At 39.6% G+C, this 143,644-nt stretch overlaps 6 protein-coding genes across 12 annotated transcripts; 2 read left to right on the forward strand and 4 right to left on the reverse strand.

Moving 5' to 3' along the window:
* Positions 1-818: 818 nt before the first annotated feature.
* On the reverse strand, positions 819-5,578 carry s100a1 (S100 calcium binding protein A1). Of its 2 annotated transcripts, none has more exons than XM_071470497.1 (3): positions 5,393-5,578; positions 3,029-3,179; positions 819-1,179 (listed from the first exon to the last, which is right to left on the reverse strand). In XM_071470497.1, exons 1-3 carry the CDS (start codon positions 5,473-5,475, stop codon positions 1,003-1,005), a joined length of 411 nt encoding a protein of 136 aa, XP_071326598.1. In that variant the 5' UTR covers positions 5,476-5,578; the 3' UTR covers positions 819-1,002. The 2 variants fall into 2 exon arrangements, with proteins under 2 accessions (XP_071326598.1, XP_071326600.1); XM_071470499.1 differs by having other exon boundaries at positions 5,336-5,468.
* A 1,806-nt stretch (positions 5,579-7,384) lies between these two features.
* Positions 7,385-23,085, reverse strand: tlr18 (toll-like receptor 18). Of its 4 annotated transcripts, none has more exons than XM_071469107.1 (4): positions 18,093-20,922; positions 13,005-14,000; positions 11,357-12,539; positions 7,385-10,449 (listed from the first exon to the last, which is right to left on the reverse strand). In XM_071469107.1, exons 1-4 carry the CDS (start codon positions 18,182-18,184, stop codon positions 9,988-9,990), a joined length of 2,733 nt encoding a protein of 910 aa, XP_071325208.1. In that variant the 5' UTR covers positions 18,185-20,922; the 3' UTR covers positions 7,385-9,987. The 4 variants fall into 4 exon arrangements, with proteins under 4 accessions (XP_071325208.1, XP_071325209.1, XP_071325210.1 ...); XM_071469108.1 differs by lacking the exon at positions 18,093-20,922 and adding an exon at positions 22,943-23,085 and having other exon boundaries at positions 7,386-10,449; XM_071469109.1 differs by having other exon boundaries at positions 7,386-10,449; positions 19,982-20,922.
* Positions 23,086-28,364: 5,279 nt separating this feature from the next.
* On the reverse strand, positions 28,365-68,503 carry LOC139612942 (semaphorin-7A). Of its 2 annotated transcripts, none has more exons than XM_071469111.1 (14): positions 66,676-68,503; positions 59,646-59,785; positions 57,505-57,711; positions 53,896-53,991; positions 53,358-53,463; positions 50,581-50,688; positions 50,036-50,175; positions 48,086-48,264; positions 46,502-46,610; positions 46,025-46,232; positions 38,451-38,566; positions 37,391-37,563; positions 36,840-36,895; positions 28,365-33,275 (listed from the first exon to the last, which is right to left on the reverse strand). In XM_071469111.1, exons 1-14 carry the CDS (start codon positions 66,752-66,754, stop codon positions 32,929-32,931), a joined length of 2,064 nt encoding a protein of 687 aa, XP_071325212.1. In that variant the 5' UTR covers positions 66,755-68,503; the 3' UTR covers positions 28,365-32,928. The 2 variants fall into 2 exon arrangements, with proteins under 2 accessions (XP_071325212.1, XP_071325213.1); XM_071469112.1 differs by having other exon boundaries at positions 57,649-57,711; positions 66,676-68,502.
* A 4,221-nt stretch (positions 68,504-72,724) lies between these two features.
* lingo4b (leucine rich repeat and Ig domain containing 4b) lies at positions 72,725-91,697 on the reverse strand. 2 transcript variants are annotated; one of them, XM_071469115.1, is made up of 4 exons: positions 91,462-91,697; positions 90,869-90,933; positions 76,033-76,148; positions 72,725-75,884 (listed from the first exon to the last, which is right to left on the reverse strand). In XM_071469115.1, exon 4 carries the CDS (start codon positions 75,870-75,872, stop codon positions 74,061-74,063), a length of 1,812 nt encoding a protein of 603 aa, XP_071325216.1. In that variant the 5' UTR covers positions 75,873-75,884; positions 76,033-76,148; positions 90,869-90,933; positions 91,462-91,697; the 3' UTR covers positions 72,725-74,060. The 2 variants fall into 2 exon arrangements, with proteins under 2 accessions (XP_071325216.1, XP_071325214.1); XM_071469113.1 differs by lacking the exons at positions 90,869-90,933; positions 91,462-91,697 and adding an exon at positions 89,552-90,077.
* Positions 91,698-109,469: 17,772 nt separating this feature from the next.
* On the forward strand, positions 109,470-125,592 carry ctsk (cathepsin K). The gene is made up of 8 exons (XM_071469883.1): positions 109,470-109,603; positions 110,978-111,101; positions 115,544-115,666; positions 117,854-118,006; positions 121,558-121,776; positions 122,965-123,130; positions 124,404-124,512; positions 124,745-125,592. The coding sequence occupies exons 1-8, from the start codon at positions 109,599-109,601 to the stop codon at positions 124,842-124,844; spliced, it is 999 nt and encodes a 332-aa protein (XP_071325984.1). The 5' UTR covers positions 109,470-109,598; the 3' UTR covers positions 124,845-125,592.
* A 5,443-nt stretch (positions 125,593-131,035) lies between these two features.
* Positions 131,036-141,211, forward strand: ctss2.1 (cathepsin S, ortholog2, tandem duplicate 1). Its single transcript, XM_071469457.1, has 7 exons — positions 131,036-131,191; positions 131,350-131,472; positions 133,977-134,129; positions 135,718-135,942; positions 137,647-137,812; positions 138,504-138,606; positions 140,799-141,211. Exons 1-7 carry the CDS (start codon positions 131,051-131,053, stop codon positions 140,896-140,898), a joined length of 1,011 nt encoding a protein of 336 aa, XP_071325558.1. The 5' UTR covers positions 131,036-131,050; the 3' UTR covers positions 140,899-141,211.
* The last annotated feature ends 2,433 nt before the right edge of the window (positions 141,212-143,644 follow it).

A 143,644-nucleotide genomic window follows, 5' to 3' on the forward strand; every position in this document is an offset into this window, starting at 1 on the left:
TGCAGGCTCTGTGGACTGAGCACTTCTATTAAAGCAGGTCTTGGTTCTATATTAATACGGCGAAAGTATCAAACAGAAATTTCACTATGGGACCTTTCATGCTGTTAATTCAATTCTGCTCTGATTTATGAGGTAGCTGCTGTAGAGGAAATGGAATAAAGATTATATTTCTGCTATAAAGTCTTGTGCTTTGATAAATATGTATGCATTCATCATTTCAACCAAGTCAGGAAACACTGGACCAGCTCAGTAATTTTTTTTTCTGACTGTTAAGTGTCTCATTATTGAATCACTCAGGAGGGGAAAAAGGTCAAATGTGGAGTCATTGTGCAGCTGATGCACTGGCAATGTAAATAATTTCTACACAAAGAACAACTGTATAAAAGCCTCTGATGCCTGCAGTATGTTGTGTCAATAAATGTGGTTCATCTGCTATTCAAACTGACTTTACAATATCCTTCCTTTGAAATGCACATCATAACATGTCTGATGAATGACAGTGTTTCAGAGCCTCCAGGACTGACAGAATTGACTGTGCCTGGCCCTGACTGATGTGAACTTCCCCCATTAGACACTGTGTGGTGCTCAAGGTTGCCAGTAATGTGAAGTTCATCCACATACTGAAAGCTCCTTTAATACTCAGGTTTCTGATGCCCCCCTCCCCTCTGCAAATCCTAAGGAATTAATCAAATATGTACCTGGATGTAAACTTGTTGAGTCTTTTTAGTTCAAATGCAGAAAACTGGTCTGAGGGGACAGATTCTGTGGTAAAAGACATTAAGTCATTTAGCTTATTTCCTAAAATAACAGACGTGAAAGCAGGATGACGTCTTTATTATTAGGATGGACGACTTTTGAAGAACAAAATGCATACTTTGCAACATTACAAGGTGCTGTGTTAAAGGAATGATTCAACCTTTACATCCTTAACAAGGACCCACATTGCTGGTATATAAATTGTGCGACAAAGGGATTACTGATTTAATTTGAAACTACAGAATTTCAGTCTGTGTTTGAAACAGGATTGCTGGAGTTCTTGTCACAGTCTATGAAGAACTCATTGCAAGCGACAGTCAGTGCAGCAACCAGAACGACAAACTCCTGGAAGTCAACTTCACCATCCTGGTTTTCATCCAGGTCGCTCATGATCTTCTCTACCACCATGGGGTCGTTGCTGGCCTAAAACAGAATCATTGAACCAAAGAGAAATTTGCTTCACAAGATCAAATCCTAATGGGCAACCCCTGAATGTGAAGTTCAGGGGGATTAAGATACAGTATCCAGTCATTATAACCATTCCTAAAAATGCTTAACTTAACTCAACAATGGGCTTCAATCAAGAACAACTAGTACACATAGATCTGTTCTCAAGTAGCATTCAGTTCTCTCATTTTTGAAGAGTATGAATGAGGTTCACGATTTAAATAACTAAAGTAAAACAAAGCAAAATTAAGATGAATTAACATGATGAGATTTTCTGCAAAAAAACGAGATTCAGCAAAGTGAGATGTAAACAATCTGATAACAGTACCAGAAAATAAAAAGCTGTGGAATCAATTAAAATTATTTCCTAATATTAAAAATTAGGTATGTTTTGCTTTTCATCTGATGGATGTGATGGTCATAAATTAAAACTGCCCCCCCCCCCCCCCCCCCCTTTCCTTTTCTTGTCATGAATGTTTTCATTGGTTCATTCATTTATTTCTATACTTTATGACCTGTTGTGGGGGAATAATGACATGTTGTCTACACATATCTAATGTTTTATATAATGGAATATAATTTAAAAGAAATAAAAGAGGGAATGAAGTTCATGCCTGATGAAGTAGAAATGTTGTATTTATAATCACAGAAACTAAATAACAGTGTCGGGAGTATTTTTCTAATACAAGACAACAGAGTTGAGTGGTTTTCCCAATCATCCTCACAAAGGTCATGTTGTTCTGCACCTGCAGTGATGGAATGAAACTGCAAAACAACTTCACTGTCAGGAAGTAAAGCTTTGTGAAATTAATTGGAAAGTGAAACAGCAAATCAATTCCACTGATCAATAAAATTAACGATAGCTTTTTATTACTTGTCTTCTGTCTAGATGTTGGGAGCCAGTAGGAATAATTAGTCATTTTTTCTGATTGGTCAGTGGTCGGGCTGGTTAAAAGTGAGCCAGCTTTGTGATACTAGAAAACCTGAGTTAAGCTCAAAGATAGCTGGCTAACCCACTAATCTCGCTTCACCATAATGGGCCCTGGGTGAGGTGACAGAGGTAGCTGCATTTCTCACTGGAAACTTCTGGGTGGGAACGTCTGACTTCCAAAAAAAATGTGCTTTCAAATCAGCAACTCAGAAAGCAATATGGATGCCTGCATTATCATCTTCGCACTTTGTTGTTGTCTTTATGAAGAACACATTGCAGCCGTTTTCCATTGTTGAACTGGATAGACAGTGTCTTCTATTGGTAGTCTGTGTCACTAATATATCTAGAGAGTAAATATATCACATAGAATAGTAAATGATTTGTATGTAAAATTACTGTCCCTGCTAGTCGTGACGGAGGACGCTGTGATTGTAGTTGCTATGATGTCAAGTTTACGATTCCAGACACGTCATGAAGGCAACATCAGAGCCAGGTGCTGCAGCTTTCCTTAACTTTCCGACTGTAACACCTCCATCCGTAATATTGGATACCTGGCTACCCCCTGATCTCAGAGCTCACTGACAAAGATGTGTGACCAACACATGTTCTATAGAAACTAATGTCTTACTTAGTCTAACTTGCAATAATTAGCAGTTTTGTACTGTAAATGTTTAACAAAATGTTCTGTGATTGATAACAACTTTTATCACCCTTGAAAAGCTGAACAAATTCTTCCCAAAGATAACAGTACATAGACAGCACATAGTATTGTGATAGTACATAGTATTGTAAGTATTATGAAGTCACAGCAAACTTTTGATTGGATGCGAGACGTGGTGGCTCTCAATGTAAAAAATGTCCATTTTCATTGGAAAACATTTGACAGATACTCACTGACAGGAATTCTGAGAGCTCTTCCTTTAACAGGGTCTTCAGCTCTTTTTTGTTCAGCTTGTACTTGTCACCTTCTTTTCCGGAATAGGAATGGAACACCGCAAGGAGGCCGGTCATGGCATCCTGCAGCTGGGAAGTCATTTTTTCAGGCCTGCAATTGGAAGGGAAAAATCAAGAGTAACAATTAAAACACACCATTTTAGTACACACTGGCATTTCAGTAAGTTAGTGGAGGCTGAATGGGCAGGGACAAAACAAAAAGGAGGAAATCATTCAGAAAGGTTGGATCAGAGCAATGCTGATCTGTAAAAAAAAAAAAAAAAAAAAAAGTTATCAGGTTGCCAAAGATGTGACTTTGTAGTGGTGTTGAAGGGCAAAAGGTGAGATGGTTCAATGAAACTTCTATGAACTGGAACACAGCAGATGCAGACTTTCTGCAAAAGTGAACAAAAATTGGAAACAAAATAAGGAAAAGGAAAATACAAGACAAGACATTGTGCAGGATGACACTTGCCCTGAGCTCCATCAGCTCAAAACATTTTTGTTGCTGCACCAGGCTTTCATCTTAATTACGTTTCAGCTTGTAGGGTCATCATCTGTCAAACTACTGACTTCTGTGAGTAGAACTTCTCTTTCTGTAGTTTGCTTCAAGACATCTCAAGCTTAGCTCACCCAGATAGCAAAATAAATCACATGCTTGTTTTCTTCTGGCCCTGTATACACCTGGTTCCACGCCCAGAATCTGGCATGATTGTAAGACACTACTTCCACTTCTGAACCACTTGTAGGAAATACACACAGAAAATCTTCCAGCTGTCAGTGAATGCTGGGCCAGAAGTTTCATGCTCCTTGAGGGTCCCACCTCTGAAAGCCTTTTTTCAAAACCTTGCTCAGCTAATCAAGTTGGACTATTTGATTTCTCTTGCTGCATTTTATTCATTTTGTCTAAATAACTGTACAACTGATCGCACATCTTTGAGTTACAGAAAGGTTCGGTTTGAACTCTCGCTGAGAGTTAGATGAAAAGATTGATACCAGGGTGGGTGCCGCTCTCATGGTATGGTAACTGCCTGAAGGTACAGCTAGTATCCTCTTAGCTTAGCAGACAGACTGAAAATGGGGGGGTGGACAGCAGCTCACTCTGAGCTTCAAAACCGCTCTTCAGAAACCTGTGGGTGATGTCACGGAAGCTAAGCCCATCTTTATCTACAGTCTATGATGTAACATTAATCCCCACAGTTTAGAACGCAAAATGCAATCTAAACTGTGGGCTTGTGGGCCACAGGCTAATGTGCAGGTATTAACTGTTGACCTGAGCTAATGAAGGAAACAGAACTAAAAATATTGATCAGAAAATTCTCTTAACCTCCATTTTAGCTCATATAGGGAGGAGGAGGGTCTCCAGCTTGTCACTGTGGCCTGTTCTCTTGCAGCAATAAACACATCTTCATTGTGTACTGCCATCATAATTATTTCCACATATCGTGAACCATGATGACAATAACCTCAATTAGTAACGAATTAATTTACAAGTTAAATTATTTCACATTCCCTTTCATCATGTGGGAGGACATCAATCATCTGCTGATTGTGATGTGTAAGCGCACCAACATAAACTGAATAAAAGTCTCGTAGAAAGAGCTGAAACGCACACATTTGGATCTTTTTCAATAAGTAAACACTTGTGTGTGTGCATGTGTCAAATATTAATTAACACATTTCTTTAACCAAACTGTGGTGAAACCTGCTGATGTCTGCGCCAAACTCAGCTTGGGACCAAATAAAACACAGGTAGAGGAGGGTCAGGGGAGACAGACTGAGTTAAAACCGTTTAAACATCGAACCTTACACCTGCCTTTCACTACACCAGACACCTGAGAAGCTGCTACAGGGGCCGGGGGGGGGGGGGGGGGGGGGGGGGGGGGGGGGGGTCCATTTCCCCTTCAACCTCCATGAACCAGTGGGGGACAAAGGACAGACCCCCTGCAGGCCAGCTTGCACATCAAGTAGACCTGTAGATTGTGGCTTGCATTATGTAACGTAAACGGCCTGATGCCCTCATGCATTCCTCCTTTACACTGTCTGATGGCTCCTATCTCGCATATTTCATCAGTGTGTGTGTGTGTGTGTGTGTGTGTGTGTGCCCTTTCATTAGCCTCGGTAAATGTTAATGAAGCTAATTAAAAGCCCTCTGAATGTCAAATGCGAAGCTGCTGTGAATTAACCGCGGGCAGGCTGCAGACGCCCTAACGTGAAGACAATAAAATACTTAAACAACAAACACCCACTGAATCAAACTCCCTGTACCTGCGTCCAGCTCACACCTCTGGCTTCAGTCTTCACCAAGCGCACACAGAGACTCACCTGGACGGTGGCGCGGACAGGTGCTGGTGGAGGCGGCTGCAGCTCTCAGCTGTTATCCGGGCTCCTCGCACCTGTGCGCACATATCGGAATGAGACGGGCCCCTCCCCCGGGGCGGCAGCACCACCACCCGCTGACAGCTGAGCCACCATGTAAGGCGAAAGAACGGACGCTGTGCGCCTCCACCTCTGACCAGCATCACCGTATAAAGTCATGGCTCACATGTTAGCAGACAGGGGCCTGTTCAAACCAACAAATCCAAGGTGAACGCCCTATTCTAAGGACTATACATTATAATTGCATATGTATTTTTATATGCTTTGAGGATAGATAGATTGATACTTTTCTCATTCCTTGGGGGAAGCTTCTCATAATGTCACAAATTAGCTCATAGATATATGTGGCATTGTGTTTTTCTCTTTACATGATGGTTCTTATTGTTCATGCCTTTTCAACATCAAAATAACCTCTCTATAAGGCCCATTTAGTGGCTTTTCTGGGGCTTTTGTTGCATCACATGAGCCCCCTTAGCAGATGGACATCAGTTGCTGTGAAAGTGTAGTTATTTAAAATGCCATTTTTTTTTCTGAGCACTTAAAGGACTCTCTATGTCTATGTTGGCTTAAAGGTCCCTATCAGCCACGCCCCAACCCAGCCCACCTGGACCCACTTGCAGGATTTTATTTCTCTGAGTGTTTACCTGAAATCTGATATATTTTTATTAGACAAAAATTGATTTGATTTAATTTGTAACAATGTCTTTCTTCAGGGAAAAACTCCATGGTAGCTTTCAACATACCTCTGATCCCTATGTTCTCCTGCTGTATGCACAAACAGTAGCTCTGAAAAAACCTTGTGTGCAAAACTCCAAATGAAGTTCTTTCAGATGTCTACATATTACAGTGACATTTGCCTGCAGAGCTGTTAACTACTGACAAATCAAACGACAAATAAGCTAAAGCAATTCTTCCCTGTTTCCGCCATAGTTTGTTCTCTGTGTGCTGCCTCTCTCTCCCTTATGCTTGTTAGGTGCTTTCCCGTCACATCATCCGCAATTAAGGGAGTTATTATGCTTCACAGACAGTACAACTTGAGATGCAATACGAATGAAGCGCACGGCAGTCAAATGAAATCCTCTTTTCGCTGAATGCAAACGATCAAGGTTGATTTGCAACAGTATCTCCAGCTGGCACAGTATTCAGGTTGTACGGATATTTGCATGCATCTAGTTAACAATTAAACTTGGGGCACAAAACCAAACCACATTTGATATCACTGCTGCAAAAAAGGTAGTCATGAGATCATTTGCTAAGGCTCAAATTGCTCTCCAGCTTTGCATTAAGGGCACACAAGCGAATATGTACAGTATGTACATGGCAAAATATTGTATGTACACATTCTGACATTCTTGGTGATATGGTGAACTAAATCCTCTGGTGTCAGTACAGAGTTTTAGAAATGTCTGAGTAAATGTTTCTGAATTCAACATTTGAAGACATTATTAACGAAAACCTGAAATGCCCTCAGATCAGAGACTGACTGACTGACTATTCTCTGTTTGACAAAAAGTGAGACCTCAAGATGAAACACTTTCTTTGACTGAACAACCTCTACACAACTGCATGTGAAATCCAGAAAAAGAGCTCTTCGTTTCCCATGGATGGGTGAGATTCATCCAACATAATCATGCATTAAGATACAGGACTAAAACAGTTTTGAATATTGTAACTAGAACAGGAAATACAGAAATTACACACACAATACAGTCTACATCAAAATAAGACATATGTGTCTTTTAACAATAAACTGCAGAATCAGGTATTGTTTAGTGCATTTCACATATGCAGTGGTGAGGGTTTGTGCAGCTTGTTTACTCATCATTCACTCACCCCCAACCTTCTCTCTCGCCCCCTCTCTCTCTCCCTCTCTCTCCCTCCCTTTCTCTCTCTCTCTGTGGAGTAGTAATGACAACATCCATCACAGAATATGAAGTTCATGGGTGTCATCTACAGGACACTTGCAAACTCTGCAAATGGCCACACATGCAAACTTTGCAGACAGACAAGTAAAGATTATTTTTATTTCAATGTTGCTAGCCATCACTGATGCAGTACTGAAAAAAAAAAAAAAAAGAAGCTGATAAAAATGCTGAAGTGTCACCCAGAGAGTTGATCCCTTTTGAGGGGGACCTTCACTGTCAAGAAGACTCTTTTCATGGGTTGTCAGGGTGTCTGTCCATGCCAGGAGTGTCAGGCCTTGATGATGCAGTGGGCCCAATCCCAAAGGTTAACAATCCCTTCTAAGCGTAAGTAGCGCTTGAGCTAAATCTAATGTGGGGTAACCCTCCCTGCCTTGCCTGAACCTCAAGTAGGCACTTAACTGACCAGCCGAGACTTCCCTCTTGTGCCTCTCACTGTCAAGGGTAATGTAATATTCAGTCACCTGAATTCAAATTAACTCATAACAAGTTCCTTCATATCCCGGCCTGTTTTTAAAGGAACCTCAAAGAATGTTTTGCGCTCCTACCATCTATTTGAGACCTCACTGGAGATAACCTCTAGCCATCAGGTGGAGGGAGCTTACCTTAAGGAGGTGTGGAAGATCAAGCTTGGCCAGTGTGTGATGTATTTGAGGTCATCAAAAAGCCACCTATGAATGGTATGGAGTACTAAAATCAAATCCAAAAAGCACACTGTCATCAGGAAAATGGGAAAGAATAAGATTCGTCTTAGATCTTGTCTGCCTTATATACAGGAAACAGAGGAACTAGCTGTCCATTTTATTCACAAACATATTCTTTTATGGTTAAACTTATTGTGGAAAAAAAAGTATGGCTAAAATAAGGAAGAAATGCAGTTTGCACAACCAGATTCTTATTAAGCAAAAGGATACCAACATCTACACTGTTCTCCATTGTTACAGGTGACAACGGACCTGTTACTGTTAGAGAATAGCTTTTTGCATTCATTTTTGCACAACTTCCTCTCACAGCAGAGTCCCTGAGCAAAATACACTTCCTTTTATATGTATAAGAGTATATGAGTACATATAAGAGCAAAAGATCAATTGTAACACGTAGAAGAGTATATGAGTATATATGAAAATAAAATAAAACTTGACTTAATCTTAAGTGACTGATTTTCATTTATAAAAACACACATAACACATTTTTTCATGACAAAATCAGAGTGAAAACAGTGTGCTTCCTTTAAATCATAAACCTCCTCCTTATCTTGCATTACAGTGGAAATTTGAGGCATTAAATTTAGAGATTTAAGGAAGCCTGACTTAATATTACAAGTGTATGTAGCGATTGTTAAAAGAGAGGAATTTCGAAGATCTTTTGAAAGATTGTTTGTCTGCTGGTGATTGAACACATGTTTAGGTCTAATTCTGCTTCATCACGATGGTTAAATGTCTGCAGACATGCCAGGTGAAAGTGTGAAAAAGCAACTGTTTTGGTTCATCTACAGAACTTGATATGTTTCTCAGCAGATGGGACTTGGACTTAAAGTTCATCAGGTAAACACAAGTATATGTCTGCTGGATGAAGAAGCAGACAATTGTTTGAAAACACATTAGCATAATAGCTTCATTTTGTGATATGTCAGGACCCCTTATTGGCCAAACGCTTAAGTTTCAAATAACATTTCTAAGATCCCTATGCCATGGGATTTGTTCACTTGTTTCTACCTGTCATAAAAAATATCAATTGAAAGCAGTGACTAAGACAAACAGCACAATCAGTCCAAGTTAAGACAGACATTAGGCAGCAATCAAATCAGGTATTATCTCACCATGCTTGTAATAGTTTAATACAGGAACAGTCCACTTGAAACATTAGAGGGCCTTCAGAGAACCACTTCAAGATTATGAGTTAATTAGCAAACACTCAAAAAGCTCATACAAAGTCCTGGGGTATTACAAATCCCTATTTTCTTTCTTTGCTATCACTTATGTGCTTAACTTTTCTATCACTAAGCATTGCCTGTATTCAGGAGCCTGCATAGATTGGTGAATTCAATGATCTACCAAGATTCACTAGAGATTTTGACTATTATGTTCCCAGGCAGGTTTGCAGTTGGGCCAATCTCTCTAGAAAAAAATGTATTCCAATTGAGTATTGGTATTATGTTGCCTACGTGGCCTTTGACTCGGCTCTGAGACATCAGAGTTGGAACATCCATGATCTCATACCTCTGTGGGCCAAGAATGTAACAGAGCACTGTCCCCTCACAATGTGGCACCTGTCACCACATCGTCCTGGCATCTAGCTTGTTATCCAGAGTGCAACATGGGAGATCTCATTTGAGCCATGAGTATGTGGCCTTTCAGCACCTGTCAGCGGGGCACCCACCTGGAGAAGCTCAGAGGGAAAGTGGAGCGGTAGGCATCAGCTTGGCCCTCAGGGATAACATGACAGAATGCCAAGGGCAGGTAGGGATCATGTTATTGTCTGTTATCTTAATATGATGTTGCCTTTTGCTCCCAGCGTGGCATAACCCAAACACAAAAGGTTGTTTGAGTTCAGGCCTTCACTTAGACAATACTGGAGAAAAGTACATTATCATATAATCTTTATTTTTTAACCTTTTGGTCAAAATGCCATCACAGGTATTTGTCTCTGATTTGACAGCTCATCATTATTCCTATTAATAAGCTTTATTTCTGCTTCTTGGTTCACATTATCTTTTGCTACTTCTGGTCCCCTATTCTCATTGGGGAGCCCAATCACAGAAACGCCACCCTCAGATGAAGTCCTGCTCTTGACACTGTGAGTCCTATTTCGGGTCACTGTCGGTTTGCCTAGGACACTCCTCAGCTGTTCCCAGAAAAACGCCTGCTGGTTGACCTGCTGGGGCCACTCCAGGTATGTCTTAGTACTCAGCATCTTCTTAAGCTTGCAGTACTTGCTGGGCAGGGAGCGGGGATCAATGGGCTCCTTCACCACTAGGATGACATCACTGAAGGTCTTTCCCATTGATCTCTGCTGAGCAAAGTACAGCTCATAGTTGCACCACTCACTGTTAACAAAGTGCCGGGAGAGGACAAATATTACCTGAGGATGGAAAAAAAACAGATTAAAAAAGAAAGGAAATGAAAACTGCACTGTGATATTAATAATTGTGCTAGTTATGGTGATGCTCTCTCCAAAAGCAAGCCATAGATGTTAAGGAAGTGGTGTGGTAGAGGTGCTGAAGGAAGCTATTATGTTCTGCATTGCAACCCTTATTGTAAACACTAAAAACTCTCAAAAACATTCTGAACCTACTGTACTTGACTGCACTAATTAGATGGTTAGCCTGTGATCAAGCTCTTTCTCTCCAACTATCTTGGATACCCATGCTGGGTTGGAGTAATGACCACCACAAAAGCTGACTACAGCCAATGGTGATGGACAAACCTCAGAAATATGGTTGAAGGTCAGCATCAACTGCACAGCCAGTTTTTGGTGCCCCTTGAGTGTATATCATTGTTCACTTGCCTCTTCAGTCCTTCGAGAATCAATATCACAAAAATTGTCAACTTTCCAGGAAGGTTTTCAGAGTACTGAATCAGTGGAAACTTCCCTCAGGGGAAGTGCTGAGGGGAAGTTAATAAGGGTTTACCAAAACACAACTAAACCACAAGCTAAACCCAGACATGGCCCAATCCTTAAACATTTGTAACATTGAGCACAGGATGTTGCCATTGCTAACCCCAGCTCAGCTGAGACATCAATTTATCGAAAACATAGTTCCTCAAAACCTGTCTGTCAAAACTAACTGATAGGTTTCACAATGAGTATTGCCACTGAAATATCATTTTGAAATAATTTGCAATAATACTACATATATATATATATATATATATATATATATATATATATATATATATATATATATATATGGTCATAATACTCTATGAGTAATGCTTTTTTCTGACATGTATAAGACACAAAAGTACATTTTGGTACATTTTGGTACCTTTCGACTGCTTTCAATATTCTCAATGATGTTATCAATGATCCACTTTCCCGGCATGAAGTCCCTCTCATGAATGCACAGACGATAGGGGTTTCTATTCTTCTCCAAACAGGGCAAGAGTTGGTCCCTCACCCAGTCTGCATCAGAGTGGCTGTAGGATATGAAAGCGTGATAGGTAAAAGTCCCTAATTCCCCTGCTGCTTTTTCCTTGTGGGCTCTGTATTTGGCCCGAATGATCTGATATGTGGCTTTAGTGTACCATGGGAGGTCAAAAATATAGCAGATCAGCATCAAAATCAAGATCACTGCCGCAGTGGTTGCGACACAGATGATGATAACTAGTCTGACATCACAGGCCACTTGAGCTGGGAAGTATCTGGATATGGCTGTGTTGAGGAAGGCCTCTGGGTGGAAGCACCTGTAGTTCCAAGGCCAGTCTGTGAGGTTAACCTTTTCTTGGTAAATTGTGTCCTGGACGAAAGCATGAAGCTCACAAGTGCAATGGTAAGGATTATTCCCTGCCCTCAGGCGAGATAGCTGAGGCATGTGCTGGAAGGATGCCTTGCTAATCAGGCCAAACGAATTCCCATCCAAAGCTAGTGACTGCAGGGATGGACTCTCCCACTTAGATGGGATGAACTTGATTTTATTACCACTTAAGAGAAGGTCTTTCAGGTTGGTTGCTTTCTCAAAGTATATCATGTCCAGCTTGTCCAGGTCACAGTGGGACAAATCCAAATAGTGCACTGTGGTGGGCAGACAACGGAGGGCCTCACTCACAAACTGATTGTGGTGAGCGATAAGCTTAGTAATATTTTGCTGCCAAACACAGTCACGACTGTTTTCAGCAGATCCAAGTTTGTTGTTGCTAACATCCAACACCTGCAGCCTCTGGAACTCCCTTGTTAGTGATGACAAGACTTTTAAGCTAGTCAGTTCATTGTCGCTCAAGTTGAATTTATAAAGATTTGGCATGGTTCCCTTGTAATTGCACCGCTGGTTGAAGATGAACTCATTCTGTAGTCGATTATTGGAGACATCCATAAGCTCCACACCTTCCATTTCAACCCAAGCATCGCAAGGCGCAGAGTTGAAATACATATACTGAATAGACAGTTTCTTGATTTTCTTTAACCAGGTGAAACGCCAGTCAAATCGCAGCACATCAGGATTGCTGATGTACCTAGAAGGAACAGAGATTGTTAGAGCTCTGTCTGCACATTTTTTTTTTCTTTTTACATTCACTCATTTGGCAGACGTTTTTATCCAAAGTGACTTACAAGTGAAGGACAAAGTGTAAATGAAAAGCAAATACTCAATCCCCCAAGGATCTTTTTGAGCTTTTTGTGATTATTGAAAATCACAAAATTAATTGTATCACATAGCCTCGCCATCCATTTCTAGTTTTCTGTGAGTAAACTGTATTTTAGGTTGGTTGTGATGATTTGGGCTGCTTTTTGGACCAGTTGGGCCAGTTTCACACATGTACAATATATTCCAATAATATAGTTAAACAGTATAAATTTAAACTTGTAATGCAGAAGCTTATATTCTATAAACAACACTAGAATTAATAGCAAAACTTTGTGTAAGCTGCATTCTGAGATATCATGTGGCACATGATGCTCCCAAATAGAAAGACACTCACCAAAGATCCAACTTCTCTAGTGCCAGGTCTGTGATACTGGAACCTGCTCCACTGTCAACAAATGTGGGTGAACGGGCAAAGTCTATGTACTGAAGCGTCAACCTTTTGATAGGGGCGACTTGTAAGTTCATTAAAGCCATCCTCATGAGATTCTCATTGAATTTCCCTCTGTGAAAGATAAGCTGATGGGCTGTAATGTCTTTTAAACCCTGGAAAATGTCTTCCTCTCCATTGTAGTACATGAACTCAAAGAGATTGCGGAACTGGATGGCGGTGAATGTCTTGTTGGCGAGGTCACGTATCATGTGAGGGAGAGCATTAGGCTGTTGATCTATGGCCATATCAAAGCCCATCTGCTTTGTCTGGATGACTTCTAAACTTCCAGGCTCATAGTAGCTTAGCTTGGAGGAGCATTTGATTGCAAAACCTTCCAACGTAATGTTCTTCAGGGGTTGAAAATCTACTTTTTTTAGACCCATCACCAGAGGGCCACCCATAGACAGAACCTGGAGTTTGGCAAATTTGGAGAAGCTATCAGCCAAAGTGGCATGTTTGTAAAGGTTATTGGACATGAAGAGCCGTTTTAGATTCGGGAGAGGTGTCATTGCTCTGGCAGGAATTTCCTGCAGGGAGTTATTGAAGATGTCAAGATGCTCCAGTAGTGGGTTGTTTTTAAAGGCACCATTGTCAATGTGTGAAATGTTATTGTATGCCAGCTTAAGGATGCGAAGCTGAGGGAGGCGGACAAAGTCATCAGCATGGACAGCTTGAAGTTTATTGTAGGAGAGATCTACATTCTGAAGTGTGGATGGAAACTGTCTCCAGGGGACACTGTTGAGCTGTCTTCCCAGACAGTCTGCAGAGTGGTCAGAGTTGTAGATGCGGCAGGGTGCTTCCTCCGTGTTAGTCGTGGGGGGTGAAGATGGAGTTGGGGATGTGAGTGCTCCAAGAAGGAAAGCACTAAAACTGACCAATTTCCAAATCATTGTGACAGACCTGTAGAAGAACAAGAAGACTTTAAGCCTTTTCTTTATATTCTAGTGAAAAAATTCCATTGTATTTTGGCATATAATTTTGATTTCAAGAAACTCTACTTTCCCCTCAGTATATTTCATAAAAAAAACACCGTATTAGTATAAGTTAAATATGTATCTGAATAAAAATACTCCACTTTTACTCCAATAGATAAATATAGACTAAGCCTTTATTCAACACAAAATAAAGTGTCAACAAGTTTTTTTGTTTTGTTTTTACTGTGTTCCCTTTACCTCAGCTGATCTGCAAGCATCAAAATTCCCAAAAATAGAGAAACACATGTGTCATGTGGCCACAAAGAGCAATACTTTTACTTTGGCTGCTTTACGTTTACTCATGAGCAATAATTTAATGATGTTATAGTGGCAATATATATATATATAAATAATAAATGATACACACACACACACATACTCAGATACACAAGCATACACACAGTCACCCTCTCTCTTTTCATCTCTGTGAACCACAATCAGCATATTGCTATCAAGAGATGGTGCAATATCTTGATCTACGCTGTCATTGCATCAAATGAAAGTTACGGTCTGCAGAACGAGGAGGAGGATGGGCAGCTCTTTAAATTGCAACATGTGGAGAAAAATTACATTCTGACGCACAGCAGAATATTGGGAATTAAGTCGCATCTAATTCCTGTAAGATGCAGACAAAAGACCCCAAAAATAAAGACAACAGATGAATCAAGATGTGCGACTCATGATGTGATAGAGGAAAGAAGGAAATCTTAAACTCAGCTTCTACAAGGTTTTTGATCAATTTTCCATAATTTCCCTTTAACTCATAAATATGCCCTTGTAGAATAAACTGACCTTGCAAGAGACTACACACTCTGTAGTCATCAAGTATTCTCATGCAGCGAATATGCAGTGAAAAAGACATCAGGCTCATCCATATAAAACAGACATTTTCATTAGTCTCCCACCGTACAACAGCATCATACACTGCACACTTCACTACACTTACCCTCTTAAGACTAGTTTCCTGCTTAAGGCTGCTAAAGCAGACTCTTTCAAATCCCCTCTCCTCAGCCTTTATTAATATTGCTGGTCCAAGGCCACACACTCACAACACACTCGCACAGAGGAACAGTCAAGCTTTATAACCCCCATTAAACAAACAGTGTTAGTTTTATCTAGTCCAGAAGTGACGTGACTTGAATAAACATTTTTGTCTGTGCGGATGTGGGTACTAGAAATGCATTGTTTCCCTGTTTATTTTAGGTTATTATAGGTCATTATCCAGGATTAGCGTGCAGCCTGTTAATCTGTGACCACTTAGACAGCCACCAGGAAGTGTGTCATCCTGTAAAGTGGACGACAATACATTTAAGTTTGTTTCCGAATGACAACAAATGAAACTGACTTTGCAGCACTTGCAAAAACACTGAGGTTGATGGGAAGGTGGTCAATGTTGTTTTTAGCTCTTCCAGTCACGTTGCGATGGATTGTGAAGTTAAATGCCACGTCTCCTCCTCTTCCTCCTCCTCCTGGTCCTCCTCCTCCTCCTCCAGGAACAGGTGTTCATTTGATAAAATCATTCCTCCTGCCTCTCAGGTCAACAGTCATCTGAGTGAGTCATTGTCCACTGGGTTTTTTTCTTTCCAGATAAATACAAGGCAGTAAATGAAAGACAATATTCTTTAGATGAATTAATGGCATCCTGCGTTTACTGTGTGACCCCCACATCTTCCTTCCTTGTCATATAACATGTAACATTGTTTGTGCCATGGTGCTGCTTCACTGAGCAAACCAGAAACACTCCTTGGCTATCTAATCTGGTCAACAGAGGACAGCTGTGCCTGGAAATTGACACTAGATTAGATGAACATCAATAATATTGACTTAGTGAAACTCCTCAGATGATAGGGGCTGCTGTAAAATGATGTTGTGTTATCACCTGGCAATAACAAAGCTTTGGGAATCCATAAAATTTTCTTTGAAAATGCAGTCACCTGTGCGAGATCATTGTCACAGACACTTTTTAAGTCTTGAAAAAACAAGTCTGAAGTCTTCAAGAGCAAATCAAAGTCTTTTAGACTTTCTCTGAACATAATGACACTGTACCTAAACATTTTTGTTACAAACAGTTGTCACCGGGGTTGTGGGTTATTGATCTAATAAAAATGTCACAAAGCAGCTTCAAAATTTGACTCAAGATTTAAGTCCTTAGAGCTCTGACTGACTGATGTTCTGGCTTTAGTTAGGGTCAAACCATTGAGTTTTTGTCACAAGCACAACAAAGCAGCTCGGCATGACTCAAGTTGAAAAAACCTGCAAATGTCTAGAGTTTTGAGTTCACGACTTCTGTCTGGTTTGACATTAACTCGCCTGGCAGTGGTTTCTGTGTCAGGATCTGTTGTAGAGAATTTGGAGGTCGAGTCATTTATGTGCTGTTTACACACATGAAAACCTTCCTGCTCTGTGGGGAGCAGCCTTATCTGTGAAAGGAATGTAACACAAATATGTTGGGAATGCTGCAGGCTGTTCTCTGTTTCATCTGTGAGTGTTATTCTCCCTGACTTCAGAGGTGCAGTTGCAATCTTTTTACTGTCAACACAAATTTAAGTTTTTAATAGGTTTTAACAGGTTGAACAATCTAAAACACACACACATACAGGTCATTGTGCATACATACAAAACATATGGCCTATTTCCCAGTCAATATTTTTCAAGTGCAGGTTAGCTCACAGCCAGGTTCATATGGTATGAGCTAGAAAGGCAACTGGGACCCCCCACCCCACCCAGGAGTATGTGACAAGGACTAATATTTATTTTCTCCACAACTAAGAGATAGCTTCAAATACTGTCATGTTTGAAATTTATAGACAGACAACTCCCCAACATTAATGACATTGTTTATCTTGGGATGCAAGGTAAGAATGCAAACTGACACTTAATCCAGTCAGTCCTGTGGTGAGAGCGAGTAACCCAGATAACTAGAAATGTTTCAGTGAGGCAGCAGGTCTATTATTTTACCGGTGAAACACAAACCACAAAAAGTGGCAGGTTTCTGCTCTGGTGGCAGGAAGCTCTGAAGTCTCCTCCAAAGATATTTGTTTTTTCTCCAACTAATCAAACGGTGTTGTGAAAGAACATTCTTAAATCTCTCAACCAAAATCATTAGCAAGCCGATCCCTGGAGCAATTTGGTCTTTGTAAACAGTTGTGTTGGGAATTAAGCAAATGTAATGCATGAATGCTGTTAGAAATGGGATTTCTACCTCTTGCATGATTGGTACATAGAAAAAAAATCATGTTTAGCTGCAGCGTACACAGCAGCACTGTCAAACAAGACAAGCTAGGACAATGCATTAAACAGTAAAAACAAACACAACGCAAACTTCCTTAATGTTGCCCCCTTGCTTGAGGGATTACATATCCCATCTTGCCTGGGAAAACCGCAGGATCCCCCAGGAGGAGCTGGAAAGTGTTGCTGGGAAGAAGGACGTATGGAATACCCTTGGGGGTAATGTGAATGCACAAACTGCATAAAAGTCATGAGCCCAGTCTTCACTGGATCAGGACTAGTAGCAACTTTGGCAACACTTTATAACTACATTACCCAAGAACCTGAAGATGCACAGAAGCATCTCTGCAGACCTATGCAGAGGAACGTTATGTCATGGGCAACCACTGGTCGCAGAGGAGACACATTGTCCAAACCTGCACATCAAGTAAGCTGACTGGCTGATTCAACACCCAGGTTCCAAATGAGAGATAAAAACAAACGCACTACATATATGTAAAAAAGAACTCAGCAATGCCTGTGCATGCTTGTCTGTGTGCATCCGGGAGAATATAATGCATCAAATACATTAAGCTAACAAACTAAAGCTGATGGTGAGGGAGGGACACAGTTGAGGATGACTGTTCAGCGAGGTGTGACTAAAAGAGTACTCCACATGTCCATTAGAGCCCCCAACACCTGGAAACACACTTTATTATGTACAATTGGCGCAGTTCCCCTTTAAAGGAGGTTTTTGTAATTTTAACTATTGCTACAGAGCCAATGTTAGCATTGACAGCTGTTTACTTACCAGTCTAGAAGAAATGCAAGTTCAGCATCAACTTCTGTCTCCAGCGGTGGAAACGCTCCTGTTATGGTCCTATTTCTATCCCTTCTTTTCATCTACTGAAGTTAGCGTGCCAACCAGCAGGCCCCCGTGTGGCTGGACTGTCTCATCACTTTTTGATGCTGAGCCCTGCCCTGAAGAAGCAACGCTGCTCAGAGGACGTATTCTAACCTTTTGTCTTGTGAAGGTAACTGTGGCTGAAGCTCTTAGCAAGGCTGGTATGTAAACACCTGTTAACGCTCATGATGGTGATGTAGCAATAGCAAACCTTACAAACAGCTCCTTGGAGTACAACCTCTTTTAAGTTAAAGTTGGCAAGAAACTCAGCTCACCCTGAGTTTCCTAAAATGTTTTTTTTTTTTCAATTTTGTCTCTAATTAATTTTTTCCAACGAGAAATTACACAAATGCAAATATTTAGTACTGATTTTGAAATACTGGATTTTGGAACTTCTCAATAGCACATAAACTTAAATCCTCTAATAGGTCTGGATATAAAAGCACGTAATCTCAGCCATATCTGCCCAGAACTAATTGCGACATCTGGCTAAAATACAGAGGCGATGTCATGCTCTACAGCTGGTACTGTGTGCTCCAATGCAATGTACATATTGTACTCTAGGCTCCATAGTGTGATGTGGTAGCTGTGCAATAAATTAGCACCCAGGCTGTCACAGAAACAATAACTGGCTCTATCACTGATTAAACTATGATATCTCTCTGTTATGCCAGGAATGGCGTCACCCTGTGAGCTCAAAGCTCTATTACTGTGTCTGATATTTACCCAGCAGTCAATAGATGGTGGCAAACAGCTCTTTCATTGACATGCGTTGGCAGCACAATGCCCACTGCCCTTGTACAACACATTAATCTGGTATCAGAGGTTTTTTTCACTGATGTGCATTTGTTACTTTGATGACGCTTTGTGTTTATGTGCCACGCACAAACACAGCTGCCCGAGCGTGAGCTGTGAACATTCTGCTCTGAGGTCAACACGTTCACCCAACATGCTGCTGTTATTTATGTTGTATATCAAATGTTCTTATTTACAGTACGAATGCCTTATAGAGGCGTCAGGTTTGGACAAATAAAGCCAAAACTACCTGTATGGGTGATAATACTATAAAAACAAGATTAAAACTGCATTGTGCTGTCTTGTAATTGCAAATGTGTCAATGTAAATCACTAATTGTGGTTGCAAAAGTGAGGAGGAGAGAATAACTTTGACTGTTGACATGGCAGGAGATCATTTTTCAAAAAGGAAGTTACAAAATCGACATGAAGTGCGACATGAAAACATTTTTTTCCCATCTGCATCCTCCCACTAACCCAAATAGAAGCAATGTAAGTAAGAGCAACAGTATTTCAACTAAATTAACCTTTTTGCTTATTTTATTTTATCGTAGCAGGAAAAGCAAAGGTCTGATATAAAACTAAACACAACTCCAATCAGAATTTGTTATTAGTTATCCGTATTTGGTTAGACAGTATGTTTTTATAGCCCACTGCTTCATGGAGTTGACAAGGTGAAAATTTGTCTAAGGTGTTATTATGGCAATAAACAAAAGATCTTTCTCATTAGGGATATTTGACCTGTTGGCAACATAACGTCCTTAAAATTCAGTTTTGGTTGCAGTCCCAGGGCTCTCGTTTTGCACATGCTTGTTCACTGATGCGGTTCATTATGGACCAGAGCCATCGTTAATGTTATTAGTTCCACCTGGGCTTTTCCTGCTGTGACAGGTCTGATGTGAGAAAGGTTTATTACATGGGACACATGAGGAATCTTTCATTTATCTTCAGCTGACTGTTTTTGTTTAAATTGTTCATAGGAATTTGTTAAAATATACTTACGAAAGCAGTTTCAGGTTTGGGAAAAAAAACAAGAGGGGGGTCTTAAGGAGCCACAATAACCGTATTGCTGAGCCTTCAAAATAAAAGGAAGGTTGAGGTGTTCTGTCTCATCTCAAATTAAAGTCTATTTCACATAAATTTAAATATTTCCCACTGTGGCCATCAAAAGGGAACAAACACCCAGCACAGAACAATATGTGCTGTGTTAGTGTGATTTGACTCCACCTATAGTGGTAACCCACTGTGACATCACCCAATGGTTTGTGAACTGCAATTTTGAAGCCTCATGTTTGTAATTCTGGTCAATCAATAAATAATCAATGAATGAGTAAATACCAGGACAATGGGGCCAAGGGTCTACATTTTTACCTGTAGAAAATTGGCCTGTAGCTCATCTGTGCAGCAGCTTATTATGATGCATAGGCAATAAAATGTGAAACATAGAACTCAAGTGGCCATAGTGATTATTACAGTAGCAGAGGAGGAAGTTAAGTGACGCAGAAATGCACAAATAGCCTGGAGAAACGTGTTCAAACTGTTTCAGTTATTATACAATAAACATTAACTAGACTAACAGATTATTAACAAGACTAGTTCTGGAGAGGTGGTGGGAAGGCTATACTGCTAGGGGACAGAGGTTACCCAACCACCACCTGTGCCAGTGACACTGCAAATAAAAATAAATCCAGTACATGTACAATAAGTGAGAGTGTTTTTCAGTCCTGCCCACACTTCCAGAAGCTGTGATATAAAAAGGTTGAAAAGCTGCGTTTAGACAGTTCAACAGGCAGTTTGAAATAACCAAAATGCCAACATAAATAGAAGCAGTAAAGAACTGAGATAAAAAACACAGTGCAAAATTACACAGTAAGGCCTAAGAGGGCGAAAACAGCAGCAGGGATCCAGTGACTTCAGAATACCAATGAATCCACAGCAGCCTCGGTTACACGTGCAGTGTTGCAGAGGATAACTCTACAGACATCATCAGCCAGGCAGCACTGACACCAGCAGCTGCGCAAAGACGAACTGATTAACCACTGGAGCTCCACAGGTGCCAGCAATGAAGTCAGCCGATTGCCTGAGGAGATGGCTGTCTGAGAGGATGAGCCTGGTGTTAGTTTCTGTTTTTATTATCATCAACAAATCCTGTTAAAAGACCATGACCTACACTGACTTGGGCCTACTTATAAGTAAAAAGCCTGAAATGTGCCTCAGGGCCCAGAGCTCTGATGTCATCCAAAACCATGAGCCATGCTAACTGTAAAGAACAAATGTAGGCTACCACCCACTGATGTTATTAATTTAAAGATGTAAACAGCCTAGCTATTGCACAACAGTGATATTCTATGACAGATTTATTGTTCTCTTGCAGAGCTACATCAGGCTTTAGATATTTTGTTCATTTTTGGTTTTGGACTCGATCAGCAGTGAGAGTTTGAGTTGTCCCTGTGGAGGAACAGTGGAGGACTAGCAGTTTTGGAGAGATGTTTGTTGGAAGTTTTGGCTTTTTTGTTTTTTCACTCCTCCTCTGCAGAAGTGTAACAAAACTACTAATCCTGATTATTTGAGGCGGCGTGAGACAAACAATATGAACCATTACCATATATTCTGGTCCTGCCTTGTTTTGATCACTTACTGTCCGTACATACCAGACCACTTCAGAACAAGATTTAATGCTGTCTGTACCTGTGCAATATCTCACAAGTGATAAACCAAAGATGAAACTCTTATGGCCATTCTGCTAGTGGCATGCAAAAAAAATAATAAAATACATAACTCATGATCATAGGCTACATATAAAACTGACAGGAGTGCATTAAGACAAATTTACAAATATCTGGTCAAGGGCTGAGTTCACTGACACGAAGACAAAAACATACTAATTACTGTTCCTTACATCTGTTTTTGTGTAAGCCTGTTGAGTAAAAGCAATGGATGCTGAAGAAATAATGGAAGGAACTTGATTTCTTCTCTTGTTCGTTTGTTCTTCTTTTATCTTGTCTCTGAACTCCTTGCCTGATGATGATTTCATGATTTCATTTTCACTATTCATCATTATTATTATTTTTCTTAATATCTATGTTATTGTTAAAAGCAGGTCTGAGATGTGTAACACACTATTGTCAGAGAAAATTATTAAAACTTCTATGTGAAAACTAAGATTTGTGTATGTTTCTTTTCTTTGTTTTCTATTTTAAAAAGGTATTTATGTATGTATCTTCATTGGGAATATCATTGTAAAATCAGGGTTAAAATCAGGGTGTAGAATATATGCCATTCTTAATCAAAAACCAAACCATCTGCTCTGGGCTAACATGCTCACAATGACAAAGATTACTGGCCGATATTTAGCAGGTTTAATAAGATTACCTGATGGTGGTGGGAATGTCATTAGTTTTATAGGTATTTGGTCACAAACAAAGATATTAGACTAATTGAAGTTTTTTGACTTTTCGCGGATGGTCTCCATCAAAGTGATTACAATTCATCCTCCAGGGAACATGAATGTCTGTTTCCTGGAGTTTCATCAAATATTTGTTGAGATATTTCAGTCTAGACCAAAGTGGTGGACTGACAACTGAACGGTTGACTGGAAACACATTTATCTCTGACTACTTAGTGCTGTTGTCTTATTTTTACTATGACAGATTTTCAGGCTCGGTGACTAATGATGACTGGTGAATCAGCCTTTAATCAGAGTCAGTTGGGTCCAAAAGTCTGAGACCACTGTATCTGTTCATACAGTGCCAGTGCTGTATCACAACCATATCCAAAATCTTCATCACTTATCTTCATGTACAGAAGTATAATTAATGTGTGATAATCCACTACAGCTTGTCCTAAAGGTTATACTCATTCAACAGATTTAAACTGCAAAAACAAATTGAGATTCATTTGTACATTAAGAGTCAAAAAAACAAGTTTGAAACAGATATAGGAGAAAAAAATCTTTCAACTCACCCAGAGATGTTTGTTCAGACTCGGCTTCTCTTCCTCAGTCTGACTTTTCACAACAACGTTTTAACCTGTGCTGCGTGTGAGATGCTCAGTCGCAAGTGACTCAACACTGGATGAGATAGCCTGTGGCAACCCTGTCAGCTTGCTTATTTCTCTCTCTCTCTCTCTCTCTCTCTCTCTCTCTCTCTCTCTCTCTCTCTCTCTCTCTCTCTCTCTCTCTCTGCCTCTTTCACCCTCTCACTCTATTGCTCAGGAATGTAGAAAATGTCAGTGGAAGATTTTACTTTCAGAAGCACCACATGCAGTTTAAATTAAGACTTTGTTGACTTACCTCGAAAACAGCTTCTGGGTAAGCATAAGAGGAAAACTGTTACAACATTCATTGATGTTTTTTTCTTCGACAGTATTGGGGCCATTTTTCCAGCCGTGCAAATAGATCTCATTTTATTTGTCCAGGTTTTGAGACAGTGATTTTAGCCTCTGACCTCAAAAAATGGAAAGAATGAATGGAATTTAATTTGTGTGGCACAAAATATAAACAAACAGCATTTAAAAAATGCAACAACATGATATCTCACAGGTACAAATAAATAGATTTATAGATGGAGGAAAATAGCTGTGGATGAAAAAAAAACAGAGAGAGGAAAATAACAGAAATAATGGTCATAATATCTCGCTGCTGCCAACTTTATTGATTGTTACAACTGAGAACAACAGGTGTCCACCTCACATCTCTAAACAGGGTTTGGGGATGTGCTGAACACTGAAGAGTTGGCTGCTGTTCTCCACATGATCTTACTGTAGAAACTCGGAGTCTCTTGGAACAGCTCAACAGTATGTAGAAGGTCAGTTACTGTTTAAACCCTGTGTTGTACCTAAAAAAATGAATGACATGCTGAGGCAAAGAAGCACCTCTGACAAAAAGTTAGTCTGAACAGAGAAGAGAGACAAGTAAGAATGTGCCCTGAGCATTTGTCTTTACAGCAGCCAGCTACGAGTCTGTTTGATAAAACTGGTCACTGGTCTCATACTAATGGGCTGGATTGGGTCTAGCAATGTGTTGAAATTTGTTTTAAAGGTCCCATATTGTATAAGTGAGATATCGATGTGTTTCTGACTATAAAGCAGGTCTAGGTTTTATATTAATACTGTGAAAGTATCAAAGCCTCAGTCCACAGAGAAATGCACACAGCCTATATTCAGAAACTGAGCCTTAAAACCAGCTGTCAGGACTTCTGGAACTTTGTGATGTCACAACAAAACAGTCATCACCCTCTTCATGGCCCAAGCCCAAGCCCACCAAGACCCACCATCCAACCTTGCAGGATTTGGTTTCTCTGAGTGTTTACCTGAAATCTGCTATTTTTTTTATTCGCTCACTCAGAAAACAGTCAGAAGAGAGGCTCAGATCCTCTCTTCTGATTGGCTCACTGACCTGTTGTTTCTACAGCTCCAGAGAGGAGCCAGAGAGAAGAAACATAAAACTACATTGAAATAGTTTTTGGTACTTAAAACCACAAACATATCTTCTTATGGATATCAACACTTCAAATAAAACACAGGAGAAGTGTAAAACATGGGATCTTTAACCTGAGTGTCCATGTGTCTGTAACTTTAAGCAGTAACGTTCTGCTTTGCATAAACTCAACCCAACCTTTCTCTAACCCCCAATCACAGTTTGAAGGGTAGGGTATACTATTTGAGTGGGAAATGGACTTTGAGAGGAGAGGTAAATTGATTTTGACATAATGACTATAATTGTGAATAATGGGTTGGTTATACTTTGCCGAACTGAAGGACACCTGTAGCCTCGGCTTGATTTGCACAAGGCAGTCACAGAAGCAGCTGGATTTCATTCATTTCAAGCAGAGTTGTTTTTTTCTTTTCATACACAGAGTCCTTTTAAAAAAGAAAATTTAGCACTGTTTTCATGTTTACTCAGAGGCCAGAAGATTTTGTGTGAGGTAAGAGGCAACAGCCTTAAGTGGGCCTATGCATCTGTGAGTACTGGTCCTGAACACACTATCAGCTGTCTTCTTTCTTAGAAAGAAATTCAAATCAAAACTGCCCAGGAGAAGGGTGCTATCCTCTGTTCACTACATTTGTGTAAAGTGTGACACTGAACGGGTGTGATGGTGTGTCTCCAGGTGGGTTCTGGTGGGCCAGTCCAAGTCAAAAGTCCAGGGCTGACTTTTATTCCCACTCCATCCTTGTCTCACTTATTATCACATATGAGTTTATACAGAAATGAGTGATGGTGATGCAGCACATGTTTTTTTTAATTCCTTAGATATAAGGATATGGGTAAGAAAACCAAAACTGTCTCCATGGGTAGATGTTACTAGAGTTTAGTAAGAAAATATGTAAATTGGGTGAAGTAACCTTTTATGTCATGTTCCAGTTAACATTTAATTATCTTTGTTCCCTATCGTGACATCTGGAAACAATTGCAGTGGAAAAAGATCTAATTTATTTTCTGGGCATTGGTTAAAATCTGTGTCTGTGTGTCTGCCAGCACAACTACTGAGAAGATTGACATGTGAACTTCTCTGGCTGTGTGTTTGTGTGTGTATATAATAAAACAAAGTTCTTGTTTTCCTGTGTGAATGTTCCTGATAACGGCAGAAGAATGGATGTGCCATATTATTTACAATGGAAGAACTGACTCCCTGTGCTACTGTGAGTCTAATTTCAGCCAGGAAGTAAGAGTTGTTAGACAGGAAAGTATTGGGAAACAATGAGCTTGCAGAATAAAACAGAGATTCACACTCTTGGCCCTTGATAAAAGCACTTCTTTGTTCTGCAATCTGAAGTTCGGGAATTGTCTGACCTGTCCAACAGGTTGGTTTTAGCTCTGAAGGAAGTTTAAACAAAGAGACTTCTCATGATTTTGTAAAGTTTGTCCTCACTGTGGTGCAAGAGGAAAAGCCAGGGTTGATACTCACGACTTCTGATTTCACTTGTGTCCATTTACTGTTGATATGTACAAATGGGAAGTTTTGACACAGGAAATAGTGTTATCTGAAATATTAGAATACATCCTCTTCAAATCCAAAATGAATATCCACAGCAAGTTGATGGAAATAAATCCAGCCAAGGATCTTTATCAAGGGCATGTGTTCTGCTTGAGACTAAAGTTATCTTGCTATGCTAACGCTAATATCCTGATATTTAGCAGGTGTAATCTTTACATGTTCACAGTCTTGATTTAGCTTTAGTTGCTATGCTATCACTTGCACATTAGCACTGAACACAAAGTATCACTGAGGCTGATGGGAATGTTAATTTTGCAGGTGTTTATCAGTCATAAACCAAAATATTGGGGGAATAAAAAATGTTTGACCTGATGTTGGCGTTAGAGGAAAAGCTAAGGAATCAGCACAGATCACCCCAAGGGCCACATGATCAGTGTCATTAATATCAATACCAAATTTCACAACAGTCCATCCACGAGCTGTCGAGACAGAACCGCAAATGTGAACATCATGGTAGTGCTAAATGTCTGTTCAAATTTTAGTGCCACACGTCCAGTAGCTGTTGAGCCATAAGTGAAAACCGTGACCTGCTGGTGGCGCCGCAGGACAAGTCAGTAGGATTCATTCCACCCGTTGAGCTTTATTGAGCTTTCTCTAATGATGCTGTTTGTCATGGTCATTGACTCATTTGCCTTTTTTCAATGTCATATCCTCTGTTATACATGACTCATTTGACTGCAGATTTTATTTCCCAGAATACACTGCATTTATTTTGACATTGCCAAGGTTTTGGGAGTTACCTCTGAGTCAGCTGTGATTTCACCTTCTGGGTAAATACTGCCAGCTGTACTTTTGTCTGCCTGTTATGTTCACTGAGTCTGTTTAGTGAGAGGTTTTCCTCAGCATCATTCATGCTGTCTGATTGGGGCTGGTACATTTTGCTTCAGTCTTTGTGGAAATCTTGGTAGTTTCGTCCAGTGGCCTGATTTTTGTGACCTAGATAACTGAATACTGGCCTTTGGATGGGCTGTGCTGTCTGAGCTCCAGAACCCTCTCATGTCCTTGCCCTGGTATTTCAGGGCAGTAGAAGTTATGGTTGCTCTTTGCTTTAATGATTACATGCATGCAGCGTCCAGGGCATTTCTTTGTAAGTCAGGCACAGACATGCAGACCTTGCAGGTCACTGCTGAGAAATGGTGAATACTTTGTCTATTCATGTCCGCCTACACTGTGAAGCCAAAGATGATATCCACACAAATAGTGAAAAGAGCTAAACCTTTGTGTCTCATAATTTGTAGCCATTAGGGAAGCCATTGAAAGGTGGCACTGACAAGTCTCACACAAGTCATTCATGTTACTTGATGGACCTAATTAGCATGTATGCATGCCCTCCTTGAACAGACTTCTTCATTTGGTGCATATAGTTTATTTAACTCTAGAATTAGGAGGAAAAGCAGTAGTCTCGCTGAATACTTTACCCACAGATATAAATGGATATTTCAGCTATTAAACATTCATCAAGCTAGAAGTGCTGGTTTTCCCTTTCAAGTCCTATTATATAGCCTGCTGCTGGCTTGTGTTACATCATCTCTAATTATTGGAGCAGACAGCTTTGACGCCAGTGTTACAGTACGGCTGATTGGAGTTGATTATTGACTCTTAACTCATTCACTGCCATTGAGTGGTAATGGAAGAGGCTAAAGCAGACTGGCTGCAACAAATGGCATAATCTTAAAATTCAATCTGGCATTGCAGGATGAATTAAGAAAAGACCAGTGGAGATTTATGACTCGTATCAGTGGATTTAACACACTGAATAGCTTTTATATTGTTTGCTATTTTGTTATCAATGAACCAAACATTGGCCAGCAGATGGTGATGAAACTTGTTTGTCTTGACCAGCACCCACATTGAGTGCCAACCATTTTATAATCTGGTGTCTGCAGACTTCCGCAATATCTGCTTATCTACATGCACCTTTTTAAAAAAAAATAATCTAAACAACTTTAAAGGTGCACTGTTGTTTCAATCTTTCTGTTTTATATAAAGATAGAAGTGACTAACAAAAAGAAGCTTAATTAACATACAGGATCTAAGATCATTTTTATCAACAGATTTCACACAGTCATCAGTCTCTTCACTAATACACCCTTAATTAATTCTTAATTCAGCCCTGACACAATATATATGGAGGACCATAAGTGTAACTTTTTAATGTACAGTTAGTTATGAATTAATGGGATGCTTTAGGAGTATTTCCGTGACACTTGTGGTCCTCCATAAATGATAAACACATTTGTGTTCGCAAGAGATAGATTACAATCCATTAATTTATCCATTAATTATCCACTTGACACTTGAATACATCATTATTAATGGGTTAATTGGTAAGGAGAAAATGTAAATTAAAGGAATTCAGTTTCATAGTGCCTTCAAATAAAGACATAACATTCTTTCTTTATACTTATATTTTATTAATTTTCACCGCACATGTTCAGGGAAACACATGTCAATATGGATTTGTTACATGAATATCTATTATTGATATCTGTTATTTAAAAATACATGTTATGAGATGGCATTTGACTGGCATGGCACCAATATAAATCTCTTTTTTTTAATAATAGAGTTTGGCATGTTAATTTTAAAATTATATATATCAAGACACAGAGTAGTGGGCACACATCATGTACAGTACTTGACACTCAAAACCCCAGAGCAAACAAAACAGCAACCCGCTTCAGTCGACGTTGATTCATTTAGAGCAGATAGCGTGACCCACCGAAACAGTTTCCTGAAGGCAAACCAAGAGCTTGCTTTGAAGGAAATTAGCCTTTATCAGACTGGCTGACGATGACGGATGTAAATGAGCAATGACTCATTTTCGATACAGCAGCCGTGTGAAAATCTATATCAAAGCAAGGACTTGAACAGAGGAGAAATGTTATTTGAGGACGGCAAAGTTGGTAAATGCTTTAAATTTTAATTCCATGCATTGGCTGTAAGAGTGTGGATATTAAAGAAAAGACCTCAGTGATCAGGTTTAATCCTCAGGTCGTCTCTTCTGGTGAGAAAACAACCCCCGTGTCCCAAATCCCCACTATAGCCTGTACCTGTTCTGTGTATTAGTATTTTCTGGAAAAATGTACACTAAAGCAACCAGGAATAAAAAAATCAAATGGTAAAAGGATTGTGGATGGTTGTGATGGCTCCAATGACAGCAGTAAATCTGCTGAAATATTTCTGCCCTGCTTGCACATTGCTTTGGATGTCTGCCAAATTAAGAAAGCACATGCAAATGTAAACAATATAAATGTATTTGAAAAAAAAAAAAAGTTAGTAAATTTGACTTTAGAGGTAGTTCTGACATTCACTGACACATTGTATAATTTGTACACATGGTCAAGAACATTACCTTCTTGCTCAACTGTTAGAAAGAAGTATTGTGGGTACATTTAATGACATTTTCACCACATTATATTTATCTGATGCCTGTAGTTACTAGTAAGTAAACAGATTATAATTTGGACAAAACATTTTTACTCAGAAAACACACACAAATTTGTTTAAATATTGCTTATTGCATCAAATGCATTAATATCTTCTTGTAATTTATAATATGGTGATATTTAGAATATAATTTAATTTGTAATACGTAATTTACAATGTACAATCTGGACATTATGATCATACTTCCTTATGTTTTGATAATTAAATAAAGATTTGAATGCAGGATGGTTTTGAGTATTTCCTCAATCACAATACTGTTCAATACTTCATGGCACTTCTTTTAAAATGACTTATTCAAATATTTTTATTTTTTCTATTCAAATTAGTTTTTTATTGTTTTTGAATGCTACATCAATATCATCTTAATGTTTTAAATTATTTAATTTATTTATTTATTTTAAATGTATTTCCATGCCAGTGAAAAGCATTGCCTTGTGTCTGGATGGTGCTATATAAATAAACTTGCCTTGCCTTGCCTATTAGTAAAAATCCTAATTCTTACGCAGTACATTGGTAAATTGGTTACGGTTGGGGAGAGATCACAGTAATGGTTAAAATAAACCAGAATCAAAGGCAGGATATGAGCCATGATCCATTGTCCACCAAGCCACATGCTTTGCACTGTCCACCAACCATCCACCGCATCCAATAGTCATTATGGGCATGACACATGACATTACCTGTTAGGAAAACTTAAATACTGTAGGTATGTTTATCTGTAAGGGCGTCTCTGTAAGTTTATAGTACGGACTTGGGACAGTAAAGAAGCTTATAATACCAGGTTTGTTTGCCCAATTGTAAAGCATAGGCTTCTTTTCTAACAATGGCTTGTGATCACAGCTTTCAGAGTCAAATCACGACATATACACAGCAGTTATACAGTTACAGTATAAAGGAGGTTATACAAGAAAATACCTCGGAGCACATCTGTGTATGTCGAATTAGTTCCCTGCCAAAAGTCTCTGTCAGGATGGAGTTCATGAACAGCCTCTGCTAAAAGTTTACCAGCACTTGGCTGGTGGCTGGTGTTAATTTCTCGCCCTGGTGGCGACACAGACACAAAGATGATTAATATGCATATGCAGCTGCAGTAGGTTTGTGTTTGTGAGTTTGTGTTTTACACACGCTCAGGGTTGATCTGGCACAAAATCTTATACAAGGTAAGGACCGAGGGATTTTGCAAATAAACATAAGAGCAAGCAATAAGTGCCCAGCGAATGAGGTGGCTCAACATAGCTTTTTTCAGTTTTTTTTTTGTTGTGTTTTGTTTTTTTTTGTTGTTTTTTTGGCACAGTCAGTAGCCCCTGAATCAGTGCAATGCAGAAAGCAAGCAGATCCCAGAGCAGCAACACACAACCGAGCTGAGCCAGAAACGCAATTTAAGCTGAGAACATGCTTAATGCTCGTATCCCTGACGGCGTAAAATAAATTCTTTAATGTGGTGCATGACGAACCAGCTCCATTGTCTAATTAGTTATTAATGACATATCTGCCACTGTGGAAGGCCGGGCACGGATAGATTTATGTAACATTACTGAATGGTAATTCTCAACGCTCTGGAGAACATGCTAATCCGCTGCATAATTCATCACCGCACAAACCTTATTCTTCAGTCAGCTGATCAGTATTCATAAGGTTTGGAATAATTTTTTGCTATTTCAATATTGTTTTACTGCAGCTACATTCAAGCAACTTCTTCTTACATTCAGCTTTAATCTGTCTACTTTAAACATTTTGTTTGATCAGAGGAGAGGTTAAAATAAGAAGCTGCAGGTGTGATTGTTGCAGGAAGCCCCTGCTCTCGCCGCTGGTTGTGGTTGCAGCTGTACATCAGTAAAGCATCTTGGTGGAATCTGTCAAGCCATTTGTTTCACAGCATTAAGACACAAGTATGAAGAAAACCAAACATTTTCTTGTCTATTTTCACTGATGTCCCTGGGGAAAAGAGGCAAAGCAGTCAGTGGTTACATATCACATTCTAACTATGGCATAAAAACCCAAACCATCAAGACAAACTGTCACGTACGTAGGCAGCAATGGTAGAAATCAGCATCAGCAGAGCAATAAAATACAGAACATACTTCACAGATCTAATTACAAGCCTTTTTTTTTCTCCTGACAAACTATGAAATGCAACTCTACTATGTGATTCCCTTTAGCTTCATCTGCCCCTTATGACGATGTAAGTATGTGTTAATTGAAACTGCTGTAGCGTAACACCTTGTTCACATCTTTATACATTGTCGGGTTAACAGGAATTAGATGTAATTTGCAGCAAATTGGCTCCTCTTTGTTGCTGTCTGCTCTGTTTCCCAAAACATGATCATGTAGCCAGAATTTGCAAAATCATCACTGCTGTTAGACAGAACTTGTTACCACCGTCCCTCCACAATAAAGGACCAGAACTATCAATAGGTTGATAGAGATTAATTTAAGTATTCGGTGGTTTTATGTTTAAGATTCTGGGGGTGGTTTGCTCCTTACTGCTAACATTAAGTAACTTTTTGTCCAAAGTTGTGGGCGATGTTGTGATTTTCACACCTGGTAAAAGTGAGTGTTTTGCTCTGATGATCTGGGGAGGAGGAAGGACGATGGCATGTCAAAAAAAAAAAAAAAAAAAACAACGCACAAAGCTGTGAACAAGGCATAATAACAATGTCTGATACTATCTGATAAAAAGATGCAAGAAACTGCCTTGTCTGAGGAGGAGGTGCTGAGACACAGTGATGTTCGAGAATGAGCTCTTGCCCATCCGCCTACTTCCTGTCAAAAAGCTGACACTTCCTCCCTGTGATGTTCTTAGACTCAGCTGCACTAATTATAGCGCCAAGTCCACCAGAGTCTGCAGTATTCTGCCTCGACTGCAAAATTGTGCTTAGGAGTTTATGTCCCAGAAGTGTTAAGGCTTTTTAAATCTCAATACCAGACATTTTTCTAAGTACTAATGAACTATACCAACAAAGTTGAACAAGATGAATGATAAGATGGAAGAGTGGTATTAAAGTTTTACATATTCACATATAAGCACAATCAAGTCAATTTCAAAAGAAGTAGAGAAATGGTAAAAAGAATTGGCCTGGTATTGGTGTTTTTTTGCCCAACTCATTGGATATGTTTATCTTTTTGAGTCAGAGAGGAAAGGTTTGCAAAGCACCTAATTATGGTTGAATCAAGTTCGAACTTGCAAGACATGTTAATTCATGGACAGTAACTCCTAGTCACTTTAGTTTGAATTAAATAAAGTATGTATTTTTCAGTTCTGCACTTGTTAAGACCGCTGCAGCTGCAGATACTGTATGTTGCTTTTTGCTAAAAATACAGAATTGAATCATTCACTGACAGTTGCTGAACTCTCTCTAAAAATTGAAAAAGATGAATTGGCACCATACAACCCAACCATGTACTTCAATGCTCTGCGAACCTAACCTCCTAACAGCGGCTCCTCGTCTTTCCTGCCATTGGGAGCCAGTAAGGATGAGGGATTAGCATTAGCGTTAGCTGCAGTTAATGGAGCCACAGGGTAGCCATGGCGAGCAGGAGCGACGGCCCCAAGGTGGAGGCCAGGGAGGCGGCCAGGAGCCTGCCGTCATTCACCAGCCTGAAGGAGATAACCTCCACCTTGAATCCGTCCTCAGTGGCCATGCAGCGGAAGACACCCTCTTTCAGGGGCGTGTCGACAATCGGCCCCAGGACACAGAAGTCCCCAGCGAAGAGGCAGGGGTAGTTCTTGATGCAGTTATCCTTCTCCCAGCGGTAGGTGGCATGGAAAGATCGCACAGGGCAGGGGAGAAAGATGGAGGTGTTGGACTGCACCATCACTTCTCTGGGTGAAGTTCTCCGCTGCTTCAGAGCTGCAAGGAAAAAGAAATGAAGAGTTTCATACCAAATCATGTAAAATATGTGGTGTTGACAAAGTAACTGCAGTTCCAGAGACTCTTTGAAGTATTAATAAAATATGTTATATACAGTAAATGCTGAATGTACCACTCTGTGGACTCTGGTAATGATATAAAAGTGATTTAGCTCATGTCCTGCCCAGGATACCAGTTGTTTGCAGATATTTTCTGAAGCTGGATTACCAACTAGGAAAAGCAGGCACCTACCTCAGGGCTCCAGTCTCCCTGAGCTCCCAATATTCATTATGTTTCAGTTGGTTTACAGTTATTTGACTAATTGTAAATTTGTTTTGGACCATGCAGCACTAAATCACATTATAAACTGATATGATAAGGGCCATAAGGCAGGTCCTGCATTATTACCTCTCTCCTGTGCCAAACGATGGCCCAGGGATCATTTTTGGCTTCAGGGCCCCTAAGAGCTTATTCCAACCATGTGAGATGATCACTCAGGTGATGCTGAGGTAATACTTTTAATGATTCTATCTTAGCTGGAATAAGGATAATGTCCACACTATATTTAATAAGTGCCATTAGTTTTGGCATCTTATTATGACAAATAATTGTTTACTGATGTAGCAAGCAGTGAAGACCATGATGATTACACAACTGTTGTGTCAACTCTGAATGTGATCAACATTAAAACCATAGAATTAATAAAACAAAATAAAAAACATAAAACAAAACATAGAGATTACTTGTCCTCCCCTAGCCTCTGCACTTACCAAAAATGACAGAAAAATAAAACCCTTTCACAAGACAGAGCTTGTGCAGGCCTGTGGAGCTTTGAATTTTTCAATATGTGTGCATGGGCACAATAATAATGGGTGTAATGATTTATTACCATCTCTCCCATTTTCTATTAGTAGAGTTCATGTGGGAACAAACGAAACAGTTTTTCAACAGACCAAACTAACTAAATCAGACTTTTGCCAGCTCTTCAACTTCCTAAAACACTGTGGGAAAACAGCTTTTGTATCCGGTCCCATTCCCACAATATGTGGCCACACTCGCTGTTTCAGCAGACTTCATATGGTTTCAGTCTTCATACAGAGCTGCAGTCCACCTGTAGGTCTCTGTCCAATAAGATTTATTGTAAATTCAATATCCATGTATGCTGTACAAGCCATCCACAATGCCATCCTAGTTTTACTAGATATTAGTGCTGCCTTCGGTACTGTCGACCATTACATCCTTTTGATTCATCTTGAACAGTGGGTTAGTATTAAGGGTACCACACTAAACTGGTTTAGAGCTTAAACACGGGACATTTTCAGTGGCTAAAGGTCAGTGTCTCTCCACTGACCTTTAGGGTTTCATCCTTGGGCCAGTCCTTTTCAGCCTATACATGCTCCCTCTTGGAAATATCATTAGAAAACATAACATCTCATTTCTATGTAATTTTTATGCTGACGACTCAAAGCTGTATTTCCCACTAAAACTAGGGATTCCCTTCAACCTCTCCTGGACTGTTTCAAGGACATTAAGGACTGGATGACAAACAATTTCCTTTCGTTAAATAGCAACAAAACTGAAGTACTCATATTTGGCCCCTTTAAATCTATACGCGTCCTTGCAAGTAAGCTAGACCACTTCACCCCATATGTGAAGTCTAGTGCCAAAAACCTGGGTGTAATCCTGGATTCTGACCTCTGCCTTGATAAACTCATCACTTCTGTTGTAAAAATGAGTTATCAGTTAAGAACCATTTCCAAAATGAAACCAATTCTATCCTTCCTCGATATGGAGAAAGTAATCCATGCCTTTATCACAACTTGACTGGACTATTATAATTCTTTTTATCAAGAACTTCCCTAATCTACATTATCTCGCTTGCAGTTCATCCAAAATGCAGCTGCAAGGATGTTGACTGGGAATAAAAAGTGTGAGCACATCACCCCAGTCTTAGCTTCTCTTCACTGGCTCCCAGTTCAGTTTAGAATTCAATTTAAGACCTTAATGATTACTTTTAAGGCTCTTAATGGCTAGGCCCCACCTTATATCACATACCTAATCCATTGACACTCAGCCCCTAGAGTTCTAAGATCTGAAAACTCATACCTCCTCATATGTCCCACGATCACGACTAAAACTAAAAGGTGACAGAGCCTTTGCAGGTGGAACGAGTTACTGTTAGAGATTAGATGTGCTTCCTCCATCGCTATTTTTAAATCTTGGTGAAAGACTCATTTTTATTCACAGGCCTTTTTAGCTCAATAACCTTTTAGTCCGTTGGCATGTTCATAATTGTTTATTTGCTCCTTATTGTTTTCTTGTTTTTTGTTAGTATGTTTATATGTTTCTGTGTACAGGATATTTAGTATGCTGTCTTTGTGTTTTAATTATTTTATACATTTCTTCTACTTACTTTTATTTATTTCTATCATCATTCGTACACCACTTGACTCAGGTGGATTTACAGGTTGTCCAGGATTGACACATACACCACATGGGAGCTGGTGTAACAAGTAACTTATTTCTATAATAAACATTGAGCCCCAAATCTAATTCAAGTCACTAATGTTTGCCTCAATCGTACAGGCTTATGCTCCTTCTCAGCCACGGCCTTCCTTCAATGAATGTTGGCACAAGGCAATCTCAGTCCAGACATTTCTTATCTGTGGTGGAACGAGTTGCTGAGAGCTATCAGAGCAGGGGTGTCCCTCTCTATCTTCAAAGGTTTTTTGAAGATCCACCTCTTCCTATTACACCTCCTCACCTCCAGTACCCCAACAGACCTAACTACCACTAACTATACAGTTTTGGTTTACCTGATCTCCTTGTACTTCTCCTTATTGAGTAGATGTTGTGATTAGTATATACAAAAGGTCCTCCTACTGCACTGAAGCTTTACTTTTGTCCCTCACTTATAAGTTGCTTTGGATAAAAGCATCTGCTGAATGAGTAAATATAATGTAAATGCAATTTTTTTCTGACAAATGTCATTTTAGAAGGAAACAGTCTAATATTCAATTGTTTTAAAAGGCTGCAAGCTACAGTGCAATACAACAACAATGCTAGTTCAATGAAAAGTAAACTGTGAAACTTTGAAAATCAGTGTGTGTTGATTTTAATTCACTATAAGAATAAAGATGTTAAAGCCTTGCATAAAACAGTTTTGTGTAAATGCTGGCCTAGGATTCCTTTGCTCCAAGATATCAAACACGTTTCTTCTCATTGCTTCTAACTATTATTCTCTGGGGAAAGAGCAAAACTTATTACTTGATCCACAGACAGGACATTTAGCACCACTAGCACACCTGGAAATAAATACTTATGTTAAAATCTGATCAGTTACAGAGATAGGGGAGTAATTGTCGGATGAGTTGAGGTTATATCTAGGTTTTGAGCTTTGAAACAGGGCATGCCGTAACATTGAAAAAAATAATATCTCCCTGCGGGTTGTTGGACTCTGCTCAATTATATGATAATCATCTTTGTGCTCTAGCTGCTCAGAAAGGTTCCTTTTTGGTTTAATTAAGATACAGAGAGAGTGGGGGAGAGCAGATAAGGGCTTACCAGCAGCTTCCCCGCAAACCGAGGAGTTAGAATGGTCCAGATTCTGAATGAGCGCCCTGTTGGAGAATAATGGAGAGGACAAATTATCAGCGTTGAATATAGTTTCACAAACAGCTTACGAGCCTCTACATCAACCTACTGTTACGTGCAAATTAAAACATGCAGAGAAAAAATTATTCAGCAACGTGAGGTAGGGAAAAAGAGCAAAAACAGTCAGAGGCTTATTACAGCACATGATTGATTTTCATGTTCTTTCTTAAAATGAGAAATTCACAACATCCATTACAGCCAGAGCAAATTACGAACAGAGAAATACACAGTAAAAGTTTTTAACAATAGCTCCACATGCATCTTTGGTGATTATTATGTTTTTCTTTGTCAATTTGTCTTCATAGTTAAAGCAAATCTCATTTCTGTAATTGCAGATTTAAGCTTCAGATCACTAGTGATATTGACTTTTAGAAACTGCTAATGAGCTCCCTCTCCTCTCTTGTCAGCCTGTGTAGAAACAGCCAATAGCTCTGCAGTGGTGACATCATATCTAATCATACCCAGATGAGACGTTGTATCCAGGCGGGATAGCGATACACCTCCTCCTGGCCCTGTCCCAGCCGCAATATGGATCCCGGGAAAGAATGCACTCCCTGCACGTGTCGCCATAGCGACCGCAGTCAGCCAGTGGCAGTCGCTGGACCTCCATCGCTGTACCAACATACAGGTGTCCCTGAGGAGGAAAAGTATGAGCCTTTTGTCATGTTGTCTGTCTTCTGTTTAGCAGAGCGGATCCTCTGAAACACCTTTCAAGCCAACAGTAAAACCTTCAACTACAACCCAAAATTAGGAGTTTTTAAAATATGGACAATAGATGACATGACTGGAAGATATTTAATAATTTATAAAGACTAGAGTCAGCAATCTCAAATGAGGCAATAAATAGCATGATTCATCCATATAAGCAGATTTATTCATGTATTCATTCTCGTCTTCATTCATTAGACAACCAGGCCTAAAAAGACCACAGCCATTTATCTTACAAATTGAAATTTAGGCAAAATTTTGAATTTTGTAGACACATTACAGACATAAATGGAGAATTCATGATGCATGAGAAACTATATACTCATGAAATGCCGAATTGAATATTTTTCAAATATATGATCAGTTTTTTATTTAAAAAAGTGGAAATCATTTTCCAAAAAGATTAATTGTTTTAGATTCAACTCACTCTTAACTTGGACAGAAGTACAATAAGTACAAAAGTACATAAGCTTTCTTCAGGTGTAGATTTTCTATTTGGACATTATAGCTAAAAGTCGGACTGTCAGTCACTGTAATGACCAAAAAAAAAAAAAATCAGATCAAAATAATCAGACGGGACAGTTTTGCCCTGCAGGCAGCCGGTTGCCAGCCACTGTTCTAAATTAATGTTTAAAAAACATATGAATCACATTTCTTCCTTCCCCTTATTATAATTAGTCTAATTTATCTTCCACACACATCTGAAGTGGGGCCGGCAGTCTTTTCCCAGCATCGATAAGCCCTGATGTAATATTTATTGTGAAAGGAGGAATGCAACTGAAATCACCCTCTACCACACACTGTTCCAAATACCTTTTGGGAGTCGATGGCCATGTTTAGAACGGGACCCTCATTGTGAAACAGGGAGTACTGAGATATGATGAAGACTCCCTCACTGGTGTGAAGAACTTTGAGAACTTTGCCTTGTTCTGTAGAAATAAAGAAGAAGAAGGTACTGTAAATGAAGTGGAGGGATGAATCACAGGCCTGCCATCTTCTAAATTCAACTGAAAGTGCACTCATGCACAAAAAGACACACACATCCTTGGTGTCATGTGTCAAAATTTGTGTTTCGGTCTTGCCTGTGTTGCAGCCCTTGTTGTGCCGTCCAGAGTTTTATAAATTCATGAATTTAACTTGGACAGCTTCCACTCTTGAAGGAGGATGGAGGGCCAAAGGCAAAACAGCAGACTAGAGTTTTAGAGATTTTTTTGAACAAGCCTTTGTGAGACAGAGCTGCTCTGGAAACAGAAATACTATGACTTGTTTAACCTCAATGGATGGAGCCAAAACCATGGTACAGGCTAGTACAACTGACGGAATTTGTTACTCAGGCTGCCAAGTGTGGGGTGAAGTAAAGATGTGTAACTCTGAAGAACTCCTTCAATACATTCAGCAGTAGAAATCAAGTAACTCTGAGACTCTGGGTCATTTTGGATCAATTACAAAACTTCAGTGCCGAGTTTTGACAGAAATGATGGAGCATTCATGTCTTTATCCTGGTCTCCAGCTGAGTTCTTCTCCATAGCAACAGCACATAAGTGTAATTTGACAAATTGTACCAAGCTGATGGAAAAAAGATATTACTAATAAACTACGTCAAATCATTTGTACCCACTGGCCATAATAAAATCTGGTTTACTAACTGGGCAAAGTGGGAAACTGGTGCCCAAAAATATCAGGGGCCTCAAAGGTTACAGGACCATTGCATGTGAAATGGTTTGTGCTAATTTATTAGAAATGTGTTTTGGAATAAGCACCTCCAGAGAACGATATCAGCTAAGGTGAATGAAGGCCAATTTTATGCTTACATGCTATTAAAAATTAATGCCTTGAATGAAATTATCACCCAGCAAACCAGCAGACAGGTAATACAGGGAGTGCAGAAGGGTCTCTACTCTATTACACAATGACCAGGCCAACTCCTTCCTTTGTAAGGTACCCGGCAAATGGAAGTGCTGTGTTCACGGCGTCCATGGTGTTGAAAGGTGCACTCGGATTGGGTAATAGGGATCAGGTCACAGCCAAGCTAATGTGCCTGATGAGCAGGGCTAATCACAAACAGCCCAGTTAGCAACAATCTCTGTTCAAACACTTGTGTTTCTGATCTGTTACAGAAGCTAAGTGAAAAAAAAGAAGCTTTTTAATTTCAGCGTTTTTTCACTACTAGCTGAAACATAGCGCTTGTTAGCTTGGTTAGCTAATTGTTCTTCTTTTGTGTTTTGAACATTGAAAAATGATTTTCAGTGTTGTACAGATGAACATACGACACGGTCACAGGACCACGTTACGAATATTTGCCTCATGAATTGTGTTTCCTGTTTTTCAAACAAAAAACTCACAGGTTTGCTAACCTCTTTGTTCATCCTTGCACAGGTGGTCAATAGGGCTGTCGTGCATGCAGCTTGAGGGGTTTTGAAAATCGAGGTGGTCATTATTGTAACTGTGAGCCATCACTCTGTTTTGTGCAATAGGGTATTACACTACCAGACCGCTAAGTGCAGGCATCACTCTCGCAGTCATTCGTTCTGCCCAATATTTCTTTATTACCTTGTTCCTTTTTCGGTGCTGACTGTGTGTCAGTTTCATTGGACTGAAAGTCAATGAAAATGTTCATCTACCCTAACTATTTACATCCCCTGCCTCCAGACAACCACTCCTTCCTTTCCAGATAATGACATGAGAGATTTAATGGTTCCCTGCAGAAAGACATTTCCTGTCTTTTGTCAGATCTAAGATTATTTAACCTTTCTCAAACCTGAGAATGGGATTGCAGTGATTTCCTTTTATCTCACATCTTCATTTCTTGAATGCTCCCTCCAAGAGGAACTTTCTCATTTGTAATTAGGCTGCTATGTTCTTGCTGTCACTTAGACTTCTTTTGTCCTGAAACTGCCTTGTCTCTTTCTCATAAACTTCAAATCTTTTTCCTGTCAAGTCAGAGATAAAATTCCCCATTTTATCCAGGTTATTCTCATATGATTCTTTAATCCTTTCTGCAGCTATTTTTAGCTCTTTTATCAAAACAGTGTATCAGCACAAAGACAGCAGCAAGACATTGTGAGCATGAAATGGGTGACAATGCTGAACTCGTGCTGCTTCTGCTGAGTGAATCTGTTTTTTTTGTTTGTTTTATTTATCCAGGGAGGGTTTGCTGAGTGTGCATATTCTCTTACAGTAAACACCTTTGCTACTCACCTATCACATCTACGCAGTCACACTAACTAATTGTCTAAAAGCTTTGACTGAAGGCCAACAGCCACTATACACATTTTTCCATCTGGACAAAAATTGCCTTCTTTCACCAACAAGCTATGTTTCTCCTCTCTTTAAGACTCAGCCTCTACGCTTTAACACTCAGTTGCAGTTGTTCACTTCCACAATTCATATTTTTCCCAGGCACCACCTTGGTCTGCATACCTCTCTAACCTTTAAGCTACTGCCACCTCAAATGCCACGCTGTATGAAAAGAAAATAGCTTCTGATCAGAAATCATAAAGTCGACTTGAAACAAGTGTATGACTCTGACATTTCATCCATCCCTGAGGGAAGCTTTCACTGCTGCTTTCACCTACATGACTGAAATGGTCTGAGCAGCTTTACTTCTCCAGGTAGTCAATCTGTCAGTGGGTTACTGAAGGAATAGAAATGTGTTACTCCCGCCTGTTCTTCTGCTCCATTTCCAACAGTCCCCAGCATCAGAGACTAACTGTTCCAGTTTCTCTTCTAGCTCACAAAGGTCGACAACCTTTCATATCTCCTTTGCTACCTTTTCTTCTAAGTGACTCTTTAGGGCCCTGACACAATATGCTCACAGTCAGACCTTTTTTGCTTTTTTTTGGGCTGTTGAAATTCACTGGACATTTTACACTATGCTCAGTGCAGCACTTTTGGTTCTAACTGGCTCGTTGGAGGACAGAGGAGCAGTTCGGCTCCGTGAATCAATTATTTCATTTGAACTTTCACCTCTGTATTTGTTTCTTTCTTCTTCCACAAACCAAAAACTACAGGCTGAGAAATCAAACATATTGAACACATTATAGGATTATAATCGGAACATATAACAAAAATGTTTGAACAGATTTATAATGGCAGGAAAATGGTGGCCTGTTTGTTTTGTTTGTCATAGACTACTGACTGGTTGCTTCTGCTCAAGCATCTTGAGAACATCTTAGTTTTTAACAGATGACAACATGAGTTGACAAAAGTGAGTTAATGGTTCATTCCCTTTTAGCCACATTAGCAGCAGAGTTCTTGGAGGGACCACATTGGTCTCATGGTTGAAACTCAGCAACTATTGGATGCATTATCACGGAGGTTTGAACACGCATTCATGGTTCATGCTGTCACCAGCAGTTTTTACTTATCCACTGAAATCTCAACATTTATGGATGTTGGCACTAAATTTGGCATACATATTCATGATCTCCTGACAATATATCATCCTGATTCTGGTGATCCCCTGACTTTTCCTTTAGCACCAAAAATATACAGCCAGCTATTCACATTTGTGGCTTTTAGGGACATTTCTCAACAATTATTGGATGGATTGGTTCAGATATTAATGCCTCAGGATGAATTATTGTAACATAGTGATCAGGTCAGAACTTTAATTTGTCCAGTACATGGTAGTAGTTGATTTATGATCAAATATTAATGATATTCCCATAGGCTGAACCTTTAGTTTGTATGTAGTGCTAATTAGCAAATGCCAAATCTAACCAAAAAACTCAGAAGGTCATTGAACACAAATGCATGAGCATGGTAAACATTTACCTGCTACACACCTGCATGTTTACATTGTCATTTTAGCATGCTGATGTTAGCATATAGCTAAAAACACCACTGTGTTAGTTTATACCCTCAAGTGTTATTTCTTTACATTTGGTTGAAAATCTCAGCTAATTTCAAAATGTTTTAAACTAAAGTACTTACATATTGCATGCAGAGCTTCTATTGTCTATAAATATGATGACAAACTTGGTCAAAGCAATCTGTAAAATAGTCAAGGAACAACAACCTATTTCAATGTGTTTTTTGACCGTGGCAGGACAGCTGCACCACCCTGAGTCTGTTATGTGCATAATAGGGCAGTTTTGCAACTGCTGGCAGTGAATATTCTTGTCTGTCATGTTTTTGAGATGACAGATATTGAAGTAGCTGATCAAAGGCAGATAAATTCACTTTGTCAGATCCTGCAGCATTCTGCTAAAATGTGTCTCACAGTGGAAGCTCCACCAAGACTAGATAGATGGCTTTATAACCATTAGGTACATGATAAGATATTTAACTAATTAGGACTTGTGTGGCACAACCCTGTCAGTTGGTCCTAGTTTCCTTTAGCTTCCAAATACATCACTCTGTCAGACAACCGTGACTAGAATTGACAAGATGTGTGCCTCTGCAGGTGGAGAAATTAGATGAGAGGAAATTAGATGAGTAATGTTCTCTCCTTTCATAACAGCCACCGTTTAGGTGCCCTTGCACATGGCACCAACAGTCTAGTCACTCTACTTGAGCTTTTAAGTGTTGAGCAGCCAAAGAATGTTTGCTATTATCAGCTGAATTTGTAGCAAGGAAACAAAGCTGCTGATGATGCTGGTAGGTGTGATTTTTATCTGCAAATTACCGACCCAGTCTTTAATCCAAGATTTAAAGATAACGTCTGTGTTCATGACTTCAGTTCAGTTCATTCTGTCTCAAACAGTCTTTTAAAATCAGCTCATTTCAAAATATTATATTCAGTGTTTTTGTGTATGTAACCTATATGTTGTTGGGGATTTCTGTTTGTCTGTGCATGTATTGTGTTACTGTTTTCCACAGATCTTGATCAAAATGAGACCACCTGTTTACGTAAAGGGTTAAAGGGTAATTTTACACTTCAAACTACGTTTACAGGTCGTGGAGTTTTACTGGATTTGTAAATTTACAAAAAAAACAAAAAAAAAACCAAACCCTCATCTCTGCTTGCATCTCTGGTGTACTCCTAGCTATGTGTCTGGATATTATATTCCATTTCATAATTTATTAGTCTCTTGCTTTAACATTTACCATTCGTTTGTATAAGCAGTCAGCCACATAACAATAAAATGAGGTCCAAGCTATAGAGCAGCAACAGGATTTCCCACCACCCGCACATAAAAGCCGACAAATAGAACCAGATGATGTGGGAAACGATCATCTGACAAATCAAGTGAAGAAAACAACAATATAGTTAACTTTGAATTCATGCATGTGACATAACACAGTCCTCAACAGACTAGATGAACCAGATAGCAAACAGGATGCATGCACCAGAGTTTATACAAAGTGCACTACATAGATCAGGTGTGGATGCAAGCTTTAACTAATCTTCAACTGTGGGAGCTCTGTTGTGGGGGAGCTCATCCCCCTGCATAGATACCTATTATTTGAGCACTTGAGTGTTATTTACTCTCCAGGGTAGCCTTTTCTTGCAAATAGATTAACTGTGTGGTTTGTGTCTCTGAGCTCGTCTCCGTGAAGGATATTTATTGGAATTTCTATCACTGGGGAAGACTAATGTCCCATGGCTAGCCAAAATGTATCTGCTTCGATTTCACCGTCTGCGGTCTCGAGATGGACGCTGGCTTACCAGTTCTTCTCCTCTGATTGGTTTGGACTGTTCTAATGCAACCATCCATCAAGAGGAGCTGTCTATCTGTCTGCTTCACTCACTAAAAGACCGGATTACTTAAAGAAGGGGGGGGGGGGGGTTCTCTCCATCATTTGCAGAGATACATGAGCATCTTTGAAATTAATTATGCAGATTGATAAACTTGACTTGTAACAAGCCTGTGAATATTTATAGCAGGGACAGTGATGTAATATTGAACAGGAGAAAAAAAAAGAGATTTTGATCAAACCAAACTTCACAAGAGATCAGAGTCTCCAAGACTTGTACAGTGTGTTTCTGTTCACAAATCAAAAGCTCAGTGTGAAGCAGATCTCCAGTACAACCTGTTCCTCCAGCCTCTGATAACTGCAACTCAAACTGCTCCAGTTTTTTTTTAGGCCACCACAGAGACCCGTGGCTGTTCATAGCTCTACATCCTTTTCTTCCTATTACTGACACAGTTAGTAAAGCCCACAGTGAGTGGCCATCATCCTTTCTTTTTTAACACTCCACTGTTTTGTTTTTTTTTTCTTTTTGTGCTAAAATTAGAACCAACCCAGAAAAAGCCAGATGAATGACAAGCACATATCCGCAGCAGCAGTTGGGAAAGATGACACTCGCTCATCTTTCAGTGAACTTCAGAGTGGTGCGACGCTCATACACACATGAGCATATGACTCGTGATGGTTGCCATAGTAATCTCCCTGAGGCACAAGGCAATTTTTGGAGTAACTGCTATGGGCACCAGCAGCGCCTCAGCATCGCTGCTTTGATCAAATAGAAACAGTCTTGTGAAGGCCAGGAATCGTTTGAATAGGTTTTTTGAGCAGAAGAGAGTTTGACCTTCTACTATTCAGCGATCAAATCAAGAACCCAAGTGCATCTTACAGCCATGCCTGTTATTTTCTGCGCTCTATAAGAGCAGCAGCCTCATTAAATCCTTGTGAGGTGTTTTCTCCTGCTTGCCCATAGTGTCATGATGAACTGGTGGAATCTTGAGTTATATGGCTTATTTGCTCTGACATATAAGTGTGCAAATACTGTTTGCAAATACTGTCTTTATCAGTTGCAGAGAATAGGATTTTCCCCCTCTCAATTCACTTTTATGGCCAGAGTAACCAATGGACAGAAACAAGGCAAGTGCAGGAACGGGAGGAAGACACAGACAAATAGGTCCTGCTTTTGCCTGTTAAAATAATTTTTTAACAACTTTGCTATTTTGGCTATGATAACTTCATTGCTTAGATCTGGGATCAAGGCAACTTTGCTGCAACAAGTTCATTGGGGCAAGTAACATAAGTAGTAACAACTGGTTTTATTTTTCTGTGATGCACTTTGTAACCTTGTTAAGAAAAGTGCTTTATAAATAAAAGTTAAATAAATAAAAGTTATTAGATATTGAGTCCATGCAACATGTCAGGGCTACACAGATACAACATGAAGACCACACGAGCTGGTTGTTGTGTTTTCTCTTACAAGTTTCTGATGCCAGTAGAGATAGTTAACAGTAAAGACAAGGTAAGGCAAGTTGGAAAAAGGCTCAAGTGTCCTCACACATTCAGCAATGGCATCTCCATTGCAAACCTTCTGCTGACAGTGAATGGGGACTTCAAGGAATAGTCCCAGATTCAGTACTGAAACAAGATTGCCTAGGATTTCTGTAAATGGAGAAGAAATCTGCTGCAGCTAATTAACACCACAACATAGACTGACATCCAAACAGCTAACAACAAGTATATGCATAAACACGCACCGGTTCCGAGGTACAGGACACTGTAGTGCTCGTCGTTGACTGCCAGGACGATGTCTGCCACAGTGTGTGTGATCTGGTCATCTGTGGGGAGGTCAAGTGGAGCCACACCGACAGGCCGGATCACATCCTCAATTTCTGGGTAGTATCTGATCACCCCCAGGTTTTTGATGTCATTCTGTCCTCCTGCTGTCGAGTTCCTGCGGACACACTGGGAGGGGAAGTGATGTAATCAATTCAGACCGGGTTGGGAACTTGAATAAAATAAAACGCCCTTGGACAAAGAGCTCAAAATTGCTTTTCTTTTATTAACTCATGCCTTTCAAAAATAGATCTTCAATCTTTTCTCCTCTGCAGTAAAGGCTGACTCATGTAATTGCATGTTTTTTTTCTGATTGGTGTGGCAAACAAAAAACAAAACCAAATAAAAAACAAAACAAAAACAAAAAAACAAAGAAAAGTCATGCCGGTTTTTCTTACCATTCCAGGGCGACTGCCAATGAATGGACTGCTGTAGCCCTTCAGTTTACTTGTGGAGAAAGCCCGGTCAATATCTTCAATAGAGTAGGCACAGATCACTGTTCTGCCCCTGAACAAAGGCAGGAAGAAGAGTAATTACACCCACAATAAAAGCAGGGAAAGTGGTTATGAGCGACATGCGGGGGAGCAGCTAGAAATTCTTGACTAGCATGTTCTAGTTTCTCTCCTTCTTGGTTTACTGTGCGTTCACACAGGAAGTGAAGCGAATGTTAGACATGGCTGCAGGTATCTTAGGGCTTTGTGAGTCTGACATAAATGTACAGAGACAAGACGAAAGGGAGAGCGACAGGAGAGAAATAACACAAAAGAGCTGGAGTTCAGTGAGAGGCTGAGCTGAACTCACACACACACACACACACACACACAGTCAGAGTATCCGTTGCACAATACACCATTAGTATGAAGCAATATCTGCTTGATATCCCTTGTTGCCAGTTGCATGGGTCTTGCATATGTGACTAGTTAAACCAAAGAGGCTCCCTGGGTCTCCTTTGAAAATGCAGAAAGAAGATTTTAAACTTTGTGCAGCAGAGGTGTTTTTCTGGTTTCCTGCATCTTTGTGACCACAGTTTTCCAGAGTTTGGGAGCAACTGTTTTCAGCTGTGGATTCCCACCCCCTCCCTTGGGTGGTATGCCACTATTTTAAAGTGACACAGAAAGAAAATGTGCCAATGTTTAACCTCAGGTATTTGTCAGCTGACTGTTGGCTTTGGTCAGGTAGTCTATTGCTGGAGGCAAAACACAGCTGACACAGATCATTTCAATGAAATTGAATTTTGTCACATCTGTGACCAAGCAAGCATTTATAGGCATCTACCCTCTACTCCCCTGGTACTCCTGCATAGCTGTGCACCCACACACAGCGAAGGCAGAGGGTCCTGTTTGTTATTTGTACATTGTCATCTCTAGGTTTTAAAAGCAACTAGGACAAGAACTGCAAGAAGTGGCAACAATTATAGTCAGTATTATAAACTGTCCCTTGCAAATAGTTCAATAAAACTAAAGTAAATTCTTTCTGGATTTCAGTGTGTATTTTTTGCAGTAAAGAAGGCTACCAACTATACATAATAAAATGTGAGGTTGTAATGTGACCTGCAAGCCAGCATCATAAATGTGTGCTTCAGGTGACGAACCAAAGAGCACATGTGACTGCTATTGTTCTTGTAAAATGTGCAAAATATGATGAATAGTACATTTGATAGGACAAGCTGTAATGAGTATTTCTTTGGGTAAGCTATTAGAGACAAATGCAGTTGTTAGATGTCCTCCTGCAGAAAATTGCACCACAATTATTTGTATTATCAGATGTACGACAGCTGTTTCTTTGCAAACTTTGTTTATTTGGCAGATTTTTATTCCAACAGAAAACTGGTGTGACAGTTAAATGAAATATAAACTAACACTGATGAGACACTGTCTTTCAGTATGTGATATAATGAGAAACTCTTTGTGTGTCGGTAGGTGCTACTGTCTGAGTGTCAGTTACTGTGTGAGTGTCGGTTACTGACAGATGTTCCAACTCACCATGCGTTAGAAAAGAGGCCGTACATGACCCCGGCCCTCTTGTCCTGCGCTGTCAGCACCACAGCCTGCTTCATGTTGTTGTACTGCTGCTGAGTGTTGCCTGTGCCGCACATCACCCGGGCCTTCATGAAGGTGGTCCATGAGTCTGCCAGCAGGGTTTTAATGCCCCCTTCATCCACCTGGAAATAACATAACATACAAGAACTCTGATAACAACCTCCTACAAAGGAGCCAAGTTGGTAATTTTGAATTTTGCTTTGATTTCCCCTGAAAAGATAAGACTTACTGACCCCAGCCCAGGATATGAGGACTACCTTTCCCTCCCTTATGGGAATACTCTGACATTTTGAATTCTGTCTCTGAGGTTTCAGTGCAAAAGTTGGTCCAAGATGTCTGTAGCCTAGCTTAGCACGAAGGCTATGAGCATGTGGAAACAGCAGGTCTAGCTTTGTTATAGGTGCTCTGCAGTAATTCCAGAGTGAGGATATAGTAGTATTACAAGCAGATAGAATACAAATCACTCTAGATATGTAATGAACAACAACTGCTAAAACTTCATAAGCACAGAAACTGGTACCAGATAGAGTCACTAGCTAAGGTCTGCTAGGCCTCTTCCAAGATACTCCAAAGCTATTATGGAAGATGAAACTTCTGGCGTAACATATGCCTGGGTCCTGAGCCTGAGTCTGGCCCATATACTTCTACATCTGTGCTGATTCCGGCTGTTATCCTCCAGATTGCCACAAGATTTTCTGTGTGTGTGCCAGAATTGGTTCATGGGCCAGATGTGGGCTGGGGAACCCGGCGTGTAATGGGCCAGAAGAAAAAAAGCATGTGGCCCAAGTATGTGCCGGATTTATTTTTCTATTTGGGGCTGTAGGCCTATTTACCATTTGTGGAAATAGGAATTTAAAATTGTGTTTTAACAGAGTCCAGAGAGACTCATTCAGGCCCTCTTGAAACCTCTTGAAACTCTTTGCCTAAAGTTACAGCTTTGTGCAATTTCCTATTCTCTGAACAGAACTCATTTGATTCTTAGATGCACTGGTAACAAATTTACTACAACTACACACAACCAGGTGTATTTTTTTCACTTCCAGATAGAGACTAACAGTGTCTAGCCTAAACATGTCCTGTTATTCACTTAAAGAGGAGGTTTTTGGGAAACATTTCCTAAATATCCAGTAGCTAGCTTAGCATGAAGACAGTGGGAAACAGCTAGCCTGGCCCTGTTCAAAGCTAACCAAATCTGCCTACCAGCACATCTAAAGCTCACTAACTAACTAACAAGACAATGCACAGAGATTAACTGATCCTGGCAACAGAGCAAAGAAGTGTACATTGAGAAGTGTGTGAGAAAATGTTGTAATATTCCTTAAACTAACTTTATCTTTTGATTTGGGCACCTGTGAATAATTTTCAAGATTAATCATCAGACACACTGAGCAGCAGGTGTTTTGCCTCTGACAGCTGATTAGGAAACACCTGCTTTGACATAAGTGATTGGAGAGTGTTCAAAAATGCAATTTGCTTACAAGTTTCTAGATAGAAAAGAACAGTGTAGCAAAAACTCTGAATCATACAGAATCTCTCTAAGTCCTTTATATTCAGTCTGGATTTGTTGTGCAGTATATAAAACAGGAAGTGGAAACTGACAGTAGTACCAAAAATCGTCTTGTATGCATTCGATCCTTTAGGTCATTTCATTAGTAATTCACTTGAAACCAGTGTTTTTTCTTTGAAACAAATTCTCCAGTTCTGTATGATTCAGATGAAACACTGGCAGAAAACACTCTTTAATCGCACTCAGATATATGCGTATGCAATGTGAGGAGAGGTTGCGAGAGTAGGAAAAAGAAGGTTTGGATCGACCACTTTAAACTCATGCAAAGAGCTACGTTTAACCATGTTTCCACAAAGACGAGCGTGTGTGTGTGTGATTTTCTTTACTGTGCAGATTCGACCGATGCGGGCCCTGTACGGCTCCTCGTCCACCCTGGCTGTCTTGTTGAGCTCACTGAAGAAGAAGTAGATCTCCTCCTTGAATTTTTGCGTAGACGGGATAATGGCAGCACCAGCAAACTGTGGATCTGTGTGATGAGATTGAAACAAGTCCACTAAGATATTGCCGCTTTGTTTCCAATTTGCCTTTACGAGCTCTCTCAGCTTAAGCAGTATCATCTTCTAGTGTAAACTTATTTCATGATTACAGTCCATTATGTTATTTTAATGAATACTGCTGATATTAAACTGTATTTAAAATGGATATTGTGTGAATTAGCAGAAGAATAAATGGCTTGATCACATGTGTTTCTGACTTGCATTTTACCGCTGTAAATAATATGACCCAAACCCTGGCAGAAAATGCACCTACATGTGTTATTTCTCCCCAAGGGAATGATAGTAGATGATTTACAGAGAACACCACCCACGATCTCACTGTTCATTAGTCTAAACCTGTGTGGTTTCTGCGTGACTCCCTTCCTCCTACTCACTCAGCAGCCAAATGTTCTCCGACTTCAGGAGTTTCTGGGTGCCAAACGTACGCCGGATCGAGCCGGCGTGACCTCGCACCGACGACATAGCAGAATACAGATTCCCATCTTAGACAGTGAGGGGAAAAAAAGATAGAGAGGAGAAGAGAAGGGCGAACAGTGAGCAAAAAAGGCAGACAGTCAGTTTGATGGATGGGTACAAGGTTCAGATGGAGAGGGAGAGAGACTGGAGCGACGCAGGAGGGGACTGACTGAAGCTGGAGGAGAGGAAGACACAGAGAGAGAATTTAAACACAGAGAGGGAGAGTGAAGATAGAAAAAAGGAGGGCCCTGGAAGGCAGGATAAAAAACAAGGGAGGAAAAGGAGTGCAAGGGGAAAGAAGACATCAAGGCAAAATAGCTGACTGCACCAATGAGCAGCCAACAATCACCACATTCTTATAACCCCCCGTAGAGCTCTTTCTCCATAGCAATTTAAAAGGGGGAGCATTTGAAATAGTGGCAGTAACATCTTAATTAGGACTGATTGTTATTAGAATGCTCAACTCAAGCAAAGGGTCGCCTCGTTGCCTCAGCAATCGATCCCCGTCTGTAAGAGCCTCCCGCAGCGCAAACTAACCTCTCACTAATTTCTCAGAGTCTCCACAAACAATCCATCTGCATTAGAAGCTTTAACAAACAGACAGTTTATTCGTCCCTCATTACAACTGACAACTGAAATGTCGGTTTGATTGGAAACATCTCTGTTTAGTTCATGTGATCCTGGGCTGCTCGATAATTGCACAATTAGGAACTACACCCAGGACATTCCCCTTTTTATCCAGTCCAGTGCTACCTCCAACCTCTGATACGACCCATAGGAGTGTCTCCTGAAATAATGCCCCTGCGGTGGTAAGCATACTGGACCTTGGTTGTCATGGTTACAATAATAAACATGCGGACTATATTGAGACCGGCGTACCTACCTTTATTGCCATGGTTACTATAATAAGGGGTGGTTAGGTTTAGGAAAAGATGGTGATTTGGTCTAAAATAATATTTCTTCAACATTAGACGATATTTGTTGTCATGGTTATAATCATAACAACGTGGCTAACCAGGGGTGATAGAGATATTTTGCCTTGGTATTTGTGGGGCTGTCATGTCCATCTCTGGAAAAAATTTACGCGTTTTGGAACAAACTCGATCTCAATTGCTTTTTGGGTTGCTTTAATAGCGGGATTTTCTTTTTCCTCCTCACTATTTCGGAATTCAATCATGGTCCGGATTGGAAGCTTCGGTGGGCCGGATTCGGCCCGCGGGCCGTCAGTTGACAATCACTGTTCTATGGGCTCATTTTTTTTTTTTTTTTTTTTTTACAGGGGGACAGTCTCTCTACCAGACCATCAGTGGTCTGTAGCTGCTGAAATGTGGCCCAGATATTGAGCTTCCTGAAATATATATTTATGTACCTCGACACAGGGGGAGTAATGGGAGTAAACAAAACCTGCAGGGCATGAACACGCAGTAGATGCATGGTCCTATTTTAAAGAATTTGTCAGCATGATCAAAACCACTAGGACTTCAAAGATATTCTGGTTATCCGTGGTACAGGTACAAAAAAATCCTTTGATTTATTTTCAGGTGGGTGTGGGTGTCAGGGATAACAAGGAGGAGGGATTTTTCCTTTCCGAAATCGAGGGTCGAAGGATAGAGGGTGTCATGTACTGTACACTAAAAAGTAAAGTCCTTGGAGGAACTGTGTGATGTACAAATTTAAAACACTAATACAAACACTCAAACACAAGCAAAATAATGTTGTAGCTCTTGTTCGAGGTGGAGTACATACATCAGCCTAAAGCAGAGCACTACATGATTTATTAAAATCTGCTCGCACAGGATTGGCTCTTTAAATTATTGTGAGGTACTTTAGATAAAAGTGTTCACTCATTTGCATGTTATGAATAGAGAGTGATATTATGAGACAGATTGCTCCTGGGAGCCCCGGGACTCACAAGAGTCGCTCAGCTCCGACACAAATGAGCAAAGTTAATATAAAGAGCTGAAGGTGGCTTTGTTCCAAAAAAAGACATCTGAACAGGTGACACCTGCAACAAGGTGAGGCTTTTGAAATGGAACTTACTGAGACTACTTCGTCCTTTGATTGTCCCAAATTACCTCATTCAACTGCATCAAGTAATGAATGAGGTAATTGGGGACCTCATTCATTCACTTATTCACAGGAGGGCAGTGCTCCTAATGGTGGGCATTGTCATACCAGCAACTTATGATTGACAGCTCCTTCACCAAATTCAATTCATTTAAGTGGAGTCATCACAATCAGAGATTTCTGCAAATTGTCTAATTAAAAATGACAGATACTCAAACACAAAACAGTTAGAAGTTATCTGCAAATATTTTGTGGTTGAAATTATGTGATCTTATGTGCAATTTGTATAGGACAGTGTTTGTGCCCTCAAAGACCAACAAATTATTATTATAAAAATGATTCACATGTATGTTTCCAAAATGACACAGATATAGTTAAGGTTTGGTTAGGTTTAACAACAAAAAAAAAAAAAAACAGTCACCTTGCACCAACCTTCAACCCCATTCAACCATTTACCTAATAAATACCTTGTTAACACGCCTACTGAGTCCTGTATCTGCATCTGAGTCCAAACTTCACCTGAACTGTCACCATTATTATTATTATTATTTTTTAAATAAAACTATTCTTTTCCCTGCCAGGATATTACTCCTGGTTTTACTCTTACTTTCCCTCATGTGTTTGTTACCTGCAGGCACGCTGATAGACCTCTGAGAAGGGTAGGGCGGTGAAATGTCAGAGGCCGCCGCTATCTGCCCGTAGCCCTGGACATCAGTCAGCATGGTGTCATTTACCTGCAGAGTGCAGGAGACATTTGAGCCTGGAGGAAGTCTAGCATTTTGAATACAGTTTATTTCAGCCCTGTGTCTTTATACAATATACGTCTTACAGTTTCCTATGACAAGACCCAGCACTCAGTTACCTTTTTTCAGTTACCACCATATGGGTTTAAGAAAATGTAAACTTATCATTTGTGTCACATTCATTGCTGACATATTCATTGCTGAGTGAAAACATCCTCCATTGTAATTAATAACCCCCGGCCTTCATCTAACCATTACAAGAAATAAGTGATCAAATAAACAAATACTAATAGGCATTGATCTGGAGATTGTTCAGACTCGAGTTGAAGCAGCCACAGCAGAAAATGATAAAAGTGAAACATTTGCAATGCAGCAGAAGAATATGCAGCATCATTTTTAATTACTTTTTTCTTAAACTCTTACCAGCATCCAGCACCTCGGGCTCCCTGCATTTGTCCCACATACTATGAACGTGTCGTTTACTTTCTGAATGACTGTGATGAAATTATCACACTCCAGCTGTGAGAGAAAGAGAGCATAAGTGAGACAAAAAGAGACTAACAAAGGCAGAAAATGAGGCAGAAACAGGAGGGAAAGGAAGAGAAACACACAGATTGGGAGAAGGATTAGAGGTGCAGAGAGGCAAGAGAGGCAGGAGAGGCAAAAGTGGAGGATGTGTGTGGAAGACTGATTAGAGAGACAGAGACCTCACTAAGGGAGAGATGAGACAAGATGACAACCAAGGGATTGAGAGGGAAGAGAGGAAGGTGGAACATAGGGCTACAGAAACAAAGCAAGTGTACAACACAAAACAGACTGTGAGAGGAAAAGCGGATTGCTCAGAGAGGTTTAAGAAAAACTGGAGGTGATCCATGCTCTGATCATTTTTGGCAGACAGGACACAGGAGGCTTAGCCCTGCAGTATAGCACCGCAATACTCCATATGCATCACTTATTCATTAAGTACAGAAAATGGACTGCTTTCCCCAAGACATTACTGAATGGAGCATAAAAATGAATACTGAGTACAACCTTAAGGGGTAAATTCTGCTTTTAGTTTGTAGGGGTAGCTCATGTTGAAAGGGCATCTTTGACAAAAACGTGCTAAGTACCTTTTTAGAAAAGACTCCAATCACAAACCTTGATGCAAAAGAAAACTGAAGGCAGTAAAGCTAGGAAGTACACTTAATCCAAAACACAGGACCTGAGCTTGTATAAGTGTGTGTAGGTGGATATGTAGGTGGCTGGGTAGGTGGGTGTGTAGGCTGAATATCTTGTTGTTTTTTGTAGGCAAGTTTATACGTTCTTACTTGGAGACTTTTTGTTTTCAGTTCTTTTGAGTTCAGGCAGTTTTGAAAGGCCAGTCGCACTTCTTCAGAGGCTTTAAGAGTAGAATTAAGGAGGTTTGAGACTGACATATGCTATCTGACAGAATAACAAGACGAGTTGGCGTTGTTGTGGACTCGTCTTGCTGGAGCCAGTAGCTTGTATGAACCACAAACCAGTCTCTTTCAGTGGTTTCATTTGGGGAGAAGCTGGTCTTCAGGTTTTTTCAACTGATGCATCATGTTGTGGTGTTTTGCTGCACTGTCATTGAAGGAAAATACTCATTAGATTACCAATTCAGTTACATCCATATTTAAAAATTTTGCACCTCCATGATTTATTTCCAATTCCAACATTCTTTGCCAGTGTGATCAAAGTCTCCCCTTAATGCAGAATTTCTGCATGTTAGTTGACACATCCTGTCCATACCCTAACATTGAAATGCTGCAGCTACCATGTACAGATATCCTAGTAAGTGAGATGTCAAAATATGCTGAAATGGACGTAATATTACTTTGTCATTGAAGGAATCATGGGGTTTGGCAGCATCCTTTGGTATCAACATTCTTGTCTCCCGACAGGGTTTAGAATAACCGTGTCAACCTCTGTTGTTTTTAAAATCAACCCCTGGTGATTAGATCTTAGTGTTGCACTTCAGTAAAGATGGGAGACTGGTGGGAAACAAAGCAGGAGACTCCCAACTAAAGAGTTCTCTTACCACGCTCCCAATTTTTAATGCAGTCCCCAAATCCAAGACGAGATCACTCAAGAGTACTTTTCACAGACTTGACAAAGCTCCTCTAGAGATACAGAGGATGTTATACAACTGTTTTCATAGGATGCTTGGCTGCTCCGCACAACTGTCCTTTTTTACAAACATCTCCACAGTTAATCTCGACCTAAAAGTCATTTGGGATGAGGCCTCATGGGTGTAAAGTTAGATTTAGGTAGCAAATTTGCTTGTAAGTTTCAGCTTCTGAAAACTGTGCTCTAGACAAACTGGAGCTGAGGTAAATAGACACACAATGCTGTGGCCTTGGTGATAGCTGGAAATACAGTCTATCAAATTAGGTATGCTACCCACTGTTAATGTCCTGTCTCCGTCTCACTTCAGTGGTAATGTTTTCCACAAACCCTGTGGCTGTCTGTCACTGAGGGATGCTGCCTCCTGTCCTTCACTCCCCTTCCAAACCACATTTGTTTTATTGGGGAAGATTTACCACATCACTCAGAATGTTCTCATTTTCCACCATCCGCCTCTGCCAGACTCTCTCGCCATCTTCAGCTTTGTTTGTACAGGGAAGACTCTGCCCTCTTTGTTTTGTTCCATAACTACGGTACCACTTTTTATATGAATACATACAATTGTGGGTTTTAGCTTGATATGGGTAGAAATTTCCACCACTATCTACAGAACGCTAACTGATAAAGACAATATTTCAATTTTTTCTTAAATTTGTCATCCCACCTCTCTTAAAACAAGCCTGCCCATAAGCAAATTCTAGTATTTGCAGTTCAGAGAAAGACCATAATGTAATGGTGTTGAAAAACAGAGGTGGTAACATTGGAAAAACCTTTTTATTGGAAAGCAAATGATTCAGAATATAAACCCTTTAAAACTTTACATCGTAATGGCCTGAATAAAGAACACGATCTAGGAACATTTCTATAAAAGATTTTGTTGCTTTTGGAACAAGGTATTGACTGTTTTATGAACAGCTGCATGCCTGACTATTATAAAAAAACATCTTCTGTAGGGTTGTAGATGTAAAACAAATCCTCACCTCCTTTTTTTAGATTGGACTCAAATTATTATCTAGGGAAATTTCAAGTTATGTCTCAACATTTCATTTTGAGATGGCAGAATCTTGTCTGGATAGTGTAGCCACATAGCATGACCACAGCATTCAAACTTTAGCATTAGCACTAACACTTTTTTTTCCTCTGATTCTCCAAATAGAGGGTGGACATATACCTGTACATACTATTACTGTCACATGTTCAGTCTGCACATGGTGGCACACACATGGACCTTTACAGACATCACATGCAGTGTTAACACTGCCTTACTTATGATAAAGAGCAGGTTCAAGTTTTCTATATTTAACATTTGGCCTAGCAGATAAGTGAAAATTAATTTCCATTTTGCTGCTGAGTATAAATGGAAAATTACTTTCAACAATCTAGTTAATTTCCTCTAATTATACAACTGCATTAAAGTTAATGTGGAAATTATTCATTTGCGTAAAATTGGTAAAAATGGTCTTGGTACAGCCTTGGTATGGCTTCTCCCGCCAGGCTTAACCTGTTTATTTTGTGTGACAAGCAGCATATTAAGCAGCACTGCATCCTGCACTGCTCAAGATTATTTTCCTCATCCTCTGAGCGTTTAAAGCTTCCCCACACTATCAGACTCATTTTAATTTGAATATTGTAATAAAATCCTACCACCCTCTCAGTCTCTGTGGAATCTCACTGAAATTATCAACAGCTCACTCATCTGTGCATTGTTTGGTTTGTTTGTTTTGAGGTGAGACTGTGTCCTGTGTAATTCAATCTCATCTGCATAAATTAGCAATTTTTATGTCTTTATATGTTATTGCATTTTTTTATTGTGTTTTTTGGAATGATTTACTCTCCGGTTTTTTTGTGCTGTAAGAACTTAATCTAAAAAACTGAATTAAAACAGAACACTGTAGCGCAAACCTCACTGTAGTGCACTGCAGATGATGATGATGATGATGATGATGATGATGATGGTAATGAGAAACAGGATGATGATGCACAAATGGTGGAGGGGAATGCTTTGCACCACTGATGGAGGTACTGACAGAGAGGATGTGTTTCTACCTCGAGTGGCGCAGCCTTTGCCTTGCAGGTATCAATTGCAGTCTGATCAGATGCTGCTGGGATCTGTGGGAGGAAGGACTGTTTAATTTGTGCCAAGTTCTTTCACATTTCTCTGTTTCAGCATGAAAGCAACGACCCTGCTGCTGCTTCTAAAGCACAGTGCTCACAGAAAACCTCCACCTCGTTAGCCAAAACCGTTCTGTGATTTTTATTTTATTTTCGCTGGATTATTCTGTTACTTTGTCATTAAATTTGTCACTTATGTTTTTGTTCTTCCTTTTGCATCCCCTCAAACTGTCTCCTGTACTTCACGTTTCCTCGTATTCCTTTCAGTAACCCTCATGACAATGGCCTTGAACTTGTAGCTGTCAGTACATGTAGGTTCAAAGAGAACAGAACAGAATAGAAAGTGAAGTACAAAGAGGTAAAATAAATTTATTCTTCTGAGAAAACTGTTGTGCATTGTGCTCTTCACTCAAACAAGTAGATAACTGAATTTACTGACCAGTTTTTGAATCTCAAAGAGGCCCTCGCTCTTTCATTCTTTGTGGCTGATGCTAAGAGTTGATTTTTACTGCATTTTATTTTGACTGTTACTCCCCTCCACACTAACCTGCAGTGGAAATAACTCAACCTGACAAACCTAACCTAACTGAGTAAGAAAAACAGACCATCAGTCATCAAAATTGTCCCTCAGTGCCGAACTCATCGCCAGTCACCATCTCCATTTCCCTGGTTGTCATGTCTCCACTGGGGAAAACCAAACACTTAGCCTGTGATCATTTCTAAAAATGGGACATATATTCATATTTGGATGAAACACCAGGCTTACAGCCTCTTCAATTTTGTTAGGCTAGTCAGCGCTGACACTGTAGCCCACACACTGTGTAATCTTGAGCCTATGTTGACATCATTAGCTCAGTGAATTATGTTTTCTCTCCTCCTCATAGAAAGAGAAATAAGTGTAGCTTCATTAATGCATCCTGACCCAACTTCCTCGGCCTTCACCGGGTCTCTGCTGAACTGGGTCATCAACAAGCCAGCTGTCTCATCTTTCTGCCCTCTCTGGCTCACTGTGTCATGCTCCCAGCAGGAGGGGGGAACTATATTTGTTGTCATCACACACAGTCTGGCAAACAACAATGGGGGAGTCATTAGTTTAGTTTTACTTACTGCAGCTTGGTAAGTCGTTCTGCAATTTAAAATACAACAATTTACATCTCATTTTATAGCAGACCCACAGGGGTTGTTTGTTTTTAAAGTAGCATTTAATCTTTATCTTAATTTATCTCAAAATCAGACAAGATGAGTGGAAAACAACTTGGACAAAAATAAAAATCACTATCTACAAAAGTAATTACAGTACTAATTGATCACAAAATCTCAGAATCATGGTTGCTTTTTACCACAAAAAGTTACTAATTTCACCAGCCACTGTGGTTTTTTTCATGGGAGTAATTTGACATTTTTTGGGATAATATTCTCTACCATTGTTCAGATGATAAAATCAAAACCACTCATGTCTGTGTGTTAAGTGTAGAGGTGAAACGAGCCAGCAGTTAGCCTAGCCTAACATAAAAACTGGAAGCCAGGGGAAACGGCTGGCATGGTTTGTTCAAAGGAGTAAGGAAGACGGTCAAGCACACACAAAACCAAAAAGTCATGAGAGGAAATTTAATCAGGCAATGTAAGTGAAAACACATGTGTACTTGTGGTGGGCCTTTAATACTGGTTATAGACCTGGTCCTTCAGCCTTTAGATCTCTGCTACTTATTTTACCAGCCACCATAATTTTTTATGTACAAACAGCACTTGGTTAGCTGCCAACGGGGCTGCTGAAGTAGACTGTCTTAATAACTTGGCAGTAGCTTGTGGTTGGTGAGTAATCTTTTATAAAATTTTCTCTAAATGCATCTGAGCGGCTCCGAAATAAAAAAAAAAGGACTGTCAGTCCCCCATAACATTCCATTAAAGCACCTGTGCACAGGTCATCATACCTGCAGGTCACGGACCCCTCTGTCAGTGAACGTCAACACGTAGATCATCGCCTGGCCACCCACATAGAGCATGTCGCTCCCTTCTTGATGGTACATGCTGATGTAGTTCTCAGGTTTGTCGAAGTGGAACCTGGAGGGCTCTGTGGGTCATAATGAAATATATTAGATGGCTAAACTTTGCTGGAATATGTTGTTGGTTTTATTGTTAAAATGTATGTTTATATTTGTGCAATTAAAATGTGCCTTGTGGTAATAAAGTTTAATAAATGAACTCATTACATTGATTCTACACAAAAACAACAAAAACAACCTTTTAATGACAGAATATGTATGCTGCTAATTATTGCTGCTGCTAAGTAATTAAGAGGAGGTGAGGGAAGAATGTATCCAAAGATTTTCAAATCTGCAATTAAACAGCAGTTTCCAAATGACAGGGAATCAAAAAAATAGACAGCAAAAGCGAACAAACAAGGTACTATAATGACAAGGATTCATAAAGTTGAGGTCAAACACAATAATGAAAGGTCACTGCATGAAAGCAAAATTGAGTTCCAGGAAGTTTTTTAAAAAGATGATCCAGATTTAGCCACCCTAAGCTCCTCAGGCAGGTCGAATCAAAGTCTAGAAGCCCCTGATGGCACAGAGCCAAACCTCTGGTTTTTAATCTACATTTAATCTGACGTCAATACAGGAGCCAGCTCGAGAAGTCCTAGCTATGAACTCCCTTCATTTACCAAAACACCTGATCTGACATTAGTGCCCTTTTGTTGTTTTATATTAAACAGAGAGTCCTTACAGGAACCTGGCTTGGTAGTTTGAGGAAAAATGGCATTTGGTGGAAGCATAAATATCACTGAAATGATTATGTGGGCAAATCCCATCACAGACGCTTGGCTGAATTATGCTCCAGACACCTCCAAAAGGCTCAAGAGTACATTTGGGTATCTCTGATTCACACGTCCAATCAGACTCACACTTACATACACGGCAACTGTGCCTGCATTTACAAATAGAATAAAATCCCTGCTGGTTACATGCAGAACATGTACTTGTAGATCTTAAAGATGTCTAAGTTTATAAAAATCACAAATGGCTGCCAGCCTTTTTCTTTCATTTGGGCTCTGCTCCAGAAAATACTTTTCTCCATTTATTTTCATTTTAAAATAATGACAGTCTGAAGAGCTAAAGTTTTTTTTAATCAAACCAACCTGACAATATATATAAATAAAAATAACAATCTATAAAATCCGAATAGCAGAAAAAGTGTTAATTGTATTAATGGTGTCATGTCCATGTCATTTCAACAAGGGGGGATAAACAAGGGGGAATAAAAGTTACTTGTTTGTCCTATACAGCTTCCATTTTCCATTTAATGTTTAACAAAGATATTTCATGAGTAGAAAATGTATTTCCAAATTAATGACATTTTGCTCTCATTGGTTCAATATAAATAGATACACTAATGACAAAGTGATTAAGGTGTTGGTTACTTGGTATTTGTAATGATTTCTGCTCATCCCTGAAATAAAAAAGACATCCAGTCTGACAATAAGGCCAGGATGAAGTGGTGGTGATCACTGATACAGGTTGCTAGCCAACCAGCTAAGTTTCTATGGAAACAGAGGCCTCTCTTTTTGGCGTGAATCTAATTGACGAAGCTTATAGTTCACAAGGAGGTGAGGAATGCGCAAGGAAGGACAATGTGGCTGATGGCTTGGATAAGAACATACTTTTTACAGTATATTAATTTGTCTGTCTGATAATCTTGTGAAGAACATTCTGTGGCTGACAAAGCACACTGAGAGATTACTATGAATATTTGCTTTGGAAGTTAACAAGTAGATCTTCACAGCCCAAATAAGCTTCTGTTGATTCAGCCTGGCTTCAATTACAGAGAAAACGTTAATATTCTGATTGACAAACCTACAGCAAGCTTAAAGAAAGTCCAAAACAAAAGCTGAATAGAAAACAGTGGCTGGTGTTCACATGTGTACTGCCACTGACAGCTGCTTATGCTAAAGACCTTATGTTAAAATTTCTTTAGCATGAGTTATATGATAGAAACTGTATGAATCCACACTAAAGAATATTTTTTTTGGATTGGATAACCTGACTATAGAAATAAACATGACTTGTCAAAAGTGATGATAAGATAACATTTCTAAATTTTAATTAATGTCATGCTTTAAGATGTTTGAACTGACAGTAAACATATCAAATGTGCAGTATAGAGGAAAAATATCTTTAAAAAATCACTTATATGGCTGTCTGTCAAATAATGATAAATATTTTGAAATGACATACTCCAGTGACAATGCAGAATTCTGTTTCCCTGCCTGTCTGTCTGTTCCTTTCTTAATAAGATTAATGTGTTTAAAAGCTTTCCTTGCAAAATGAGTTATTAAAAGCTATAACAATACACCCTAACCACTCACCATCACACATATTGACAAAAGTGATTAGTAAGACAACTCATGCCAATTTGAGATGATGAATCATAGCGTAATTTGCTTGTTTACTTGCTACTGCTATACCTCTTAACGGTGAGGAAGAAAAGACATGAAGTAAGTTCCTAATGCACAGGTACAATGTATGAATATGAGTAATATAGCATGTAATATAATTGATCTTAGAACGGTGAAAGCTGAGTCAAGGGCGCACTTCTCTGTAGCTAGCTATAGCTAGTCACCAATCAAGATCCCAGGATTATCCACAATGTGCAAACGTCCAAAATGTAGCACTCTCCCGGCCACGCCCACAAAAAGGACAGAAATTAAAAATGGAATGGCTAATAGTCAACCTAGCTTCCAAAGACATCATAGCCATAACCACATAGCCCACTGTTTCACAAGAAGGCAGTAAGTTACCAGATGACTGCAAATGGAATATCAGAGCCTTAATGTGACACACCACTGTTCTGAGAGGTAAGGATAAATATATCTTCTGCTTGGGTATTTTTCTAAACAATGTCTATTTCTAGCTTTAACTGGTCAAGCACTGCTTGCCTTACTTGTCCTAATGGCACACCTCTGCTGTAACACACGTTGTTTTTGACCACTTATGAAACAATGTTTTTGTGAATTAGTTATTTATTTGTTCATGGACATGACACAACACAGTTTCCTGCAAATTGTTTTACAGACTTTCACGAATTTACAGGTAGGAGTAATGTGCCGCCAAAAGGCTAGGCAGAAGATTGCTAGCAAGTCAACATGGATGTTAACAACACACAATGCATTTTGGGCAGTAACAGTGAATGTGGCCCAAAAATAAAAACTTTATTGTACCACTTTAAAGTACCATCTAAACTAAGCTCCTCCTGCACTGATTGGAAATGATGTTTGACTGTCCCACCTCTTAAAACAACCACAAGCTCACACGTAGAACAGAATGTACACGCTGTTTAAGTGTCCTGTTCCGTGTCATTCCTTACATCATTTCAAAGGGTCAGACATATACAACAAAAATTTCACATTCTGGATGTAATTTGAACTCATAAATTCTTTCATATTCTCTCTATGTATGAATATTTTTTTTTTCCCCTTAGACATTTAATAATTGCTGCTGGTTGAAAACCTTTGATTTTCAGAAGGTCAGCTTTTCAGGAAGAAACACAGCCATGTTTTTTTTTACTTTTTTTTTTTTTCGAAGAAGAAAAAAAGGCTTCATTAAACTCAAGGGTTGGAGAGTTTCCTTACCCCCTCAGGAGCATGTAATCCTTGAAAGAAGTTGAAACATTTTCAAATTAGTGAGTCACTTTTAAAGAAGAAATTTGCTAATTAATGAAGATTAAAGCACAGATGTTATTTGTGGGAATAGCTTGTACATGAATGAAAAGCATTCTGGATAGTAGGGGGAAAAAAAAAAAAAAACATCCGAAGGAAAATCAAACAGTTTTTTGATATAGATGCTTTTGAAGCTTTTCTGTTTGGAACCAGCAAATAATATGCTTTTATTTACATATCATTCACTACAAAGTGGTTTTGTAGATGAGCTAGTTTTGTAGCTGAGGTCCTCCTTTAAGAATATGATAGTAAAAATCTATCAGGCTCATGGTTGGAATTTTTTTTTTTGTTCAGGCCTTCAGATGAGAGAGAAGGTCAGACATTGGCTGAACTTTGGCAAAATGTTCTGGTATTTAGGATGCAGCATGGTTTGTATTCATCTCTATGTCTCTCCTCTCTCTCTCCTTATGTCTCTGATGGAGCCTTCCTCTATTTGTCTTACTTTTCCTCTCACTGCCTTTTGATGTCCTTGTCACTCTCAAGCAGACATATTCAATAGAAGGTGTGCAGAAATAAAGTAGACTTTTATTTTCTCCCACTTCACTCACTACCTAATCCAAATCCTAATCTTATTGCAGTCCCTTGAAGAAGTGAGGAGAAGTACTTAACACCCCCCAATTCTTCTCATCATTCTTGGACAAACACACATACTTTACACACACTCATGTATGTATAAATATTAAACACTATTACTGGTTTTGGTATTATTATTATTATTAAAGCTGCACCAAACTATACTTTTACATTAAAAAAAGACTGTTTAGGGTAAAGGTGTGTTTCATAATGATGAACCGGCATGAACTCTGCAGAGCATTTTTTGCGTCTTTTTTTGTTTTATTGTCTGCGACTTTACTGTTTTGGTTCTGTCTCACTGTCATTTTGTTTCTACCAGCAGCAGTCTGCTACTTTCAGACAAAAAATGCTGATAAACCCATGCCATGCTACCAAACAGCATAAAGACAAAAGTGAGAAAATAGCTAATGAACACAATGGAACTTTTCGCTGTTCAAGAGCCACATTTACTTCTTAGCAATGGCTGAGGACGAAAACAGAGATAAAAGTGGATTGTTCTAAAAGTGTTTGCTAACATGTTAATGATATCACTCAAAAACAAGGTAGCTTAATGCTGCTTTAATATTACTATTTTTATTGCTAGTGTCAATTATGAGTATATTATTTGCTTTAGTGCCTTTTCCTGTCCTGGCAACTGTTTTATTTGCATAAGGCTACACTCACTGTCCAGTGAAAGAACAATGGGCTAAAAATTCAACAGAGTTGCAAAAAAATCTTAAGACTGTAATGTGCAGTTTGGGGCTGTTTTTAGAGAGGCACTGATTGAGCTTAGGCTGTAGTTTATCATGTTGTTGAATTACATTGCTTGTCTACCCCATTTATATCCATACGAGTAAACCAAATTCTCTGTTTCAACATAAACTGAAAATTATAACATTTTATGATGTTAGAATTGATTGTGCGTGTACCCTCTTAGTTGTTTGCTTGGGAGGGATGAACTTACAATTTTTGATGACATCTTGCTTCTACTGAGCTTGAATGCACTTAGTGTAATAACTTTGGACACGAAAGGCTGCTAAATGAATGCAATGTAATGCATTCTCTGGCCCTACAAAAACTTCAGCTATCACAACATATCTAACCTTAACCCTCAAACCCTTAAAATAAACCCAGTTTTAACCTTGATCCCAAAACCAGGTTGTAGCCATGAAACAGTTCCTTTAAGATATGAGAACCTGCCAAATGTCCTCATGTAGCAAGAATGTGCAAAATGAGGACATTTGTCCGTCTGAGGACTTAGGCGCTGTCCGCGGTGCTGAAACAGCGCCAGCTCTTCAGGCTCGCACTGCTCCCTTGATGGATTTCCTCTGACAGTTTTCTACCTGTGCACTGTGTGTGTGTCTGTGTGTGTGTGTGTCCTAACATGCATTCTAGCTAACCCTGAAAATGCATAGCAGCCAATTTGATTGATATGACATGCACGTATGGGGCCGTCAGCTTGTGCCTTTTGTACTGTGCTCATCCGCGGGGAGGGGAGGGATACAGATAACTTGACACGCAGCCCCAATCTCTATTGATTGCTGAATACATTAGAGGACCGTGTGAGGTGTAAAAAGGCGTGAGTGGAATAGATAACTAGAAGACGGCTTGGAATTTTCCACTCATTGCTCTCCCCTCCCTTTTTCTCTCGCTCCTTTTCTGTATATTTGTACATGTGTATATGAATTTGTGGCAGACAACCCTCTCCTCTCCCGGAACCGGACTCCACTGCTGCAGTGTGAAGCAGCTGCCGTGTCCCGCATTGCAGCTCCGCAAGGACGAGGGAGCTACACTGACAGTTTCAACCTCCAGAGCCATATTTCTCAGTAATGATGCTTTTCTGCGCTTCCATGCGGGTGTTTAAAGGCCACCGCCTCGCTGTGATTAGAGTGAACAGGCGCCATGTTCTTGGGGGGAAAAGGCAGAGGAGAGGTTGTTTTTGAGCGCTTCTAGTCTTATTGCGCCCGGTGCGCCTGGAGGTGAGAATAACGGTCACCAATTAGAGCCTGGATGCCCTAATTGATTCAACAACCAGATACGAGGACACAGTGACTTTGTAGTAAACGGAGAGAAACTGAACATACAAGTAGTCCAAAAAAGACCAACAGAAAAGCCACAAGTTGCACAAATCATTACAAATTATTCAAATGTGCCAAATTTGCAGGTGTACACATACAGGCTACAAGCCTTGAATTTAACGGAGACAAAACAAGCTGCCTAAGAAAATTGTTTTTTCGTTGTTAACACTGAGATAATAGAGCAGAATTATTTTTCCCCACACGCTCATCCTGCTAGATGCTGTGGACTTGTGTGCGGGGCCTGAATAGTGGAGCGCGTAATTTACTACTCCGTCAGTGGGGGGAGGGTGGTGTTTCAGGAGATTAATCCAGAGGTAGCCCAGTGAATATGGCTTTATCGGTTCTGTTGATCCAGCCTGTGCAGTAAAGGACAAGACAACATCGGCTGATGGCAAGAACTGGAAAATAACTGGCTACATCACCACATGACCCAACTCTCATTCTGTTCATTCATTCACTCACTCATCCATCTATGCATTCATTCATTCATCCATTCATTCATTACCTATCACATAGCTAATATAAACTGATAAAACCTACTGGGCGACGTCAATACTTGGCCGTATGACTTGTGTTAAAACCAGACAACACTGGGAGAATACAGCAGCTGCCTACCGTGCACAACAAATTTCAGCCGAGGTGACTTTCCGGTGATAACCGTGGCAAAAAGCGACAGCAGGACGAAAGAATTCATCTTTCTCGAGGCTCTGTCGTGTGTGAGCTTATTCGACCGAGCGAAGCGCTCCCACAAAATCCTTCTTCCTCTTCTTCCTCTCCTTCTTCCTCGCAGCCGCCTTTATGCTCCCTCCTGATCTGCTGCGTCCCAGATCTGTGCCACCGACTGCTGGTCCCAGTCCTATCTTGTCCGTCTGCTTCGCCGGCAATTCAGTTTGAAGAAGTCGGGGTATCAGGCTCCACCTCGGAAACAAAAGGCAAAAGGAGGGAGTGTAGCCTGTCAGCAGAGGCGCGGGAATAAAGAGTGGGATTGGAAAAAATTGTCAACTAACACATCACTTTTGGATTTACAATTAAAGGCGTGTGATAACGCGTCATACCTGTTGCTGATTTTCACAGATATCTTTGCACCTTGCTGCATCCTTAAAATGATGATGCTCATCTTGTTTTTACTCTACAACCATTTATACAACGAGGATCACATGGTTTTTGTGACAAATTTATTCCAGCTTGAAAAGATTGAATGTTTTCTAACGCTACTAAAATCTATAACATCAGGAGCAGTTACATATCCTCATGCAGATGCAGACTAACTACATTTTCTCTGGTCACATTACATTATGAGACTATATATATGAGCCTGAAGGCCTTCCTCAGGGGCCATTTTATGTTTGCCCTCACACCAGCATCCAGTAATGATATGGCCTCATCAACTGCCTCTACTGTAATGTCTAATCAATATGTGTCAATAATGCCTGAAAGGGAATGAATCAGCAGTTTGGCTCTGCTGTGCTTGCATTTGTTGCAAGTTAATTGACTCAAATTTGAAAAATTGAGCATCTCCAAATGGTGAATGCCTCTTAATGGAAGCAACCAAACAGATGCTTCCATTTTCACGAAATTGCTTTCTGTGTATAAGCCGCCATTTAGAGTGGTTTTTGTGAGACTTTGGGGAGCAGTGAGCTCCTTGCAGGGGAAAATCAGCATGAGCTTAAACAGTCAAAGAGGATCCTGTATTTTCTACATTCAGAAACCACTATAATTAACAACACTCATAGACGCATCCTTGGTGGAAACCAACCTAGGAAAACCTATACACTAGGGGGGCAATCATCCTTTTTTAAAAACCTGTCAGATGCCTTCTTCATCTTTCAGTGCTACCCCTTAAATCAAGTTCTTTGAGTTCATACTCCACAGGGATCTAAACAGACTTGTTTTACCTATTAAACCCACTCTTTCAACAGCTTTGTATCTTTAGGTACAAAGAAAGATACAAAAGATGTATTTGTACAGATATATTTTCTCTTCCCTTGTTATCTGGTTCAGTTTTGGCCCAGGTTAGTGACACAAAGGGGCTTCAATTAGTGGTTTGCAACAGTGTCCTACGATGTCAGATAAATACTTGTATATCATTATAATATATAATGTGGATGGTCAGCCAGACAACAGAATTTGATGTTTGTAGTCACAGCACGGATCTCATAGGCTTCTTCCTCTCTGCCTTCTTGCCCTTTAGCTTACTGGGTTAACATTAATTTAATATTATGTTGATATAACCTCTGTGGTTACAGTTTCAAGTGTGTTTCACATACAGTATGACCTCACCCAACAGTGATGTCATTAAGCCAATGCTTGGGTGTACAATTTCAACCACAAGATGGCAGCAAAAGCAGGATTTTCAATCAGTGTTGTATCACTCCAAGATGATGATTTTGCCTCCTGAATCATTACAACAGGCTTCCTCTGTCACCTTCAGCAGCTCAGTGTTTGTCTGTCTTTGGCAGAAAGATTCTCAATGCAATCACCTGGTGTAGTTTGACCTTTAAGGCTATAGGAGAACTAGAGGAGGATGACTTAATGAACTATTTTGCATCTAGTGCAGTAGTCAATTGATATTCAATTGACATTAAAACAAGTCTGAACAGCAGATTGCATGGATGACGTGAATCTTACAAACACCATTATCAGGCAACATTATAGATTTGTTTATTTTAATAATAAGTCCAACTGTAAAATGTCTAAATCCATTAGTGAAAGAAAGAACCAGAAAATATCTTCTTTTATCATTTATTTGCTTATGGTTACCGTGACTGAAAACAAAAGTGTATGAACCAAATTTAAACAATTCTCCCATCACTATGAGACTTGATACCTTTGTACCTGCCATCACTCCCAAGTTGCTTGACAGGCCTAACACAGAAGACAAAAATCAACCACTTAATCAAGCATTTTCAAAGCAGTTAAACATTTGTTCACATCATAAGTGTCATAAAAATAATGAAGCAAAGTCTATGCACTTGGAATGAAATGGTAATAATGATGATAATGGTCATTAAACATGGGATTATATGTTTGTAGAGGCCGAGGCCTAGAACAAACCTCATCTTAACCTCTGGCAAAATAAATTGATTATAACTACAAATGACAATTTGTCATACTTGACACTGCATTATTGGAAAGGGTCAGATTTGAAATTTAATTGGGTGAAATTAAAATCAGTAAGTAGGTTTTGCAGTGTGTGTGTATGTGTGTGTGTTTAAGTTAACAGACTCTTTCTGTCACACCCAGTCAGGGTAAAGGGACTGCAAGTTGATCATTACTGACTTTGATGTGGTTAAAAACACTTAAAGTTAACTGAGCAAATTGGTGTTTGGTTGTTAAATGTAACAAATCTCTTTATTTTGTGGTTTTAACACCACTTGCTGGTGCAAATCAATATAAACCAGTGGACTGCTAGATAATATTGGGAATATGTAATGATTTCATGTTCAACACCGATGTAAGATTAGGAAACTACATTTTACTAAGTTGTTTTTAGTTTAGTTATCTCAATATCACAGTGATTTCATAAGTCATTGGTGAGACAGAAATCCCACAGGGCTTTATAAACATCTCATAAGTTAACATGTAGATAAGCAAAAGTTTATTTCAGACAATAGCAGTGTGGTTTGACAGACAATTGCTGGCTGGTGCAGCACTTAAGTCCAGAGTAAAATATCTTGAAATCAACAGAATGGATTGCCATGGAATTTGGTACAGGCCTTGATACTCCCAAGAGGATTAAACCCAACATCTTTGGTGGTTCCCTGATGTTTTTCTCTTGTGCCACCAAAATGTCAAATTTCCAATAATGTTATACCTTGCCTCTGGGAAATCGGGACACAGAACAAAAAGAATCTTTTTACCAACTGCCAGGGACTAGTGAATAGAAAGAACAATAATTTACCTGCCAAAATAACAACAAAATGCCTGACATCTTGCCTATCATCGATGTCATGATGAGAAAAGAATCTCAGAAAGTTGTCTCTTTTGTTTGAGGGGGTAATATTTATTACATACCAGAAAAGCATAATGGTCCTCTCAACTTGTTCTTCTTCAACAGCATCAGTCGGTGCAGGAAATGCTCAAAACAGCATATATTTGTGTTCAGGTAACATCAGCATTGGTTTCTTTTAACCATGTATGCAGTCATTCCCAAACCTTAACCATGTGGTTATAACCGTGATGATGAGAGTCGCCTTACCTTAACAAAGTGAATAATTTTAACCCAAACCAAGATGTTTTTCTAACCTAAACTAAGTACTTATTTTAACCCAGACCATGATCTTTCCCTGTACTTTACCAAGTTGTGTCTCTGTCTAAACCTTTATCATAATGTCACTACAGATTTATTTTTCAATCGTGACGTATAACAGTTTAGAAAAAGGCACATATAAATGACATCATCCTGGGGCATCAGATCAGAAAACACTTGCATGTCATTCTGGAGGATGTGGGTGGTGTATTTTGTTGGCGGTGAGAACACAGCCTTATCTCTGGCACCATGTTGAGGGATAAACTGACCTTTGACCTCCAAGTGAAAAAATTCTAAGTTTTGCAAAGTTGTCTTTTCATTATTCATCCATTCAACATTCCAACAGTCAACATTCAACACAGTTCTCTAGTGTGTAATCAACATTACAACCTCCTGATCACATGATAAATTCATATTTCTTCTACAAACAGGAATATTGCCCCTCTGAAGAGGAGTAGACAGAGTTTTTACAAGTGAATATATAGACTTGTGTTCTATTTTGTCAGTAATTCAACTAGAGAAGTCTTCTCTTGTTTTTTCAAAAACTCCTTGTCACTGCTCATCTCCTCACTGGATGGGAGACCACCTTCAGCCATTCCAGGTCAGTTCCTGCTGAGTCAGAGCCAAGTAAAACTGGTTACTGCGGGCAGAGTTACATCAGAAATTTTCAAAACCAAAATACGAAAGATCAAACTTTGTATATTTCAAGCTCAATGAAAAATAAAAATAAAGGAGTTTTCTGAGAAGAGCTATATGTAACTTTTTACTTTTAGAAGAAATGTTGTGGGTTCAGCATCAAACTTCATTCCTTTACTTGCCAAGAGCTGTCTCCAGCAGTGGAGAGCAGCCCTCATGTTTTACTTCTATTTCTGTCACTTCTTTTGTTCTACTGAAGTTAACATGTTAACCAGCTAGCTCCAGCTTGGTTGGCCCCTCTGATTACTATCCAATACCAAGTCACTGTAGTGTCTGTGCTGACCTGAGGAAGTAGCTGCTCACATGATGTATTATAACCTCTTGTACTGTAAACGACAAATAGCTCCTTTAAAGAAGGTTAGAGATTCAGAACAAGTATAGGTTTTGCATCAAATGCTTATAAACAAATCAGTGCATGAAAATTGACATTTAATGACTGCTTGCTGTGCTTGTGAAAAAAATCAACTACTAAATAGTATTCCTAATATAGATATATATTTTAACTGACTTCGTCAGCAACAAAAACAAGTTTCTCTCTAAACTATAAAGACTGGTATCAAAAGGTAACAGAAAAATGTAGTCCTGCTTCTACTTACCCTTAAACTCTTATAAGCTGTGGCCACTTAAATATACAGCTTTGCCACCCTTGCTGTTAGCTGCTTGTAATTTAGGCGATCTAATCATTTAAGCCTATTCCCTTGTACCTCTAGATAAAAGTGTTAACCTAATGACCACATAAATTTAAAATGCAGCTCTTGTTGTAAAGAAATGTTCCGAAGAGAGGAGACAGAAACTATCTGAACAGCAGATGTGAAAAGACCATAATATTCTTGGTGGTGTGTGCAGGCCAGTCATAGGGGGTGTGGCTTATAAACACCACTTTAATCTGCCCCTTTGGCTTTCTGTCCACTGGGAGCAAATAGTTGTATTAAAATAGATAATATGACAGGCCAAGCTGGGCCAAGGGATAGCACCCGCCAGACAGACCTATATAACAGATTGAGACATGCAGTGGTAATCCAAAAGGGTTTAAATCTCTGCTCATACACGTGATTATCAGTTTTTTTTTCTTTTTTTCTGGGTTATTCTGGGCAACAGCATGAGATGGACAAAATGATTTGCTGTCCAGTGAATCCACTCTGAGCACTGCAAGTCTCTAAACTGCACTAATGGGAAGTGAGGGTAATTCATTGGTTAATGTCCGGTTTATCACTCTCCGGTGCAATATTTAGTTTTAAACAGAGAGTCAGCAGTGAAGGATATGCAGCAGGCGATACATGAAGTGCCAGTAAATGTCTAAAGAGATTCATTTGTATTATAGCGGGGATACACGTGGTTCTTAGAGAAAACAGCCACAAAGATATCCCCCTGCACACACAATCCTCCATCTTCACTCAGATGAAAATAAGTTATATGTACATTTGTGTTCCTAACTACCAGCTGTAGCTTTGTTGTCTCATAACAGGGCAACAAAGCCACTTTGTGTCTCAAACTGAAGCAAAAAGTCCTCACAATGGACTCACGGCACAGAGATTAAATGCTTTGGTTATGCAAGAAAATGTATCCCTCTCTTGCCAATTTCCCAACAATAGCGTCATTTCAGATGAAGATCCACTGAGAGATTGGTTTTATGATGATTGGATTTGGTTTCTTTTCTCCCTTTGATAACATTCCAAAATATTTTACAAGAAACAATTCAAGGCATTACATACACACCAGACAGGATTAAATATATGCATTTAATAACATAAAGTGAAAAAAAACAACAGTAATTTATTCACAAGACAGCAAATAAACAAACAAACTTGTCAAAGCTGTATGTGTGCATCTTTTACATCCTCTTTTCTTGGCGTAATAAAGTGTTGCTTTGTGCATTGTGCATCTACACAGTTGAATTTATACACAACAAGAGTGGCATATTTGAGTGACACTAATCCCCAGAACTAGATAAATTGATATAATAAACTCAGCGCACACAAATGCCCTTGACCTAAATATTTACAAGAGAAATGGAGATCAGGTGAGCATTCTCTCTGTCGATGGTGAGAATGTTACTGAGGCACATATTTTTCTGTATTTTGTGTGGGTAAAAAAAAGTGGTTTCTTAAATATAAAAAAATCATAGCATCTTCTGATGGAACAAAGAGTCATCTAATGTAATAACATGATAGAGTACAAAAGAAAGACAGTGATCCAATTCTGACCTGACAAACCTGTATGAAATGGGAAAGGATACATTCCTATGTACAGTACATTATGGTATTCTATCAGTCCTTTTACACTGTTACATTATCATTTAAAGTAAACTGTACAGAAATACACCGCAAAGCTTCAAAATGTCCAAAATTTACCAATTAGTTGAGAATCAGAAATTATTTGGCTAGTCTATTCCATATATTTGTTGCAAGTATCAAAAGCTTTGTAGTCACATATTCACATGTTAAAGTATTCCAACCAATACTGATTTCACTGTCTTTGACATAATCCTCTGTTGGTGAGCAGCAACCCGAGGGTCAAAAGGTTCAAATGTTCAATTGGCTTGTATTGGCAAGTGAAGACATAAAGCTGAGCACATTTGTACAATACGGATGATTAATCAAGCACCGGAAATGTTTTGACAATGCAGAAATGTTTGATAAAAAACAAACTCTCTTTGTGTGATCCCAAAATCTCTGAAAATTCAAATAATTTCATAAATACATGCTACGAGGAAAAAAAATTAGACCTGTGCCAGTTAAGTGGTCATTTGCTTATTCAAAGTTGAAAGCAAATGAACAGCTACCATGGGACAGTTCTGCCTCCAATCTGTTAACATCTTACTATTCCAGGATCACAAGATATTCATTAGTCAGATAACACAGCCAAGTTGGTGCTGAGATAGAACTTTCAACTCCTAAATTAGAAGAGGATGAACACAAGCCCAACAAACTGGCTCTGATTTGCCTTCTAAATGTGCCTTTGAACACAGGTCTCTGTCCTTGAGTGTCCCAATGGGGGGAAGCCATGTACCAGAAAAACTCACAGTCAATAGTGTAATTTAACTTCTTCCTTGGCTTTAAATAAGTTTCATGGTGAACCTGCCACCATCACCACCATCCCCTCCTCCACCCATGGAAGACCGGGGAACAAAGTCAATAGTTGCTGTGTGCTTGATCTGCCCTTTGCTCTGGCTCCAGAAGAACATGAAAACAAAACAGATGGCCACCGAGCTAAGGAAAGAAAGGAAGCCCATGGTGGTTGCGATGATCAGGGTCTTTGCATCAAACGGGTATGGCTTGGACATTTGAGCTGAGGAGTTGGCAGCTTGGGGATTTGAAGGCTCTACCCAGCCTTCCTCTGAGAAGATAGGGATGGTTCGGTTACGAGGGAGGCCCTTCACGTAGAGACCAACAGTCAGGCTGTCGTTGCCGGCCGCATTGCCCGCCAGGCACTGATATGCGCCACTGTCCTGAACTTGGGCAAAACGCACTTCTAGAGTACCATTGGGCAAAACTCTGATTCTTCCTGTTGGAGAAACCACATTCTTGTGTGATGAGATCCAGGTGATAGATGGGACTGGATCCCCATCAGCTTTACAGGAGAAGAGAACTGTGGTGCCTTCCTCTACTCTTGCTTCCTGTGGCCTGCGATCCATGATACGAGCAGGGCGGCAGGTGAACAGCCTTGGGAGCTCCTTCTCTGAGAAGTCTCTGAAGTCACGCTGTCTCACCGCATCAGGAGAGGAACATGTGGGCTGATGTCCATCAAAGTTCAAGCGCAATCTGCGCCGAACCACCCAAAGAAGGCGACAATCACATGCTAGGGGATTCCCATCCAACCGCAACACCTGAAGGTTCCCCACAGAGTGGAAGACGCTCTCCTCCAAAGTAGTGAGCTGATTGGATGTCACATTAAGCATGCGAAAGTAGGCCAGTCCTCTAAAGGCCCCTGGCTCTATTCGTAGCAGGCTCCCCCCTGCTAGGTGTAACTCCTGGAGTCTCAGGAGGTCCCCTAGCAGATTACCTTGGATAACAGTGATGGGGTTGTAGGACAGGTCCAGGAAGCGAAGATAGACAAGGTGACGAAGTGCTGAGTAGGGAACAGCACTTAGGTTGCAGCTGCTGATGACAAGCGAGGTCAAATTGAGACCTATCAAGCTGTTGCTAGCCATAGTGTCCAGTGCTGGCCAGTTTGCAATCACAAGGCTGCGCAGACGGTGGAGTCTTCGGAAAGCGTTGTTGGGAAGTGTAGAAATAGTGAGACGCAGCATTCGAAGACGTGTCAGGCTCTGGAGTTGGGACAATGCCTCAGTGGGAATTGAGGTCAGATTGCTGCGATCTAAGTTGAGCTCCTGGAGATTCTGCAGACCGAAGAAAGCCCGCTGCGAGATGAACACTAAGTCATTCTCTCCAGCTTCCAGCGTTTGCAAGTTTACCATTTCTTTGAAGGTATAGTCGAGGAAGACCAGAATCTCATTTTGGCTCAAATCCAGAAAGCGTAGGCTGGAAAGGCCAGAAAACACCCCAACTGGAATGATCTTGAGTCGGTTATTCTTAATCCGAAGTGTCCTGAGATTCTGTAGGCCCTGGAAAGCCTCCACCTCAATCATGGAGATTATATTATCACTGAGGTCCAACTCTTGAAGTTGCAAGAGGCCAGAGAACTGGCGGCGCCCCACAGTCTTAATCTTATTGTGGGATAAATCCAAACGCCTGGCATCGCTGGAAAAGCCCTCTGGCACGGAGTTCAAATGTTTACCAGAGCAGATCACTTCTTTAGCCTCTGGTCGACACACACAGCGTGGAGGACAGCCTCCTGCAGATACACCCAGTCCAAACTGGAGCAGGATGCTCCAAGCCCCCCATCGGACGACTGACTCCACAAACATCTTACGCCCTGCCTGAAAAGAGAAAAATACATAAGTTCTGATATTTGCCAATAATGCAGATATGACAGTGTATAGAAAAAAAGAAGTGTTGAATCAAAACCAGATACATTTGTGTTGGATTTGATTCCTTCATTTAGTTTAAACTTGTGTCAAGACTTACCGTTTCAGTCTCGATGCACAGATTTTCATAACCAGTGGCAGTCAAGTTGGAATTAGACTTGAGTTAAGTCTTCTGTAGAGATGTGGTTCTGTCAGTAACATGCCCCTAAGAGTGGCCTAGACAGAACAGAGAGACAGAAAAACAAGTCTTAACAAAACCAAACAATTGCCTTGAATAGTGGCTTTAAGGGCAAAGTTTAATTTAACAACCAAACACAAGACAGCATCCAAAAACACTTGGCTCAGAGGCTGAATATAAATGATTGTTTGACTTCAGTTTACATCTACCCCCAACCACCACAGTGAGAGAGGACATGAAGCATCAGTCTTTCATTGTAGTGTTACATCCACTACAAGCTTTTTTTCCCCCCAAATCAATCCAGACATATGAAAACTATTACCCTTCTCTCTCTCATCAGTTTGGTGTTTAAGTCTGCGGAAAAACGGAAAACCAGGACAAACCAGATGAATTAAAAGACAGCACAAATACAACTTTCTGAATGGGCTGTCTTGCCCTATGTTTAAATGATTCATTTTCTAGCAGCTGGTTTCATGGAGAATAGTGACCAGAGAGCCAATGTGGCTCTTAAATGAAGCCAAGAAAACGTTTTTTCTCGCCTTTTGAGTTTGTCTCTGATAGTCAACATGGTGACACTACTCTGGCTCCTTTCAACGACATGTCCCGTATTCATTTTGGTGCTCCCTTGGTATGTTTTTTTTTTTGTATACTTGACACGAGGTAGAACACAACAAAAAGCGCACATTTTTGATAGTAGATTGTGTCCCGTGTAAGGCAGATGTCACAGCAGATACGACTGGCCTACATCTCCACAGACAACAAAATCCCCACTTAACTGATTATCAAAGAATACATCTAACTTTTGACTCTGGACATTTTATCCTCCAAAAGACTGGAGACGTACCATTAACAGCACTTAACGCACGTGAAAAAAGCCCACATATGATCTGCCCTATCCAACCTCATGTGCTGCGTCTCAGACACTGCAGATGAGAGTTTTATTGCCCCCTGGGTCACACATCTGGATTTAGACATGCCAACTGGAGTCAGAGCAAGCAACAGGGTTGGAGTGGTATAGATTCTCTGAATAAATTGATTTTATATACCAAATAAAAAATTACAGTTTACAACATCCAGTGGCTGCACAGAAAACTACCAGCCCAAAACATAACAGCACTTTATAGCAAACTTTCCTTTGAAAACAAGCAGATATATTATATGTACTTCCAACAGCATTTAAAGTATAGACAGGGGGTTGTTGTATGGTGAACAGATAAGATGTAAAGCCCTTTAAAATAAATTTGTGATTCTGGGTGACACAGAATAGAATATCAACTCCACAGAAACAAATCTTGAAGTTTACCTAAATTTGTATAAAATTCCAAAGGAATCCAGATATTTTATTTAATGAGATAGATTTTTCTTAAGAGATGAAGTGAGAAACAGATTTTTATAAAACTATGGCTACTCTGCTCTAATTACGGAAATGAATGGAGAGCATATTCTGAATTACTGTTAGAGTTAGAAAATGACTCATCTGAAGTGAGGACTATTGCTGGATTTCACATACAGTAGCAATCTTCCAGATATGTTTTAAAGTGAAATACTCAAATAATACAATGATTTTGAATAATGGAAATAGTAAAAAAATTAAAAGTGAAAACATAGAGCTGTGAAAATGATTCAGTTCCTGTGCAGCTCAAGTAGAAAAATGTGCTCAAAACCAAATCAAGAGAAGGATCAAAACATCATTTTTAAGCCAAGGAGTCCAAAAGAAAAGACCCACTGATGTAAAACATTGCAAAGTGAAATAATACATAATTGCATTATTCTGCCAGACTCTGGCCTGGCCAGTTAGATAAACAGGTGCTGGGAAAATATGTGATGTAAATGATGTATTTCCCCCCCAACAACCACAGCTGAGAGCTGCTACAGTCCATGCAACAAAAAAATAACTCTAATTCTTAACATTGCAACAACATCCAATGGCTGCGCAGAAAACTAAAAGCCCAAAACATAACAGCTCTTTACAGCAAACTTTCCTTTCATAACAAGCAGATATATTATATGTACTCTAAACATACACCAAAGACAATCCAAATACTTAAAAATACCTAATGCCAGACTGAGACCAACCTGCAGCAGCTGCAGTTTCTCACTCTCTACCATCAGTGTGGACTCGCCCTCGCTGCAGCCTCGCCTCTGAGTGGCAGAGTTGTCGACAGTCCCAGAGCTGCACAGTCTTTGTCTCATCCCTGCTCCTCATGCAAACAGCTCTTATACTGGTTGGCTGGCTGGAAGCGCTGACTCACAACTCAACACTTGTGCTCTTAGACTCCCAGGACTCACGTTGGACCGATATTCATCATCACAGTCCAGACACATCCGACACCAATACTGACCTTTTATTAAATGTAGGACTTTTACAGCCAGTTACAAGGTTTTAGGGCTATAACAGCTATAACAAAACAATTTGTAAAAACTCTTATTCATTTATTCCTCTTTTTAAGTGTTTTTGCAAGTTATTTCTTGAGTTAAAGGGCTGATATGAAAAGGTGGTGGTGCCATAAATAACTAAATGATTGTGTTTGTATTTGCCCCTGGGATCTTGTATGAGTCCCATGATGGTTTTGCTGCTCTTACTGCTTTTTCAACTTCTCTCATCCTTTGGTGAAAGTGATACAGAAGCGATTTAAACAAGTTGATTATCGGCATCAAAATATATCATTCAAGAACCCATATCAGTCTCCTTAGATTCCTTTCGGTGTGTTATACATGAGAGGGATTCACAACTTAAGTGATGACCCCCTCCCCAGCCAACTTGTGAGAGACAGAGACTGGCAGGTGTGCGATATCTCAGATGGGTGGGCTGTCAGTTGCTGAGCCCTTCCAGCCAATCAGGGATTGGGATCGCTCCTCCTTTGCAACTCTGCACACATCATAAAGCTATGGTCCAGTCAAAGGTCGCCACCCCCGTGTCACGGCCAGGACTGACCCCGTCCGTCAAATTAGAAAGTGAGGGAAAAAATGCATTTGTAATTTCAGCATGTATTTTTCACCCTGCATGGAGCGCAGTCACATGAGTGTCGTGTTACAGTGTTAATAATGCAAACTATTTTCTATTACGCACAGCCGCTTGTCGTTTCTATTAATGATGCAGTTTCGAATTAGAGCAGACAACAATCACTTAAAGAGCTGGCCGAACACATAGAACTGACATGGCTTCAGGAATATAACAGACCTCATGTCAAATGAGGAGTTTCCACTTTGAAATTGTTACAGGTTTTTTTTATGTAAATGAATATCGCAAAGTCTCAATTACAAAAATGTTGTGCAGTCATGCTTTCAACTCAAAAAACAGAACAAAAAGACATCACTCCTGACTTTTACTGATTTACATAAGGTCATGCATGTTTTTATTTTCTCCCATCTCGACTATTGTAATGCAATTTATGCTGACATCATCAGAGCTCCCTTCACTAACTACAACTAGTACAGAACTTACGCTGGCTGCTTTTTACATTCTGCATTGAGATCAGAAAACTATTCATTTATCACACATTTATGATAGTTTGATATGTTGTTGTGTTTTATTTTCCTTCTATAGATGCAATATTTTCATTTAACTTCTTTTTTATATATTTGATCTTTTGTTTTTAATTGCTGTTTATAATTCCCATTTTTTTCTTTCTGTGAAATACTTTGTAACATTGTTAAGAAAAGTGCTACATAAAGTTTATTATATTATTGCAAGCTAGAAATTTCAAAATGGTCAAAAATTCAACAGAATCTAGAAAAGAAAACATAGAAACAAGAGCATGAAGCACTAGCACTAACATAGGCATTTTCAATAATTAACAGTGAGATAATGTGAATGATTGGCATAATGTTTCATGACCTACTGTAACAATATTGATTGTTATTTTGTTTGTTGTGATGTCACAGTTTTTTTTCATGTCTGAGACATTTTTCTGATTGTTTCAGTGTAATTCAGTTTAATGATAATGCTGTTCTGTAAATATATAGGCTGCTGTTACATTGTCTGTTATATTGGTTTTGTGAAATGCTTTTATTCAGTTTTCAGCCTTGTTTTATGAAATTACACGATTACGACAACGTCTTAGCTTTTAGCTATAATCAAACTATTTCCTGCCTTTTCTACATCATCATTTCTTAGAAGTCTATTGATCTTTTCTGTTTAATTCAGTTGAATAATAACGTTGTTTGGTTACTGAGGGAAGTCTCACCATCTGGTTGTTTCTTGGATTTGCTTACTAAGTCAAAGTCTGGCCAGATTCTCCAGAGCCCGATTGACCACGCTGAAGCTGCCATTTGACGTCCCTGCAAAAACCTTTTTGCATAACTCAAAATCAAAAGCCAAGCTGGTGCCAGCTCTTACCTAATAAAACCCTCACAATGTCAAAATGCAAACAATATCAAAGCCAATCGGATGTAACCTCTCTTCAGACAATCCTTTGGCAGAGTTGCAGCAGTTTTGGATGAACTCCCACTGTCGCTTAATTCTTTGAAATAATTAGACTGTTCTTTCTGTGCTCAGTTTTGCCGTCTTTGCTCTGTCATCAGACAAACCTCATCATGTCTCTCAGCTTGGGTCCCTTATCTCCTTACATCGATCTGTGGACAGTTTCCACCCCATGTTAAAACTAGTACTTTCTCTGGTGACTGAACACACCTGCAGATTTAGTCTTTACTTTGCTCTGTGCAGTTGCTTTATGTTTCTCTGATGATTGTGTTTATGAAACGATCATGTTCATCAAACGACAAGTGAAAACAAATGTGTCTTGTTCGTTTGCTGATTACGATAAAACCGCTTTATTGTTCATCTCATTCACCAAACTGCCAACGTGAGCCTTTCTGCTCAGGATCATATCCAACAAAGTGATACAGTGAACAGTGACTCATATCATTATCTCTCTGTGACACAGCCAGAAGCAAAGAGAAGGCAATGATTCTCAATTAGCTTTAACGCTTCTTCTCACCTGCATCACAGCTTCATTAGCTTTGACAAGGAGCGCACTCTCTCTCTCTCTCTCTCTCTCTCTCTCTCTCTGAGCTCAGCTCTTTTAAGTTCCACCTAATCTGCCATTCCTCACCACTCAGTCTGTTACTCAGGGACCTGCAGCAAAATGTTAAAAATAAATAAATAAATAAATAAGCAACTGTGACAGACAGCGCGTAATTAGTGAGATGACGACTTCAGGTGAAAAAACTTCCTCTGCAACAGGTGCATGAAACAGGAACACAACCTCACATGGGCCGCAGGGTGACAGTCGTTTTTTTTTTTTTTTTTTTCCTTCTGGAGTTTAGATGCCCTGAGCATGAATCCCTGTGCGAAGCAGCCCATCTGACAGAGAATGCACAGTCGGAGCCTGGCTGGGTTTTCTGACACTTGTCAAAGAGCTATTTTTAGCTTGTCACACTGAGAAAGACAAGAGCCTGGCTCAAATCCCCAATTAAAGCGGCTGGAACAGAACAACAGTGCAGGGATCACAGAGCCTGAGCTTGTATCTTTGCACGTTTGTGTGTTTTCTGAGCATGTGTGTTCCAGTTTTTGAAAGTGTGTTTGAATGTGTGCTGGTGGTGAAGTTGGTGTGTGTGTTTTTCAATTTTTTTTTTTTATGGGCTTCTGGCACCTGCTGCAGTGTGACGGCCCCTGAGACCTCCTGCATGCAAGCAGCAAATATTAAAAGGTTTGCTGGCAGAACAGCTGTCGGCTGCATAGCTGAAAAACAAAGTCCCCCGGTTATTCCCCTTTGGGTTTGTCGGGAAAGGACTTGTAAACAAGTTCATGTCAGGAGCTGAATCTATGTTGAATAAACAAAATGTAAAACTTTTCCCACTACAAGACGACTCAGTGATGGAAACAAAAGTAGAAACGGAGAGTAGATTAATATTGAAACATTATGGTGGACGATGACAACCCAGGCTAAAATCCAAACTCCTGACAGAACCACCCATGAAAGAAAGGCAGAGCAAAGTGATGAAGTTGCATCATTGGTTGTCAAATTTCAAAATGCTTTGACACAAACATGCAGTGTTGCCAACTTAGCAGCTTTATTGCTATCTTAAGCGACTTTTCAGACACTTTAGCAACTTTTTTTCAAATAAGCATCCAACGACAAATCTTATGACTTCTCACAAAAACCTTAGTGACTTTCCACTGAGGACATTTGCCAGAATTGCTCCATGAGTACAAGTTTGTGCTTTCCCTCTGCAGGCGCACCTCTCCATACTGACTACACAGCAGCTGACGTGAATGAGGTTCCAACTTTCTCTCTGAGTGATCATTTTCTATGTGAATATAGCTGAAAGTTTCAGTCACTATTTCACACAGTACTTCTTCTGTTGCCTGACAACAGAAACAGAAAAACATGTAAATGAGAAAAGCTTTATTGGGAATCAGCTGTATTAAAATACCAGATATGTGAGCACAGAGAGGAGAAGAGAGCTGATACTAGGCTTAATGCAATATCCATTCAGTAACTAGTAACTAGCTATTACTGATATAGTTAGTTACTTGGGCGATATCCAAAATGTAATATCTTGATACAGTACAGCCCCAATATCACGTTATACAATATTATCAAATGTCAGCCCAAGCTTTTGTGGTATACCAAGTTCATATTGGCCAAGATAGTCATATGTTACATTTTCAAATTGCCACATGCCTACTTACTTTATTGGCACAATCTAGTGAATGAAATAATGCTGGACCAGTGAAATTTACCCTCTGTTGTTGTCACATAATCAAGTTTGCAATCTTCACAAAATTCATGTTTACATTACATAATCTTTGCGCTCATTGCAGAATATTTTACGGACTGTGTGGAGGTCAAGAAAGCCATTTCTAATTTAATCATTTTTTAAATGAGGCTGAAAGTAAAATGCAGACTTATGAATACTAATGTCAGGGTGTGCTTGCCTGGTTGCATATTTGAAATTGGCATGGGGAGCAGAGATAAAGAAAAGAGTATGTCAGTGTGGCTGCAAGCTTATGCCTGTGACAAATGGGATTATATTAATTGTTTGCCTCTGTGCCTACACACTGAAACAGATTTATTTCTTCTGAATGTTATAGATGTTGCTTATTTTGAAATGATGAAGTTTTTACTCAGGAACAAACAGCCTGATGATGAGATCAGTGTCCACACTCAGAAGTGACCTGAAAACATTTCAGTTTTCTCTGGTTTATGATTAGTTCCAGTGTATGTTGGTGTAGTCTATATGGTTTGTGTGTGGGGGCTAAAGATGCAAGGTTTCTTCATTTATATTGGAGATTGAGTGGTTTTTCTCTTTTCTTTTGTTGCCATCACCTGTTGCGGTGCATACTTTAGTGTCGCCTGCATTGCGTTTACCTGTATTTAAGTATATGAATATAACTGTGTTGTTTTTTGTTTTTGTTTTGTTTTGTTTTTTATCAAAAAGTGTGTCTCTTTGTGTTTTCTTTAATTTGCTGCTCTTTCCTTGTCATACAGTTCGGCAAGTCAGATGCACTGAAAGGAAATGTGAATTAAAATGTTGACAAAATGAAAAAAGAGGGCAAACGTTTTTAATGTGAAAAAGCGAACAGGACAGACTGACAGACAGACGCATTAAAGATGGGTGCGTTTGAGTAGTTTTACCCATGTAATGTGTGCTGGAAGTGGGTCACAGCGACAGATCCACTCACATCGGTCTTGTTCCAGACTGCGTGCTGGGTAAAGCACACTGCTGTAATTCCTCACTGACGAGGAGAGAGTTAAGACTCTGAGCGACGTCACACAAAGTGCTCCGTCTGCAATATTAATAATAGCACAAATAAATGAGGGAAGGGAATTAGTCTCAGTGCAGCGCCTATGTGATGTGACAAATTAGGTCGTCTCAGTTAACAGAAGTGATGCATTCAGATCCATCAACGTACATCAGAGGGATGATGGGAGGTCACGCATTAAAGGGGCCCTGACTGACGGGAGACAGAGGCTTCGTGACCTGGAACAGGTCAAGCACTGATGAGACTAATTCAGGGTAACATACACACTGACTGTAGACTTCGACCACAATCAACTTCTCAGTCTGGGACATACTGTTGGTGTTTCACTACACAAAACACATGTCCTCATGTTTGGCTACACATGGCCACTCTTTGACAAAGCAAGCAAAAGTAAGCAAGTATTAACGATTAAAGTATGAAGAGTAAAGATACTGAAGAGGAAGGCTGGAGTTCATCTTTTTGATCATTGAAAGACACAAAGGAGAACACAATGAGGTTAAAAAAAAGGAGATTAACAGAATGAGAGAAATAAAAAAGAAATGGGGAGAGCAAGAGGGAAAATGAGGGAAAGAATATATGAAAAAGGAAAAAAAAAGGAGGGAAAGAAAGCCATACTGAGCAATACAAGGTGGAAAGCACTAAGGAGACAGTAGAGGAAACAAGGAGAAAATAGAGAAAGAAAGAAAAAAGAGTGAAAGAAAGCTGTGAGATAAAAGATGGAACAAGAGCATTAAAAGGGGCTATTTGTAAGTTTTGCTATTGCTATACAGCTAACGTTAGTGACAAGTCAGGCTGACTGGGTCCGAGCTAGCTGGTTAGCATGCTAACTTCAGTTAAAGAAAACAAGTTCGCAAGCAAGAGGGTTGCTTTCCACCAAAGGAAACAGCTCCTGGCAATTAAAGGAATGAAGTTTGAAGCTGAACGTGCGTAGCAATAGCAAAACTTACAAATCGCTTATTTAAGGGGAAAAAATGGGAGGAAAAAAATGAGTAAAAAGATGTAATGTATGAAAGTATCGAAAAATGGTGCTACTCCAGCACCTTTGTCTAACAACCTCTGTGAAAAAATTCCCACGTGTCTCCAAATGGACTTTTTCTGACAAAAAGTAAAAGTTATGGTAAAGAAATTTATACTGAGACTTTTCTAAAAACAGGTTTTCAGCAGGAGGGAATCTCTTGAGGACAAAGAAGAAAGAAATTACGATTATAATTTATTTTACTGTTTACACAGAAAAGCAATCAACTCCATATTCTCCTCTCTGTAGTGTGGAGGTGGAGCTTTTCTTCTTTGGCACACTTAGAAGGCCTACATACTAATCTGACTGGGCTGCTCCACCATCCCACCCGGTTCCAAGCTGAGCCTGAGCCAGCCAGAGTGGTGCAAAGGCAAAAAAGGGGGGCAGACAAATTGTTTGAAGAGCCTATGCTGTCAACCTTGTCTCCATGAAATTCACTTTCTATTCAATCAACTCTTGGGAGCTTTGGATCGAGGATTTCCTGGCTGCATCACACAACCTCATTTATTCTCCAAAACCTCTGTGTCTTTTGTGTGGCTTTGTAGTCTTGATGCAATGAATTGTACAAATGAGGAAAAAGGTGCACTTCAGTACAGTCTGTCCTCCTGTGTTGTATGGTTGTAGCCTATATAGAAAGAGTGATAGAGGCAGTTGTGTGAATAACGACAAAAAAGGAGCTTGTTATAGAAGTTCAAACACTGCTTATCTCTGCATACCAGGCCTGTCACTCCATGAAGTGGGTGTAATTGTCAGTTTGACTGTCACCTGACTCTGCTCCTGCCTGCCACACCTGTCCAACTAAATGAGGGACATTTAGCCCCAGTGTGAACACTTTCCCACTATTTACCTGCTCCTCTGTGTTGCATCTTTGCTCTAACTTTCACTTATTCCCGCCTCTTGCCTGATACCTGCTTGTTTTTTAACTCTTGCCAGGCTGTGACCTGTCAGATTTGTTTGTCTGTGATTTGCCAAACTGTATGCCTGTTCATTGACCTTTCATTCTTGTAGAGTATGGTAATTCTGCCAGTTCTGCCCGCATTTGGATCCTCTTCCTTTTTGCTTTTGTCCATGAACCTTGACACTGATCATATGATTCTATGAACATCATGTACAGTTTGCCAGATGATGCCTTCCGTTATTGAATCTACTGCAATAATTAAAACACGATTCTGCAAAAATTAGGTAGTAAAAAGGCAAAAATAATAACACATAATACGAATCTTGGAAAAGGAACACACTGAACGAGAGAAGACATGCTACATGAAAGCAACCCTCTGATACAAAATATGCCTTTTTTCATGGCCAAACAACACAGTACTGCAGCTGACACAAGCCTCAGGCCAGAGGCTCCAGCTCTTCATTCATGTCCTGACAACAGTTAACATCTGATCTTTACAAAAGGACTTCAAATGGCCATGTGGCCTGAATCATGCTTGTGTGCATGGTGGGTTCTGATGTGCAGTCCCTGCAAAAGCAGGTCAAGATGATACTCTGAACACAGAAAAAGCCTCATGTGAAAACTGATTTATCCTTTGCAAAGACTCGAGAAGTGCTGAACCTAACTGTGATGTTAATCTCGTGGCTGTTAGGACTGAAACGTGGTGGGTGGATGTGCGGATGAATTGTTCCAGGCGCAGATACACCTTCTCTCAGACAGCTCCAAACATCTTTGGCTAAGCCTGGTATTAAGGAGCTGCAGTTGGAAGGACATCAACGCTGCAGTGAAACACTCTGTCACCCAATTTTCTCAATTCCTCTAATGGGACAATGAGTATGCAAAGCAACACATTCTGGGGTATTTTTATTGAATTATTTACAAGCTGAAGTCACTCTTGGATATTCTTGCCAATCTAGAACATATTCAAACATGAAGAAGTATTTAAAATGTATGTTCACAGCTCTTAACATGGTGGCAAAACTCTTGTCTTCAAACATTTTTACAAAAGTGTACTTGAAGAAATCCTTGAAAAAAATAGACAAAAAGATTTCATGTTAAGTTTCCTAGACCAGGCTGATGTACCTATGTTCACAGAGACAGTTGCATGGATATTTCTATTATATTTTTGATACACTGGTGGTAAACTTTGAACATTGTATGAAAGGCTATGATCATCTCAAGGTATGACTCACTTGAGAATTAATATTTGCCGTGTTGGGGAGTGGCAAACTACATGAAATTAAAAAGTCCCATATTGTATTTTTTGTTTTGTTTTTTTTTATTTTTGTATGAGCACTTGTATGAACATGATTGGATGTTAGTGGCCACACAGCTGTGAATGAGCCAATGATTTTGAAGCATGCTGCAAACAGCTGATGCCAATTTGGTTTCTCTGAGCATTTACCTGAAATCTGCTATAGCCAGCCAATCAGAAGAGAGGCTCAGAGCCTTCGTTTTAAAACAAAAACTTTTTCCAATAAAAATGATCTCCATCCAGACGACCATTTTAGCTCCATATCAGAGATGATTTCCATCCATACTAACACACCTGAAAACACACACATGACCATTCACATGCACTGGGCATGCATATGGTGTGAACAGGAAGCAGATTTTACTGCTACTGCGAACGAGGAACAGCAAAAAGAACTGTAGTGTTAAAATACAGAAGTTAACTTCCAAAAAAGTAAATAAATTTTGTCATATTGCAACTACAATGCAACTATAAAATAAAGTGTGAAAGTGAAATATTGATCTCTGGTTGTTGGACATTTACATAACCTTTTGGATCTCAAACCATGACCTTTCCTGTAATACTCCAAATCACTTTACCTAACTGAACCCAAAAACCTGCCACAGAAGTACAGCTACATCTTGTTACTGTGCCTAAAAGCACTCTAAGGTTTGCTTACTGTTAATGTTTTATAACTTATAAGCAAGGCTGGGAGGACATTTTGAGATTCAACATTTCAAAAGGTCTGGAAAGCAGGACATCATACAAGCATCTGCCTGGATCAATGTACTGACAAACCCCCACATTAGAATAAGCCAAAAATAGACAATTGATGATACACTTTAAAGCGCGGCTGCTCATGTCTACCACTGAGGCCGTGCAGGCAAAGCAAAGATACCAGTTAAAGATTTGTCACATACTTCTTTGCCTGAGGCTGAAATCAATTGAGGTCTGGAGCGGCTGCCCAATATAACAGTCCAGCTAAATCATTCCCTAACAAGGAGACTGACATACTTCCTGTGCATAAAATGCCCTCTGATTAAATTGCCCATTTGGCAGAATCCCAAGCGTCAAATCCTTGGTTCTCCCTTGATGGTTATCTGCTCCTCCAGAGCCACATTATAACCGATGTGATGTGTGTCCTCATTATGACGGGGAGAGAGGACGGAGAGTTGGCTGCTGGTCTGAGTTCACCTCTGTGCCCTCACTGAAAATGCTGATTGCGACGCTCTTGTCAGACTGCAGGTAAGATGATAATCAAATCTAATGTGAGGAGCCAAGTTTGGAAACAACAAAGTCTCTGGGTGACAAACAGGGGTTTGACCAGATCGACGCATCTTGATTTTAAGAAACACACGCACACACACACAGACACACAGACACAGCCTCACACTGTCCCAGGGGGAAAACGAGGCTGCAGTCACTGCCGTCTGTAATCCTGCTGCAACGCAGTTAAAACAGTCTGCTGTGGCCCTTTTTAGGTTTATGGAACAAACTATCCTGAGGATTACGGTTCACATGGACAGACAGTTACTCCACAACAACAACAACAAAACAACAAATAAACAGAATCAACAAAGCAACTAGGCTGAAGAGTAAAGTACGGGCACATTTTTTTAGATTTCTAGAAAAGATTATTTCAAAAAATTTCATAAAAACACCGGCCGTAGAACTATTAATATAGGTCAGTGTTTGAAGGTACCATTATCCAAACCCAATAATTGCAGATAAACAGAAGCCTCTGGGTTTACTTCAAGGATGTGTTGGAAAAACAGACCACTTAGTGCGTTTTGTCTGCAGTTGACCAGTCAAGAGCTGAACCATGAGCACCTGGTAATTCTCACTGTTACACAGTACAAGTTACTATTGTTGCAACAGTCACAGTGTTAGTCATAAGTAAATTTGTCATTGCAGAGACTTGAATTGGACTATCAGCAAATCTGAAAATAAGAACAAGTCCCAGTATATAAACAACCAAATACTACGTCTTGACGATATAGTGCACAATTGACGACAAAACTACAGTAGATAAATAAATAAAAATATCAAAATCTGCCAACAACCAATAAACTGGAAACTTTATTACACCAGATATATCTCTGCTGGCAACAACTAGGGGCTTCACTTTCCTCTGACTTTCCGTTTTCATCCATTAATACCACCATTAAATCTGATGTGGCTGCGCCCTGAGGGAAACTGTCAGTGTGAAGGAATCATATAATCATTTTAGGGTGATAATATCTTTTAAGAATTTAAGTAAAAAGTTGGGGGGAAAAAAAGGCACAAATACAACGCAGATCACAGAGTTAAAGCAACACCAAAAGGAACATTTGAGGATCAATAATAGTAAATGGAAGTAAAAAAAACCAGCTAAAGTCAACACTGACTCATTATATATAGAGATCAATGAACACTTATAGGAGTGTAAGAAATTGAGAGAAACGAATTCTAAATGCAATTTATGCTATAAATGAAGATAATGCAGCCTGCTTTAAGTAGTTCAAGAAAAAATGTATCATATCTTGATTTACAGAGTAAACTCACCAGCTGAAGCTTTCAGTGAAGGGAGCAAAGCGTCCGCATCTTCCACACTCGTCTGTCTCCAGCAGAAAAACGTGCTCATCTCCGTTCAGGACACTTTCCCTCTTCCTCTTCTTCCTCCTCTTCCTCTTCTGTCTACATTCAACCAGACTTTTCCAACATCTGTCACATCGGAGTCGCGCAACTTACTTCGCCCTCCTTCTTCATTAATTCCCTCTTTTTTTCCGACTGCCGAACACCCAGGGGGAGTTTTGGGATAATTGCGCTGCTAAATTAATTTAGGTCGGCTGTGTCTGTGGGTCTTGTTGTGCGTGGTGTGGCGACGCTGTGGAGAAGCTGCTGCGCTCTGACCGCGCTGGTGCTGATGCTGCGCATCTCCGTCCCTCTCCGCTCAGCTACAACTCAAGTCCCACAGATTTTAAGGCTGGATCGGCGCCATGTGTCGGGATCGTATGATGCCTCAAATCCCCATGTAACGAGTAGTGTAACGTAGAATGGATCTATCACTGTCACCACAAACACGACACGAGTTTCTGCTTCTGTAACCAGTGCACCAAGTCCATCATAAATATTTCAGAAATGATAACACCCATCATTCTGTTCATTTCGCTTATAATTCACATCAACAAATTTTCACCTCTTGAATGCCAGCAAGAGAACGGGTGTGCTTATGGGTCTGGTTTTCAAGGTAAATAAAGTGTGTAAGGACAGAAAACTTTCAGAGAGTAATAACTGAAGTCTTGACCATCATTAGCACGATGAGAAAGACACATTTAATGAGCATCTTTAAACGAGAATTCTTTGAATTTGCTGCACTGTATCCAAGCATGTGAAAGTGCATATTTTCATCTGCACTGCTATGTGCTGGGTGTAATGGTTTGAATATAAAATAGGCTGTATGGCTCATAAAATGTTATGCAAGTTTGACAGTACTGGCAGCAGTCTGACCAGCCTCTGACTCTAACCTTTACATATTAATGAAGGTGGAACAACCCAGAGAAGAGGTGACATTCCTGAAATTTTTTCTTATTTCTGGCAACCTTGAAAGAATGCTGCATTACAGTTTTGGTTCCAAGTCTGTTTGTTCCCATAATATCATCTATCTGTGGAGAGACTGTACAAGAGTGTGTCTGTATGCACTCCCTCCAGTCAACCCCTCCCTATGCACTCATCAGCTTGCTTATTGTGCCACTTTCCATAGCATTTCATATGTAGTTCCTGCACTCTTTGTTCTGGAGCTTGTGTCTAAACAAAAGAAACCAAGTAATATATTTGTCTCCATATGTGGTTGACATCTGCATCCTGCTTTTGTGTACTTACATGTCCCAGATGTCTCCCAGTTTGAATTCCTTCGTGGTTATGCAAAAGAAAGAGTCATTATGCACCTGTAGGGTGCATAGGAGAAAAAGCAATATTACAAAACTAAAGAAAAATCATCCACTGCACATTGTTAATACTTCCAGCATTTGAAATACCTGATGAAGGTCACTTGACCTTTAGTTCTTGTTACTTCATGGTTATGTAAAAACTTTCTCAGAACAAATACTAAGGATTCCTGAGGGATTATTTTAAAAATGTGGTGGAGAACGGTGGTTTGCAATGTTTGAAGTACAACCTCAGAACCAAGGATCTTTAATCTCACAGGAACATTGTAGACACAATACGAAACAACTCTGAAGAGCTGCAGAAGAAATGTTACTGTAACCATATGGATGTATGAACTACGTCTAAAATATGCTTAATAGTGCCCCAAATGTTAGACAGCAGGGAGGCAGTTTTAGGATTTGGGGCACTCCCAATTCAGTCACTTAATCCTTAAAAATTGCATAGCTATTAATTTGATACTTTATTTAAATAAGTAAGTTTTGCTAATGCTACATAGCTAGCATTAGCATCAACATCTGTTTACTTACCAGTCTAGAAGAAACATTGTGTGTCAGCATCAAACTTCATTCCTCTACTTGCAAAGAGCTGTCTCCAGCAGTGAAAGGCAATGCCATCAAGTCTTTTCTTCTATTGAAATTAGCATGCTAACCAGCTAGCTCCAGCCTGTCTAGTTACTTTCTGATAACTACTAAACTGTCACCGCCAGTCTGCCCTGAAGACGTAGCACTGTTCAGAGGGTGCATTATAACCTCTTGATTTGTAAACACAACCAGGGCTGAAGCTCTTTTCAAGCAACAATCACCACCACTGGCAAGAAACCACTTTTGGCAGCAGAGTAAACTTACAAATGGCCTCTTTAATCAGGATTTGAAAGTAGAACTCTTCATTAATGGATCATTTTGTTTCATATATACAACTTGGTCTTATTTTTGCAGTTCTGGTCACCAATCCTTCTTTAATAATACTATACTCACAAAATTAATCAGGGAATGTTTGTGGCCCGGTTTATTGTCTGACAGCTCGTGTTTCTTTCCTTGTTTCACTTATTTTTAGTGCTGTCACTGTGCTCTCAGATCTCAGCAATTACTTTGCTGAGTGCATAGTTATCACGAGCAATAGAAATGATGGGCTAGAGTTACGAAAATAAGACCCAGGCCCTGTTGAGACCTTTTGGGTTCATTGTGAAACTGTGGTCAGACCAACTAGTCAGCTGAGTAGGCACTCCTTGAGCATGGTCCATGACATATTTGCGTTCACACTGCTAAAAGAATGTGGCCACATGTGGTCCAGATCACCTCCGAATGTGGTCTGAGTGATTGGATCTCAAATATATGTTGGATGCATTCACACATGTACTTAGAGCTGTCCACTTGTGATCAGATCACTCAAGACTGATGTGAATACCAGGTTGAACAAGGCCTTAGAGACAGGGTGAGAAGCTTGGACATGCGGAGGCAGTTTGGAGTACAGCCACCGCTCCTTCATGTTGAAAGCAGCCAGTTGAGGTGGTTTGGACATCTGATTGGATGCCTCCTGGCCCCTCCCCACTGGAGGTTTTCCAGGCTCATCCAACTGGTACTAGACCATGTGGTACACCAACGATGCGTTAGAAATCGTTGCTGAATAGAGGGAAGTGTGGACTACTTGCTCCTGCCACTGTGACCCAACCTCGGTACAAAATGGTAATAAACCAGAATTTTCCTTTATATGATTTTTGACTCATACAAAACATATATGCAGCAAGACAAAGGTGCTTCCTTCACCATTGTTAGTGGCTACAGAAAAATTATATCGTACTCCTTTACTAAGAACCTAGCTGCAATCCCAACAGGTTGGTGCACATAAACAGCTTTTTGTCAACAAAGTAACTGTTCACATCCAGGGTGCAGGAGACATGCAAATAATAATAATATGGGTGGCAAAATCCCCAAGCTGTCAGCTCTAAGGGGATTTGTGATTTTTTTTTCTTTCTGTTTTTTATCCGCTACACTGAGTGAGTGCTGGCTTGTTTCCAGGACAGTACATTACTATCACAGCTTGGAGGGAGAGACGGGCAGATCTGCATGGTTCAGCCAAATCTCTGGATTGAACAACAGCTGGATACGATAAAGATGAGTGGGCCCCGACCCTGTAGTAGTGGCGAGGAATACCGCCCTCCCCCTCTCTCTCATACGCACTCATATCCACATTAACACTAATGTACAAACACACTCATACACACACTGTCTATTAACGAGGCTGCAAATGTAATCTGAATAAACTCATTTTTAAAACATTAATGGTCCTGGTGAGAATCCATCAGACTTGTCAGTTCAGTTCAGGTCAGTCATCCTGTTAAACCAGGATCATCTTGGTTACACAGACTGACTCTGCCTGCTCAGACTGAAGAGTGAAAAACAAAGTGCACAGCTGTTGTTTATAGGTGCAGTTCTGCATCACCATGCTGGGAAATTAAAGTTGTCCAGAATAAAGTGACTCCTTCTCATCACCGTCTTGTTCAGCTTCCCCCTGGTGGACTGACCTTTTCTCTGTGGTTGGAACAACAGAGACGCTCCACACTGCCGGTTGAAGGGTCATCTGATTCACATGGACATCACATAGCACACAGAAACAAATACACACACACACACACACAAATTTGTTGTGAGGAGTTGGTACGCAGTGTTCCCCAACCAAGTATACGGGTAGAAGTGTTTACAACTGTTCGACACTGGACACCTGCTGTCACAGAGAAGGGTCAGACACCATGAACTGTGCATGCAGGGATAACGGTGCACACTTTTACATGGTATCTCCTTGAGGGTCTTCAGCCTGTTGCACTCAACTGTTCACACGAGAAAGGTCAGGACACTATGGTGTGCTAGGACTTTATGACCATGTGGCGACCCACCATGATGTCACCCATTGGTTTGTAAACTTCTGTTTTGGAGCATTGAGCTTGTAATTTGACTTTAACCATCTTGTTTTTTTGAAACCAGAAGAATTGTATTGCAGAAGACTTGAAACTAGCAATTGAGACCATAAACTCAGTCGGAAAATGTTAACTGAGCTAATAAATCAAGTAAAAAGTAGGGACATTTTCCCATAGACTTCAATACAATCAGACTTCTTTTTTTGCAACCAGTGTAATTGCCCCCTGATAGTCATTAGATAGAATGCATCCATTGCATAAATCATTATATACAGTTTATGTAACCACACTATGACCATGACACACACTTTGTTTTGCAATTATTAGGTTATCTTGATAAGGAATTACAGTGGTCCAGTCTGCAGTTTTCCACCATCTTTTTGAGGTGGGATGTTTCTAATTTTCGCAGTACTGTGCAGGTGGAAGAAGGCTGTCCCAGAGACTTGTTTCATTTATTTGGTAAATGACATGACTCCAAGGTTCTGTACAGTAGAACTGGAGGCCAAGGTAATGCTGTCAAAAGTAAGTACATGATTAGATACACTGCTTGCAGAGATAGCCTAAGGGCTTGTTTTTTTTCATAGGAGTTTGTTTCTATTCTAACCTTAACTCTTTGTCCTCAAAAGCATAAAGGTGAGAGCACACACACTAAATGTACATGTGTGTGGACTAAACCTGCTGTTGAAAAGCACATGTGCTGTCTGGTCTCCAATAGAGAGCAGAATGGATGCACTGGTGTGTGTCCTCTACAAATAAATCACAGGAGACAGTGAAAATGTTGTTGTTAAAATATTTAAAAATGCTTCATGGTGCATTGAAGGTCATCTGGTGCACTGTCTGTTTTTTTAAGTCTTCCTTCTCCATTGGTTTTTTGCCACAGCTGCAATGGTTTTCAGTCTCGACACAACTACCAAATGGGAGCAAACATACCTCAAAGGCCATTGCTGAACTATGCCGAACTATTCAAGCATTCAGCTGTTGTAAACGGGTGCAGAAACATTTTCACAGTGAATGCATGCCAGCCTAAAATGCAAAGTCACCCATCCAAAGAGACCTTCCCTCTGGATTTTAGCACATGTGCCTGTCAGAGCTCCATTCATGAGTGGCAGGTACAGACGAGCACACCAACAAAAAAAAAGGCAAACAGAGGCAGAGGTGAGAGCAAACATCCAAAACTGAGGTTGTGTGCAGACATGGACAGAATTTAAATTAAAATTTAAAAGTTTTATTTGAAACTCCTACTCATTTGAGCTTTCAGCGCAACTTCAACCAGGAAGTCAACTGTCAGCCAGCCTCACCTCATCATCTTAGCTAAAGAAAATTTAAACCATCTCATCTATGTTGTATCTCTCTGCTCTCATTGTGGTCTATGCTATTCACAACTTTGCCCCTCTACCACATAAGGCTTCCTCGGGTGATTTCAGACTGGCTGCGGCTCATAGGGCTATTTCCAGATTTATGTTAAACTGTGGCTTTTCTGGCTGAACAAAATTACCTCTATTATGACAACATACATACATTTTGAGTGCTTTAACAGAATTGACATGTGCAGCTTTTCCTGCTTTCATTGACTTCACATCACAGTTAACTATTGCAAACAGTGCACATTTCGCATGAAAACCATGGTGAATACAAGCAGCAACTTCTAAGGCTGAAAAATGAAGCCAGCACAGAGGTGCCAAAACCTGCAGTTGCTTGAATGGCCACCTGAGGTGTGAGTAAATCCCTATAGACTCCTGTGTTAAAATGTCCAAATTTACAGCAGAAATAAACATGTTACAGAAGTTAAAAAGAGGTGGTCATAATGTTTTCATGATTGCCGGTCACCTTGCAAGAAATTTGCTGTGGAAATCCACCTTAAGTTAAAGGCGGTAGCCATTTGGACCTTTTCTGTAACCTCTTGAAAACGTTGAATGGAACCAATATCAATGGGCTCTGGGCTCTCAGGGTGCTTTCACATCTGTAGCTCAGTTACTTCAGTAGTAATTCTGGTTAGAAAACCTATAAGCATTCAGTTACATGGACTTTTTGAGCAATATTCATCATGACTGCAACTGGACCTTGTATTTCATAAATAAAGACAAAAAAAGAGGCATTTTGCACTGTAATATTACAGGAGGATAGTTTATGTGTGGGTGCAGTGTTTCACTCCTTTTACTCACTTTTAATTGGGATGCAGCTAAAATACACTGAATAGGACACAAGTTTAACACCTTCTCACTTTCTGATGTATCACGGAAAATAGACCAGGAGATCTCTGTGGAAACAGCTCATTATCAGCATGTAGTAGTTCAGCTTTTGAATTTCTGCTAAAATAACATATCACAGCCTTGTGGTTGGTCTGCTTTGCTTTCACACATAGGGACCCAGTTTTCCAGGTGGTCTTCATACAGTTGTGTGGTCAGGTTGTGAAATAAGGTAGTAACCATGTTGAATTTTTAAATGTTCAGGATTGTAACATCTGCCAGGATAAAATCTGAGATGTTTATTTCACTGTGACAACAAATTCTTACCTTGAGAACAAAGGTAGCAAAGGTTTAATGAATGTGCCAACTCTGTGGGTGTTAAAAATGTATATGCAATCAGGGATTCTCTCCACAAGACACAGATTGTTTTCTCACACCATAAGCAGATTTTCAGGATGCTTTGCTTCCGCGTTTTAGCTCACAGTCGGCAAGGCTGGATTGGGGCTCAACCTAACGTTCCACTTTAATTAATCCTCATCCGCCTGTGGTTCTCTGATTAGAGCCTCACACTTCCTCTTTTCCCTGAAGCAGACCGTGGAGCATCTGCCAGACAGGAGGCTGCTCTTGATGGTCGAGAGGATGGGAGACCACAGTCGATACAGAGGCAGGTGCAAAAGGTTTTTAAGTCCACAGACATGAAGTAGCCTGCACACAAGCAACTAAACACAAAAGATAAAAATAATGAAAGCAGCTTTCCAGGATTTAAGAAATGTGATGTATCTTGAGATAGCCACTCTGCACCTTGAAGTTTTTTAGATGCAGTAAAGGAAAAGAAAGCGTGAAGACAGCTAATCGAACGCTGTGTATGAAAAGAACGGTGTAGCCTGAAGGTAAACTGGAAATCTACAAATGAAGCTGCAACCGTCTGGATTTGGCACTGTCCTCCCAAAACACTGAGGTGTTTAATTAGATTTGATTCTTCAGGAGGGGTCAGCACGACCTGAAACAAATGATTGGAAACTGAAGCCAATTACGGGGGAGGAATCATGAAGCTTAACCTTTGGCCCCAAAAACAAGCTCCTGTCAAAATCCTGAAAATAACAGCAGCACCGATAGAGAGAGACAAGTTACTGATCAATAAAGAGCTGTTTATATATTCACACCACAACCCCATGATTATGGAAACTGTACTGTGTATGTCAATATCTTGATATTAAAATGTACCTATGAACCTAATTTGCTTCAGTCACCGATCCTTTAAATTAGTGTAATTTGCAGCGAGCGGTTTCTGCCTGATTAGGCAGAAACGTGACCGGATTCTCAACAGCAAGTGGCTGCTTTGCTCGACAAAAATAAACAGCTGACGTCCATCGGGTCCATATTCATGTGAGGAGAATAATTTGCAGGGTTGGTTACCTCTCATCGCCCTCCTCTGTCTTCCTGTCTGTTTGTGAGTTAGCATGGGAAAATAGAAGAATGGTGTAACTTTCAGTGTCATTTCTGCTTTATTTGATGGTGCAAAGAAGGCACTGATGACTGATTTAGAGAATAGGATTCTTCCTTATCGTCTACAGACACGATCTTTAAAACTACACTAATCAATATTTCGAGCTGGGGTTTTTTAGCCTCTTTTAGCCATTTGTTTTTAGGTTTTATCCACTGTGTGTCGGACTCACAGCTGTCTTCAACCCTGTTTCCTTCTGTTTTAAGCAAATAAAAGATAAACCCAATGTATCTGCCCAACACCAAAACAGATCTGACACCAAAACAAAGCTCAGGAGGCCTGTAACCACACAAATGAATGCTAATGCTGCTCAGTGTCTGCTGGATGTGTAACTAGGCAACTGTTTGCTAACTTGTAAGTTTAAAAGGTGAAAATATGTCAGCGTTCACTGATGTCATTTAATTGATCGTGTGCTGTTTGAGGGAGCTCTCAAAGAACAGAAGCAGCAGTGAGGATTCTGCTGAGGCAGCTAATCCCACTTAATAAACATAAGTGAACATAAATCATGGTTAAATCGACAGAGGGGTCGGGCCGGTGGAGGGAGCTGCAGCCACAAACGGTGTTGGCAGCAGTGTAATCAAAAGAGTAACGGTGATAAGTGTTCACGGTGCACACCTGCATGAACATGATTGGTGGTTAGTGGCCACACAGCTGTGAATGAGCCAATGGTTGTGAAGCATGCTGCAAACAGCTGATGCCAATCAGTCAAAAGAACCAGGACTTCATTGTTCTGTCTTAATCTTTTTCAACCCAATCACAAATGAGATTTATTGTCTCTTTCCATGTGTCTTTTGATTATAAGGAGGTTCTATATTAATACTGTGAAGTCCACCTGGATCCACTATTCAACCTTGCAGGATGCAGGATCACTCAGAAAACAGTTAACTGACCTGTTGTTACTAGAGCTCCAGAGAGAAGCCTGAAAGAGGCGATGTGAAACTACACTGAGATGGTTTTTGGTTCTTAAAACCACAGATATATCTTCTGATGGAGATCAACACTTCAAATAAAACACAAAAAACAAAAGTGTAAAATATGGGACCTTTAATATAATGAGCTAAATAGAGAAAACAGGTTCCAGTTTCCTTTTTTACACTACACATTTAAATTAAGTGTTGTTGCTATTAACAGGGCCATTGTACTACAAATACCCTGTTTTCTCCTGAATTTTCTTTATGTCTGAATTTAGAGCATCAAAGAAAACTAAAACTCTCCCCTGAAACCAATAACACTGAGCTTCTTTACGGTATAGGTCGGCCCGCTGCGTCCATTAAAGTGTAGGCAAACTTTCTGCCAGAATGCTGACTGGCTGATATAATATTAAATTTAATGTCTGTATCAGCAAAGAAATACTGGCTTCCACCCAGCATGTACATCAGCGCGGTGAGCCTACTGGAAGTGCTTTGGGGGTGGGGGTGAAAGGGAGGAGGGGGGCTTCTCAAGTGCTCATCTTTTTTATAATGGCTGCCAGTGACATCTGGTCCTCCTGCTGCCATCCACAGGCCTTGCCTATACTCATACCAACGATCATTATGTGGGGATTATTTCTTTTCAGGAGTCCTGTAATGTTTTTTGTGTAATGAGACAGAGGAAACAAATGATGGCCATCGCCTTCTCTCAAACCAAGATGGTGACAAGGTAGAAATGGAAGCTATTTTTAACAAATAGGGCTGTTTTTGGAAATTAAACCGAGGAAAATATCAATTACAATTTATTCTTTATCAGACCTGTTAAATAATGTGCATTCAAAATCTGCAACAAGCAGTGAAAATTGTGAGCAGGACCATATTGTTCTTGCAAAGGTTCTGTTGAAAAGGTCAGCAGTACATTTTTTTCACACCCATTTTATTATCTTTCTATTAAACATTCTCTGCTCTGAAGCCTTGAAGCTTCTGACAATTAAACCTCCATAAACCCACTGATGTAAATCTTTGTCTTTATGAATGGAAGCTGTGATGGACGATCAACTGGTTTCAAAGGTCACACTAATGCTCTTCCACAGAACAAAGCATACAAGCACAAATAGACCTTTTAGCTTTTAAACCCGTGTTGAGGCCTCAGCTGTTGCCTCCTCTAATGAGAGTCCAGCTGATGCTGAGTGCTCAGATATTCTTTAGGGTTAAGATATTGGCGCTGCTATAAAGAGAGTGTCACTTAAGCTACAAGCCTTAAGCCTCATTTAATTTTTAGTGTCAGCAATTTCAGTGTAACCCTCGTCTAAAAATATGAATTAAAGGACAGGGGCGTAGAGCACCGCACCACTTTAAAACCTCATGTCCACTGCTAATCCCTAAAGAGCAAACTTGGGGGCGGATCAGCACGTGACAGCTCAACCTCTGGAAAAATTATGAATGTGTGCCGACAGCTTGTGTTTGTGAAGCGAGTTTTCATTTGGTGTGCGTGATATGTGGGGTTTTCTCTCTCTCCATTTCGAATAAATACTAATCCTTTAAACATTGCGGCACATGTGTGCATCAACGGGAAGGCACAGATGCACAGCGGACAGGCCATGTAAAGAGATTTAAGTGCCAGGAATCATGAATGACTTTGTTTTGCTGCCAGTTTATGACGGGATTCGTTGATAATTTTCTCCTCGGCACGTGACCAAGACAAAGACAAAGTCAAGATCCAATGTGAGTGAGCTGATGGTCGAAGACCCCATACATACTCATGCAAACACAAATATTGTGCAGATGTCACAGTTGGATTCAGTGCTTATGGGCACACTTTATCTCTTATAGCCCACATGATTGTGTTATTGTTCACTGTAGTTTGCTGTTGTTGAATCAAACACCTGCACCTGACATGTGTACACGGTCTTTGGTTGTGACTCCAGTTCAGAGGCTTATATCACAAGGTTCCCTTTCATAACAAATAATATGTATTATACACACATACAATGAATTTCTCAGTGAGCTCTGGGACCTTCAAGTATACGGTCCAGAAATCTGAGGCTGTGGTCGAAAAGTGAAAATAATCTCCTTTCCTAACCACTTTTCCTTGACCTAGGACATTGGAAATAACAAAGGTACTACAGAGAGAATCCAAATGCAGTTGCGCCAGTATTTTTTTTAAACCAACTTTATTTATAAACACGTGGATAAAAAAAAAAAATATATATTTATCAACCACAAACACAAATCAGCAGGTTTAAAATGTTGAAATAAGAAGATGAAAGAAATATACAAGTAGAAAGAGTTGAGCCATTAAAATAATAAACATTAATATAATCATATATAATAATTAATAGGCATTAAGCATTATATATATTATATATATATAATTTAGATGAAAATAAGCAACTGAGCAAGGGACCAGAATAAATTATAGTCAGACATATGTAGGCTAAATGAAGTTTTGACGATTTGCTAAGTTAAGAAAATCATTTTTTTTTGTGCGTTTCACCATGGGGAGGATCTAGTGAAACAACATTTATGTCTATAGTATTTTGTTATCATGATGATGCTCTGTTGTTTCTACAGTTATGTGGGTCTGTGGGTCCAGTGTTTCCCGTGCTAAAGGAGGTAAGATTGGAAGCATTAGAGTTCCTTTCCTTATCATTTAGAGAATTGGACCAGCTTTCATCATGGCTGCTGCTTAAAGCAAAAAAAGACTTTTCAACCACAGCGTAGTGTTGCGACGACCTTCTATACCCTACATACTTGTTGCTTGGTTTTCATGGCTGCTTTTTTTTGCAGGTACTGGAGGTGGGTGTGGCAGAGGGTCATCAGTAGGGTGGCAGCACCTGGGCCCCGTGTGCCTGTGCTTCTTTTAAAACGCATGTTGAAGCTCAGTTCTGGTTCTCTCTCCCTCCTGAGGTACCCATTTGGTTTTGGTTGGTGTTTGGTGTGTGTCGGTGCACATGTACAACATTGCGCTTACACACTTCTTCCCTCATGCACCTACCTAAGTTGGTTGTGTGTATTAGTCTGTAGTCATGGCTGTGTGCCCCAGTTTGTGACAGTATATTTCTGTCAAGACTTTGTGGGTTTTGATTATTAGCTGTGCACCTTTAAGAGTGCAGGGCATGCTATATACATGAGCTGGTACTGACTGAACCACATTAATGCACCTGAGGCATTTCAGAAAGTGAGAAAATTGGGAAAAGTTAAAATTAAAAATGCATTTATTTAATTGCATAATTATTCACATGCTGAATGAATAATTAAATTGAATAAAACATGCATACTCACCAGCAAATGGACTAAAAGTCAAGTTCATATAAATGCAGCATATATAAATATAATATTTTCTTCTTGTTTGTTTTTAAATGGACATATGGTCTGAAAAAGGTAAACTGAACTGAATTTCAAAAACGCACAAATAACAGATAATAGAACTTCTGTTTTAAGTTAAAAAAAAGGACAAAGCTAACTATGATGAATATATATTAGTAGAGAGAGGACAGACCTCAGACACAAACTGGTTTCATGCATTTCATATTTCATTCTAATGCAAGTAATACAAAAAATAATATCTTAAATGAAACAGAAAAAGAAAAATCAATAAAAGAACGGCAATCATAAAATGGTTAAGCAGCAGCTGTAGATTGAATAATATTTGTGCAATAACAAGTAACTATGTTGGAAATGAAACAGACAAAAACCAGGACCCTTCGTTCAGCTAAACTGCCTGCAGAGGCATTACTCAAAAAAAGAATTGGCATCTTTTAGGCACAGGTCCACCAGCGTCTTCAAACACCACCCACACAGACAGACTGAGGTAAAAAAATGTTTCAAACTCCAACAGGAATTAAACAATTTCTCCCATTTATCCAGAAACTTCACCAAATGTCAATATTCTATGTTTAAAACACTTGGTCTTGCTCCATCAGTCTGCAGTATTGACACGTAAGCACTATCAATCACTACTGTGCCTTTAAGGCGATCCTGCTCATGTGCAGTTTATTTTACATGTGTGACAGCTGTAAGTAATGGCATGTCTCCATCCAGCAGCCTGAAACCCAACATCCCCCCTTTTTTTATTTTGGCGCTGAGCAAACCCAGAAAGGAAGGAGATACTGATTAATGGTGCACATGAAGGGAGGCATATTGGATGTAGAGTCTGACCCTGAGGCGTGAATGCTAAGGAGGATAACAGTGTTCCCATCAATGTGTTCACCCACCCACACGCTGTCCATTATATCCCCGTTTCCTGGTCTATTTTGTATATTTATGGAGCTAGTTTTCCTTTTTTAGCCATACTACGCTATGGTCCTGTAGTAATGCTGGCTAGATGGTCTATCAGTTAATACAGCACTGCCGTCAATAGAAAAAATACCTCATCATCTGAACGAGTACAGATACATGGTCCCAGGAGAATAAATTAAATGAGTTTGGTGATTCATTGTTTTTTCCTATAGCAACATAAATTGGTTGAGATCTTTACTTGAGTGTTCAGTCTGAATTTTAAAGTTGCATGAATCCATTTTTGAACATGATTAGAGAGAAAAAAATGAAAATATTAAATAAGCTGACAGACACGCACGAAGTCCCTCTTCCTGTTACTACTCTTTATTTAACAATCAGTTTATGAGCAATTTATCAGTTATTGTCATTTTGTCTCATCACTGACAGTAAAGTCACACAACAGTTTTTTTTTGCATCTACAAAATCTGACACATTAAATTGTGTGATTGTTTGCGTAAAGCAACATACACGTCATGGACGCTACATTTTTCATTCTGTCATGTGAATATTTGACCACATCACAAAGTTCATGACATTATCCATCCATTCGTTTTCTAAGCCACTTGTCTTGTTGCAGGCCACGGAATAAAATAAAAACAGGATGCATCCTGGGTAAGTACCATGCGTATTAACATGCTAACTAAAGACATATAAGCAAGTTGATTTTGCATTGTACTACTAGTGGAAAGCTCATACAATATCCATGAGTGCCATACCAAAGTTCAGGGCAACATGGACAGCAATTGTTGAAATACATTATCTTGCTAATGTAATGCTGATGCTGACTGTTGCGACTGTTACTTAAAATGATATCTTCAAAAAAATAAATAAATAAAAAAAAAACCCGCATGAAAACGTCAAGGGAGACTGATTTGGAGTCATGCTTGTGTCCACCCGACAAACCTAAATCCAATGATTTATTTCAGGGAAAAGACTTGACCTCCACTTTCTTTCTTCCAGCCAGTCAATCTTGTCATTTGGTAGCAGCAGGAAATAGGGTTAATGAGAGCAGTGAAACTGAAGTCAAGGGGTCCTGACAGCAAAGGCCGCGTCTCCTTTAGTTTTCAGTCTAGAACAACCAGCAGTGAACTGCCAGAAGGTCTCAGACTGCATCCTGGCTCATAGGGGGATAAGAGTTCAGAAATATAGGGAGGGGCCAGCCCAGACCTAGCCTTAAGGTAATTACAATAATTTTTAAATCAATCCTAAAATAAACAGGTTACCAGTGTAGTGATGCTAGGACCAGGGTGACGTGGATAGATTTTTTTGGACTGAGCCAGGAGCTGAGCTGCAGCATTTTGAACCAACTGTAGGCGGTGGATTGATTTTTGATTCAGGCAAGTGTATAAAGAATTGCAGTAGTCCAAGCGAGAGGAAATAAAAGCATGTATAACAAGCAGTAAAAGAGGCTAAAAAGCTATGAGTGACCTTTTAAATTACGCATAGTTATTTCAGTAAAGCTAATGGTTCAAATGATTTACCTCAGCTAAGGCAATTTTCCCAACAGTTAATATTAATAATTCATATGAACCTCATGATCTGTATCCAAAAAACAACCTAAAAACAAACCTTCTCAGATGCACCTGTGATTCATTGTGTGCACTAGCATATTGTCTGTTGTAATTCCTTTTTGTCGTTTTTGTCTGTATTCTGTTCTATTTTTTGTAATGCACCAAGTTTGTGTCCAGGAAGACCCCAGGATCTCCTCTGGGCTAATTCACCTGCCTCTAATTAACCCACTGAACAGACTGGGTTAGTTCAACCTCATTTTACATTCTGATGACGTCCTCCTTACCCTCCTAACCCTGATTATATAAATATATATATTATTATTATTATTATTATTATTGTGAACATTATTTTGGTTGCACATTGACTCACCTGGTGGCAGCACTGACCTCAGTCTGTCTGAATATTATCACAGGGCTGCAAAAACCAGGTCACAGTTTTTCCAAATATAGCGTTTTGGAATGAGTCGCTTAATGCACTGTACTCACAAACAGCAACACAAAGTACTACAGTATTAAAAAGTGACTTGTTTTCTATCAGAATAGATATTAAAAGAGCTTTTCATTGCACAGTCTCAGCTTAGAATCAAAGTATTCATATTTGATCTAATCTGTTTGGATGAATTTAAAAGGTTTTCTGGTGTCTGGTTCTCTCATGTGAACTGGTGAGAGAACAGAACAGTTTTGTTCAGAAATAATCCGATTTGTGGATAAAAAAAAAACATTCTTAAGGTGGCTTGGTGCTGCTGGTAAAGTGTCTGAGGTCATAAAGATGTGCAGAAGGAGTTTTTAATCCAAGCCGCTGCCTCTCGAGCTGCTGAATCTCCTGACTTTATATCTCAGTCCTCAAAAATTTGTTTTTTTTCTTCTCCGTATTTTATAAAATCTGCAGAAAATACACACATTAGCCCACTTTTATTGAGGACTTCAATGTATATCAATTTAATCTTTTATTGAAGATTGCACTGATGGCTAATCACTACGTTTAAAGCAGCAGTTAAAGTTTTCACTCCTCCAAGAATATGTTGAAACACAAATCATGAAAATTACAGAAAAGCGAATGATACTAGGAAAGATATAATTCCTTAAGTCAGGCCAGTACATCTCTATAGAAATTCATTAAAGACACCCTCCAATGAAAACCAAGTGTTTAACCTCGTTAACATGTGCACATGGTGGTTTTTATATAATACAAGACAAAGTAGCAAAAAAAGCAGTAAACTCCATGGCCGAGTGTTTCCACCTTGAACTGCAGTGAAGCAATGACAGTCTCATAAAAACAAATTCACACAGCCAGGGATTCATACGTCAGGCAACCCAAGGAACCAATCCTGTCAACTTATGGGGATGGGGGGCAGGCAAAATAACCACATAAGCTTGTCAGTACGGAGTGCCAGAGTTGACATTGGCACAACCACTAACAGTGTGTCAGCCACTACCAGTTACTACGCTAAAAAACAACATAACCAAATAAAAGATGCTACGCTAACTGTTCTGATGTGTGGGCTAGTTGCCAAATTTGGTCTCAACAGGCTCCTCATCTGAATCTGACTTTGACTGAGGCTCAAACATGAGTCTCTCTGATGTTTCCTCCTCTAACCATCTTCATCCTCTCTGCTCTTTCACCTGGAGACCTGGAGCCAGCAGGTGGTGGGTGGTGCACTTTTTTTTTTTTTTTTAATGTGGGAAAGAATATTAACATAGTTTAAAACATGTCTGGAGAGGAACTTTAAACTCATTGCTTGCCTTATAAAAATGAAATTTTTTAGTCAGGTTTTTGTTTCGTCTGCACATTCTTTCATTTTAACTTTGTCTGTCTTGATTTCTAGAAATGGCTCATGACAATTTCAGTGCACAAAAGGCATTTTTCCTGTTTCCACTTTCGAAAGTAATATATAATCACACCTTCAGAAAAATGAGAAATCCAAACAAGAGCAGCTCAAACAATAACAGCATCTTTTTGATGACTTCCCATTTCCCCTCCCCCGACAAACAATCTGAGTTTGGGATGAAAAAAAACAACGCAGTCTAATCTGCTGGAATCAAGACAAGCCTTTAAAACCTCTTTGGTGTCTGCTGGACTAATCTCTGAACTGGTCACTGAAAAGTGCATACAGTTCAGATCAGGATTTAAAGCCTCTTGGGCTCTCTCAGTAGATTGAAGAACGTGAATGAGGCCTGATGTTTTCTGGTGCTTAAACACAATTCATTTCCACAGGGAGCAGCATTAGAGTTACGTAATCTGTCCCCAAGGGAGTCATTATATGGATCGGGGATGCATATAGAAAATAGGATGTCATTCAGTTTCCTCTGCAGTGCCGCACTGCTGTGATGTAACATTACTTCTCACTACTACGGAGCCAAAGTCAGCTCTATAATGGCAAGAAGCACACATCCCGTGATGGTATGAGTCAGCGGGTTGATCATATGACAGGAGCAGAGCATCCTGGGAGCGGAGCTGTTTGCAGCTTTGTGGTGGGTTTTCACGGCATGTGTTGAAATGGGAAACAGATGTGGCCCAACAGAGGGAAGAAAACAGGAATTCACTGTCGAACCGGGCCTTGGATCACATTTCAGTGTACGCAGTGAAGTCAGATCAGAACAGAAAATCAATCGCAACAATAAGATAATGGCTCCCACTGCTCACATCAGAGCGGTGGGATTATAGAAATGCTTTCTCAACATCAGCCTTTATAGAGATATTAATAGATTTTCGAACACTCCAGATAAAAATAGAGCCATCGACCGTTTGGTAACCACCTTAGTAAGGAATATTGGATTATAAATCTATCACCGCCCGCTCCCTTCATCAAGCCCACACACACACATTTACAAACAGGTCATCACCTGCTGCCTGACGGTACCTTCACTGGTGCTGAGAGGGCGGTTGGGTGCTGGATGATAGATCAGTGGAAACACTATCGTCCATGAGTCTCATTATCTAAAGTGACCATATAGGAATCAGGAAGGAGAGTCTTAAAGGATCTTAAGATGCTCTCTCCTGCCTGGTGAAATCCAGCGAGCAGATGCTTCAGAGGAAGAAAAAAAAAAAAAAAAAAAAAAAAAAGAATGAGAAAAAACACCATCGATCAAATAGATAGTGAGCTGTCAGGGATGAGAGGCAGTGCTTGGAGCCGCTCACCTTAACACACCAGAGATCTCTACACAGTTCTTGACACACCGGAGACTGTTTGTGACCTTGAGAAGAAGCTGCTAACTTAGGAGAAAGATTAGTCTGTTTGTTCATGTTGGTGGGTGTGTTGCCTGTTTGACTTCTTTGTAGCATAAGACCTACAACAAAGTAGTGTCAGGGTAGATTGGAAAAAGTGACCAAAAGGTTAAAAATATGCCCCCTGTTCATTGTTGAAAGCACATCTGACGTTCTGATATAAAGAACGTCCCACAAGAAAACCCATGTTTGAGCTTCCTAAATGTATTTAACTTCTGGGGAGCATGAATGTGCTCTGTAAAATTTCATTGCCATTGTCCATTAGATTTGGATATTTCTTGTGTAAAGATTTAGGTTTTAGTCTGATGTAGGTGTTACAGAGAGTCATTAGGATTCATCGTCTACAGATCATGAATGTCCACATTAAGTTTTTTGGAGATTTGGCCAGAAGTGTTTAAAATATTGTGTTGCTCAAAGACAAATTCCAACCTGATGTTGATGCTAAAAGAAAGAAATGTCACTGATGGATCATTCTCTGGGGACCATGAAATGATACCAAAATGTTTGGCACAGTCAAATAAACTGACATTGTCATCCTAAGGCTTCACAGCAAACAGAGCAAAATGTAAGCGGAAATTTGTCTTTGTCCAAATCTTGAAACTATGGCATCAAAAAACATACAACATGATTGATAACGTCTAAAACATAAAACATTAATGACATAGTAGCAAACATGACATCAAGTCCATGTGCACTTAAAAAAAACCCATCACCTATGTGCATGTTCCATTTCAGTTCAGATTACACGAATGAGTAACATGCTGCGACACAGCCATGTATCATTGGACATATGAGGTACACGGGATGCTCTTATATTTAGACGGGTGACTACATGTGCCAGACTGCTGTAGGAGTCATATGGTCTGTTCATATATACACACAGACCTGACACATTAGGCTGTTGACTAAGTGCATGAGGAAGTGTGTATCCACCAATAACCAGACGACATGGCACAGAAAATAATTATGGCAAAGATATTTTGGCTCCGGCCTGGGAAATTTTGTTTAATAACTCAGTGCTGTTGGTGTACTGTTACTGCTTCTCAGGTTTCAATCAGACTGTCAACCTTCAGTTACTAATATTGTTTTATAGTATTGTTTAAGGCAAAATCCACAGTTGGTATAAATGTGCAAGTGTCAGACAATAATACTTTAATAAAGGCTTCGTGAGCTTAACTATCCTCAAAAATCACTGAGTAATCATACATTAAGTCTTTTCTCTGTCCTGTATGACTAGAGAGGGTCTGTGAGTATATATTGTTTTTGACATACTGCAGTCTTTGTTTTTGGCTGTACATCAGCTGTTCCACCCCAAATATCAGATGGTATGGTGGAGTACAGAAAAACCAGTGGTTTGTGATGCTCTCTATTCCTTGTACCATAAAATTCCCGGTGTCTTTTCCCACATGATTTTTTCAGGTCACCAATATCAAAAGTCCCCCATTAATATCTTTATCCATGAATTTCAAAGATGTTGTGTTTTACAAGTGTTACTACAGAGTATATTTCCTTATTTATTTCCTTCAGATACAGAGAAAGCAGTAATTCCTTTGGAAATTTATCACAGAAGTTCTGCATGAAGCTTTCTTCTGGTGCAGATGTTTTCATATTGAACCTGCACAATACGAAGACCCATGGTAAGCCTAAATATTATAATTAATAATGTATTAGTTATTATCCAGTACAAACTACTTTGAAGATAAAACTTATGTAATAGCCAAGACCAAAACACATGGTCATGTTTGACAATGGTCTAATAAATAATATAAGTGATGTCTGAGGTCAGAAAAGGAATAAAAACATTTAGTTATTTTTATTAAAAATTCAAAAGCTGCCTTATTATTTTTTCAAGCAGTGACCCAGACTGCAGCAAAATACAGCAGGGTTCAGCCTCTGAAGTTTTCAGATGTGTAATCTGACACCTGACATCATCTGGTTTGGGGATCTTTGCCATTTGAGTGAAACCAGATGTGATTACCCTGCATGGAAAAAAAAAACTCCTCCTCCCTCAGACCTGGAGCTCCCATTGCACTTCCTCAAAATCTAACCAATATAAACTCACACACTGACCTACTTCGACAGCAGAGGAAGACGGAGTCAGACTCAGAGGACTTCACCAATCTCTTTGACTTTGGACATGAGGTACAGTTTACTGTTTGATTTCCTGGTACAGAGTTTAACTTTCAGTTTTGTTTACTCCTTCTCTCAGACAGGATAGGTTGCAGAGAAAAGACTACTGCTAATGTTTTGCACTAAAGCTAAAATGCCTCCTGTAACTGAGCTGAGTTGACCTACAATAGTGCAGAACTTTCATTAAAGCCACCTTTACTTTAAGATTTCTTCCCCTTGAATTCAGGCTCTGATGAATTCAAAAGTATTTTTTCAAACTAAGAAAGTAATCAGTCTTAATAAGACTAAGATTAGGGAATGATTCTGACCCAGCTGCACCTTTAATAAAAGGATTTTTGGAAGCTGCAGCGCTGACTGAGAGTTAATGTAGTCATGGAAAATTACAAGAGACACGAAATAGGAGAGAAATATGATGGCAAATATTGATGCTTTCTGTAAAATCCAGCTCTAAAACCTGCAGAAACTATCACCGGGAGAATTCTGATGACTCACCATGCACACACTGTTTCGGTAAACTGTAAACTATTTGCATACAGATCATGAGACCCTGCTATGTAAATCATGGCATTGAGTTCAAATCACCCAAGGGCAGACATAATGCTGGTGTGTAGGAAGCAGAGAATGTAAAGCAGCTCACTTTACACAGCCTCAAAGTTACAGGAAACTTCTTTTTGTTTTCTGCTTGTAGTTTTGTTAAGCGAACAGGTCGGTGGCCTTTACTGGAAGCGACGGGTGCTAATGCAGATTAGAAGCAGGATGTAGGAATACGGCAGGGAGAAGTTGATGAATGACAGATGGACGGAAAGCAGAGGGAAGCAAAGGTAGTGAAAAGGTTCAGAGTGCAGTGAAGTTCTTTTAAATCTGGAGTTAAAAGTGCACAGAGAATGGGTCTAAATCCCAGATGAGAAGGCAAGGGAACTTTTTCAAAACAGCCACAAAGTTATTTAGTTTTACTCTTCATGCTGGGGCTAGTACTTATATGTTTGGTATGAAGCTGCTGGCAGACAATATCCATTATCTCCAAATTCAGTATTTTCCCGAGACTTTTGTTTCTGGCTGTGTGGAAACAGACAAGCAGTTGTTTGGTTTGAACTATCGACCGCTGGACTACTCTGCACGTTTTCTCTCCAAAATCAGCTGTTTGCAGGTTTCCATGGAAATAAAAACTACAGTTGCATACTAATGGTCCACTCCACAGAAACCCATACAAAGCAATGTGTGCAGTAAGGTTTCATTTTAGATTTTATTTACTGAAGCTGAACTTTGACTCTTGCAGCTAACTCCCAGCTCTTAGTATACGAGTAATACAAGTCTCACATGCACTTGAGCACTGGTTTGTTGTGTATATGAAACATGAGGTTGTGTGTGTTGTTGTTGTTCGTCCAGGATGTTGTCGTGTGTGTGCGTGCTGCTGCTGGTGGCCTCAGCTCTGGGTCACCTGGATGAAGCCTCTCTGGATGCCCAGTGGGAGCAGTGGAAGATCACATACAGGAAAGAATACAACGGTCTGGTGGGTATCTACTTTGTCCTGTATGTACAGGCACAGCACCTTTCCGCAGACAGTGGCAAAGGGCTTTAAAATGCAACATAAGAATAGACAAAAGTATGGAGGTAAAGATAGAAAGGCACAAAAGAAAGTGTCATAAGAGATGCAAACATAAGACATTATATAGATTCAAAAGCAGTTTTTCAATTCTGATGTGGGAGGTAGAGAACCCCACAGCCAACAGAGGCCCATCAAAGACTAACAAAACCCATCTGACAGAGAGTATTATTGCTGGTTTCAGATATGTTAGAGTTGTGCACCAGGTGTGTGTGTGGTTTTTTTTTTATTTATTTATTTAAAAAAAGGTATTTGGTGGTTATCACTACAGTAGGTAACACCTAAAACCACAATGTTTTCACTTCTCAAAACGTACTCTTCTGTATCGTGAGTTCTTCTGGTTTTCTGGTGAGAACATTCTCATATGACTTCCTTTGGATGTTTTCTTCAACTGGAGAAAACATGGTTGCTCAACTGCTGGACAGCAAAAGGTAAAGATCAGAGACAAAACAACATGTACTGAATTATAAGCTGCGTACTTCAATGGAGCTGTGTGCTTGTGTGGTGAAGCTTCGTATTTCATTACCATAAATCCAGCTCTGAGTCCAAGATGAGATTTCTACAAAACAAATAAGAAAGATACATAACATTTTGTTTCATATTCCTATTGAATTGCACAAAGCTCCTTTTTTTGTTTTAGTTTATTCAACAGTCAGGAGACAGAAGGAGGAGGGTGGCAACAGAGTGACAGAAAGAAAGATCGCAGTGACATTAATGGGAAAGGATGTCAAAGTTTCATTACAGCTCCAGTCTCAGTTGTTTTATAGCAGCCTGTGCGTTTATCTTCTGTCTCTTCTTATCAAGCTTTGCTGGTTCCCTCCTCTGTCTCTCTCTCTCTTTGTGCTTCAGTGAGTTGCTCAAAGTGGACATGTTTGTGTTTGACTCACTGTCTACATCTGAGTCAATTTACTGGCAGTCAGTCCAGTGTTAGGCTCCCCTCACTCTCTCTCTCTCTCTCTCTCTGCTGTCTGGTGGATATTTATTTGGGATGATGCAGACCTGCAGAGGGAACATTAAACAAAGCAGATGTTCCTCATAGGAGTTCTAAGTAATGTCACTACCAAATCTCCATCTGCTTGGCTTTATTGTTCTGTCTGTTTGCCAGCGTTCAGTGTTGTATGGATGCTAATTTGTAATTAAAATTATTAAAATAGCTCATCTTTGTTTATTTCAAAGATTAAAACAGTGGTAAACAGTTGGTCCAGACAGAGAGAGGATGGCTTATACTGTTGATTATAGATGTAGAAAGGGTCATTCAGTGGATAGTTGTATCTTCAGAAATTCTGTTTGCATCCAAGAAAAGCTGCATTTTGCTTGAGTGTAACTGCTTTTTATTTTTTAGTTTGAGTTAATAATAGTGCATCATCAGCATATTGACTGTTTTTGTGATGATTGCATAAACTGGAACATGTGACATGTTTGTGTTTTGATGTATTGCAGAGGCAAAAATAGCAAAAAGTGCTCTTGAAAATGTGCCTCCTTGTCTAGATCCTTATATATCTTGACTGTAAAGAGAAATATCTACTGCTGAATGACAGTTTTTCCCAAAGTGCTCCAACAAGTGGATTAGCGAATTAGTGTCTCCAATAAATTCCATTTAATGCAATTTCGCATACCTAATTTGTTTTTCCCAATAACTTTTTTGCAAAGAGATGTTATTGCTGTCAAGATTATTTTCCCTAGTACACTTTTTGTAGTGTAGGAGAAATCTTAGGGAAGTGATTGGAGACGATGAGAGACAAATTGTGGACTTTGATGTCAGAGATCAGGATCCATATCTGGGGTCCCTAACATGTTGTATCTCATCCACAAAGTCACTTTTGCCCCTCTCAAATTAAATTTAAAAAAGGCCACAGTCTTTCTGTACACCTTAGATGCTACAACTGGATATTGTGCTGCAAGATTGAAATATGTTGTCAGTGAACACTTTGTTGATGTATTCAATATCAACATTTTGTGGCGTTATGCATGGGGCATTAGGTGTCTTTCAAAAGTGTTTTTGCAGATGCAAATTTGTAGGAAACAGGCAGCAGCAGGTTCAGATATGGTAAAACCCTTTAAAACATTTTCTCGTTGAAATACATGCAGGTCTGTACAGTTAAAATAGTGTGCCTATCAATTAGAATAGCATCAGAAAATGAATGAATCCATCAAATCATTTATGATTACAAAGCAGCTCTGTATTCTTTCTGGGACTGATGGCTATACCACTTGTTTTAAAGTCTGAGGAGCAAAGGCAGATACTGCCAGCCTCTAAGATTCTCTTGACACATCATTTATTGCCGACTTATGTGTGTATGATTTGTCCACAAAACAGAGCTGGTACTTAATCGCAGCAGGTTAGAGTTTATCTAACATCATTAACTGTGAATCTTCACTGCATATGTTTTCTTTAGCCAGGCCGTGTATTGTAAACGCTGAAGGAAACAAAGTCAAGTGGAAAAAAAGCAAGTAAAGTGGGGCCGGCACTGGTTGCTCTACTTCCATGTCTTGGCCTGCAGTGGAAACAAGACAGATGGAGTTAGAGAACGGAGAAGAAAAAGTAAAGCAGGACATGCACAATGAGAATTTACTTTACTTCATCTTTCTCATCTTAAGCCAGGAATTCAGAAAAGTCTCAAAAGGCTATAGACCCACTTTACTTTGTCTTTTATTTACTTTGATTAAAGAGGTCGTTAAAGCCAGGTTTATCAACTGAAAGATTAAAAAAACTGATTTAGTTTTTAAATTAAGCCATTAGCTTTGTTATCGTACCGTCAATCCAGCTGTGACCAGCTGTCACAAATGTCAGTCAAACATTGGTAATTCCTCTCACCTGTTACTCAGTTTTACTGTTTTAGTTTTGTCTAAAATTCCCAGTCCTCTTTTTCCATTTTTATTTTTTATTTTTTGTATGTTATAGTTCCTGGCTGTGAAAAGGAAACATGGTTTAGCTGGTGTAAAAGCACAGGCAACTGCAGATTTACTTCCTGGGTGCTTACTGAGCATCTGTTATCCCTTCACTCTTCACCTCCAGCCAGAGGTCACCGCTCTGCAGCTGTGAAGTGTGTGTGTGTGTGTGTGTGTGTGTGTGTGTGTGTGTGTGTGTGTGTTTTTGTGTATAGATGCATGCATGCAGTTTATCTATGGTGCTGCATGTGCCTGTGGTTCATGTGCAGTGTGTTGTTTTTATCTGTTTCTGTGTGGACATCATGCATTTATTTATTTGCATGTGTGTGTATTCATATGATGATTATGTGGAGTTCATTTATATCCATGCGTAGTCAGCAGAAAAAACAGTACCTCTATCTCTCTCTCTCTCTCTCTCTCTCCTTTAATCACTGTTCCTCCACCAGCTTCTCGAATTCAACCTTCCTTGAACTGTACATCACTGTAATAGAATCGGTCTCCTCGCATGATTTGCATTTTCCATTAGTGGAAAGGATAGAAATAATGATCATAGTTATGCTAATGGTTGTTAAGACCATGAATACTAAGCAGACCATGGATGGTTTTTAGGTAACAGACCATAAGACTGTATCATATTTCCATATTGTATCTATATACGCAGAACCAGCATCATATGAATGAAAAGTCACACTTGCACACATTTCTTAGCCCATAAGAGACACACATGGTGCTCATGATGTGTAAATCTAAACATAAATTACAATGGCATTGGACAGTCTTTTTGCTGTATACAAGCTGCACTAAGGAAGATTGTTGTGTGAATGTGCACTGATTAAATTGGCCTAATTAATGAAATGGGGCAGCTTTTTGTCTAATGCTAATTAAAATGTAAATTTGCCCTATTTGCCCAGATTCATTTCTTTCAGCTGTCAGGTGTTAGCACAAGTGTCAGTGAAGAGATGGAAGCAAAACTTAATATTGAGATAATGGAATATTTGTGTATGATTTGGCCTCCTTATGAAACTCATTGGTGTCAGATGAGAATGACAAGCATGTAAATCCATTACTTTGTCCCAGTAAAGAGGCTGGATCCTCAGGCCTTGTCTTAAAACTAAAGTACTTATGATCCCATAATCCATTCCACTCAGGCCACTCAGGTGTTTAATGATGCCCTCAGGTGATCCTGTCAACTTGTAAGTCAGGATTTATTGGAGATCACATCATATTTGCCAAGTATTTATTTCACAGTTAAACCCCACAGTTTGTTCCTGTCAGCATGCTCATGTTCATTACAGGGGTTTACAACTAATCTCAATTTACATTCTGCTGCATTAGAAGGTTAAATCTAAGGTTACCTAAAAAGACCATTTCAAAGCTTCTTGGTGTCCAGTGTAAGAACGTGTTCAGATTTTGTTTTTGGACTTGAAACAAAGTGACACCCACACTTCTGTTTGTGTCAGGATGAGGAGGGGATCCGCAGGGCCATCTGGGAGAAGAACATGCGCATGATCGAAGCCCACAACCAGGAGGCAGCGCTGGGCATTCACTCCTTCGAGATGGGGATGAACCACCTGGGAGACATGGTGAGTACAGACGCAGAGGCAGGTCTGCATCATGGTCGAGCGGTCGAATATTTGATATCGGCTCAATGATGTCCTGATCCACCTGACATGGACTGTGTGGACATATGGTTTAACTTTTTTCATTCTATACAAGGTGTCACAGTGGAATTGTTTAGGTCTCGTCACGAGGCCCGGACAGAAAGCGTCCACGCGGCCTCTCCTGCCCAATCACCTTTGCCTTTCTCACAAGTCAGGAATAACCACATGCTACTATTGGTTATAATCATCTAATCTGACAAAGTGACCATCTTGAAAAACATAAATTTCATGTACTTTGATCTTGGCATGATCAGGAGTAGACAGATCACCCGTATAATCAGTATAACCCATATGAACTGGCAGCAGAATTCAGAATGGCAATGACTGTGATGGGTTTTTGCAGCTTGCCTCTTGTTTTATCATCTTTGTTGCACTGAACAGAGCTGAACTGAGACATCTCCCCCAATACCAATCTGATCAGTGTTTCCACTGTTCTTGTTTGTATCCATCATATCACTGGCTCATCCCAGCTGCTGTGGTGCCAACACTAAGACAGCTGTCTCAGGTTAATGAAGTAAAAAATTACCAACTGCCACGACAAGCAGCTATATAGCTTCTGTGCCATTCACATGCCTCAGCATCTGACACTGTAACATACATTCAAGTTTTTCAAAATGAAAAAAAACAACTAATTGTTTTCATTCTTCATTAACATGCTGATTATTTTCTCAGTTCATCATTAGAAAATCATATAATTTTTACCAACCCAAGATGACGTCTTCAAATGTCTCAGATTCAGTTTACGATCATGTATAACAAAGAAAAGCATCAGATCATCTATTCTCTCTTCCAGAAAATTTGTCACATTCCTGCTTAAAAATTACAACAACGATTGTTGGATTATGAAAATAGTTGACTATTAATTTTCTGTCAATCAACCCAATCAGTTAATAGAGAAATTGCTGCAGTCTGAGCAAAGTCACATTGTGCATTCAGATGCAAGTGTCATTAGCAGCTCTCACAAGTGGTAATTAATCTGTCTGCTCGCAGCCTTCATCAGTGAAAATCTTGTTTCATTTTCCCACAAGTGTCTCACATTAAGTTTGTAAAACCAAAGGTGTTTTATTTTCAGGGAAGTCAGGGGAGTGTGTCGATAAACTCACTGAAAACCAGCTGCTAAGTCCCAGCTATTCCTTTGTTTTCCCCTCATCACTTCAGGCTTTTAGCTGCTGTCATGTTTGTTTTTTGCTTCAGTTGAAGCTGTAGTGATATGTACCGTATGTCAGTGCAGGTCATGACTGATGCTGGCTGTAAAAAACCTAATGGGTGGAAAGCAGAATGCGTAAAAACAGCATACCAGCACTTGGGCTTATTTATCGGTGACAGGAACACACTTCCACATTCTGGACAAACGGCCAATTTCATGTTTCTGTAGAAACAGGTGGCTGGGAAATGAAGGATGGCTTTCCATTTTCATTTTTTACTGGAAGTGCTTAAGTGAAATGAAAAAAAATAACCAGATGGTGCATATATCTTCCATTAACGATCTTCCTGAGCTGTAATGAAAGCACTGGGGAATTCTGATTATATCACATATATAACCATCAGTCTCATTATGAGAGTCAGAAAACAATACGGAAGTCATTTTAATTCCTCCTTTGTTCTACATTTCCCTCTTTCATGTCATTGTTTTGTACATCTTTTATGTGCATTACACCTTTCCTTGTCCCCCTTTTTGACATTTGTACAGTACAGAAAAATGACATTTCACTTCAGAGTAAACTGTGTTAAACCCATCTCTTCATGAATCCTCCGTCACCCTGCTGAGTCAAATCCTCCTTCTCCCATATCTTCTTTTACTTGTCCTTGTCTTAAGTCTAAAAATAAATCCTCTCTGCCTCTCTTCCCTTGTTCTTACCCCAAAACATTTTCATCTCACAGGATTACTCTAGGAATCAAGGAAAGTTTCATGCCATCTTTTGTCGGCACAATACAACCTGGAACCCTTAACCTCTGCACTCTCAGTTGCTTGATATGTTTTTGATTTAGAAACTCAACTACTTAAAGAAAGAGTGCAACAGTCAGCAGGCAAAGGCAGAGCCTCAGAAGCATCCCTAAGACCTGAAACAGGATGTAAATGTAACATCAACTGTGTCTCTGTTCATACAGACGTCAGAGGAAGTGGCTGAGAAGATGACCGGCCTGCAGGTCCCCATGAACAGCGAGCGAAGCTTCACCATGGCTCTGGACGACAAGGTCTCCAGAATTCCCAAATCTATTGACTACCGCAAGAAGGGCATGGTGACTCCAGTGAAGAACCAGGTCAGACAACAAAGACGATCTTATTGTCTATCCAGTGTTTGAAAACTTTTAGTGAAAAAAAAGTCCTCTGAATTGATGTGTTATTCAGTGACGGTGTAAAAGGCATCGCTCATAGTGATGAGCCTCAGCTAAATCTGCAGCTCCCCTCAGTGTAATGGAGCTTCATGCAGCTCTTTTCAGACAAACAGCTGTAAAAAGCCACCGTCAATTACCTGCTCAGCAGCAGACAGCAGACAGATGCAGTTAGCAACTACCTGGTGAACACAGCGGAGCATTTAGAAGTTAAGGGAGCTGGTGGAGACCAAAAACTGAAATAAAAGAGAAGGAATATTTAACTAATAATTGCCACAAACCCAACTCCAGAGAAATGCTAATGTTGCCCCACAACTGCTGGATCTATGAATAAGCAACTGTTTGCTGACATGTTCGCCATATCAGGGTGATGAGTTGATGTGTTGTATTCACAATTTGTAATTAGAGCTGACATAGCTGAAGAAACATTTGCATTTCATGGACAGCCTGTTGGCAAACTGTTGGGAGATTGTACTGTCCTCACTCCCCTGGCACCAGTAACATAACTGAGAAACTTCACTGCACACTGTGTCACTGCAGTACAAGGAAATATGAAAAAAAAACAACAAATATTCAGAACACAAGCGAGGACAGGTGTAACAGAAACTTTCAATATGATCAAGATAAATATCTGTTACACCTCACTGAGCACAGCAACCAAGGCAGACAGGGAACATGAGAGGGCAGACTGAAATTACTGTGTCATGAGAATGAAAACAGGAACGGCTCAGTGCCTCACGCTGGGGGAAGTTGTTGTATTTTTGCAGCCATCATATTCCTGCAAATAAGTGTTCCTGTTAACTGAAATGCAAGACAGTAAGATGTAGCAGTTCCTCTTAAGTTTTGACATTGCTTAAGGCTTTGGGGAAAACAGAGAAAAAGTTTGCATGAATGTTTTCAGGCAAAATGTTAAGAAGCAAACACAAAAAACCTCATTGATTTCTCTGGGAAATGTAGCTGTTGCAGGTAGAGTTAAAACTATGATACCACCTGAGAACATATAAATATTTAAGTATTTAAAAATTACTTGATAAAAATCTACAATTATCAGCAATGTCAAACGTTGTAAATAGTTATTTTTCAGCCTTTTACTTCAGTTTTTTTTTGGTTTTATGAAATCCTCATAAATGGCAATGGCTGAGTTCAGGAAGTGGTGGCCTTGCAGCAGCATGTGACTTCAAAAATGGCTGAATGACAGTCAGAGTGTGTGGTGCATATTTTTATCCAAAGCCCTGAAAGAAACTATAAAAGCTTTCAGAAAAATCCCTGGAAACAGCCTCCATTTTTTCCTCTTACTTTGCTCCACAAATGGTAAACGAAGCAAACAATTGTAGAGAGTACGATCATGTGACCTGCTGGAGGAAACAGCCTGTTCTCACTTCTAATGGACTTTGACATCAAAGGAATGGGTTTGATTATTGAATGTAATTAGTCATTATAAGCGGCTCTGACAGAAGGGCCTTATTAATGTAAACAAGGGTTGAGAGGACAGGAAGTACATAGACTGAAATATGGCAGACATCTGTGCTTTCTGCTCGAAGGCTCATCAGCAGCAGAGTGATGTTATGTTATCTAATAAACTTCAAAGTTAAAATATTATTTAATGTAATTTTTTTTTTTGGGGGGGGGGGTTAGTTTTCAGTGAATGTTTGGCCAAGTTTTGTTAATTTTTAGTAAATAAATGCAATAATGTTCTAATGTTTACTTCTACTACTACTACTACTATTTCTACTACTAAAACATAAATAGATAAATAAATGATAGTGATTTATCCTGTAAATGTGATTTCAGAGAGTATGTGGAGGATGTTGTCTCCCTCTGGTGGCTGAAAACCAACCTGCAGCTATAAACAGGATTTATCGAGCGGTCCTTCAGCTTCCTGTTGTTGATGAATTATTCAGCAGGCTAGCTGCACCCAGCGCATACTAACAACTCTGCTGCTTCCACCACAGCTCCTTTTGTGATGACTGAATTGTCCTTTGATGTTTTGTTTGATTCAGCTCCACCAGAACTCAAAGCCACACTCAGAGCGCCCCCGGTGAACTGAAGTGATTACACATTTACAAAGTTTTTAACTGGAGAAATTCAGAGCAGCAGAAAGCATTTTCCTGGAGGAGGTGGAGCAAAGGTGTTTTAACTCAAAGCCAGGCAAGACATTGCAGTCAGACAATGACTCTAATTAAGTTCTATTGCTTCAAACAGGCCGGGTGGATGTCTTTTGTCTACATGAAATCATGTTTAACATTTGGATTTTACATTTCTTTTTATTGGATACTATAAAATATTCTTTTTATGACCCTTCACTGATAGGGAGAGGCGTACCCATGGGAAATCATGTCTTTGTGGGTCCCAACCTTTTCTGCTTGGAACCCCTTTATACAGCAAAAAGACTATTTCTTATCTCATGTTGATGGTTACATGATGTCCATTGATCATGACAGTTAAACTACAAAGTAATTTCTTTGTTTTTCCAAAATTTAACAAGAAAAAAGGCAAAGACAAGAGGAGAGTCTGAAAAAATAAACCAGATTCCTGTCCTCTTGATTTCCTTGTGACCTTACAGGGTCATTAGCAAAGGATACAGTGTATATTTACAGTAGAACACTGGAGTTGCTGTGTTATTAGTCTGGTTATGGTGAAGAGCTTCACTGTCTCATGATGTTCATAGTACATAGTAATGTTGCTTTTCCGCATTTGAATGACTATTATTAGTAATTTATTGAAATGAAAGACATTAAGTATATATGTAAGTGTAACAATATTAATATTAATATAGCCTTAAGACTTTAATGCTAACACTCAATCTAACATGTAGTCAGTCTATGTCACTGGTTTAACCTGACCAGATGACCACAAGTTTTAAAACACTGAGGTCACTTATGATGCAATGTCAGGGTCTCCCATACATTAATATTAATGTGTGATAAAACAGCACATTTCTCACTGTGTGGCATGAGCACACTGCTCCTACAAGCCTGTACGACACAAACCTCCTGTCCAGGATGGCATCATTGCTGTTGTCAAAGTTGTCAAAGTCTGCCCCCCAGTGGACACAGAGGAGAAGACACAAACTGCTTTCTATTTTTCACTTGACCATTCATCAGTTTGATTTCCTTTAGTCTGATGAGGTATTAATGAGGTGTTCAGATGCAATTTTTCTCTACCTTTTAGATTTGTGAATTATTCATTAATCACTATTTATTATCCAACCCAGCTCTGCCCTTTTATCAGCTGGCTTGATCTTCTTGGGTTTTATGTTCAGTGATTTTGATAAATACCTGGATGGTTAGTAACATACACATTACACATATGTGTACTCCTTACATATAACCATTTAACTGACAGTTAGAACCTGGAGAAATAAGTTTGTATCTTCATACATTCCTGTTTGTTATATTTATTTTATTCCTCACTACTTTTGTCACACTTAGGTAACGACATTGTAATCTTACTTTCCTCTCGATCTTTCCTCCTGACAGGGATCCTGTGGCTCCTGTTGGGCCTTCAGCTCAGCTGGGGCCCTCGAGGGCCAGTTGGCCAAGCAGACAGGTCAGCTGCGGGACCTCAGTCCTCAGAACCTCGTGGACTGTGTCAAAGAGAATGATGGCTGCGGAGGAGGATACATGACCAACGCCTTCAAGTACGTCCAGGAAAACGGAGGCATCGACTCTGAGGAGGCCTACCCTTACGTCGGAGAGGTGAGAAAGTCACATGACACTCAAACTAAGAAATACCTTACCCTTCAGTGGGTCAATTCCGTGCCCAAACAAACTTTCAGTCATCTCAGTGAACCATCATATGTCTCGTGACAGTGTTAAAGCGTCCACAGGATCTGAGGTTCACCACATTTTTGGACCTTTAGTTTCTCTTTCCTGTCATGAGTTACACTTGTTCCCTTGCTGGTGTTGATGTGACGCCCTTCAGTCCTTACAGACTTGTCACACTAAGATGTCCTGACATGTTACCCCAAGAGTCCAACAAATCCTTCAACTTGAACAGTCATATACTGTAGGTCAACTATGGGTCATAATAACCTGTTGCACAAATGACCTATGGGCTCATTTTTTTCAGGAGGGCAGTCTCCGCCAGTCACACTCCTCAAAACCCTACTCTGTCCAGAGGGAACAAAGTCTGTCTACCAACACCTTTAAAGCTGACTAATTAACATAAACTTAAACTGAAGTGTTCAAAGGACAGGAGGCAGTTTTTACCTATAGACAGAGCCAGACTAGCTTGTCCCCTGTTCCCTGTCCCCAGTCTTCATGCTAAGCTAAGCTAAACAGTTTTAAATGACACCCACAGTCTTGCATAAAAAAATAATTGAAATGACAAGAACCAGGAATTGCAGACACAGACTGAAACCAAATGGTTCCACACTTGGTTTTCAGAGGGTCACATGTAACCCAGTCACACATCATACCCATTATTTCTCATTGAATGATTTAGCAGAAATGATGAGGAAGAAACTCTCTTATGTCTGACAAAGCAAACACACTCAGTTCAGTCATGTTATGGGGCGAGAAGGAAGTAGAAATGCTATTTAATGATTAAAGGCTTATGTCTCCCCATTGTTGGGATTCCATGAACTTGTACTGAAGTCAAGCACATGACATGACACATGTTCCCGTGACAGGAAAACCACAAATGTCTTTTTTTTGTATAAGCGGCAAATTCTCACATTTGAGAACCTGGAATCATCGACTGTTTAATATTTTTGCTTGAATTTTGGATGTTGAACTACTGGTACCATTTGGGTTGAAAACATGCAAAAATATTTGTTCCAGCTTTAATTTGTCTAATCTTTGTCTCTTTTCTTCTGCAGTGAGAATAAAGAAATCAGAAACAAATATTTCAAGCAATTTTCTCCTCTTGTGTCTCGTCTACAGGACCAGCCGTGCCGCTACAACTCATCAGGCATGGCAGCCCAGTGCAGAGGCTACAAAGAAGTCCCGGTGGGTGACGAGCACGCTCTGGCTGTTGCACTGTTTAAAGCTGGTCCAGTGTCTGTGGGCATCGACGCCACCCTGAGCAGCTTCCAGTTCTACCAGAGAGGTCAGTGAACTGCTCAGACTGGCCTGTCTGTCCACTGCCATGATTTGTATCATTTCATGTGAATAGTTGAGTTTGTAGTTGAAAATTGCATTACACATTAAAAGGGCCTTTGTTTTGCCATTTTGCCAGTAGTTTTGTATGTGTCAGCCCTTTAACTGTGGATATTGTTACATTACTCTCTTTTTCTGGCAGCCATCACTCCCTGTGTGATAAAAATTGCCATGCAGGGGTTGAATCGTGATCAGCTTTACTGTTGCAGGGTCTGTGTGAAACTCTACCTGTTGGTGTTTTAAAGGAAGTTCTGATATTGAGTATTTCATGGTTTGCTGCCAAACTGGACTCTTACGTATGCAGAAAACAACAACAGTAACAAACAATTCACATTTCCCTTTATACAGTGTCATTTTCCTCCTTACTGTTTGTCTCCTGCACACAAAAAAATGAAAAGTTTCATTGCTGTCGACTTTAAAATCTTTAGAATCCCTGGATTCTTTTTATGCAGGGATTTTATCATCCTGAGGAGAGTATACATTTTATAATTAAAAAACAGAAAATAAATATTTCGTATGCTGATTCCAGTATATGTAAACCCCAAGTCTTTAAAGTTGTGATCTTTGAGATTTCAGTTCCTGTTCCCTGATAACCACTGATCTTAGAAGTGATGAGTGTTTCTCACGAATGTTTTCATCACCTCTTAAAGTTTTTTATATACATTTTCCGAAGCAGCATTAAGTAGTGAGTCATCCTTGAGTGCTTCTTAATGTCTGCTGTCCACCGTGCTGAGGATGACACTACATGCACTCTCAGAGTCAGAAACAGGTTTGCTATCGAATCTGTTTTCACATGTAGGCAAAAAACAGTCAAAATTGATAAAGACAAAAAAGGTTAAGTAACTTAGATAAGGTATTCTGGATCCAGCAGTCCCCCCAGTGCCCTTCATATTGCCCCGTTATATAATGTCAACTGTACTAACTATACACTGCGTAGTGTCTCCCATAAAGACACTACACAGTGCTCTGCTGTTGCCCCAACCCCCCTTGCATGTGAGACATTCATAGAACATCTGTAAATTGTAGTGATTACCAATAGTCTGCATGTGTAACTTGTAACGTCTGACATTTTGGAGGTGGGGGGGGGGGTTCTCATTTTGAGAGATTAACTACATTATCTGTACATACACACACACACACAAACACACAAAAAACAACACATTACACATAAAAAACCCCATTATATGAGTTACTCTCACTCTTGCCCTCTGTCATGTGCCCAGGTGTTTACTACGACCGCAACTGCAACAAAGACGACATCAATCACGCTGTGCTGGCGGTGGGCTACGGAGTGAACACCAAGGGGAAGAAGTTCTGGATCGTCAAGAACAGGTGGGACACATCACCTGTCTGAGTCTGAATGGCAGCAGGTGGCTCATAAAGCCACCAAAATGAAACGACAGGTTGTTTGTCGTTGTTGGCGTTGAGGTGATGCCGTCTGTCCGCGTTGATGACAAACTGATAACAGGAAATGCTGTTTGACTCCTGGCGATGCTCTCAAAAACATCTATCACATCTCTTTTGTTCCCACCTCAGTCACCATCTTTTGTCTTTTCCCTGACAGCTGGAGCGAGAGCTGGGGCAACAAGGGCTACATCCTGATGGCACGTAACCGTGGCAACCTCTGCGGCATCGCCAACCTCGCCAGCTACCCCATCATGTGAGGAGATGAGTGCGGAGCTCAGAGGAAGACGAGGGAGGACCCAGTGGGCTTTGCTCAGACTACTATACATGAGAAGAATTCCTTCCAAATCTCAGTAACCACTACAAAGAAATGGAAGATTCTACTTTCTACTACAAATTGTAAACATATTTCCTAATTCAAATTGGACTTACTGTCGTTGGGAATGATTCTCTTCTGGTATCACAAAGAGTTAAATGTAATGGACTCTTGGATTCAAGCGTCCTAAAATAAAGTCTGAGGACGTTTGGTTATCTTGAATTATTTTAAGCACTTTGAGCCCCTGAAGTCTTTTCAGTGTTATCTCCAGAGCAGCAGACTTCCACTGAAGTTTGCTCCATAAAGAAACACATACAGTTCCAGTACCTCCAGGGCATGGTGTTAGTAACACTAACCAAAGTGCCAAGTTAAATCTACAGACCCATCAGCCACAGCTAACATTTTAGTGTTTGGCTGATAGTCTGTGATTCTTTCAGTCTCTAGTTTTAATTACAGTGTGTGTGTGAAAACGAATGAAATTTAAATTCAGTGTGACAGGAAACATTGCTGGGCAATGGGAGCTCCTCCTTTCCTGTTGCTGCTGAGTCAGTTCCTTTAAAATTCCTCCCAGTTTTTCTGGTTATCATTATGTCAAACTTTTTGTTTTTGTTCTGTTCAGCACTTTTCCGATGATTAAACTGTAAACTGATGTTTTCTATGAGCTTGAATAAAGGTTTCATTTTGAAGTTAAACGTATCATGGGGAATTTTTAATGATAGCCAAGAACGCATGTTGGAAACTGCTCTTAATTTAACTGGAATTTCAGTGCATAATCTGAAGCAAGACCGATAAACTGATATTTTATATCTGAAACATTTGATTACACAATGACAAACACTTTCATTTCTCCAGCCAACAAACACAATGTTGAAGTGGCATCACATCCTGTGAATCTATATTCTGTATTTATACTTTGTATCCCAGCAGCAGGCAGATGGTGGCACTTACATTAAAACTAGTTTGCTTCACAAATCTCCTGTAGATTCTAATGTGAATACAAGGTTCATGTAAATCCCAGTAAATGACCCTGTAACATCTAATATCAAATACAGCTCCCACACAACTATTTGAACAGTGCATGGTAGTGAAATAAAGTCTAATAAGTCACATCTTTAGTGTCACAGTGCAACACAGAGCAAGTGTTCACAGTTATGAATATGTTTTTGCATAATGAGGATTAAAATAAACTGGTTTCCTTCTGTCATTCCTCTCTTACTAATAGGAATCACAGCATCAGGTACAATACTTAAATAGATGTATAGATAAATTATATTTTTTAAATAGATAAAAAAACCAAAACATATTGACAAATGACATTTTGATAAGTATTAGTCGTGCTGTTAACTGACAATATTATAGTTTCCCTTTGACCAGAGATGACAGATACCTGCAAAACCTCTAAATTATTAAACACTTTAATTTTGTTCTATTCATCAGTTCCCTTAACCCCCCCCCCCCTGTAAACTGACTGTAAACTGACAGTAATTTTTCTACAGCAGCTACAGTAGCATGATGTCAAGCTATCATATAAAACAATGTAAAGCATATAGTATAAATAAAATCCTGTCAGGGGCCATAACAATGTAACAGAGATTCATCAGACCCTGTCTGTTTATATTCGCAGCAGAATGAGTTTATCCAGCCAACACAGCAACAGCTGGCAGACTGCCATCAAATGTGATAACCTCCTGACCCTTCATCATCCAGCCTCCTCATCTTCAGCTACACTTCACTCCAGAGTCACAGCGAGCAGCTGCTGACTGGATTCCCAGTTGCAGCTCACATTTGTGCTCCGCAGAGAATGAATCCTAACGTTGTTAGTGACCTCCCTGAATTTCCTACTGCAACACCATCGCACCACAGAAAGTCACTGTGACACTAGAAACATTCAAATCTAATCTAATAAGCAGATCGCTGTAAAATCCACTTAACATACTTACTCTTTTTTTTTTGTAACATTCTGGACAAATTGTCAACATTTTCTGCGGGGGCGTGTCTACCCAGAGGAATCATCTGCCCATCCAATGAAAACTCTGAAAAAAAATCACTGTTATAGCTATTTTTTGAGCGTTCATAGTTTTCTGTAATTTTGTCATTGGTCATCAAAAAATGCACTGCTTTCCTATTGGCTATTTTGAAATGTTTGTTTCATCCACCCCTTGTGAGATGTCTTTCATATTACAGCCTCTAGGGGCCAATATTGAGGCTTTAGATTTAAATTAAGATTTTAATACACATTTTTATCTGATGTAATGTGTTTAGTTTAGCTGTCTAAATATAAAATCACCAAACAGAAGTTATTCTATGTTTCATTTTTGAGTCTTTCAGCCTCTAAAAGTAGACTAAAAATCCTTCTTTTCTCTCTCTCTCACATTTCTTCATCCATTCACCGTCTCCGCAGCTTCACACTGACCTCAGGTGCGAACACAGGAGCGTGATGGTGGCGCAGGTTTCTGTTTCTGAAGAGGAAGAGGAACAGCCTCAGAACATGTGACAGTTTCTTCATAAATAAGAACCAGGAAAACACGGTCGTTTTGGTTTCAGCAGAGAAGCAGAGATGAGTCTGACTAAACGAGGCAAGTTAAACCCTTTACTTGATCTAAAGCTTTCATCTAAATCCTCCGCTTATGTTAATACGGGACATTTTGTCAGAGGAGAGTCCGTCGATAAGAGTCTTTAATGTGATTTAACTTTTACTTTCGTTTTTATGTTTAAAGGTGTCTTTTGTGTAGAGTCTGCATTTGTTTGTATCAGTGCCAGGGTAAAACAATACTGTAGAATAACCCTGTTACCTATTATAAAAGTGGTGGTTTTAATAACCTTTATTTATACTTTATTATTTCCTCTGTTAATCATCTGGTGAATTTAAGGTCGTTGTGCTGCTTCACTGACAGAGTTCAAACACTTCCTATGGGTCTGTTATGATTCGTTTTTATGATTAATATTTCTGATATGAGGAATAAGATAAACAAAGTAACCAGTCAAGGCCGTTTTCTTAGATTAGATACTTAACTCATTCTTCAATGAGCCACTGATGAGTCTCTACTTTCAGGCTCTTGTGAAAAGTCATTAATAAATATATATAAAAGGTACCGTTTTATGGTAAATGGAAACCGAGGTTGGAGTTTAGACTCCACAAATGACGATCTCTTGCTTATTTTATAAATCTTTGAAGAAGTTGTTGAGTCTTTCATTGTTCTCCAGTGACTTAGGTGGAACTGGCAGATCTGCATTCACACTGTGTCTGTCCTCAGATCTCACCAACCTGAATTTAGATTCTATTCACTGCTGTTTATCAAAGTCGATTCTCTCTGCCTGGCAGCAGAAGATTCCCCCTCTTCTAAAGCTGTCCTAACAATGTCCTTCATAACAACATGATTAAACAATAAGTGATGCTGATGCCTGGTGACAGTGCTTGTTCATCAGTTTCACTTCTGGTCTTGTGACTGTTGTCTAATTTAGGGATTTGTGTACATTTCAGTAGCTTTAAATTTGGGGAAGTGATACTTCAGGGGGCTGACTATCATACAGCGATCTTGAACATGCAGAAAAGTACTAAATGTACCAGAGGCGTGTGGTGATCAGAAAACTTCGTCTAAACTGCTGCCAATGCAAACCACAGCTTCAAAAATAACTCTAAAATTCAGTGGCACCGACAGCTGAACATTATGAGACAGCTGTTGATGCGTTTGTGTGGGATCGTAGTGGTTTGGATGTTCCTAATAAACTGGAACCTTTGCCTTGTGATTTGGTTCAAATCATTAGCACAATTTCAAGAAGCACATTTTTTACAATGATGTGTTACAGTTACCTGATAAAAATCAATCTGCTACTATTTTGATAGTAAATGAATCATTAAAGTTATTTTAAAACAACCAAAATTTGATGGAGTAAAGGTTCACAAATATGAGACGTTGATGCTTGTCTTGGTCTTACATTTAAATGGTTTTAATATTTTAAATCTTTTAATATTTTAAAAATATTTTTAGTTGGACAAATGCAGCTACATGAGGTCTTCTGCTTGGGGTGTTATATTGTGTGTGTGTTTCATGATAATGTCAATATTATTCAGCTAAAGCGAATCAGTGTTAAAATTAAATAATAAGTCAGCCCTGGTACCTGAAGTGTATAATACTAATGAATTATATTAAGATCCAGCACATTTGGACACAGTGTTGGGAAAGTTACTCTTTAAATGTAGTAGATTAAATTCATCAGTAAAAGTAATTCAATTTATTACATTTGATTTATTTTCCAGTACTTTCAGGACACTTCATTTATTCATGGAGAAAGTACACAACCTAATCAACTCTCCAAGTTAATAGCTATTTAATGAAAACACAATGCTGAATTCAGTTAGTGAGTGTTATTAGACTTCACACCTGTCACCTGTCTGACCCGTGTTGTCTGGCGTTATGCAAATAGAAGACGTTCCTCGGCCAAAAGCAACAGAGTAAATGTTATATTCTACATATCAGCTTTTTAGTGAAAATAGTGCATTCAGATATAACTCAACATTTTTATTTGTAACTAATTACACTTTTTCTGTACTGTAACAGATTACAATTACATTTATTTTGTAATTTAATTATGTAATAAATGTAATTCACATGTAATTTCTCCTCAACACTGTTTGCATGCCAACCATGCTATACCACAGTCTTTCGGTAACTTTTACCAAGTGCTTTGAGTTGCACAAACAAAAACCACAAAAACTGCAGTCATGCTTCAGTTGGCAGGGGCAGCTGTTGTTGGCAGTGCACGCATTATGTTAAATGTACATTTTTATTTTTTTCATATGGCTGAAACATATATGCTGTTTTGGCGATATCCTCAAAAATGCAGTGTTTTTGAAGCTCTTGTTTTCTTTTACTTGTTTTCTTTGTTTTACTTTTGCAACATGATGCCAATATTTTCTGCTGTGTCACGTTCATAAATGTTTTCCAATTTAAAAATTCTCATGGTTCTCACCTAAAATGCACTGAAAAGACAAGAAATGCAAATGTGAAATACAAAAATTATGATTTTGATTATTTTAATTGAAGGGTCTTTGCTGAATGTTTCACTGCATTGCATTTTTAGCATCCTTTGATACACAAGCTGTACACACGCACGGCTTCAGCTGATCTTTACACATATGCATTCTTCCATGGGAAATTATGAAAGACATAACCCCAACTTCAATCGTGTGGGTGTAAAAACTAAACTTCAACCATGACTCTCTGTGTTGATGTGTTGCAGCTGAGTCGTACTCAGCTGACTGTCGAGGCAACATACCTGACGCCTATTTTTGAAAACTACTTCCTGCTCATGCAACAACACTCGATGGCAACACAGACACAAATTCAGTTTTTTTTCCTTATATTATATTTGTCAGAGTTGTAAATTCTGTAGTCCATCCAACACATCCTCTTTTGACCACTTGGAAAAGCTAATGTTAGCTCACCAAAACTTTTGTAGTGTAGAGAAAGATGGTTTGAGGCCATGGACACTATTTTACTGACTGTCAGAAAATTAGGTTTATTGTTTATCAAGAAACATTATGAGATTATTGACATTTGTGAAAAGTTCATTATTAAATATTTCAGAGTTAGTCTCCTTCAGCTGTTTTTTCCTGGAAAAATGAATCCCAGTGGTTGTGTTTAACCATGGAGCCAGGTTTTTGGTTCACTTTGAAAAATTGAACAGAAGTCAGGTAAAAGGAAAAGTTGTGACATGGGATAGCAACTTCCAAAAGTAGCAAATAGCAAATATAAAATATATGAAATTATACATTGAAGTTGTTGCATTACGCTGTTAACAAGAAATGAGGGGTTTCTGCTTTTTGAACCTGCTGGAGTGTCGTGTATATTGAATCAAAGTAAAGAAAGTAAAGAAATAAGTTTGTGTGTCTGTCCATAATTTTAAATATGGAGGTCTGTCATGAACAAAAAAAGTTCCTTTCCTCCTTTGTCTTTCTTTTCTGACAACATTTAACACAACCTCTGAACACATTTTCCTCTGACTCATCTTCCAGGCTTTGAGATGTTGATTCTGCGTGTGTGGTTTTTGTGAAGTGAGAAACATCTTGATGTGTTTGCTAGCATGCAGCCGTTTCACCAAAGGTCAGGCAACATCCTGTCTTCTCATGTGGTTCATGTCTAACTGTGTATGTGTGTGTTTGCAGGCCTGACGTTGGGGAGCCTGATGCTCATCTACCTGTGTGTTAGGGCGGCAGCCACGTTTGACAGCAGGCTGGACACCCACTGGGAGCTGTGGAAGAAGACACATGGGAAGACGTACCAAAATGAGGTATTTCTTTAGGTTTTATTTAAAATTTTTTCAAAATGACATTTCTTCCGCTGAAGAAGATTGCAGAAGCTTGCACCCATATAAACCCATATGTGAGATTTCTCATGAACACACAGTATTCGATTTCATGCACTCTTTCCGTATGTTTTTGTGTTGAGGTGGAGGATGTGCGCCGCAGGGAATTGTGGGAGAAGAACCTGATGCTTATTACAGTGCACAACCTGGAGGCCTCAATGGGGCTTCACACCTTTGATCTGAGCATGAACTACATGGGAGACATGGTGAGACACTCACTCGCTCTACAGTTTTGTACAGAAAAAATAATTAAGCTTTATAATTTCTATTGATTTGTAATCATCACTTGTGTGCACCTTAAAGCACAAGACTGGCAATAAACATTCACTAAAGCACAAATGTGCACCGAACCAAATGTACTGTTTACAGCCATTTTCCACTGAGCCCTTTGTATAAATAAAATTACATGTGTAAAGGTCAGGAAGTGATGTACCTACAGATAATCATCACCTGCATCTGCAGCACCCTTAGGTGGGTCTAATTTTTATGTCGAGTTTCAGTTCATCGGTTAACTGTTCAACCTCTAACTGCACTGTTGTGGCTCACTCTCACTGCTGTCACAGTGTTTGTTGTTTTTAGCCGCAGCACACAGCGCTTCAGCTGCTCATCAAAAAAAGCCCTCAAAACCCACTGTACATGAACATAGTCGAGCATTTAGAAGCTAAAAGAGAAGGAGTACTGAACTTAGATTCACCAGATACTCAACACCCAATGATTAATGTTGCTTAGTAACTGCTGGATGTGTAAATAAGTGTCTGTGGTTGCAAGTTTGCAAAAAGTTGAAAGATATGTTCAGTTCAGTTTTATTGATGTAGCGCCAGATCATGACATACATTATCTCAAGGCAATTTACAGAGTACGGTTCATACCTTACAGAGAGAAACTCAGCAGTTCTCACTATGAGCAGCACTTTGTGACCGTGAAGAGGAAAAACTCCCTTTTCACAGGAAGAAACCTCCTGTCAGAGATACCTGCAGGAGAAGGAGAGAGAGGAAAAGCACAAACTACAGGAGTTAATGACATGTAGCGCTGTGATATAAAGAGAGAGAGAGAGAGAGAGAGAGAGAGAGAGAGAGAGATTAAATCCCAAAGAACAGGAACTGACTGAGTTCATAATGATGCCAAACAGACACAAAGAACTGTTTCAGCTCTGGTCACATAAAAAGCTTGACATGTAATGATTAAATAAATTACAGTGAGCTTGCTTTAACCTCCTGCAGAATGTAAATGAATCAGTTTTACCGCTGAGCACTGGTCTTTGTCTTTCTACCCTTTGGCTCCTCTGCTGGTCTAACTTTAGTTTCCCAGAGAAACTGTTTTCCGGCTCTGGCCTTCGAGACTTCACTGAAGTAATGAGATGATTTCTGCTCTCAGCTCCACCACCGATGAAGCTCACTAGGTTGCATTTTCCACACAGATGTGGTCAATAGCCTACAGTGTGTTCTGGGTCTGACTTAATGAATGACAAAATCATTCAAACTGCATGCTGGAATATTAACTACGTGTTGTTTGTGTCCTTTAACCTTTAACCTCGCCTCAGTCTGTGTCAGACATTCTTGGGAAATATTCAAACTTAAGTTTAGTCCAGTTCAATGAGCTTCATTTACGCCACAAAGAACGAAGCTGATTCCTGAGAACTAAAGGAAGTTAACAGCTCAGAGGGCAGAAAGCTGACACTGTTAACTAAATGTTTACCTATCGACTTTGTTGGCTTCACTCTCTGTTTGGACAGGAATGTTATCTGGGGCATAAAATATGGGCTCATAAAAGTTTGATATTGCAGTAATTCATTTACATATGAGCTCATGCAACAACAACAATAAAGAACTGACTGTGACTATTATATTATTTTTCAGTTCTTTCTCCACAGGTTTATTTTTTTCTTATTGTTCCCACTACATAAAAAGTCCTTATTGCCCTGAAATAAATAATGAACTCGTCATTATTATAACACTCGTACACTTAGAGAAAAAGCACACTGACATAGAATTTAAAGCTGCATTAAGTGATATTTTTGTTGTTGTTGTTGTTTGGACCACCTGGAAGCCGCAGAACAAGCTGTGAACATCACTTCATAAAATTGTTGTGGCGAACGTGTTAGAAAGCATTTGAAGGGAAATGAAGAGTTGAGTGATTATTATGTGTTGGTTCATCAGTACAAGCAACACCTTTCACATTACACATGGTCCTTTAATCCATTATTAACATGGAAATATTGAGTAGTGCAGCTTTAAAAATGTGGCACGTGCTTATTAAATGATAAAATTATAGCACAACATTTAAAGGATATTTGCAGTGAGTTAGTGTTGGTTGAAGAGAAATGCTCAAAATTTAAGGCTGATGAAAGAACAAAAGAATGAGATAAACAAAGAAATAGTGAGTTAGGTAAGGCAGTGAAAATGTATTAGTACACGGTACAGTTCACAGCTTTTTAGAATAAAAGTTCTTCACAATAAAAGCATTTAACAGAAGAGCAACAAAATAGAAATGTCAAAACCAAAACAGGAAAAAACATCCATGAGGAAAATGAAGGAATATAAACAAAAAGTAAATCAAGAATTAAAAATTTCCCATCTTAAGGGAAAGTGGCACTGCAGCATATACCAGCTGTTTCAGTCTTCTTTGTTTACCTGTTTGCAAGGCCTCTGACTTGGGTCATTTTATAATGACGTCAGCACTGCCTATTTCTTTGTTATTTACTTCCTCATAGACAGAAGAGGAGATCCGGCAGTCTTTTGCCACACTCACTCCTCCCACTGACATCCAGAGGGCGCCATCTCCCTTTGCGGGGACGACAGGCGCTGACGTACCGGACACCATGGACTGGAGAGAGAAGGGCTGTGTCACCAGTGTCAAAATGCAGGTAAAAAAAACAAACTGTGTGATTCAGGGACTCGTTTCCCTCAGCACGGCTGCAGGAATAAAAAGAGGTGATTGTGACAGAGCTGTTTCATGCCACAGTGATGCAATCTAAACTTTCAACAGCCCACTCGTCCAGTTTCCCACATTCATCCTGTTCCTTATTCGTTGAATTGGTTGCTGTACACACAGGAAGTTGTCACCACAACCAGCAGTTTTGCAAGTTTTTTGCCACATCCAGTGGCAGGCCAGCGTCTGACACGCATTTACACAGAAGTCTCCAGCTCCAGCAGTTTGAGTTAAATATCAGAGCTTTGAAAATGACTACATCACTTTTTGTGCAGCCACTTTTTATATAAATTAGTGATAAATTAATGGATTTGAAAAATCACTAGAAACAGAGGTTATGAATGGGTATTTGTATTTTTGTGTATATTTGTACCAAAATACCCACTGAAATGTGTTAGTATTCAAGTTCACATACACATTTATACAACATGATTATTGTTTATCATTTCCTCTTTGTACATTTTAATTTTTAATGCATGTTTATATGTACAGTATATATCAATTTTTTATAATTTTTTTCTCATACTGTACTTCATAAGGATAGAACAGCTAAAACAGCAACAAACATATGGAGCAAAATTACACAAGATAAATATAAAAGAACAATAAAAATTAAAACATTAGAAATGTAAAAATATGTGAAATATGTGAAATGTGAATTTAACACAGCTGAACACTTGCTCCAGGCTTTGATGCCCCCAGTCACTTAAGATGTTTTATTTTCTTATTTAAATATTTTTTTTCCTCATGAAACCCCCGTAGTAGTTATGATATCATTAATAAATGACCTCTGTCTTGAGTGAGGGGTTGAAACTGACCATCAGGACCACGTACTGCATGCTCTGTAAAATGTCTTCATAGTAAAAAGTTGTGTAAAACATATTTATCTTGTGGTGAAAAGTCAAAAATAGGAAAAGTGTAGTACTTGTAGTTCTACGTTTTTCTTTTTTTCAAAATATTCAAACAAGTTCATTTTCAAAGTGAAGAAATTGAAAAAAAGAAAAAAATCCGACTTTCAGACTGAACTTATTACCAGCTCGTGTTGTGCAGATGAGTATCATTCGACCAGAGACACACGAGTATTGATTCTGGCATTCTTTCTGTTCTGTGCAACGTGTTAAATATAATTGACAAACAGGAAAATTTCCCAAAGAGTGCGTGGAGTTCTTTAACCTCTTACACTCTGCTGGACCCTCCACTGGCTCCATCTTTACAGACTCGTATTGTGCTGCCAAATGTGGAAATGTGTATAAAATGATGCACGAGACATTTAGAATATTTCCATTTCATTTAATTCTGTAGCTGCAAAAACACTGTTTTATTTGAATATTTCGGCCAGTGTTGATTTAATATAGCTCCAATAAACAATCATTGCACTGACATGTACTGTGTTCATACTGTTATGTGAAATGAAGTGTAGAAAGGTGTTTAGAGACATTTGGAGGAATACTGGGATTGTGTTACATATTTGTTTTTTGAGTTGTGTACATGACATTACAGTAACACAACTTGTTTAAATCCAGGGTGCCTGTGGCTCTTGCTGGGCCTTCAGTGCGGCGGGGGCCCTGGAGGGCCAGTTAGCCAAGAAAACAGGGAAGCTGGTGGACCTCAGCCCCCAAAACCTGGTGGACTGTTCTAGCAAATATGGCAACCACGGCTGCAACGGTGGCTACATCCACAGAGCCTTCCAGTATGTCATCGACAACCAGGGCATCGACTCTGACGCCTCATATCCCTACAGAGGACAGGTGAGTGCAGGGGCTCTAAGGAGTCTGGAAAGAACATGTTGGAGAGTGTTTGAGAAATTGATTTGATCACTGAGTTCTTGTAGAGACCACAGAGAGAAACCATTCTCCTTTGACAAAGCAATCATCCCCAGGTGTGAAGGGAAGGTACAGTCACCTACAGGTGTACACAAGTGTTTGAGTGCACTGGAGACCAACATGGGTGTAACACAAAGAGAAAATCAAGTCAAATTTTGTGGTCTTTGACACTTGACACTTGTTACAGTTTAATATTCATTAGGTCAAATTCCTTTTTTTTCTGAGCACCTCAAATATTTTGCTAAACGTTTAAATGGACCTTGTGTGGGTTTTCTCATCTGCTGTTTCTCAAGTTAAGACTTCAATTTTAGACAGAACTTCCTGTTTGCTTTGTTTTTATTTTATATATTTATTATATATCTAATTTATTATTATTATTTCTATCTTATGTTTTATATTCATTTATTTTTTGTATAGTTTCTATATTTTTTTTGTTCCCCATGTTTTTATTTCTGCATATTTACTGTATTTGGACTATCAGCTCATAGACCTGAATCTATGAGTTGTATTTTTTTTGTAATGTAATGGATGAGCCAGTTTTTTTTTAACAGACGGAGGGTTAGTCGAGGACAGAGTACAGATTTTTTTTTGTGCTTTTGGAAAGCTGTTTTCCCAGTTTGCAAGAAATTAAAACAAAATGTTCTTTTTAAGTGGAAACATGTAGGAATCCAGTGCAAACAAACAGGTTTACAGTTCAAATTCAAATACAAATTCCTGTATGAGACAACAATGTGGGTGTATGGACAGCAAAAAGAAGTAAAGTCCAACCCTTCAGGCTGTAGACAGCAACACTCTTCTCACTTGTCTGTGGTCTGCTGTTAATGTCTCTTTGGAGCAACAATAAATTAATCGGAGCGGACAACGTGTTTGTCCTCCAGGCTTCATCTGGTTCGCTGTTGTTCGTGTTTGTGTGGAGGAGGAGGGCAGTTCTGAGCAGATCCGACAAACCATTCCAGCCTCGCAGAGGTGTTGTGGCTCTAATTCAACTGAAAAGGAAATAAAAACTCTCTCTGTAATGTTCTCCTAACGAGCACAGTGACTACAGTCTGAAATTCACTCTCTGGCTCACCTGCCAAAAACTGGAAAATATTCACATTATTTTAATTTTTGTGACCTCACACCTGCTGATGGCGTTAACTTTATAACCATGTAAAGTAGGACACATTCGGGACGCTGCTGCTTTGAGGAGTTGGGTGTGACAGACAGCCAATCAAGAGCTGTTAGACAACATTTGAGAACTGGTCCCAACAAACTGCTCCAGCTTGGTGTTGAATTTCTCCACTGTGATACCCTCCCTGTATTTGCTGCACTTACCTCACATTCCTAACCTGGTTACAACTCTCCCGCAGCGTGTCATAAATTTATTAAAGCACAAACAACTTAAGTAGGGGGGGTGAAACAGAGTTCATATTTTGTTCAGGGCCCCCTGGTGTTTGTGGGGCCCTTACTTCAGTTAGTTCAATTATGCCTCAGGCCAATTTCATATATCCTACACAACAAAACACAAGTAAAATTTAAGACACTACTTTTTTGGCGTTCCTATCCGGCGCCTTTTTTAAAGGCACTGGGTGTATTTTACACAGATCCTGTGTAATCAGTTTTAACCCTTTGTTTGTCCTCTCACTGCAGGCACAACAGTGCCACTACGACCCCAGGTACCGTGCAGCCAACTGCTCCCAGTACAGCTTCCTGCCTGAAGGGGACGAGGGGGCTCTGAAACAGGCGCTCGGCACCATTGGACCCATTTCGGTGGCGATTGACGCCACGCGGCCCCGGTTTACTTTCTACAGGAGTGGTGAGTTACACATCATCAGCTGTGGGCTCTCAGACGAGTGGTTTTGACAAGATGCTCAATCTGACAGGTGTGACATATCATGATGCTGATTACAGAACATGATTACTGCACAGGTGTGTCCTGGGCTGGTCGCAGTAAAAGGCCACTTTAAAATGTGCAGTTATATCCCACAAAACAATTCCACAGATGTTGAACGTTTTGAGGTAGCGTGCATTTGGCTGCTGAAGCTGTCGCCCATGAAATGAATGGTAATATCTCCACAATAAGACATCTCCAAAGTGGTTTCTGAGAATGTGGCCGAACATCCAACCTCCCTCTCCCTCACCAGACGCGTCAGCCACTGAGCCTGTTTGTGATGCTCTGGATCTGCATGAAACTCATAGTTCAGTACCTAATAAATGGCTTTTATCAAAATAAAACCTCACATTTTAAATTGGCCTTTTATTGTGTCCAGCGCAGGGCACACACACACTCACGCAGTAATCATGCTGTGTAATCAGCATCATGATATGTCACACCTGTCAGGTTGATGGATGATCTTGGCAAAGGAGAAATGCTCACAAACACTGATTTAAACACATTTGTGGACAAAATTCAAGAGAAATTAACCTTGTGTAACTTTTTTCAAAATGTGAATATAGGCAGACTGTGTATAAAATTGTCAAAAAATATACACAAAATATCATTTCAGGAGTGTACGATGACCCCTCCTGCACTCAAAATGTGAACCACGCGGTGTTAGCTGTGGGCTACGGCACGCTGAACGGGCAAGACTACTGGCTGGTAAAGAACAGGTGAGACCTTTTCACTGCCCTGATCTCCCATATATCCCCAACTGGTCCATACATACATGTAAACTGAATACACGCATGGATGCTGTATGTTCCTCGTACATTTGGTCCTCTGTGGTTCCTTCTGGCTGCAGAGGAGGACAAAGAGGAAGTGAAACAGGGAAGTCAGGGCTCTGCAGGGAAGTAAACTATGTCAGCAAGCAAAGAGTTCATGTTAGATGCTGTTCGAGGTTTGGTCATTCTGCTGACATGGCTACGGTGGTTAACTTAAAAGTCCACGCACGTCTGCATCTCAAGCAATGATGAACTCAGTGTAATGGAGAAGAGTAGTTTTCATTTCTCATCATTTACTGCATGAAAGCTGTCAAAACTTCTCCATCTTCTGCTGGTGACTTCATCAGGGCTGCTGTAGCTTGTTTCAAACCTCTTTCTATTAGTCTCAGCACACAGTGTTATTCCTTGTGCAATTTTATGATACACTTTACTTTTATTGTTGTTTCTGAGAGAACATATACTTTCCAACACTTTGTGGTCGCTTGTCATATTTCAGGTGTCTGAGTTTTTGCAGTTTCACCAAACACTCCGTACACTTGGTATTAAAACGTGATCTGTATCCAGATAATAATCAAACCTTTCTTGACTTTGTGTTTACATCTGGTATTTTGAATGTGCTCCTGTTTTCTGCATTGAGGTGGGATCTCTGTCATCCAGAGCAAAACCTGTACATGAGTAATTTCAGGTGGCGACACATCAGCTATAAGTGTCAAAGACTCCATTTACACCTACCTAAGACCCAAACACAATGTGTCTGGAAACAGATCACATTTTAATACCAGGTGTACAAGGGGTCACAATTTTACTCTAAGCTTTTCATGTGGTCTAAAGAGGTAAAATTCTACATTATTTAAAAAAAAAAAAAAATCAAAGATTAGACAAAACTCTAAAAAATCTTACACAGATTTGTGCAGTAGAATTTTGTTTTTTCTTCTTTCCTCTCCGCATTAATCATCTCTCAACACCTCAATTTAGCTTGTCATCTTTTTGAAGGTTCACCCACAGACGGTACCTACCTAAGTGCCCTAGTATATGAATGAATATAAAACTAGTTTCACCTCACTTGTTGTCTTTTCTTTCATATGTTTAAAATATGATGTCTTTACATCTTTTTACATTACTTTGAGGGAATCCTCCTTACTCAAACCATTTTCACCTGTTGTGTGTGTTTTTTTTTTTTTTTGTTTGTTTTTTTTTTCTTAACATCTACCTAAAGACTGAGGACTCACAGCTGTGAAAGGGTGGGTGTGGTCGGTCATATAGATACAGGCTGGTTGAGTTAGGACATTAACACACACTGGAGAACACTGGAGGCCTTGACACCTATGTCTCTTTAGTTCCACTTGGCTAATATAGAATGTCAGAAGCACATGTACATTTTATATTAGTTTGTGTGTTTTCTTTTCTTCTTTGGAGACACATTTTGAATCAAAAATGATAATATTCAATTTCTCAAACAATATTCATCCCTATCCATATTAACACTGGAACTTGCTGCATTGAGTGATAGCAAGTGATTAGACATTTTTTCCAGTGTTTACCTATAAATATTGACATAAAATACTACAAAGCACTGTGTGTCATTTTAAGTAATGCAGTCACTCTAGTTTTAGAGCAGCTGCAAGTTAATCACTTTCAAGCTGTTTATTATGCTAGACTATTAGCATTAGGCTTGGGCGATAAACTAATTTTAATCTCAATACAGTCCAGCTCAAATGTCACAATATATAATATTTTTTCTGTATAATAGAGAATTATATTTTAGGTTTCAGGTATAAGCAATGCTGCCACCTTACAGCAATTCAAAGTTTTACTTGTCACATGCCAAGGTACAATGTACAGGTGAGGGTCAGACTCAGTAGCAGGGCAGACTTCTTTATTTTACTTAAGTGAAAAAAATGTTTTGTTTTGTTTTTTGATATTATGAAAAATATGACAAGAAATATCACAACATTTGATATTACTGAATATCGAACCAAGCCTGTAAGAATCCCTAATTGACTTCAGGCAGGTGGACTTTTTTTTTTTTTTTTCTCATTACATGATAGAGACATTTACTGATAATTCAGTATCCCAGGAACCTTGTTCTGTGCCCTTTAAAAAAAAAAATTGTATTGTTCCTCTGCCCTCTCTTCATCCAGCTGGGGAACGTCTTTCGGAGACCAGGGTTACGTCCGCATGTCGCGCAACAAGAACAACCAGTGTGGCATCGCACTGTTCCCCTGCTATCCCATCATGTAGCTGAACAGAGGACTTCACTTCTTCATCCTCTGTATATTTTTAGAGAAACATTTCATGTGAATGTTTAACTACAAAGGCCACAAATGGCAGGTCTTTAAATACTACAGTTAAATTAACACCAGCACTTTTTGGTGTTTTGGTTTTTCTTCTGTTTTGGTTTTTTTTTTTTTTTTTTTTGGTTGGTTTTTGTAAACTTATATCTTGAGGAGGAATTAAACGTTTCTCTACACATCTAACTTTTTTGTTTTTTAAGAATGTGGGCTTGTTTGTATGTGACTGTGCAATGTGTGTGTCCAATAAAGAAACAGATGTACATCTTGCTGAGTCTCGGTCACAATGATACACACCAGGTTTGGATCGATATATCAGTTTAGTGATTGGGCCAAAATCACAAAGACCTGACTTGACACCACCGGCTTCAGGTCTGTCTGTTAAACCTGCCATAAAAACAGTCTGAAAGGATTCCATTGACTTTGGGGAAATTGGTTTGTTGGTCAATTTAGCTTTTACATGTTATGACAGAGGGAATGCCAAAATCAATACCTGTGTCTCTGGTAAATATCTGTGTCCTGTGTTGTGCACACCAGATACCAGCTGCCTATAGCCAAGTAATGTAGAGGAAAAAGCTTTTTGGTATGTTTTTAATTTTATACTTATCTCATCAATCATTTCTCTACTTTATCAAAAAAAGCAAGAGCTCTTTAAAGAAATTAAACATTACAGAAAATGTAATACACTTTTTTGTGTTATATTTTGAATCCACTGGCTTAAAGGAGCTCCAAGATACAGACAGAAATATCAAATGTTAAAACCATCCCTGGTCTGTACAAGTACAAGATTACCGTACTGACCTGTACCAGAACACTGTTGGCCTTTCAAACCCAGAGAGCTTCCTCGCTAACACCTCCAACAAGGTCAGAATAAAGTCAGCAGAGTGCAGTGTTGGGTTACAAATGAATCATTTTTATTTTTTTTAGTGCAACATCACAACAAACAATTTTCACATGAGGTATTCAAAGGGATTTTCTTTAGTTGTTGATACAAAATGTCCCACCATGATTGACGTTTAAAGTGTTGTGTATCTTCTTTTTTTTTAAAGCCTTTGGTTGGTTAGCCACATTCATTAGTAAGTCTAACACATGGACAAGAATGGCACGATAAAGCATGGTGGGTCGGGTCCAAGCTGAGGAAACTTTGACTCAAATATAATATTTCCCTCAGCTCTTCCCCGTTTAAAGCTTTTGTATGGATTTCATCAATTCCTACTTACAACAGTGGGATCGAACAGTATTTCAACTACACTAAACATTTCGGAAAAAACAGGGGTGGGAGGGGTGGCTTACAAATGTGGAAAAATAGCTTCTGTCTCCTCTGACCTTTTTTTTTATCTTGGGATGAGAGCTAGATTTTTGGGCTTTTTCAGTTACAGCAAGTTACATGATTCTAGTTTTCGGAAAACAAGGAATAGGCAACGTTGATTACAGCAAGATCCTCCTTGCTTGGATTGTCACCTCCTTCTTTTTTGGTCTTGAATGATTTTGTTTATATACAGAGCATGGATCGATGGAACACTCTAGCATACTGGACTTAAGCTTTGGCTGGACGGGGGCCTCGTTCGGCTCCTGTTACGGATTGATTCCAGCACATTTGGTTTGGAGTCAAAGGCATGAAGAAGAGATGGATGGATGGACAAGAAAGACAGACAGACAGACAGACACCCTGACAGGATGGATTCTTTGGTTAAGGAATATCTTTGCCACACAACATCTCACACAGTTGAGGTAGATGGGTAAAGTCTTCATGTACACACAAGGGAGAGGGCAGGGCAAGATAGGGGACACTGGGTTTACAGAGTCAAAAGACTTCCATCTGAAGACACTGCCTCATGTCAGTTTCTCAGTTCCAGCTCAACATAATACTGTTTTATGCAACATAAATAATCAGCACGCGGAACCCCACTGGTGCTTTTTTGAATCCTCTGAGTGCTACGGTAGCTCTGATGGGAAACTGCTAAAACTACCCATTATACACAATGATTCAGCAGTTACCCATCAATCTTTGGTTGGTTTTTTTTTTTTTTTTTTTTTTTTGGGGTTTTTTCGGGGGGTTTTTTTCTTTTTTTTGGTTTAAACATTATCAAAAAAATGTAAATAATTTTTTTTTTGGTCTTTTTTTTCATTTTTTCTGAAAGAATACGTTAACTTTCAGTTCTGCTGTTTTATTATTTATGCTCCCCTCAGACTTGCTCTGCAACGACCTCGGCTGCCAGCCTTGTTTCAGGGTCAAGTTTCTAGAAAAGCCACTAGGGGGTGCCGCAGGCTAAAATGGCAATGCGTATCACCTGCAGCAGCCAAATGGGTTCACTCCTCCTTTCCTCCCTCCTTCCCGCCTCTGCTCTGTACAGAAAGGGAAGAGCTTCCCTGCTTGACACGGAGCAGAAGGTGGCTCAATACAAAAAGCTCTGTCTCCATTTTGGGCTCCCAGTCAGAGAGACAAAGAGAAACCTGAAAGGTGTCACCTCAGCTTTGATACAATGACAGTAGCGAGCAGGGGTCGGCAGAGGAGCCTCCAAGCTCTTTTATTTTTCATTTTTCCCCTCTGTACAGACTCAACTGCACACCCCCACCAGTGCCCCCCCTTCGCTCTCAGCATGCTTACAATTGTTGCTCATTAAAGTTTAATTCAGCTCCATGCCCCACTACTCCAACACCTCCTGTTCCTCAAACAACCCCCCCCCCCACTTCTC

The sequence above is a fragment of the Trachinotus anak genome, unplaced genomic scaffold, assembly GCF_046630095.1.
Source record: "Trachinotus anak isolate AG129_WGS33_773 ecotype Australia unplaced genomic scaffold, CSIRO_AGI_Tana_v1 ptg000032l, whole genome shotgun sequence".
NCBI classification, from domain to species: domain Eukaryota; kingdom Metazoa; phylum Chordata; class Actinopteri; order Carangiformes; family Carangidae; genus Trachinotus; species Trachinotus anak.

What these genes read in the sequence shown, in the direction of transcription:
- ctss2.1 (XM_071469457.1), top strand. Translation starts at nt 131,051, where the DNA reads ATGTGTGTGTTTGCAGGCCTGACGTTGGGGAGCCTGATGCTCATCTAC. An exon ending in TCACCAGTGTCAAAATGCAG is followed by an intron (nt 134,130 to 135,717) that starts GTAAAAAAAACA and finishes GTTTAAATCCAG; the next exon opens with GGTGCCTGTGGCTCTTGCTG. An exon ending in TACTGGCTGGTAAAGAACAG is followed by an intron (nt 138,607 to 140,798) that starts GTGAGACCTTTT and finishes CTCTTCATCCAG; the next exon opens with CTGGGGAACGTCTTTCGGAG.
- tlr18 (XM_071469107.1), bottom strand. Translation starts at nt 18,184, where the DNA reads ATGAAAAGAAGGGATAGAAATAGGACCATAACAGGAGCGTTTCCACCG. An exon ending in CTAGAGAAGTTGGATCTTTG is followed by an intron (nt 12,540 to 13,004) that starts GTGAGTGTCTTT and finishes TGTTCCTTCTAG; the next exon opens with GTACATCAGCAATCCTGATG. An exon ending in ATATTGAAAGCAGTCGAAAG is followed by an intron (nt 10,450 to 11,356) that starts GTACCAAAATGT and finishes TTCCATCCTCAG; the next exon opens with GTAATATTTGTCCTCTCCCG.
- s100a1 (XM_071470497.1), bottom strand. Translation starts at nt 5,475, where the DNA reads ATGTGCGCACAGGTGCGAGGAGCCCGGATAACAGCTGAGAGCTGCAGC. An exon ending in CTGTCCGCGCCACCGTCCAG is followed by an intron (nt 3,180 to 5,392) that starts GTGAGTCTCTGT and finishes TTCCAATTGCAG; the next exon opens with GCCTGAAAAAATGACTTCCC. An exon ending in AGCTCTCAGAATTCCTGTCA is followed by an intron (nt 1,180 to 3,028) that starts GTGAGTATCTGT and finishes ATTCTGTTTTAG; the next exon opens with GCCAGCAACGACCCCATGGT.
- LOC139612942 (XM_071469111.1), bottom strand. Translation starts at nt 66,754, where the DNA reads ATGAATTCTTTCGTCCTGCTGTCGCTTTTTGCCACGGTTATCACCGGA. An exon ending in GGCCTCTTTTCTAACGCATG is followed by an intron (nt 46,611 to 48,085) that starts GTGAGTTGGAAC and finishes GCCTTTGTTCAG; the next exon opens with GGGCAGAACAGTGATCTGTG. An exon ending in GGTTTGCGGGGAAGCTGCTG is followed by an intron (nt 33,276 to 36,839) that starts GTAAGCCCTTAT and finishes TTTTCCTTGCAG; the next exon opens with CTCTGAAGCAGCGGAGAACT.
- ctsk (XM_071469883.1), top strand. An exon ending in CCTACCCTTACGTCGGAGAG is followed by an intron (nt 121,777 to 122,964) that starts GTGAGAAAGTCA and finishes TCTCGTCTACAG; the next exon opens with GACCAGCCGTGCCGCTACAA. An exon ending in TTCTGGATCGTCAAGAACAG is followed by an intron (nt 124,513 to 124,744) that starts GTGGGACACATC and finishes TTTCCCTGACAG; the next exon opens with CTGGAGCGAGAGCTGGGGCA.
- lingo4b (XM_071469115.1), bottom strand. Translation starts at nt 75,872, where the DNA reads ATGTTTGTGGAGTCAGTCGTCCGATGGGGGGCTTGGAGCATCCTGCTC.